Source organism: Myxocyprinus asiaticus, chromosome 17 (genome assembly GCF_019703515.2).
Source record: "Myxocyprinus asiaticus isolate MX2 ecotype Aquarium Trade chromosome 17, UBuf_Myxa_2, whole genome shotgun sequence".
Lineage (NCBI taxonomy): Eukaryota > Metazoa > Chordata > Actinopteri > Cypriniformes > Catostomidae > Myxocyprinus > Myxocyprinus asiaticus.
The window spans coordinates 47670891-47815069 of record NC_059360.1 but is presented as its reverse complement, the minus strand read 5'-3'; the positions used below and the strand labels follow the sequence as shown (position 1 = coordinate 47815069).

General features: G+C 35.9%; 4 protein-coding genes across 6 annotated transcripts in view; 1 reads left to right on the top strand and 3 right to left on the bottom strand.

Annotated features, from left to right (window-relative positions):
- LOC127455177 (serine/threonine-protein kinase PAK 4-like) overlaps positions 1-21922 on the top strand; it is a 43150-nt gene extending 21228 nt beyond the window's left edge. The window contains exons 2-9 of the mRNA XM_051722837.1: positions 5707-5932; positions 10843-11508; positions 11997-12530; positions 12681-12814; positions 15147-15273; positions 15480-15605; positions 15706-15840; positions 19079-21922. Of these exons, the coding sequence (XP_051578797.1) occupies positions 5729-5932; positions 10843-11508; positions 11997-12530; positions 12681-12814; positions 15147-15273; positions 15480-15605; positions 15706-15840; positions 19079-19246 (2094 nt within the window). The 5' untranslated portion in view covers positions 5707-5728 and the 3' untranslated portion in view covers positions 19247-21922. The remainder of the gene's footprint in view (positions 1-5706; positions 5933-10842; positions 11509-11996; positions 12531-12680; positions 12815-15146; positions 15274-15479; positions 15606-15705; positions 15841-19078) is intronic.
- Positions 21923-21931: 9 nt separating this feature from the next.
- LOC127455188 (uncharacterized) lies at positions 21932-24876 on the bottom strand. The gene has a single exon (XM_051722867.1). It carries the CDS (start codon positions 24775-24777, stop codon positions 23278-23280), a length of 1500 nt encoding a protein of 499 aa, XP_051578827.1. The 5' UTR covers positions 24778-24876; the 3' UTR covers positions 21932-23277.
- A 37220-nt stretch (positions 24877-62096) lies between these two features.
- Positions 62097-117257, bottom strand: LOC127455163 (1-phosphatidylinositol 4,5-bisphosphate phosphodiesterase beta-2-like). The gene is made up of 32 exons (XM_051722808.1): positions 116465-117257; positions 116002-116079; positions 112520-112588; positions 109501-109638; positions 106563-106642; positions 106408-106461; positions 106165-106240; positions 103202-103302; positions 102936-103099; positions 100586-100732; positions 98493-98650; positions 98022-98104; positions 97813-97897; positions 95239-95452; positions 94924-95000; positions 90872-90968; positions 88888-88972; positions 88630-88754; positions 86120-86271; positions 85803-85967; positions 85574-85673; positions 83189-83293; positions 83024-83079; positions 82745-82823; positions 82119-82508; positions 78264-78438; positions 77954-78080; positions 72746-72810; positions 72524-72547; positions 72313-72358; positions 67803-67901; positions 62097-65253 (listed from the first exon to the last, which is right to left on the bottom strand). The coding sequence occupies exons 1-32, from the start codon at positions 116546-116548 to the stop codon at positions 65083-65085; spliced, it is 3669 nt and encodes a 1222-aa protein (XP_051578768.1). The 5' UTR covers positions 116549-117257; the 3' UTR covers positions 62097-65082.
- A 12521-nt stretch (positions 117258-129778) lies between these two features.
- Positions 129779-144179, bottom strand: part of LOC127455179 (coiled-coil domain-containing protein 9B-like) — a 35198-nt gene continuing 20797 nt past the window's right edge. Inside the window, exons 7-14 of one of the 3 annotated variants that reach the window (XR_007899643.1) lie at positions 143177-143226; positions 142360-142431; positions 140088-140169; positions 139825-139858; positions 139080-139743; positions 133630-133712; positions 130908-132423; positions 129779-130766 (exon numbers count right to left, since the gene is read on the bottom strand). Coding sequence is in view for 2 of the 3 variants with exons in the window: in XM_051722842.1 (XP_051578802.1) it covers positions 132397-132423; positions 133630-133712; positions 139080-139743; positions 139825-139858; positions 140088-140169; positions 142360-142431; positions 143177-143226 (1012 nt within the window). In the remaining variant the exon portion in view is untranslated. Of the gene's footprint in view, positions 132424-133629; positions 133713-139079; positions 139744-139824; positions 139859-140087; positions 140170-142359; positions 142432-143176; positions 143227-144179 lie in introns of all 3 variants that reach the window. The other 2 variants (XM_051722842.1, XM_051722843.1) reach the window with 2 other exon arrangements.

Here is a 144179-nt window from a genome sequence, read left to right as displayed (position 1 = left end):
GAGTGGCGTCGGCTCCTGCCATATTCCAAAGGACCATGGAAGGGTTGCTACAGGGAACTGCACATGTGGCAGTTTATTTTTCAGTATAAATGAGAAAAAGCACTTACAAAACCTGAAAGCTGTGCTCACAAGGTTACAGCATTCTGGATTGTGTCTAAAAAGGAACAAATGTGAATTCCTACAAAAAGAAGTGTGCTACTTGGGTCACATGGTGGATGCCCAAGGGTTACACCCACTAAAAGACAAAGTGAAAGCCTTAGTGGAAGCTCCATGTCCCACAAATGTCACTGAACTAAAGGCCTACTTGGGTTTAAGTTTCTACCCAACTTGTCTAGCCTCCTAGCTCCCCTGCACAAGCTCTTGAGAAGAGACACCTGATGGATGTGGGGAAAATATCAAATGGATGCCTTTCAAAAATCAAAAGAACTTTTACAGTCTGCCGAAGTGTTAGTGCACTACTCCTCGGAGAGAGACCTCATTCTCTCTTGTGATGCCTCTCCTTATGGTGTGGGTGCTGTACTTTCACATCGTATGGAAGATGGAAGTGAGAAATCACTGGGGTTCGTATTTTGCACGCTGACACCCGAAGAACAGCTGTATTCTCAACTGGACAGAGTGTAAAGAAAATCACAAGTACTTGTATGGCCGTTAGTTTACTATTTGCACAGACCATAAACACTTAATATCCGTTTTTGGTGAAAAGAAACCCATACTACAAATGGGTTCACCTTGAGTTCAAAGATGGGCCCTACTGATTAGTGCCTATGAGTATAACATTGTGTACAAATCAAATAATGTGGTTCTCACTCTCAGTGGGGCGTGTGGTGAGTTGTGTGTGGATGCCATGGAGAATAGCGTGGGCCTCCACACGCGCTACGTCTCCGCGGTAACACGCTCAACAAGCCACGTGATCAGATGCGTGAATTGTGGAGGCATCTGAGATTCGGACTCACCCGGATGTCAGGCGAGTCACTACGCCACCACGACGACTTAGAGTGCATTGGGAATTGGGCATTCCAGATTGGGGAGAAAAGGGGTGAAATAATAATAAAAAAAGCTCTTATCGCATTGGTCAGTCAGTTTTCATCGCAGTCCGAAGAAAATAAAAATCGGACCACTCTCTGTAAAAAAAACCTTCAGATTGTTTCCAGACGATTTGTCGGGCCTGCTGTGAAAAGTGCCATAGGAATGCATTGTTACCGTTCAAAAGCTCATTCGGAATGAACAATCGCACTGAAAAAACGGGGTTGGTGTTAACAGGCCTTTATTGTGCAGCTTTAGTATGAATGCACAATTAATTAAATGAAAATCGCAAAATGTCCTAGTGTGATTATTAGACCACAAAAAGATGAGATTGAATAAAAAAAATATACAGTCTGCATGTGCTGCACACTTCTAAGTGAATACTATATGTGAAGCCGTTCACACGCTTAAACATCGCATCATGAGCATCCCATGATCATTTACATTTAAGTGTGCCGCATATACAGACTTTATTTTTATAGAATGAAATCACAGCCTTTTTGCTGTTTAATAATCACTGCTTATCCGGAGGTGAGAAAGTACTGTCAAACACACAGAAACTGAAGTCTTTATTCAGTTTTTCGCTTGATTGAACTAGATGCATGAAATAAAAAAAATAAAAAATACAAAAATACAAAAAAAGAGAAATACATTGCTATATGCATAGCTACATTTAATATTCAATTTAATTATAATAATAATTATATATTTATATTCAAGCAATATCTCACATGCACGAGTGCTGTTTTACTAAACATATTTTTTATAGTAACACTTTACTATAAGGTTGTATTCGTTAACATTAGTTAATTACATTAGTAATTGTATATGTTAACATTGGTCAATGCATTGTGAAATAACATGAATTAACACTCAACAATTGTATGCTTATAAATTAAAATGAACTAAGATTAATACATTTGTTAATCAAATTAATTACATTTGTTAATCATGATAACTAATACATTACAACTAATGTTAACAAATAGAACCTTATTATAAAGTGTTACCATTTTATTGTCCATTTTATTTATTTGACAAAAAAATAACAAAAAACAATGCTGTGTTTTAGATTGTTCTGTGAGGAACTGTATAAAAGCACTTCATTTGATAAAAATAATGCAATGTTATGCAATGTTTTTTTATAAATTCATTTGATTAAACGATAAAATTGACTTAAACTGAAAATGTGAAATTTGGAGGAAAACAATTAAAACAGACATATTTCATAGTGCCATACTATTGGGGATTGGGCCCCTAGAAAAGCTAAATATTATATAAATCTGACAAGAGTTGGGATCATTTCGTAATGGACAGTTGTTTCATTACCTGAACACATTTTACTAGAAACTAGAAAAAGGCTACATAAAACAAACAAGGTCACTTACCGTCCTTGCCTTATAGAAAACTCATTGGCAATAAGACAATGACATGAATGGATGTTTTCCCAAGACAAGAGAGAGAGATAGAGCTCATGGTTCAATGTGTGTTATTAGCAGTCCTTTAGTGTGATGGGAGGTCAGCTGCTTTGAGAGTCTTTTATCAAGTTAATGCACTTTTAAACCAAAGGCACGAGCCACAGGCCCTCTGTGTTCCCCGTCTGTCATTTAAAGGCCTGTCTGAGAAAGTAAGCCCTAATTGAGCCGAGATACTTCATTTCACATATGAACACACGCAAAGCCTGCTGATAGCGGTGCTCTTAAGCACACACAAAAAAAGCCTTGGATGTGCAAGACGACCAGACCAAAGAAGATTTAGATGTCAGGCAGAGACGATGATTTCTTTACGGATTAAAAATGCTAACATTGAATTGGGAGTTGTGTCTGTGTTGGATTTTCTATTCTAAGAACAAATGTGATGACTTATGTTCCTTTTGCCTTGATGCAACACATTTTAGTCAGCTTAAGTGTAACTGTGATATGCAAAAATGGACTGACAAAAATAGAAAAGACTTATTCAAAAACAACCAAAAAGTACCATGGTAATTTGATGTTTTTTGGACATATTTTTTAAACTAAATTATAGCACTATGAATATTATTTATATTTATATATTAAGTTTGGAATACATTTTCTTATGACATAAATAGATATCTGGGTAAATTCTGACAGTATCACTCAGTTTCTTTGTGCCTTGTAATAATCACTCATTATTAGAGATCAACCGATAGTGGATTTTGCCGATGCCGATAACTAAGGTGGTAGAAAAGGCCGATAACCGATGAATTTGGCTGATCATTTTTACAACTGATTTATTGAATGTTTTAAAAAAATTCTTAGTCTGTCCTTACTGTGATGGGCACAGACATAGAGGCTACAAGAGTCCAAAATGAATAAAATTCCAGATGCATTTTTTATTGCTCAACCAAAATCCCGAGTATAACCAGAACAAGATTTGGTGCATAACACAAGACTTTTTATCTATAAACAGACCTCAGAACCACGGGGAGTCTTATTTAAAAATGACTGAGACTTGGCTCAGTTACAGTAATTTACATTTAAATATTTTCCAAATATAGCTTTTTATAGACTGAATATTCACCAGATGAAGGGCTTTGTGTGTATATATACTGAATATAACCAGATGAGATTTACTGAGGAATAAGCTTTATTATTATTTATAAGATATGAAGTTGGAGACACAATGTGCTGATGGGGCACATTTACATATAGTCACATGTTTCTATATATGCACTCACTTCAATTGAAAACACTCGATTATCTAATCAAAAGAACAAATTATGCATAAATAAGAATAAAAATATGGATGAATATTTTCAGTGATTATGGATTTAGATACAGCAAATATCAATGTGATTGTATTTATTTCACTTTTAGAGGCCACTTTTATACAAATTCCTTCAGCTCCGGACACAGAAAAAAAAACGTAAGTAAAGGTAGGCCAATGTATTGGCCAATTTCACCGATTAATCGGTGCTGATAATTGCTTTTTGGAACTCAGTTATCGTCAAAATCTATGCTGATAGTTGCAGATAACCAATAGTTCCTAAAAGCAACTATCGGCACAGATTATTCTGTAAAACCGATTTATAGGTCTACCTCTACTCATTAGAACTGAAACAATATTAATAATTTGTTATTTCTATAGTTGCTTTTTGGAACTATAGGTTATCTGCAAAAATCTATGCCGATGGTTGCCGATAACCGATAATTCCAAAAAGCAACTATCGGCACAGATTATGCTGTAAAACCGATATATGGGTCTATCTCTACTCATTAGAACTGAAAGAATATTAATAATTTGTTATTTCTATAGTTGCTTTTTGGAACTATAGGTTATCTGCAAAAATCTATGCCGATGGTTGCCGATAACCGATAATTCCAAAAAGCAACTATCGGCACAGATTATTCTGTAAAATCGATATATGGGTCTACTTCTACTCATAATAACTGAAACAATATTAATAATCTATGATATGTCTATAGTTGCTTTTTGAAAAATGTTATTATCTGCAAAAATCTATGCCAATAGTCGGCAATAACGATAGATCCAAAAAGCAACTATCGGCACAGATTATTCTGTAAAACCGATTTATAGGTCTACCTCTACTCAATAGAACTGAAACAATATTAATAATTTGTTATTTCTATAGTTGCTTTTTGGAACTATAGGTTATCTGCAAAAATCTGTGCAATAAATTGCCGATAACCGATAGTTCCAAAAAGCGACTATCGGCACAGATTATTCTGTAAAACCGATTTATAGGTCTACCTCTACTCATTAGAACTGAAACAACTGTAATAATTTGTTTTTTCTATAGTTGCTTTTTGGAACTATAGGTTATCTGCAAAAATCTATGCCGATGGTTGCTGATAACCGATAGTTCCAAAAAGCAACTATCGGCACAGATTATGCTGTAAAACCGATATATGGATCTACCTCTACTCAATAAAACTGTAACAATATTAATAATTTGTTATTTCTATAGTTGCTTTTTGGAACTATAGGTTATCTGCAAAAATCTATGCCGATGGTTGCTGATAACCGATAGTTCCAAAAAGCAACTATCGGCACAGATTATTCTGTAAAATCGATATATGGGTCTACTTCTACTCATAATAACTGAAACAATATTAATAATCTATGATATGTCTATAGTTGCTTTTTGAAAAATGTTATTATCTGCAAAAATCTATGCCAATAGTCGGCAATAACGATAGATCCAAAAAGCAACTGTCGGCACAGATTAATTGGTAAAACCGATATTTCGGCCTACCTCTACTCATTATAACTGAAACAGTATTAATATTCAAGGATATTTCTCTCTTAAAACATATTTTGTGTTTACCCTGTTACATTCTAAATATTTTGCAGTTCAGAGGTCAACCAAAAATTACTTGTGACAAAAATGACAAAATGTCAACCAGTTTTTTGAACTTGTATATGGCTATGCCATGTTTTTAGCAATGTATCACAATAGTACCATGGTATTGTTTGAAGTACCTTGGAGTACAATGGTAACTGTTCAATACTGTGGTATATTAAAGTACCATGGTGTTTCTACCTGATACCACTTACTGTACATGCTTTTTGCAAGAGTCTGGTGTCTAACATTATGGCATATTATGGAATAATATTAGTGAAATGTATCGATTGCTTTCTATATTACTATTTAAAATAACAATTTGTAACCATTTTCTTCCCGTTTCTTTCTTTTGAAAGATCTCTGCTCTAGTATCTGACAATGTTTCGCAAAAAGAAAAAGAAGAGGCCAGAAATTTCAGCACCGAAGAACTTTGAGCATCGTGTTCACACATCTTTTGATGCAAAGCATGGAGTCTTCGTCGGCCTTCCTACACAATGGCAGAGTTTAATCGAGAACCTACGCAGACCCAAACCGATGGTGGACCCGTCCAGAATAACACCAGTGGAGCTCAAACCAAAGAAGGTGATAATTACATACATCAACAAATGTCTGGAAATATACCACATCACTGCTGGACCGAATATCAGTTTTAACTGACGTCCATTTGATTGGAAAACCTTTATTATTGGATTTTGCCAAGGCAATCATCACTATTACTGTTGCTCATAGTTAAGGTTATTGTTTTGAACCAACTCATAACCCCCAAGTTCGGTGTGTAACTCATCCTGGACTGTTACGTGCATAAATTATACCTCAAAGAATGCAGTTTGTTGAGACATGTCAGTTCCAAAATTTCAGACAATTTATTTTTTCAAATATTTTCGTGTAATTGAGTAGATATTATAATAAATGTTCAATTTCAGCTATTTTTGGAACGATTATGTATCGGCCACCCTGCTCACCAAATATTACCACCACAAGTTCTGTTATTTAAACCAATACAGTACAGGAAAACATGAGTCATCTGCACTTACAATAATGTATGAATGCAATATCTAAATTTTTATTGCACCTCTACTTTCAACACCTAACCCAATGAATGCGCTTTGCAATGCTTGCAACTCTGGTTCTAGTTTTGGCTCTTGTCTCACTTGCTGTGTCTTTCCCCTGAGAAGAGCGGTTTGGATTAGGTAACTGCACTTAGAAACGTGTTTTTACTTCTCCGTCACGCTGGTCTCTTTTCTATCATGGGTCTCAACTAATCGCCCTGCTGTGTACACGATTCTAAGATGTGAATCCTCAGAGGACGAAAAGATGTATTACCTCACAGTGGCAATTAATAATGATGCATGTAGGTGCCACCAGAGTTACACTAAGCCATTAAAACTGCAACTCCAAGCAAAAATCCTAAAATCTATGCATGCAATGTATGAATGTGTAGCTGTTAAATGTGAAGTATATGTAAACATCTTAGAGTATACAAGAGTAAAATCGGCCAGATATTTACATTTTAGCACAAATGATGTATGATGAGTTACACACTGAAGTTTAACACTTAGGTTTAGTGATTTGAAGCACTAACACCAACTAATTAAATATGAGCATGTGAGCCAAATGCTTGAAAGCTTAAGTGCTCATTTTGGAAGTCCAATGGAATCTTAAGGAGAGTTTGGTTTATACTTGGCAGAGATATAAAAATGATGACTCAAAAACCTGGCAACATGTTCACTGGAAATGATGCACAGAAATGGCAGGATGCTGCACAGCGATTCTGGGCTATTTTACATGAATTCTGCACCTTTGTTCACTGGCAGAGGTGTTTATATTTTGTCTCTGAATGTGCCCTGAGCTCATGTAAAAATGTCTTCATGTTGAATGATGGATTTTAAGGGTATATTTGTACCTCATGTCACTTGCGTCAAAGCTATTGTGAATAAAGCACATGACAGCTGTCAGTATATGCTGCAAATATAAAATACAGACACATGAATATCATGTCTTTTCTTAAAATATTTGAAGTGTATACTGTATATATAGTGATAAGGAATTGTGTGTGGCTTTCTCAGTCTGAACTTACATTTAATTTAATTTGGGTCTGTCTTGGGAAATGTTGCCAGTAGTGCCTGATTGATAAAAAAATAATATTTTTATTTATAGCTCTTGAAAAGGTTCCTGAACTTTAACGACATCATATTTTTTTCAGGTCAACAAACATGGATTTTTATTTTTATTTTTTTAAATTTTTTTTTAATGGACAATTCTTAAACTATTTCCTCCAATCCAAAATATGTGGTTACAGTGGTTTCAACCTTGTCACAATAAGTTTGGAATGTATGTACTTTTTTTAAACAGATAACTAAATAGTAAATAGTACGATAGTGGTAAATTCCTGTGGTAATTCTGGTAAACCAAAACATGTTTTGTGTCAGCTATGTAACATTCAAAATATTTTAGGGTTGAATGTTACAGGATTTAAGATTAATGGCCTTTACTAACAAATATCATCACAATGGGCGGTGCTAGGGTTGGACTATTGGGGCTTAAGCCCCAGATGTTTTTTGCAGGGATGTAAAAAATACCAGTGCTGCAATATCAAGATGATACTAAAATATACAAATATTTTAATAATAAGTGCTATATATACAGTATGTAATGATACCATTCTTTCAATATCGGTTAAACCAAAAAAACCGACTGTCAATCACAGTCCATCTAGATACCATAAGTACCAAATATTTAGATATACAGGGTAGCCCAATTGTTTTTTTGGATTGCTCATATCTTAAAAATGCATAAAGTCATTTCAATTCAAGTCATTTTTATTTGTATAGCGCTTTTCACTGCACACATCGTTTCAAAGCAGCTTTAACAGAAAATGAAACCATAATACTTATAAAGTCTTAGAGTCATCATTGTGTAGTTTGATTAAATATGATCGTAAATTGTGCATAAAAATAAATAATTAAATAATTAAATAATAATTGTATTTAGAACCCCAGTGAGCAAGCTGAAGGCGACTGTGCCAAGGAACACCAAACTCCATTAGATGTTGATTAATGGAGAAAAATAACCTTGGGAGAAACCAGGGTCATTGTGGGGGCCAGTTCCCCTCTGACTAAACAACATGAATATAATGACAATATTAGTTATTTATGTGCAGTGCAAGTCATGGTTTAAGATTCGTAAACTAAGTATTAAGGTTGAGTGTTTAAACAAAGATTTTTTATGAACTGTAAGATTTATGACTAATGTTTTTGAAGTCCATCCTGGATTAACTGCAGAAGTTCACATAGATGCATTGCCCATTGTTAGTTGGCTGATGAAGGCTTTTGTTGGCAATTAATTGAAAGTCTATGTATTCCATTTCAAGAGTGTAGTCCATCAATAGACAAAGGTAATGCAGGCAGAGATCAATGAGGTGCATCACAGTTCAACCGGCAGGTCATTTCGGTGAGGTTCGGTGGGGTCCATCCTAAGTCCAAGGTTCAGGCTGTGGTATATGAAGTATCCGATGTCTTACAGTTGGAGTTGGCATCAGTTCATCCTCTGAAGTCCATAGTAAAAGACTGAAGTGATGTCTGGCCAGTACCGGCTGTAGTTTGTCATCATTACTCAGCGATACATAGCAGTGGAGTCCAATACCAAGCAGTAACAGAGCTGGATCTGGCCGGCTCTGGTAACCTTGGGATATGAATCAGGTTGAGACAGGGAAACAAATAGAATTTTTTGCAGAGCTATAGATTATGAGAAATGTTTCTGGTTCTGGCAGGCCTAACTAAAGCAGCCAAATTGTGAGTTGATGGATAATTAGGTGTATGCCTGGCTAAATAGATGAGTCCTTAGTCTAGACTTAAACTGAGTGAGTGTGTCTGCGTCCCAAACAGTGTTAGAGAGACTATTCCATAGTTTAGGAGATCTACCTCCTTTTGTGGATTTTCTAGGAACTATTAACAAGCCAGAATTTTGTGATCATAATGAACGTGATGGAATATAGTGAGTCAGAAGGTCACTTAAGTATTGTGGAGCTAGACCATTCAAAACTTTGTAGTTAATAGATATTTAACAGGTAGCCAATGCAACGAAGATAAAATGGGGCTAATATGATTATATTTCTTGGTTCTAGTCAGCACTCTGTCAGCTGCATTTTGAACCAATTGAGGTTTATTTATTGATCTTGCAGTACATTCTCCCAGTAATGCATTACAATAATCTAGTCTTGAGGTCATGAATGCATTAAGTTTTTCAGCATCAGCAACAGAGAGCATGTGTTATAATTTAGCAATATTTCTCAGGTGGAAGAATGCTGTTATATAAACATTGGAAATTTGATTTAAGGACAGATTGGTATCAAATATAACGCCTAAGTTCTTTGCAGAAGAAGACGACATAACAGTACATCCATTGAGAGTCAAATTATATTTTTGTGGCTTATTTTTAAGAGGTTTTTGATCCAATAATTAGTACCTCTGTTTTATCGGAATTGAGTAGAAGGAAATTTCTGGCCATCCTATCTTTGATTTCATTGATACACTGCTAATTTGGAGGATTATGAAATTTCGTCGGATTTAGAAGAAATATAAAGTTGGGTATCGTCGGCATAACAGTGGAAACTTATTCCACGATTCCTGATAATATATCCCAGGGGAAGCATACTGTATATAAGGAGAAAAGCAGAGGCCCTAAAACTGATCCCTGTGGCATTCCATACTTATCTTTTGATTTGACAATTCCAAATTTACACATACAAAGTGGTAGCGGTCTGCTAAATAGGACCTAAACCATGCTAATGCAAGTCCACTAATGCCAACATAATTCTCCAGCCTATTCAAGAGAATGTTATGATCTATCGTGTCAAAGGCAGCACTAAGATCTAAAAGCACTAGAAGAGAAATGCAGCCGCAATCAGATGATAAGAGCAAGTCATTTGTAATTTTGATAAGTGCAGTCTCTGTACTGTGATGGGGCCTAAATCCTGACTGAAATTGTTAATATATACAATTTCTTTGTAGAAATGAACATAGTTGGGATGACACTACCTTTTCTAGTATTTTTGACATAAATGGGAGATTTGAATTTATATTTATATTCCAATATTCGAAGGGTATGTATCCACAGAGGTCTGGACTATAAGCTCAGAATATCCGCTTGTCCTATAACCGTGCCTGATCATCACACTACACCAAAGTAATTCATGGGGACTCAAATGGAACACAAATGGCACAGTTTCCTCAGAATGACCCCATTATTGCAAAGAGCATCACCAATAATTAACAATTTGTTTAGATGTTTTACTTTGCTTTAGTTTTGATTTGCAAGCTTTGATAGATTTGAGCAGTCATTCAACATTTCCTAAACACAAATGAGCCAAAAATAGCCTCCTTAGAGGAAAGTGTGATTTTGAGTTCATCCATACCCTGGTGAAATCACACGCTCTTTAAATAGTAGCGGATTTCAGTTCACATTAATCAAAATCTCACTCTTGTCCTCCGTAGACCATCGTGCGAGGGAGTATGATTGGCCACGGAGACTACATCTCAGCCATGCTGTCAGACATGAACCGTCTGTCGGTCACCAGCTCCAACTCTCTGCGCAAGAGCAGCCCGTCGGCGCGCAAGAGAGCGCAGTCGCTCGGCCGCCTCGGGGAGGTGAGCGAGGGCGACACCTACCAGTATGAAGGACTGGAGCCATCTCAGGATGAACTGGATGCTCACTGGGGCGACAAATCACGGAACATCCACAGCGAAACCGGTACGCCATACATGGGTCTAAAGAAAAGCATCACGCTGCAGCCCAATGGCGTGCTGCCTAGAGCAAAGTCAACCTATGAAGTCAGCATGAGCTCTTTGGGGGGGCCTCCACCTCCTCCGGTCCTATCCGCACCTCCTCCACCCCCCATCCCAGTCCCAGAGCCCCCCAGAACTATATATATGGGTGGAGATGTTGGGAGTCCAACAGAGAGATTCATGATGAGGAGAGAGTTTCCCATTGTGTTCGCACACAACCAGAAACCCATTACCTGTTTCTACAGTCCCATGATGCCCATGCAACCACCTCATGGGGATAGCGGGGGTCTCACTACTGATATGAGGACTGCAAACCGACTACTGGTACACCCGCAAAACAGTCCTGGGAGACCGTACTCCTCATATGACCTTAAGGTAAACAAACATGTGTTATTTGTTACTGTCTCACTTGATAATCTACCATAAATTGATGAAACCAAAATTGACCACATTAGAAATTGTCAGTAAATGAATCGGTGAATCTTATAAATTTAGCAGCACAAGTGAGGCGCTGGAATTTACCTTGGTCCCATTTGACATCTGCTCAACATGCAATGATAGACAGTTGCAAACTCGTTACAGGGATCAATTTAACTACTAGCACGAGTAATTGAAGAAGAGTGTTTGCTATGTTCTTATAATCTATATACAGTATTTACTGTTGTGTAGGTCTGTTTTACTCATTAAATGAGTTGGCTTAAATTAAATTAAATTATGTGTTGCGTATTGCAAAGCCAAAATACAACATCCACGCATGTGGACGTGGGGTCGCACAAGGATACTTTAGAAGAACACAGACTGCAGATCACTGACCGTGGAAAAACAGTAACATGTTGTTATTTTCTTGTTTTTCAATGATATAGGCAGACACTTTAAGGCACCAGCCAGGCTATGTGCACAGCGGTACCAGCAGTCCGCTCGTGAGCGGCACCAGGCCACACAAAACTGTCCATGCTTCTTCTAGCTACACTACTGGACTTTCACCCAACATCAGTTATCGACCCACCGGCCCTGACCCCTTTATGAGACACTCTGGCTGCCCAAACCCAGGACTGTACCCCAGACAGGACAGCCCATCTCAACCCAGACCCTCACCCACCGGTTCACTGGCCAACAGCCCCCCGGGAACCTGTTCCCCTGCGTTCAGACCCCCCCAGCACCCCTCGCCACGACCCCCGCCCGACCCACCCAAAGTGACCCATGAGCAGTTCAAGGCAGCTCTGCTGATGGTGGTGGATAAAGGAGACCCGCGGTCGTACCTGGAGAACTTTGTGAAGATCGGAGAAGGTTCCACAGGTGTGGTGTGCATCGCCCGCGAGAAACACAGCGGACGGGTGGTGGCGGTCAAGATGATGGATTTGAGGAGACAGCAGCGGCGAGAACTTCTCTTCAATGAGGTGAAACATTAGAGAATTTCAAAATAAATTGTCTACATACATGCATGTTAACATAGTCAATAAATGTTGCTTACTCTTTTACAGCGCAAAAGATTTAACAGAGCCCTCAGTTCAATATTGTGAATAAAAAACATTCTGGTTTGTTCACAGGTAGTAATCATGAGAGACTATCAGCATAGGAATGTGGTGGAGATGTTCAAGAGTGCTCTTGTGGAGGAGGAACTCTGGGTAATCATGGAATATCTTCAGGGAGGAGCTTTAACCAACATTGTGTCCGAAACCAGGTATAAAATAATACCATTTACACTAGTGGGGACAAGCGCATCATTTATCTAGGAATGCAATTTTGTGTATTCCTAGAGGGTTCTCAGTAGCGTTCAAAAGGGTTTGGCCCTAACCCTAACCCTAACAAATTATACAGCTCAAATAACACATTTTTGAACAGAGGAATTAATTGAGTGTTTTTACAAAAATACAAACTTAGGGGTTAGGGTTAGAGTGCTTTTAAACACTCAGGTACACTTGCCCCATGGACTTCCATTGTAAATGCATGACTGTAAACACATTTTTTGTCATTCTTAACAACTAAAGGATGAGTTGAGATTATTTTCAGTGGTAATCAGCAACGTCGCAGAGCCCGTTTTGATCCCAAAACATTACTTCAAGGTGACGTGCATGTACTGAATATTTGAGGTGACTCGTGTACTGGGATTTTCCTGTGATCACAGTATTGTCAACATTATAAATGCACACCCTCAGGTTGCTCCCAAGGGTCTCGGCTTGTAAATAGTGTTCTGTAAAGTGCTTTGGGTGGCATTAAAGTGTCTTTTAACATGTTGTGTTGTTGTAGTATTTTATTCACACCACAAGAGGGCAGTTAACTCATTGAACTGTGGTGTGCTTTGGTTGTGTGTGCCAGTATAAGTCAGCTGCACACTCTTTATCCTATGGTGAAAGCTTTCATTTGATTATACAATCAGATTAGAAAATATTGTGGTGACATGAAGGGAGAATCTGATTAGTGATTAACTTAGTTTGGTTAATGCAGCTCTCTTTGTGTTTGATATAGTTGTAACACGATCCACACAAACACACAAAAACACTCTCTCTGTATGTCACGTCCCTCAGGCCTCAAAGTGCAAACTGGAACCGGCATCAGAGAGAAGCACAAGATCTGACCTAAGCTGCATTGAGTACAGCATGTTTGCCAACAGGATTGATTGAACACAGATTGCCAGAGGGCAAAAGACAAGTCAGAATAGGGCAAGATTAGTTCAGTTCAGCAGAATGTTTGGAGTTTGGCTGAATTTATCCGGTTGCCTTCAGGAATAATTTTTCCAACTGATTTGGGATTTACAGGGAATGATATGACATGAATATATTAAAAGGTACTTGTGCCTGGGTCTGCGTCTGTTTCTTCCACATTCTCAGATGTCTTTAAGTCTTTAAGAAGTTTTTGCACTTTGTATATTCTTGTGTAAGAGAGATTATAGGCACTTACAAACAAAAGGAAGATTTTTTACATTTAAAAAAATTTAATTGGTTCTTCCCTGTGCCAAGATGTAAGGGTGTTCTAGATGGTTGCCAGGCTGTTGTTAGTGGTTGCTAGGGTGTTGTCAGTGGTTGCTTGATGGCCCAAGTGTCAATGACGTGACACATTTTATTTTAGATTTTATTTGTCCGGAAGTTTTAGTGTTCAGAGTTATTTTGATATTTGTTTCTGGGGCTTTAATTAAAAAACATCATGTGGTGTAACCGCCCGGAAACAGAAAAGTCTCATTAAAAACTTGAAAAAATGGTTACTAGAACAAGTCGAGAGCTGAATGTGTACGGCGGTAGGGATGGGCGATACCACTTATTTTATTTTCGATCCAGTACCAATAAAGTCCAATATCATCGAAACTGATACCAATACCGATACTTCTATTAAACTGATTTTTTTGCGATTTCTTGTGAAAATATGGGTATTTAAAATATTATTTTTAGTCATAATTCAAGTCATTATTTTTTTGAGCCTAATCAGAAAATTATTAGATTTCTGTTTTGTTTATACTTACAGAAATAACCATGGTTTCACTACAGTAACTATGGTTTAACCATGGGATTTATTTAAACCATAGTTACCACACAACCATGGTTACTACTACAATATTACTGTAGTAAAACCATGGTTTCATTTTTTAATATTTGTTTAAAAATAAGCAGGAAATTTTGTTTTAAAATATTAATATAAAAAAAAAAAAAATCTGATATTTTAATACATTTTACATATTTTGTTCTGGTCATATGGAGTAACCCTAAAAAAACATCTTTATTATTGACTCAAAAATTCATGATATTTGTAAAAAAAACGTAAAAAATACTTTACATTTTTTTATATGAATTAAATACAATTTTATTTACATTTTAATTAAATAAATAAATATATATATATATATATATATATATATATATATATTTTATTTATTTATTTATTTATTTTTTTTTTTTTAAAGATTTCTTATTTTTATCACCTCGGACAACCTTATATGTCAATGACCCCTCCGAATCACAAGAGCTCAACTTTCATAAAGTGTTTCTCGGCATGTCTTTAATTTTTTGTCATCATATATTCAGGTTGAGCGAGGAGCAGATTGCTACAGTGTGTGAAGCCGTGCTGCAGGCGCTTGCATATCTCCACTCACAAGGTGTCATACACCGAGACATCAAGAGTGACTCTATCCTGCTCTCACTGGACGGCAGAGTGAGTCCAGCTGTCTCACTGTTTCTCAAATCGATTTTTTCAGCTACTTTTTTCCTTATGTTTTTCCCTATCAATTTTCAAGACTAATGCAAATACATTTACTCCTTTTAATGCTGTGCAATCTTAGCTGTGAAAAGCATTTTACAGTACGCAACACAAATCATAATAGTGCAATGTCTTACTCTGTTCTCGTGTTTCTGATGTAGATCAAGCTGTCAGACTTTGGATTTTGTGCCCAGATCAGTAAAGATATTCCAAAGAGGAAGTCTTTAGTGGGCACTCCATACTGGATGGCTCCAGAGGTCATCTCAAAGTCACCTTACGGCACTGAGGTAATAACAGACAACATCGATTAGATGTTAATGTTATTGTCAGGCATATAGAGTTACCCCAGAGACTAAAGTTTACAGTTGTGTTGTCTGAACTCTCCAGGTGGATATTTGGTCTTTGGGAATCATGGTGGTGGAGATGGTAGACGGAGAACCTCCATATTTCAGTGAAACTCCCGTAGCTGCGATGAAGAGACTGAGAGATGAGCCAGCGCCAACTGTACGCAATGTTCATCAGGTAAGACACGAGCCAAAAATCTCCATGAAATACAGTGAAATAAAGACAGATGCCGATAACAAACAGAAAGAAAAGCAGCGGTGCCATTTAGGCCTTTCGCCTCTTAAAAAATGCCCAATTCCCACTAATTAGTAGGTCCTTTGGTGGCCTCACCTCAATCCGGGTGGTGGAGGACAAGTCTCAGTTGCCTCCACATCTGAGACCGTCAATCCGTGCATCTTATCACGTGACTTGTTGTGCATGACGCCACGGAGACTCACAGCATGTGGAGGCTCATGCTACTCTCCGCGATCCACGCACAACTTACCACACGCCCCATTGAGAGCGAGAACCACTAATCGCGACCACGAGGAGGTTACCCCATGTGACTCTACCCTCCCTAGCAACCGGGCCAATTTGGTTGCTTAGGAGACCTGGCTGGAGTCACTCAGCACGCCCTGAATTCAAACTCACGACTCCAGGTGTGATATTTAGTGTCAAAAAATAATGTAATTTTTTTTCCAAATTTGTAATAACAAAGCCAGTTTTTCCAACGGCGCCCACAAGCCCAATTCCATACAGTTTTTTTTTTTTCTCAAAAATTAGACCAAATTTGACTGAAAACCAGGAGTTATTCATTTTTCATTTTGTGATAAAACGATGTAATAACAGGGTTGAACGTAAAGTAAGACTTGGTCTCTATTCACTCAATTTACTGAGTTTGTGTTCTCTGACTTTCTCTGACTCTCCATCTTCTTGGGCCCAAACTAGAAATCTTTATCAAGTTTTTTTATTTATTTTTTTATACTCTTGACTGAGTAACAGGGTTGAGTTTTTAGCATATAATTAGCAAACACACAAAATATGGCTAGCTAGTGTCTATGCTAATGCCATGTATACATTGAGGACATTTGACAGATTCACATAAAATGTATTTATTTGTGATTAATAAATTACTTTCATCTATAATTTAGGTAAACAGTGTTGAGCCAGTGCCTCATCCGTAAAGATAAAAATATCGCAGAAAATACAGAAAAAAGAATAAAATCTTTTGTAATCTCATGGCATTCATGAAATTAAGACAATGTCACTTCCTGTTGAGCATGTGATTTTTATGGAATATTTCAAATATTTAATAGGGGTGAAGGTGTTCAGGTAACAGGGTTGAGTCAATATTATGCGACACAACTAAAATGTAATTTTTTTTCTCACTAATAATAAATTACTCATGACTAAATATGTTTTAAGCATAATATAAACAGTGGATGTACAAATAATACACAAATATATATACTTTTTGAAATACTATAATGTTTATTTTCATTTAAACTGTGATCCAAGAGTGGAGAGGGTCATGAGAATTTTTTTTTTTTTTTTTCAGCTGTATATTGTAGATATTTATATTAATTTTAATTTTTTATTTATGTTTTAACTTATTTTTAATTTTAACATGCAAACTTACTGGTATGTTGTCATGAAGGTCATTCACCTTAATTCTGAAATGGAGTTTCATACCACAATTTATCCACTGGTTATTGTCATTCTTTTTAACACAAACACTCCTCCTTTATGTGTAACTAAGGCTAATCATAGAAAGCACCAGATTCACAAATGTCAGCGCTATTCGCCTGGCGCAATTATCATGGCACTATTAACAGCAGCGCATGCATGCACACACACATGTACACTGGTACACACTTTCACATGAACATTTCCAGACACACTAACCCAGATTTTAACCATATGGAATTGACATTAGTAACCATACACTGTAAAAACTGTCTGTAATTTTAATGTTGAAAGAATGCAAAAATTCTACAGTAAAGAAACTTGAATTGGTTAACATATATGGTAAAAAAAAAAAAAAAAAAAAAAAGAATAATCAGTATTTCCCAGAAGTCCCTGCGTGCATCACATTTCATTATATTTTATGGGAATAGTTATGTTTCTTCTTATTTTTAATATAATTTATGTAAACTGGTGTGTTCTGCATTATATTTAATGTAGTTCAGTGAATGTTTATTGCATTATTTTAGTGTCACATGTGTTATCCTGATGGTGTTTTGTGTTTGTGTGTGTGACACTGTGCACTCTTGATGAACTTTTGTAGTTACTACAGTGATTAACAATACATTTTAAAGTAAAAAGCAGACTTTTATAGTTCCAGAAGGTTAGGAAATCAAGTTTATATAATTTAATAATATAAACGGTAGTGAACCGTAAAATATACAGGCATCAAAATTACATCCTGTAATGCCTGAAACATGGTCGGCGTATTTTTTTTAAGGTACATTTCTGCCAACCACGGCTGCCGGTATTTTACCGTAAATTTAACGGATTTTTTTATTTTATTTTTTTACATTTAAATAGTAGTATAGTAAATGTGATATTATATAAGACATGTTGTTTGCTGAATTAAATAATTGGCTTTTATATTTGGATTGTATTAAAGCATAATTCATTATAAAAATTTTATATGGAAAATATTTATATTATTAATTTTCATTTAATTAAAATGTATTTATTTTTACAATAAATGTTTTCAAAGCAACTTTACAGAGAATTTTTTTTTCTTTTTACTGTTTAAAATTATAGCTTTAAATAGAACAAAACAATCATGATTAATCTTGTGATTTCAGAATGAAACTGACATTTTTGTAACTTTTTTTTCCACTGAAATTATTCACGTGAATTTACGTTTTTTAAATTTTTTTATTTGTATTATTCTTTTTCTTTTTTTTTTTTTTTTTTTTACACCAAAATACCATTATGTTATGCTGCAATATTAATTATTAATAATTTTAACACAAAACATTTACAAGGTTGGAACCTATAAAATAAAATAGAATTCCACATCAAATATTTAAGTGTTATTATGTTCAAAATACTATGACAAAAAAAAATACATTGGGTTTATGGAGCAAGTTTCATAGATGCTGCAGAAGTGTATTTGTTAAATTCTTTGATATTTACTAAAGTTTGCTAAAGTAAAATATTTCAAAATGTATGATTAAATATTTTAAATATTAATTACTTTTTTTGTGTGTTTTTTTGTTTTTGTTTTGTTTATATGAATCATTTTTACTATTTATTTGCATGTAGTTATATGACCTTGTTAAATACAATGTAAATGTCACCAGTGGTGCAAAAACTGGCAGTCAAAGCCAGTAAAAACGTTCAAGGTGTTTACTGTAGTACCAATAACCGAAACAAAAATAAATAATGTCTTGAAGCCCTATAACATCCCGTTTCTCTTCAGGTGTCACCAGTACTGAAGGATTTCCTGGACCGGATGTTGACGCGAGATCCACTGGAGCGAGCCAGCGCCACCGACCTCCTGGAGCATCCGTTCCTCCTGCAAGCCAGCTCGCCACAGTGCCTGGTGCCCCTAGTGGAGCAATACCGCAAGCGCATGTCTCGCTGCTGAAGTTCCCTTCATTCGCGCCCGCTCGCCAGCGCCCGCTCGTTCACACGGAGGCCCCTGAGGGCCCCACACAGTGTTAGATGCCCTGCCGAAAAGACTGTGGCTTTGTCGAGCAGCACCTTTTTTTCTCCAGAGGAAGCAGGATTTAGGTGTTTGTTTGGTGAGAAATGAACTGTATAAACTCGGACAACCGTTTTCTTCTCAAAGAGGTCTTCTTGGTTGAAATGGGAATGTTTTCAAACGTTTATGTTTTCCAAAGTATGCAAGAGCGCTTTCGGTGGAGGAAAGTGTGGATGAGGTGTAAACATTGCAAAAAACAATGCGTGTTGAAATGAAAACTGAGTAATGTGGATGTGGCCTCAGACTCATATGGAACCTAATGTAAGACTAACGCAAAATGAGAATAATAGTAATTTACAAGTTCTATACATTGCCCAGCCCTTCGTGTTTTCATTTATTAACTATTTTGTCATATTTGATGCCGCTTTGAGTAATAATAAGTTTAACAAATTTTTACTATACTTAACGACCCATAAATGACCCCCATTGTGGCTTTAAGTTCATATTTGTCAGTTTTGAGGTCATCCATATGCTAGTGCACTCCTAAACATTTGCTAAATTAACTTTAAGCAGATTTACACATTTAAAGGAATAGTTCACCCAAAAATGAAAATTCAGTCAGTGTTTACTTTTCTTTATGTCATTCCCAACCCCTAAGCTGTTATTTTCCTGTGCAACACAAAAGGAGATGTTTTTAATAATCTTCACATAGGTCTTTCTTTTCCATTGTGAGCACGGGCTGTTGAGCACCAAAAACGATAAAAGTAGTCCATAAAAGTAGTCCATACCAGGGGTTTTCAAACTTTTTGATGCTAAGGACCCCCAGTTTGAGAAAAATACTAAATGTGACATAATCAAGACATTAAAAATTAAATAACTGTCTTTTATATTGTGGTTGTATTAAAGCAAATTAATTATTAATCTTTTATATGGACAATATGTATAATAAGTTTTTCTTTGTCTTCTAAATTTATTTGTATAATACTTTTCACAATAAATACTGTAGTTTCGAAGCAACTTTATAGATAATAGTGAATTACGAGCCCCTATTTCTTAATGAAAAAAAAAAAGTCATAATATTTTAAATTATGTTTAAATTACAGATTTTTTTTTTTTTTAACTTTTTAAAATGATGGCTGTCATTGGAACAAAATAATCATAATTAATCTCATGATTTCAGAATGAAACGGCAATAATTTTTAATAATTTTTTTTTACACTTTATTTTGTTTTCACTGAAATTCTTCACAGACCCCATGTGGCCCCATGGGGGGTCTCTGGCCCCTGTTTGAAAACCCCTGGTCCACATGACTCAACTTTTGAATCAAATATGGTGCCTATGGGGCACAGGTTGACATCTGATATTATTGATGTTCAACTTGCATTTTACTGGAAAAATACGCCAACATACGGAGGAAACGTGCCCTTGCCAAGCCATTTTTAAAATCTATTTAGCTGATTTCCCTGCTGTACCAGCACTGAAAATGTAAAAAGTCTGCAGATCCTGCGTGGGCTTGAAAGAGATTTTACGGCACAGTAACCATATATTTAGACTGTTTTAACCACAGGAAATCAATGCTTAAGACTGGCTTGCATGGCTGAACCGTGGCACACTTCGCTTGAATCTTAATTTAAGGAAAGGAAAAGTTTTCAGAAACAATGGCAAAACTGATGTCATTTGTTTTCTGCTCTATCAGGTGTGAAAGGTTTGTATGAGCCATTGTAACCAATTGTACATATTTTAATGACTTTTTTAATGGAATGAGCACCTGCTTTTCAAAAGGGTGCTGTGAATGGTTTGTAAACTGTGTAAATATTGCACCTGAGCTTGAAAGGTTATTCTTTCTAAAAACTGCTCCGATTTTAAATCAGCTACTGTAAAAGTGTCAGGCGAACAAATAATGTACATAATCATATCAGGGGAAAACCCCGTATTTGCATTAAATTGCATTGTTATTTAATTATGAGAGATGAAATCAAAATATTGTTTTATTTATTTTTTGTTTATTGGTGTGTTTACACTTTGGATTCAGTGTTCATTGTGATATTTCTGCATCCTGTTGTACTGTGACATTTCCAGAATTCTTATATTGTAATACAACTTTAGAAGAGAGAGAGAGAGAGAGAGACCGTTTTTAAGGGCCGTTCACACAGTATGCATCCCTAACTATGGCTGTTTGTGATTTTGTGATTTGAGAGCAGTGAATACTAACTTCGGCTACCGTGTGGCTTTAAAACTGACTTGAAATATAGTGCACAAATACTACTTTTATACAATTTTTTTTTGTCCTATTTGAGCTTTACAGCCACAACATTTCAAGTTAAAAGTAGTTTCAAAAATGTTTCTCGAGACCGCTCCCTTCTATTAACGTCTGTTGCGCTGTGCAGCCGTTTTGCAAGGATGCGTTCTGTGTGAACGGCCCCTTATAGTTTGCACAGCTCTGTGTATGACACTGAAATGATCAGAGCAGCTGAGAACACACGACTCATCTCACCTTCTTGCCACAACATGTTTTGTGTGCTTGTGTTTGTATGTTTGTTGTTCATGAAAAGAGAAATATACATTAATTTTTTTAATGAATAAATCCTGCATATAAAAAAAACTCACTTGAAATCAAGATTGGTCCTTTCACAAACAGATGCTTTAAGCTTTATTAATTTTATTTTTAAGTTTATTAATAAATTTGTCTATCAAACAAAGCAAAGATACTGAATATAAACATATTTACATTATACAGTAGATATGCATAGATATATACAAAACAGTATTGTTACTCCATACAAATCACAATTTTCTGTGTATATAATTCACTTTTTATTCAATGTTCTAATTTTTCTTTCAAGAAAACATATAAAAAATATAACATGCATACACTGTAATGAAGCTATGTATGATGCATGTATGCATCCAACAGAACACAGACACTCTTTTACGGTGCAAAATGTCTACAGAGGCAATAATTGACCTTGAGAGATGCAGAGAGCCAAAGTTATTACAGTCATTAAGTACATGGCTATTTATAAATGTTAAACACCTGGGCGTTATTTCTGTACATATAACTTGCATCAGTGCTGTCAAAAACATTGGAGTCTATGGAGTGAAGCGTCAGCGTTGCCCTCGACACCGCATCACGTTTCCTTTAAGCATCGTAATGCGATGCTCAAAGTTCAAACAGTAAGTTCCAACTTTGAAATTAAACTTGGATGAAGCATCAGCCAATGATTACCGGACTATTTACTAATAAGCAGTAGCCAAAGTCTGGTCCAACTTTACACCAAAGTGTCTTTCCACACATGTTTTTGTCTCACTAATGATGTCTTTTAGATTACAAAGCAACAAGAACTATTTAAAAACTGTCAAAATGTTTGAAGAGACGTTGAATAATGTTAATAATTTCGAAGCAATGCTTGTTTCTTGGAGGGGACAGCGGTGTTTGATGCTAACGTGGAGTCATAAACATCTTTAAATTCGTATTTAAATGCCTATATGAGGCTAGCACAGAGTTATAGTTATCTTAATATAATCTATTCATAATTGCACATTTATGAGTTAAATAACTCAGAATTACTCTCAAATATGTAATGCTAGTCACATGGAGGACACAACGGCGTTTGAGTGGAGCGTTGGAGCTTCGACGCAAGCTATGTGGAAGCCACTTAAAAGTCACAAAATTAGTATTTAAATGCCTATATACGAGGCTTCCACAGAGTCCAAGTTATCTTAATAGAAATATATATATTATCACATATTTCAAAGTGAAATAAAGCAGAATTACTCTCAAATTCTCTATCTGTGATGCTAGTCACATGGAGGGCAAAGTGGCATTTAACAATGGCGTTGAGTGGAGCTTTGGCGCCCAATACAAGCCATGTAGAAGCCGCTTAAAAGTCACTAAATTCGTATTTAAATGCTTATATATGAGGCTTCCACAGAGTTCAAGTTATCTTAATAGAAATATGTTCATTATCACACATTTAAGGGTGAAATAAAGCAGAATTACTCTCAAATTCGCATCTCACCCCGCTGATGCTGTCCACACTCGGCTGGCTGTTCACTCTCTGATGAGTGTGTGAGAATGGAAAGGTTTCTGACCGGGACATCTTGGCTTTCAAAGTCTGGCCCGCCTCGGTCGGACAGTCTCTGATGTGCCTCATAAATTCTGGAGCTGTGAATCTGCGCAGCAGCCTGGTTCCAAATCCAGCAAGTCCGGTGGGATGAGGTTTGATTCTCTCAGGTTCAAGTTCTTCTCGATTGAAGAGAAGTTTGTTCTGTCTGCCAGTTTTGGGAATACTATCACGCTCTTTTCTACCCTTAATCTCACCAATCTGTGATTTCTCAAATCCTCCAAGGTATTCTGATTTCACAGCGTCATTTATCTTCATGTTGTCACGGCAGTAGAACTTTGCCACAAGAGGTTTCTCATCCTGAAGCGACGCTCTTTTGAATTTACTGGCAGATCTGTTGATTTCATGAACGTCACCTTGATAGGACTGTTTCCGGCCAGTTCTGAGGTCCAAATTAAGGGATTTGGCTTTTCCCCAGATAGGAGCATCTTCATTCTCGTGTTTGAGCCGTTCTGGATTGAAATCCAAACTTCTGGTGGTGCCAGCTTCTTTCAGAACAGAGTTTTGAATCTGTTTTGAAGCAAACAAGATATCCTGTCCATCTTCAGTTGGACGTCTCTCCTCCAATCTGTTCAAAGTTTGGCAGTGGTTCATATCCGCTCCATCAGGGGATGGCGGTTGACGTCTGAAACGAATTTGCAGGCTGTTGCCATCTCCCACGCGTAGCTGTCTCTGAAACAAGGCTGGGAAAAGTTCTTCATTTCTGCTCTGGATTTGTTTGGAGAAGCGCTCTAGAACTTGCTTGGGAAGTCGATTGGGCCACCTGAGATCTTCTGCGGGTTCTTCAGAGCTGTCGGTCAGACTTACCGCCTTCTTTCCACAACCATTAAGGGCTTGAACACACTGGTTGTGTCCAAAGAAGTCCGCTACTTGCATGGCGGAATGGCCTGCGTGGTTGGTGCGCTCTAACCGCAGCCCGAGCTTCTTGAACGCCCTAACCAGGAACTCAAGGACTTGACTGTGTCCTCCACAGGCGGCGTACATGAGCGCACTGTTTCCCCAAGTGTCTGTAATTTCAGGATCGGCGTTGAACTGCACGAGGAGCTTTACAGCATCCAAGTGGCCTTGTTCACAAGTGAGACTCAAGGCTGTGCGGCCATGGTCATCCCGAATGTTTACATCTGCACCTTTTTCCAACAACAAATGGGTGAACTTTGATCTGTTTGCGTTATCTTGAAGGCACACTGCAAACATCAGAAGCGTACGACCGTTTTCGGCTTTCGAGTTGATGATGCGTCCATCCAAAGCGTCCAGGACGAAGCGAGCGAGGTGAACTTTGCCACTCTGCATGGCCTCCAGGAAAGTTTTTGTGCCAGAGCCCTGACACAAATCCTTCGGTCTCAGCATCATGACCGAAATCTTCTTAAAAAGTCAAAGACTGGATAATTTGGACTTAAATGAGTGAATTAGTCCGTAGTCGTTGTTGTTGTTATTGGCAGGCAGCTCAAGAGTTTGAGTGTCGACTAAGAAACTAAGAGTCTCGTCTGTGTTTTTATACCTCTCTCTCTCTGTCTCCACGCCTTCTCTGTGTTGCTACGGAAACAGCCATCTGAGAGCAGCGATGCTGCTGTGCCGTCAATTCACAATTGCCTGTTTTCTCAGTCAGGAGGAGAAAAAGAGAGAGACACTAATTCGATGAAAAGAATTACTCAGTGGTAAAAACACAGGTCTCCTTTATTCTCTTTGAAAGATATAAAAGGATTGTCACTTTCCGTTGCCCGAGCAACACCGTTTTCATACTCAGCATTAATGGCCTTCTATCTATCTGAAGAAAAAAAACTGAAACTACATTTTCTGAATAGGTTCAAACACAGAGCTCTCTGTAAATGCTTAGAAAGGTTTTACAGGTCAAGGAGACATATGGCCGTTTAAACACCCGAGTCGTGCTTTATGAAATCGTAGTGAAAGTTTGTTAGTGTAGATTTTATTTACTGCTTTAATTGTTTTAATTAAGACTGACATCAGACAGTCATTTTGCTTTAATGAAACAAATGCTCTCATTAACAACATCTGGTCCAAATCTAGTTTACAAAGAGATGCAAGATTTACTTGCACAACACAATTTAATAATTTCCTTTAAAGGTATATTTCACCCAGAAATTTAAATTGTCATAATTTACTCGACCTCATGATTTTATCTAAACCCGTATGACTTTCCAACCCGGTCTCATGACAAGTTGTAATAATAGTATGAGATGGCTCGTACAAAAATGTACGATTTTTACACCCAATTAGAAAAATTTGAAAAACAAACCGACGAACAATGTTATTACGATTTTTATAAGTTAAACCCCTAACTCAAACCTAAATCTAATCACCTAACCATGATTTTAATAGGAAAATATATTTTGTACCGCAAAAGAAAGACAAAAATCAAGGTTTTTAACAAGCATTCTTACTTTTAACCCAAAACCTAAACCTAAACTATAAGGTCTAACCCCTTACCCAAGCCCTAAACGTAACAGCAAAATGTTGTGTACCACAGAAAGGTAGAAAACGTCGGGTTTGGAACAAGATGAGGAAAGTATATTACAGGTTATTGGGTAACACTTTATTTTAAGGGTCCACAATATTGCACTAGTTAAGCATGAATAAGACAGTAATTAATAATTAACTGAATGTAGAGTAAAGGCTATCTTAGCCCACTGATTCTTGAGATAAGGGACAACAATTTTTTTAAATCAGAGTTTTTATTTTTTAATACTAAATTAATTTGAAACTGATATATTTGTAGACAAAGGTCGCAGCTAACGAATGATGTAAGGGAACAGGTTTTTATAAATACTTTTTTTTAATTTTTTTTTTTTATTGACATTTATTCACTTCATAACTTGCATGTTACTGTCATTTGTGTCAACTCCGTCAGACACACCAAAAAGCATGCTATTTTAATTTGATTCCTCCAACAAGTGTAAAGTCTTTAATTATCTAGTAATATTGTTCAGTAAAGGAGTTAAGTGATAAAATACATTCAATATGTTTTTTTCTGTTTTCATACTATCCTGAAAGTTCTGACTGAGTTGACAAAATGTTATATTTTTCCATATTAACCATGTGTTGTACACTAGAGCCATTTTTCCCCCTCAGTTGAAGCTGTCTCTATAAACCAAACTAAAATGCCAAAATTTATCCCACAATTTTAACAGAAATTATATTAATTATAATGACGGAGTTGACAAGTTGAAGCTATGACTACAGAGACTTATACATTGTTTGTTTAAAATATGAAAAATATCAAACGTACCAGACCACGTGTCCTACTGTTGCATCCACCATGAGCAGGAAGTGGGAAAGGGGTACTCGGAGTTAAAGCTGATCAGGACATTTTCTGATTTATTCAGGATTTTAAAAAAGAGTTGACGCAAAGTGAGGACACAACTTTAGTAGGCATTTTTTCTTATGGAAAATATCATTTGACATTTTCTTAATGTATTGTTTGATATATTACAGATCCCTACCTTTCATTTGATATTTATATTTATGAATTTGTTGCATTTTTAAACACTTTGTTTAACAGTTTAACATTGTGACCTCTTGCTGAGGACAGGTTAAGTTACATGTGCTTCCAAGTATAAAGCATGCATTTTAAAATATTCTAATGAAATTATTTTAAAAATAAGTAAAAAATGCCCTGAGTATACACATTTCCTTTCCAACTTTTCCAGTATTTTTATTGTTATGAATTTATTGATTTTTAAAATAAAGATGACTTTTGTATGTAAGACATGTTTTGTCCCTTATCTCAAGAATCAGTGAGCCATAATTTACAACTTATAAAACGTCTTATTTTTGTTTAGAAAGTAATGCAATAAACGCTCAATTTCAGAGACCGTATGTCAAGTTAATGAAACAATATAAAGCCAATAATATAGGCTAATTAGTATTGGCTTTACAAAGCTGTTACTAGTAAATTATTAACAACGTGACCCCCTGTTCTAAAGTGAAAGTTAATTCTACTCAAGTAATTAGTTTGTTTTGCACATTTCAATTGTGATAAATTAAGCTTACTACAAATTAGGGTTCTCAATTTAATGCATTAATTCTGTGTAATTAATTAAATAAAAAATAACACGTAAAAAAATTTAAGCAATTAATCATGTCTCCAGACCTTAATAAAGAATAATTCTTATATCTGAGCAATTCAAGCTTGTAGTACCACCTGTTTTCTCCAGGGGGCAGTAAGCGAAACTCGCTGTACAGGCAATGTGCAGCTTATACAGAGAACAAACCACACTTACAGTGAGCAGACAACAAAAGAAGAGAACACGTTATTGCATTCAAACACAGCTTGATGGAACGCAGGGATCTCAGTTTCAACTTGACACAGCGACCTAAATACGGTACGTTTATATTACGCAATGCAACCGAGATGTTCCAAAAGTATCCGTCGGATGCAGGTGTACATTGACGCGTCCTTAAACAAGCCCTCATAATAAATCTCAGAATGATTGACAAATTCAATTGCAAAATTAATTGCTGTGAACTGTAGACCAATGATTGGCTTATGTTCAATAATATGCAAATAATAAATATATTGCATTCTAAAGACACTTTTTGTATTGTCTTTTTTAATGCTTCACTCGTGTGCCTAAATGTAATGCATTTTATTTATCTGTATTATTATTTTTTTAATAATAAATATATTTTAATTATAATTATTTAAATATAATGATTTATAATTGTTTAATCATTATATATTTAATTATTGTTATTTGAGGGGCTTTCTCAGCAAATATTTCAGTGTGCGATTAATTGTGATTAATTAATCGGCATACCATGCAATTAATTTGATTAAAAATGTTAATCAATTGACAGCCCTACTGCAAATACTGTAATTACCTAATAAATATCAAACAAATTAACACCTTGTGTTAGTAAATGTTTCACTTCAGAACAAGGAGTCAAATTGTCTTTAAGATTTAATCAGTTCTTTAGTAACAATTTAGTAAAACCAATACTAATTATTTGTAATAGTTCAATAAACTTAAAATACCACCTAATAAGTGCAAAACATAAAATGTTAAACTACATGAAACTTTCACTTTAGAACAGGGGGTCAGGCGGTTTTTATTAATTTATTATTATAAGCTTTTAAAAGTAAATACTAATTAGCCTTAATTACTGGCTTAATATTGTTTAGTAAACTTGATATATGATATTTATATTGATATCTGAAAAGAGCATTAATTGCATTACTTTCTTCACCAAAAGAAGACATTTAATATGTTATAAATGATGGCTAAGATAGCCTTTACATTCAGTTAATTATTAATTACTGTGTTATTCATGCTTAACTAGTGCATTATTGTGGACCCTTAAAATAAAGTGTTACCAGTTGTGGACATGCATCAGTCATATTGAACTGCATAAATAAATAAGCAATCAAATTTGCTCACAGATTTTTCCGTTCTTAAAATAAAAAGTTGGATGGGAGGCTGTAGCTCACATTTCACGCCTGTATTGTATCGATTTAAAATTCTGTTTGTAAATTGCATGGTCTCTATGGGAATAAAAGTTGTACCTTTTTAAATTCTGAATATTAAACTTCAGCGTGTAATAGAGGTCGACCGACAGTGGATTTTGCCGATACCGATAACTAAGGTGGTGGGAAAGGCCGATAACCGATTAATCTGCTGATAGTTTTTCAAACTGATCCACAGAATGTAAAAAAAAAAAAAAATCTGATTCTTTATTTATTATCGCGGGCAAAGACAAAGAGTCAAAAATGAATAAAATCCCAGACGCAGTTTTTTGTTCAACCAAAATCCCAATAATAACCAGAAAAAAATCAGATTTGGTACATAACATGGGACTTTTAAGTTTAAACAAGCCTGAAACACACTGGGGACTCTTATTTTGAAATTACTAAATGATGAAAAAACTACCGGCAACTATCGACAGATTTTTGCTGATAACCTATAGTTCCAAAAAGCAACTATTGGCACCGATTAATCGGTAAAACCGATATATCGGTAAACCTTTTAGCGTGTAACTCGTCATGACATAAATGATACCTCAAAACCTCAGATCACTATTCTAAATGGATGATAAAACTGATGACCCCCCCCCCCCGAACCTGAAAATGACCCCCCCCCCCCTCAACCTGAAAATCCAGGCAAACCTTGTTCACTCCTGTATTACCTGCATCTCAGGTGACTTTGATAAATCTAAACCAGATGTACGTTTCTTTCTGCAGGTTATTGCATTTCCCATAAGCAGGACAACCTGTTGCTTGTTTGTATGTTGATTATATCTTTATAATGACACATGTGGTGAGTATGGAGCTCTGTTTCTCAGAAGCACTGTTGGGTAATTTAATTTACGATCAAAATAATCTGCACTTTAAAATCCCTTGAAAAAGAACCTGTTGCTCTTGAGATGAAACCTCTGACATACAAAGAGGATTTAGATCAGTGTGTTTCTGAGAATGGATTACTGATTTCCCAAATAGGGAGAAGAATCAGATGAAACACATTGAAAAAAGACAATCCAACCTAAGAAGACTTCACTACATTTGTTTAAAGAAATAGTTTGCCCCAAAATAAAACTTGTCGTCATTTACTCACCCTCATGTTGTTCCAAACTCATTTGACTTTCCTCTGTAGAACACAAAAGGAGATGTTTGGCAGAATGTTCACACTGGAAAACCTGGTACAATAAATCTTCACAAGAATGGCTTAATTTGCAATCTGAACCTTTAGTCATCAAGTCTGAACAAATTATTTATTATTATTTAAATAATTTATTTAACAAGCAATGGTTTGATTCCTAAGTATGAAAAGCATATTTACAAGGTCATCAAGTACAGCGGCTACTACTGCCAAATGAACACGCACTACTGTGGATTTTTAATTACATTTTAATTGTTTAATATAAAACACTGTGAGAACGAGACAAGTGCAAGCTGTGTAGTAACAGTAAGTGAGAAAACACAGCAGGTCAACACATGTCCGTATGGACAAAACATGTTCTGAACATCATTAAAGGAGAAATGACTTTGTTAACACTTTAGGCTCAGAAAGCGTTTTAAAAGATTTCCTGTTTCAGTGGCATACCCAAAATTAAAGGCTTATAACTTGATAAAAAAAAGGGGGGTCAAGTGTTTGGTATCATTGTAAAGAAAACTTTTTTTTAAATGTAATGATATAGATTATGATACATTCTGAGACTCTCAGCCTAAAAAACTGCTGAAAAAAATTATATATCTCTGGGTGTAAATAAGGTGTCTCAGAAAAACTGCTTTTGTTTTGTTCCTAATCATGTCAACTGTATCTGAGACATCTCCAAGTGTCCAAAAGCCTCTTCAAACAAATAAAACATAATATTTGTACATAAAAACTAATTACACATGCAAACACAACAATGACTAAAGGTTTGCATAGCATGCAGACATGATGTTAGTAATGAGATTTCACAGAATGAGTTTCATTCTGTGTCATTTGAGTCATCATTGAGTCTGTGTCATGTATTTAGCGCCATCTCCTGGTGGTCATCTGTAACATTGTGCTTCATGTGGATTATCTAATGATCTATGCATCTGATTACCTTGTGTGTGGGTTCGCTTGATAGATACTCACCTCCTCTAAATAATGTTATGTGATATTTTATGTTCCGTTTATTTGTTGAAGTTATAAGTGAAACTGGGGCATATAAGCAACACCAACATAACTGTCAAAGACAATGTGTGTGATTAAAACAAATAGGCTGATTGTATTCTACTCTTTGAGAGCTTTCCAACAACATTTGACAAATGGCTATTTTATCAGTTTGATGTTTTTACTGATTACAATAATATGTACAGTATAATTTTATATATATATATATATCTATATCTACACTATATTGCCAAAAGTATTCGCTCATCTGCCTTTAGACGCATATGAACTTAAGTGACATCCCATTCTTAATCCATAGGGTTTAATATGACGTCGGCCCACCCTTTGCAGCTATAACAGCTTCAACTCTTCTGGGAAGGCTTTCCACAAGGTTTAGGAGTGTGTTTATGGGAATTTTTGACCATTCTTCCAGAAGCGCATTTGTGAGGTCAGACACTGATGTTGGACGAGAAGGCCTGGCTCGCAGTCTTCGCTCTAATTCATCCCAAAGGTGCTCTATCGGGTTGAGGTCAGGACTCTGTGCAGGCCAGTCAAGTTCTTCCACACCAAACTCGCTCATCCATGTCTTTATGGACCTTGCTTTGTGCACTGGTGCGCAGTCATGTTGGAACAGGAAGGGGCCATCCCCAAACTGTTCCCACAAAGTTGGGAGCATGGAATTGTCCAAAATCTCTTGGTATGCTGAAGCATTCAGAATTCCTTTCACTGGAACTAAGGGGCCAAGCCCAGCTCCTGAAAAACAACCCCACACCATAATCCCCCCTCCACCAAACTTCACAGTTGGCACAATGCAGTCAGACAAGTACCGTTCTCCTGGCAACCGCCAAACCCAGACTCGTCCATCAGATTGTCAGATGGAGAAGCGTGACTCGTCACTCCAGAGAACGCGTCTCCACTGCTCTAGAGTCCAGTGGCAGCATGCTTTACACCACTGCATCCGACGCTTTGCATTGCACTTGGTGATGTATGGCTTGGACGCAGCTGCTCGGCCATGGAAACCCATTCCATGAAGCTCTCTACGCACTGTTCTTGAGCTAATCTGAAGGCCACATGAACTTTGGAGGTCTGTAGCGATTGACTCTGCAGAAAGTTGGCGACCTCTGCGCACTATGCGCCTCAGCATCCGCTGACCCCGCTCTGTCATTTTACGTGGCCTACCACTTCGTGGCTGAGTTGCTGTCATTCCCAATCGCTTCCACTTTGTTATAATACCACTGACAGTTGACTGTGGAATATTTAGTAGCGAGGAAATTTCATGACTGGACTTGTTGCACAGGTGGCATCCTATCACAGTACCACGCTGGAATTCACTGAGCTCCTGAGAGCGGCCCATTCTTTCACAAATGTTTGTAGAAGCAGTCTGCATGCCTAGGTGCTTCATTTTATACACCTGTGGCCATGGAAGTGATTGGAAAACCTGAATTCAATTATTTGGATGGGTGAGCGAATACTTTTGGCAATATAGTGTATATCTATATATATATATATATATATATATATATATATATATATATATATATATATATATATATATATATATATGATCAAAACGGAACACTTCTGATTTGTCTACACATTTCAAAGCTCTTGTTCAGTTTTGGTAATAATGCCTACATGCATTGGAAAGTCGAGCTTCAAAGCTTTTAAACAATAACTATTTTGTGCGGGCCCTTCCAAGCTTAAAGGCTTAAAGGGTTAAAACATTCAAAACACAGCTCTGTTATTATCCCTTTGAATAATCTTTTATAATCTGCAGTGGTAAAATACAATTATTTGTTTAATATATATATATATATATATAGAAAATTTTTAAGCATGTTAAACAACAGTTTTTTTCTGTTAAATGTAGCCATGAAATTAGGTACACAACAATCTACTACTTGGGTCGGTGTCAGCTCTGAAACAGACCTTTTTAAATGTCGTGAATAAAGTTTACACTTAAAACGTTAAAGTCTCCGTATACATAAGTCAGGCATATGAGGTATCATTTGAAAGCTTAGAATCTGATCTTTTCAGAGATAACATCACTTCTGAAGTGAAAAGTCCTTCACATAGCACCTAAATGGACAAGTCATATATCAAATGAAAGCTTTCATTCTCAGTAACCTGACTGTACATTTATTTTGATGTACTTATACCACAGTTCGAAAGATTTTCAAAGGAATCACAAAGTAAAATATGATTTCTGCTTTTAATCGGCTTTTACTTGTCTGTGAGCTTGTCTGGCTGAATAATCCAATGTTATATCTTAGATGTCCAGAACAAAATATGCCATCCAGAAGGAAAAGCATGCAAAACAAATCATCAGAAAAATATGATGATTAAATATATAATCACAAAGTTTATAATCTCAGCTTTCTAAGTAAATTACTTAAAGTAATATTGTTGACTGGATTCCACATTTAAAAATAAATGTAATTTAATAGTTTTCACATTTTTTAAATAATTAAAAAGTTTTTCATCGTAGGCTACACATTTTTTTATGTAATTGTTTTCTCTAGTTTATAATGAAATGTGAAGTAAACATTATTTTGAGTACTCCCAATCAGTTCCACACAGTGAGGTATAGATATTATAAACTGATCAGGAAAAAGAGCACCATTATCAGAATGAAAGTATTTAATAACATGAACCAGTGGTATGAATCTCTCTGGAGATTTGACTTCCTGATATTGTGTTTAAAAATAATATCAGTCACCAGAGGGATTGCTTTGACTTTAATTAATCTTTTGCCCCAGGACAGATTTTTCTCCAATATTCAGCTCTAATTAATGTGGGGAACTCCATGTCAGTGATCTAACTTCTACACAAATGCTATTACTTTTCTAAGTGATCAGGTGAAAAAATCCAATAGACTTAGACTAATTTATCTACTGTAACCAGCATACAGGTAGAAATTTTGTTGTCATGTGATACAAATCATAAAACAGAAAAGATCTCGTTAGACCCGCAAGACTGCGTGTATTTTGTCACATCATTAAATATAAATATTTTGACATTTGAATGAAATGGTACATTTGGCTCAGGTCATTTGGTGTAAACATGAGAAAACTTCTTGATATTCTTGACTCATGATATTTGTAAAAATTATATATATATTTTAACTTGAAACAGTAAACTTTTTTGAAGTTAATGATGAAGTTATGAACACTCTCATGTATTCAATGTGCAAGGAAACTATTTTAATACCTTTTATATATACACACATATACATATATATATATATATACATATATATACATATACATATATATATATATACACATATATATATATATATATATATATATATATATATATATATACACATACACATACACATATATATCCATATACATATATATATATATATATATATATATATATATATATATATATATATATATATATATATATACACATCCATATACATATACATATATATACATATACATATATATATATATATCCATATACATACATATATATACATATACATATATACATACACATCCATATACATATATATATACACATATACATATATATATATATATATATATATATACATATACATATACATATACATATATATACATATACATATATATACATACACATATACATATATATACATATATATATATATATATATATATATATATATATATATATATATATTCTTGTTGCTGTCTTGGATACTACTATTCTAATGCAACTGAAACTTTTTAATGCAGCACTTTTCGTACCGCTGCCTCCTTAAGATGAACTGCTTCCAATGTGTTATTCCTCTTTTGTAAGTCACTTTGGATAAAAGCGTCTGCCAAATGAATGAAGGTGAATGTAAATGTTGTTTTGTGATCGTGCAAGGATCCATTTGAAAACATTACAGAAAATACACATAAAAACGTAGCTTCAAGCTTATGGAAACTTGCAAGTAGAACTTTTGAACTGTAGAGTTGTATTCGAGCGACATGCTTACAGTGATCGCTGACTATTTTGTCTTGTACTTGTCCCAAATAAGACCTTCCAAATGATTTTTGCTGCTTGTTCAGTTTACTTAATTAAAGCAACAAAATTCTAGATCATTTTGTCACAACTTCATCTTATTGCGTTTTATCCATTTAAATTTGGAAGTTTACTTAGTCTATATGAGTTGGTTCTACATGAATACTTTTTGTGGTGTTAATGTAGCATTGATGAAACTGTGCATGGGATTTCCATTTCATTTATTTCATAAACTACACTCTGTAGTGCTTCAAACCAGCATGTATTTAGCAAATACAGAAATGAAAGAGATTTGAGTTCCATTGACACGTCTAATTTTGTTGGGTTTACCCAATTCAACTGAGTTCTTTCTACACAAAGTGTTTGTGTTGAGATTACATAGTCATTTTAAATAAAGAAAACTCATCTGAAACATGTGGAATCACTGGCCACAATTAAATCAAGATCAGTAAAAGAGCTATTGATAGAGTGATACGGGCCTGAAAGGAGTTATTGTGTTGGTTCAGACACTTTGGCTGACAGGAAATAATCCGCGCTGGACTCAAGGATGATGCCGTTACTGTTTTGGCAGCGATAGTTTGACAAGGTTTTTTTTTGCCTGTGATGTTCACATCCAATTTGGGCTCTGTTAGTAGCAGTAAAAGTTGCCATGTATTGAACCAAACTGAATCATTTCAGTGATGGTGATGTGCTTCAACAAAGGATCTGTGAAAGGTTATTTCACAGGAGTTGCTCAGCCTTCAGAAAATTTTGTTTGCCCACTTCAGGAGATCAAACTAAATATTATGTAAGCTGTTATTTTCCTTTTATATTATTTGTGAGGTTTTACACCCCTGTTACCAAACTTCGGGAAAACAATAACAGGGTTGCAGATATGGCCTAAATTAAAATATCACTCACTATGGGCTGGCTAGTTTGGGGACCAAATGTTCTTTTTGTAGTTATTGATAAACGTATATTTTACGTCAAAAGAAAAAAAATATATATATATATATATATAATATATATATATAAATAAATATTTATTGCTTGATCATTTCTTTGATAATAGCTTATGTAACATGGTCGAATGGTTAAAATATAATTAAAAAAATCCTCCTTTTTTACATTTCTTAATTTGTGTAACACATTTAAATTAGATTTTTTTTTACCTGTATTCCCAGAATGCTGTAAAAGGGTCCAAATGATGTCACTTGCTTGGGTGTCACAACTGTATTTTATTTATCTATTTATTTATTTATTTATTGAAATGGGAAAATCATGCAGTAACTGGGTTGCACACAAAATGTGGTATACTGATAAATAATGTTTTGGTCATTAAAATAGGTTCATTAAAAATAACTTTCTACAATAAATATCAATTCATTATATTTAAAAATGATGAAGTTGTTGTATATTTTTATTATTAGACCGCATGGAACTGACCAATATTACCATGTACTTTAAAAAAAAAAAAATATATATATATATATATATATATATATATTCTTTAATTTATTGTATTTTTTTTACAAAATGGCAACATTGAAAGATAAAGCAGTTACGCCATCTTTTTCCATATTTATAGTGTCGTAGAGCTATTAGACCTCCATTTAAGAATTCCCAAGCCTGTTCTTTAATTCTTGAAGGGAGACCATGTAAATCATGATTTAAAAATAAACAGCATATTATGCAAACATCTATAATGAATGGGGTGTCAGTGATTTGGTGTAATTGTGCAGATGAATGCAGAAGAGAGGACATGTCGATAAAAATACTCAGTTTCTCATTCCCCTCTTGGACTGGACCTACAGTGTGCCTTTCTGAATTACTAATTATAAATTAATGTTCATTTAGAGTTAATTCATGATCGTCAGTCAGGATTGGCTGTGATCGCCACAAATGGAGGTTTCTGCACAGCGAGCGTGTTGGTTGATTCTGAGAGGAGACTTTCATAGAAACACAAACGTTAATGTGAACTGAACAGACACGGTGGGAATTATTTCAAAACATGTCACTGGAATAATCCACCATTTATATAATTAGAGAGAAATTACACTTTCACATTAATCTATGTCAACATGGTATAACGAAAAAATTTAAATAAATAGCATTTCATGTTGAACATGTTTGAACACTCAAAAGTATTGTTTTTCCTTGAGAACAGCATCTGCTTCATATGTAACCCACTAACCAAACAAAAAACAAAAGTTCTCTGCCCATAACTGCACAGAAGAGACATTTGTGATGGGTTTCTATTGACTTTCAATTGCAGAGTTCTAGTGACCCATGGAGAAATCTGATATATAGCAATAAATGGAAATGTTCATACAGAATATTTATGCAGACCGATTTAAACAAGTTTGCACCATGATTCTTTAGCTGACACTCTCAAATCTGGGCTCAAATAACCCCTCAGAGTTTCCACCTGGTGTTTACGACACTAGCAAAGTCCTTGTAAATCTTGTAAATATGATCATTCTGACTTAAAGGCAACACAATCACATAAAAATAAGGCAGATATTAAATACTTACATACAGTATAGTGGCATCACTGCAGTGTGTTTATTGTGTCTATTAAGAGTCCCACAGACACGCTACACCAACCCCTAACCCTAAACCTAATCTTACCTTACAAAAATTAACCATGGTTTTACTACAGTAACCATAGTATCACCATGGTCCTGTTTTGTAAAATCATAGTAACCACAAATTAACACGGTTACTATATTAACACCACATTACTGTAGTAACACCATGGTAAATAGCATTTAACCCTTTAAGCTCTGAAGGTGTTTTTAAAGATTTCCTGTTTCAGTGGCATACCCAAAATTAAATCTTAAAAGGTATCATTGTAAAGAAAACTTTGTAATTTTTTTTTAATGATATAGATTATGATAGATTCTGAGACTCTCAGCCTAAGAAACTGCTTTTTTCTTATTTTTCTTATTTAACATTATATATCTCTGGGAACAAAACAAAAGCAGTTTTTCAGAGTCACCTTATTTACATCCAATCTTGTCAACCGTATCTGAGAATAATTTTGTGTTGATACGATACAGCAATCAAAAGTTATAGCATTACAAAAATAATTTATCATAGCGTACAAAAACGTCTCCAAACAAATAAAACATAATAATTGTACATAAGAACTAATTACACATGCAAACACAACAATGACTAAAGGTTTGCATAGCATGCACACATGATTTTAGTAATGAGATTTCACAGAATGAGTTTCATTCTGTGTCATTTGAGTCATCATTGAGTCTGTGTCATGTATTTGGCGCCATCTCCTGGTGGTCATATGTAACATTGTGCTTCATGTGGATTATCTAATGATCTATACATCTGATTATCTTGTGTGTGGGCTTGTTTGAAAGATCATCGCCTCCTCTAAGTAATGGTATGTGATAATTTATGTTCCATTTATTTTTCGTGAAGTTATAAGTGAAAATGCAGCATATAAGCAACACCAACATAATTGTCAAAGACATATACTTAGCTATTACTCGCTATATTTTTGATAAATAGGCTGGTTGTATTCTACTCTTTGAGAGCTTTCCAACAACATATGACACATGGCTATTTGATGAGTTTGATGTTTTTACTGATTGCAATAATATGCACAGCGCAATTAAAAAAAAAAGAAAATTATCAAAACGGAACACTTCTGATTTATCTGCAAATTTCAAACCACTTGTTCAGTTTTGGACATAATGCATATATGCATGAGAAAGTAGGGCTTCTAATCTTTCAAACGATACCTATTTTGTGTTGGTCAAGACTGTAGTTATTAATATTTTGATGATTATATTTTTTTCTCGGGCCCGCCAGCGGGCACATCCGAGCTTAAAGGCTTCCGCCAAAAACCATGGTTACTACAATATTACTAAAGAAAACCATGGTTTATCTCACTCTTACCCAGATAAAACCTTTCTCAGAACTCCCTGACCTTCACTGTGACTAAATCACTGCGAGGAAATGTTATTATAATAAGTAGAATTAAAGGAAATGTTAACAGTGAAAAGAGGAAACAGGATGGGAAAAAGTGGGACAAAAGGCGGAATCGAACCCGGGTCGTTCGCACAAAAAAAGAACAGTCACATCATCATCGTAACACCCCAAACCAATCTAGCAACACTAGGGGACACTGTTTGTCTTTAATTTCTGTTTCCATCAGACTATTGGAGTGTAAATAGCTGGGTTGTGTGGCAGGTGCTATATAAATTTAGTGCAAATAGTCACTCCGTAAAAATAAATGGAGCTTTGTGAAAAGTCACTGCCTCTAAGTGAAAAGTTTATTAGCGATATTCACAAACTTGAGGAAGTTACACTTGTGTCGCTATATTATAGTAATGTCCTCATATTGCAATTGTGCATGTGGCTCTCGGAAGGAAAATACAGTGAAACTAATGTGTTTGTGCACCTTTAGAGCATTTGTAAATAGTGCTAATAATCAGATGAGAGAGGCTTATTGAGAGAGACTCCATTACCTCCTTTATCAGTCGTTCTTATTTCCAAAACATTATTCACTGTAAATCTGGGAGGTGTTTGTAACAGCATATGTACTTCAGAAACAGTTTATTCTATTATAAAGCACATATTTAATGCAGTGCCTAGGGTACGATTTAAAAGGGTACGACTGAGGAGTGTTTTTGTGTAAGCAGCTGACAGACTCGATCACATTCACACTCTCTGTGTCTGTAATGTCCTTCGATTTGATACAAGGACACACAACAGCTTGGCTTCAGTGGACATTTCACACTTTGTCATTTCGATTGTGAGAGGGCAGCTGGGCTATTGTCACAGTTACTTGCCTGTGTGTGTACGCACAGGAAGTGTCAAAGTCGTGAGAGGGCAGGTCAACGAGACGAGGACTGGCATTTCCTAAGCTCAACCTATTTTGAAAATCCCAACACACAGTAACTTCAGTTCAACTGGAGGTTAGAAGTTCTAAGTTTAATATACAGTCAATTATTTGCATTTAATAGAGCTTGCATGTCAGGATTGGTTTAGTCTCAACCTCGGAAGGCACACCCACAGTCTGATAACTGACCGTCTTTACGCAAAAATGGCAAGAACTGGCTGAAATTGGTCAGCACTATGTAGCTGAAGGCCACACAGAAGTTTTAGAAGTCCACAGAGTTGTGTTTACTGGTTTGATGCAATAAGTGTTTATTTCTGAAATGAGAAGAGTGCACGGTTGTTCAGTCTATCCTGAGACATTTCTGCTCTTTCAGGTAGATTTAAAAAGTCTTAACTTTCTAAATGATTGTGACGAGTAGGAGGGCGTGGCTGGGCCATGATGGTGCACAGCCGGCGCTGAATCAGCTGATCAGCGGGAGAGCGAGATAAAGGGGAGCCGGAGGCGCCAGTTTGAGAGGGAGAGATACACATGGCCGCGCTGCATGTGTGTCTGTGTTTGTCTCATGTTTTATGTTGTTTTACGTTCATTTATATCATTAAACCATTATGTTGACTGTTCAGCCAGTTCCCGCCTCCTCCTTGCCCATCCTTTACCTGTTACACTGGTGCTGAAACCCAGGAGGGAGGAGGAATGCACTGTCGCGGAGTCCTCGCCTCTTTCATTCACCAGGTGAGCAGCCGTGGCCATCTGCCTGGGGTTGGAGGGGTCGCTGCCGGCCGCCAAGAGCCGAAGGAACCACTGCCATCCGCCGAGAAGGGGAGGAGCGGTTCCGTCTGCCAAGGGTCGAAGAGCTCGCTGCTGTCTGCCACGGGAGGAGTGAGCTGTTGTCCGCCAGAGGGCGGAGGAGCGGTTGAGGATCGGGCGACAGCATGTCCGGGAACTGGCGAGCAAGTTTTTCTCTCTCTCTCTCTCTCTCTCTCTCTGTCACTCCGCCTCGCTCTTTCCCTCCCCTCGTCTCTCCCAGGGCTCCAGAAAGGTGGGGAAAACCTGCCGGCAGGCACGGCCAGAAGGACAACGCCCCCTCTCTAGGAAGGGAGGGGAGTGCATCATAGGGCAATGGAGGAGTGTGATGAGGAGGGGGGTGGGACGGGGCTGTGAGGACACACGGACGGCCCTGAATCGGGCTAATCAGCCGGGAGGGGGATAAAGAAGAGCCGGAGGTGCCAGTTCGAGAGAGAGACGCACACGGCCGCATTGTGTGTGTCTGTGTGTCTTTATGTTTTATGTTGTATTAAGTTAATTTATATTATTAAACTTTATGTTGACTGTTCAGCCGGTTTATACAGTAGATGTGTGAGTAGCGGCAGATGTTGACAGTTCTTTTTAATTATGCATTTCACTTTATTAAGCAAGCATCTGATTGTTGTTCACTGTTTAATGAAAAACATGATGCAGTTGCTAATAATGTTACCTACCACCTGGTGAATATTTCAGTTTTATTTTCTCGGCAAAAGCATTTTTGTTTTCTTGCATTTGGTGCATGCCAAGCGTTAATATTGGACCATGTTTACATGGATATCAAACAATTATTCACCTAAGAAGCTACGTTGACAGGTATGGCTGACTTGTCTGCTACCTCCCGCTCCTTCTTCGCTCCTTTTTCTTTTGAATGTCCAATTTTGGATTCATTTCTGTAGATACATTAACGGACTAAGCAAATTACACCATGAAGTGGACTCAATTTGGACCATGCGCTCATCACTGATCCTTCACCAAATTTCACAATGGGTGTGAGACACTGTGGCTTGAAAGCCTCTCCAGGTCTCCGTCTAACCATCTGGGGGTGCTTCAGCAAGGTTGGAATCGAGCAGATTCGTCTTTGAGAAGGACACATGAATCAAGACAGGTACAAGTTTATCCTGGAAGAAAACTTGCTTCCTTCTGCTCTGACAATGTTCCCCAACTCTGAGGATTGGGTTTTCCAGCAGGACAATGCTCCATGCCACACAGCCGGGTCAATCAAGGTGTGGATGGAGGAGCACCGGATCAAGACCCTGTCATGGTCAGCCCAATCTCCAGACCTGAACCCCATTGAAAACCTCTGGAATGTGATCAAGAGGAAGATGGATGGCCACAAGCCATCAAACAAAGCCAAGATGCTTGAATTTTTGCACCAGGAGTGGCATAAAGTCACCCAACAGCAATGTGAAAGACTGGTCGAGAGCATGCCAAGACGCATGAAACCTGTGATTGAAAATCAGGGTTGTTCCACCAAATATTGATTTCTGATATAGAATACTAGTAAAACATTAGTATTGTGTTGTTTAATAATGAATATGAACTTGTTTTCTTTGCATTATTCCAGGTCTGAAAACACGGCATCTTTTTTGTTATTTTGACCAGTTGTCATTTTCTGCAAATAAATGCTCTAAATGACAATATTTTTATTTAGAATTTGGGAGAAATGTTGTCAGTACTTTATAGAATAAAACAAAAATGTTCATTTTACTCAAACACATACCTATAAATAGTAAATCCAGAGAAACTGATCATTTTGCAGTGGTCTCTTAATTTTTTCCAGAGCTGTATATAACAAATAATAATATAATGGAACACCAATGAAGCCTTTCTGTGGGCCCCCCTCCAGTGAGGGCCCCTGTTACTCAGGTCTATCATTATCCACGGTCTGACACCCCTGGCTATAGAGAGCTGTACACATATGTAAAACATAGGCTGTATTACATGTGACAAGAGCAGATAGAAGGGGGAAAAACAAGGATGATATGATTACAAATAAATATATAAATGAGGGAAACGTCACAATGAAAGATGCCAGCTACTCAATCCACCAGCATTCACGCAGCATTTCCTCTGTGAAACTGAGTGTTTATTGACTTTATAAATGTCTCCAAATTGATGCAGCTGCCAGTGATTGACATTGGTCGATGAGGCAGGTGTGCACACGGCTACAGCAGAGTGATTGGTTCCTTCATTACCTACATGACATGCCCACAAGACACATTCTTAGATAAAGCTGCAACTAATGATTTTTTGAAAATCAAATAATCTAACGATTATTAGAACGATTATTCGACTATTCGGGCGATTATTGCAACGATTAATCATTAGCTCTTAACTGACTATTCAGCTTGTGCCTCGAAGAACTATACTTTTTATCAAGTCTAATTCAGTAAAAAATTAACGGCAAAAAAATCCTATTGTTATCAAGTGTTTTTGTCTTGTTTTCCATTTAAAATGATCTAAACACCATTAAAACAAAATACATTTACTTGAGAAGCAACATATATGATATTAAGACTTTAGAGAATGCATCATGAATATAAGTGTATTTTTTAACTTGTTCATGCTTCTGCCAGTGCAGTAAAGAAAAAATATACACATATACAAGATTATATTCTCTGAAAGCAAGTCTAAATATCTTATATTTTGCCTCTCAGATAAATGCATCTTGTTTTAAGGATTTTTAGAAATGTTTATATATTTTAATATTAAATATTGTATTTCACATTCTCAGATAACACATTTTTCTTCAGCAGTATAGCTCCTAAAATAAATGTATGTTGTTTAAAAGGAGTTTTAGATGTTATTTTGGAAAACTAGCACCCCTAGTGTTCATTTCACCAGGAAACTGCTGTGATACATGCAACAAGCCATGTTAAAATAATTTTGTATGTACTGTACGTATAATACAAGTTATTTCCCAGTATGATTATTTACTCTATGCTAAAACTGGTAATCACTAAATTTGCCAAAATGTGTTGTTTACTACCAGATCAATGCCCTCAACTTGACCTTAAATTTGCAGTGTGACGAATTAACCAAAAGTGATATCAACTTTTTTATCCTAAATATCTCCTTCGCCAAAAGTTAATTCTGTTGAAAGTCTTTCAACTATCTGAACTTACAATATAAACTTGAGTTGATTCAATGATGTAACTATTATCGCTGTAGGAGGACTATCACGCTGAATTAGGGGGAGAAGCTGCCAAGTTCAAGAACAATCAGTTGTGCAGACAGCAGAAGATGTTACTGGTCCTGAAAGAGCCTCTTTCCCCTCTGAACCCTTCAATTACTAACTCCCACAGCTAGAACGACTGACAGGGTGTGTCATCACTAATATCTGCTTTCCTCTTCAGCTCGGAGACTCGTGAGACGTATTCATTGTACTGTGGAACGTCTCAGCTGTTTATTATGTAATAGGTCAATGGCAGATGTGTGCATGAGACTAGAGACCATCTTAGGAACGTCTCCAGGCAGCTACTGTGCTGAAAAGACCAGTTTAACCAGTATGCAACCCAGACAATAGCACACATACATCTCTGAGTTGTCTAAGTGCTCTCTAATTAATATTTGCTAAACATCATTTAAAATTTTAAATCATAAACATCTTAAAGACAATGTCTTATTGACATCCAAGAGGAAACGACATATAGACATATTGCAGATGAGCGAGCAAGTCTTCCAGATGTACACACACACATCAAATATATGTCTGGGGGATTTACGTGTGCTATCAGGTTTGTTAAATAATGTTAATGAAGCATCTTTATGATATTATTAGTATATGACTATATGACAAGGCTCAAGGTGAAAATGAACAATGTGCTGCTAGCATTGCCAGTTTTCTATTTACTGTTTTTTCTCTGTTAACAGACATCTTCCAAAATGTAAAAAAAAATAGCCACCTGTATCTCCACCATCATGTCATCGTAATTCTCGTGCCATGTGCGGTTGGTTTTGCTCTGAATCAGAGGCAGGAGTTTGGCCGAAGTCCCCTCAGTCTCAGACCGCCAGTCACAGACCGCTTCTCAGTGACAGCTCAATAAATTGCACAATTGGATAACAGATGCATGTCTCTCATCTCCAGATCAGTCTGAAATGCTAATGCTGCTAATGGCCCTGATAGATCTACGTATGTGGTTTATTGGTGCAATACAAGAGATGCCTCAGAATTGAAGAAAAAGCCTTGAAAACACAGGCTGTGACCCAAGTGACACGCTATACACTGTGTACTTACACTATGAACACGGCCATCTAATGTATGCATTTTAAAAGTGTAGTATTGTCTCAAAAGGAGCACTAACAGATTTTTACTACACAATAGCATTTGCTGTTTTTCAGCTGATGGAAGTGACGTTTCAAACGCACACAATGTGTTGCTGCTAGCTTTAGCACGTTAGCCAACCTCGATCTATCACTTATGTCTCAAATAACGTACTGTACATATTCATTCACACAGCGTGGGGTAATGATAAAACATTCCACTGACATTTGTAAGGCGCTGTCTTCACAACTTCAAAACATAAAGAGGTCATGTGACAATAGTTATTAAACTGTTTGCAACATATATTCTCAACTATTCCAATCCAAAGATAGCCATAGTTCTTTGTTTCAGTATCATAATTGAAACTGTAAATTATGGCTCGGTTCTGAAACCAAGTTGTTTTGTGTCTGTTAGCATTGTGGTCATCTATAGGCTAGTATGCGCTTAAAAGTTGACAAAAATAACTTTTAGCAGATTAACACATTCATTAACACTCTTCATCAAAATATTGATGACTCATCCTGCACTCACTTATTTTGTCCAATCAAATTCTTTCTAGAATAAGAATGTCCCTCCCAATACCACCCATGACCACATCCACACGAATACATTTTCATTTGAAAATGCACTAATTTTGCTACGTTTACGTCTCCTGTCTACACTAGAGCGCCGTTTTCCGTCACCAAAAGTAGAGCATTTTGAAAACCCTCCATTACCATTTACTTTGGAAAACAATTACATTGGGAAACTGAAAACAGGTTTGTTTCCCTCCACCGAAAATGTAACATTTCGAAAACACTATAAATTACCGTACACTTCAAAAAAAACAATGACGTTAGGAAACTAAAAACTAATTTATTTTCTTGCACTGAATATATAGCATTTCATAAACACTCTCCACTACCGTATACTTCAGAAAACGACGATGTTAGGAATCTAAAAATAGAGTATAGTGGATGTGTCCTACTTCTGACTAGCAATAGCAAGTAGCAAATCATGTTCTTGTTTACCTGCCTATGTAGAGCACTCCAAATCAGTCACTTTTGAGGTTGCATATTAGTTAGGATGCTGCCTAATTAGGTAGCTGCCTAGACAGCAAGGCAGCTCAATTGGCTGTTTAACAAAACCATGTTTTAATGATTGTAAGGAACTTAAGTTTAATAAAAGCGAAAATAGAATTCAAGTATGGATAAAAGAACACTGATCAAATTATCTAATAAAGTGCAAGCTGTATAAGGTTTAATATTGGATTGTTTAATCCTGTTTACCTAAAAGAAACGTCCTTTTCTTTCCAATCCATTCCATTTGTCTTGCCTTATCTCGGGCAATTCAACTTCATTGACAAATGGGCCAGATGAAAAAAATCTTCAGGGCGTGCGGGCCAAGCCAGGATATTGTGTTATCGAAAAGCTTCTACAGATATTGTTATAGCAGGCCTATAATATTTATTTACTATATAAATAAAACATCTGTGTTTTATAGCTTTAATTATTATTATTATTATTATTTTTTATCATTAGAAATATTTCCACGTAGCAGGAAATTCTGCGGAAAAAAATACAGGTATCTTGAGACAAAAAAATTAAAAAGTGCTTCCATAATTGGTCCATTACAGAAAGAGTAAATCAGACTGATACTAAAAAGTTGTAAAAACTTTTGACTTTTCACATTTCTTGACCAAATTAATGAATAGAACTTTTCGAACTCACTTTTGTCAGTCAACCATGATTTTATGCCTTTAATCATCCCCTTCCATTAAAATGATGGATAATGATTATTTGTAGTGCAACCTCTTAAAGCGTCTAAAAACGTGGCTCATATGCATGAGACACTGTGAAAACATCAAGACAGGGCGCAACGTCTGTTTAGCGCAAGTCTGCATAGAAAACCAACTGAAAAACAGCGTGAACAGACACAAAACGTGTTTGATGTAAACAGCCCCCTAGACAACTAACATCACGCGGGCCACTGAAAATTTCAAATGGGCCGAATTTGACCCAAGGTCCGCCAGTTGAATAGGCCTGCCCTTATCTAAACTATCCACATCACAGAAACTCCAGCACTGATTCAAAACCTCAGTGGTCACCAGTGACCCACTGAACGAGTCACATTGCCATAGAACATTTTTGAGCTTCAGATTTGTCTCTCGGCTCTTCCTGTGTTTGAACTCATGTAACACTCAGCTGTTTATAGATGCAAAAATGAACTATAATTGGACGTAAAGCCACAGAGCGCACTTATGGCTCGCTGCCTTGTTTTGCTTTAGAAGCCCAGAGGGCATGTCAGATTGTTTTTAAGGAAAATGCAGGTGGGGTGATGCAACTAAAATTAACTCTTAAGGGACGAGGGCTCCCGCACGCTGCCAAGCATCAACAGGTGCATTCAAAAGAACAATGTAATAACAGGATCTTATTGAACTATTAACAAGAGGAGGAATTCTGAGTAATCCGGAGAATGAATCAACATACAACAAACAATGACAGAGACACAGAGTGCTTTCTCAGTAATTGTCTGGATATTAAAGTTGTTTGATATCTGGTCTCATTCATTTTTGGAATTGTTGGGCATCTAAATGTCATCCAGTCAATTAGATACATGCTACATCTCATACATCTTAGCTAGATTTGCCCATACAAAAAAGATGCTATCGTTCATTTTATACACTTAAATTGAAGGAGGGACTCGAGCCAAATCAAGAGACCATAATATAATTTTTGTCCTCAGAAAATGACCAAAATCTAGTTTGTTCTATAATAGTGTCCTATTAAATTCACCACGACACAGTGATTTTTCATGGAATTCTTAAAGGAATATTCTGGTTAAGCTTGATCGACAGCATTTGTGGTATAATGTTAATTACCACAAAAAATAATTTCGAACTTTTTCTGTACGAAAAAGCAAAAATCGAGGTTACAGTGCGGCACTTACAATGGAAGTCAATGGGGCCAATTTTTGGAGGGTTTGAAGGCAGAAATATGAAGCTTATAATTTTATAAAAGCACTTACATAAATTATTCTCATAATTTTAGGTTTCTAAGGGTTTATGTTGTTACATTGTTACACAGTGAATTTTTACAATTGGATCTGACTTTACACAGAAAAGGTTGATAAGCGATTTTATCACTAAAATCATACACATTTGTTTACGTCTTGTGGCTAGACTTTTGAAACAGTATTTTAACGTTTACTGATTGGCCCCATTCAATTCAATAATAAGTGCCTCACTGTAACCCAGATTTTGACTAGGTTTTTTTTTTTAACCCTTATGCACTGTTCGGTCATTTTTGACCGAAATCAATTTTGTTTTTTAATAAAAATTGTATACTACATCTGAATGGCTCAAAACTTGGTGACTTTTTCTATATTCACCATCTGAACACACACACACACAAAATTGGACTGGATTTGATGAGTTTAAGCCGCATGACAAAAAAAACATCACTTGTGCTGTTCGCGGTCAAATTTGACCAACGATATGAAATGAATGGGCGAGACTATAACACAGAGCTATTTTTTCTTTTTGGAATTTCTCAATAAAATCAATAGTTCCACACTTCAGAACACACACACAAATGTATATATATATATATATATATATATTTTACAACCAGGAATTAATTAGTGGATCTCTACAGCCATCTACTGGTTATTTTTGTCATGACATGATTTTCAAGTCATGTAATTGTTGCAATCTTGCAATCTTCCCCCAGTAAATGACACAATCTCATATTGTCTTCATATTTCAACTTATAGAAGTGTAGGTTATTACTGTAATGAAACCAGCATTATTTTGCTTATTTGCAAATTGTGTAATGGTATAATTAAATTTTTTTAAAGGTAGATCAGATCTAAATAGCATAAAATGTATTGAAGTTAGTGTTGTTACAATTCTTTCATAAAAATAAACACGTTTATTGTTTTTAGTCAAATTTGACTGCAAACGATACAAGTGTGAGTCTGAAACGAACAGTGCACGAGGGTTAACGAAAAGAAGGAAAGAGTCTAAATACATTTTTGAGGTAATCAACATTATGCCACAAGTGCTGTCGATAAAGCTTAACTTGTAATGGACCCAGAAAATTGAGGTGAATAACACTCAATCCTCCAAAAAAGTAACTCTTTAAAAGAATTGTTCAATTGTTGTCATCCTCCAAAGAATTTGAAGTTGAAGGTGTGTGAAATTACAGGGTCGAAAAAAAATTATAAAAGCTATTTTACTTGGAAACGCTTTGAGTTCTCTGTTCACGGTTCTGGCAGACTGTGAAAGTGACTGCTTGAGCTATAAAAAGCCACTTGCTTTTGCATCCAAAGTGCTTGAGTGGCTCTCGTGAAATAACCACAGCATCTGGACTCAGCGAGGGTCCTGCGGCTCCAAAAATACATCCAACATGAAGAAAATTCACCATGACAACATTGCTGGTATTGTTATGGACTGAGCTGAAAATGGGAATTTGTATCTGTCATTTGAGGTTCCAACTGTGTTTTTAAAGGAAGAAAGTTATCCTGCATGTCCACTGGAGAAGAAAGCTGCTCAATGCCACTCGAAATGCAATAAAAGATCTGCAGTTTGGGAGGTGTCTGTAAAATGTACGGCGAGTGTGGTTGTCCGCAGTGTGTTCTCTTATCTGCTATCAATACACTGTCAATAAAGTCATTGTATACTGTATGTATTTGCATGATTACAATCACAAAAATGTAAACTTTATTTCCAAATGCCCCAAAAAAATTTTATTTACAGTGACAATTTAATACACTTTTGATGATGCAGCCACAGTCTAGCCACAATGAAAGCATGCAAACTTCATTTAAAATCTGAATTGAATATAATAATAAGTTACAATATGATTTAAGCATTGAATCCACCAGCAGAGTCTGATTGGGAAACAAAATTTTACTGGGAATTTCAGGATAATATATTTCTGTGCTCATGATTTTTATTATTATTATTATTATTATTATTATTAACCCTCACGCGCTGTTCATTTGTGAGTCACACTTGACGTGTACGTGGGTCAAAAGTGAACATAAATGTTTATATTTTAAGTGATATATATATATATATATATCACTAATTTCACTAAAGGCACTAATATTGTGAATTTGTGTGAGGGGGATGGGGAAATTTAATGGTATAAATCATATAAATCATTTTGTGTACAAACAGAAGACTTAGGATAAATATTTTGCAATGGAAAAATTGGCATTTCTTTTGCAAGCATCAAAATTAATCAGTTAAATTAAGTAATATTATAAGAGTGTGTGTGTGTGTGTGTGTGTGTGTGTGTGTGTGTATGAGTGTGTGCATTGAGGTCAGATTGCTGCCATCTGCCACATGACATGACCAGTAAATGGCTGCACAGATCCACTAATTCATGCCTGTTTGTAATATATGAATGTGTGTATATGTGCGAGTGCAAATGTTCTGCATTGTGGATGTGTTATAGTCTCACCCCTTCATTTCAATGTGTGTGTGTTCTGCACTGTGGCTTATTTGTGTATTTTTTGACACATTAAAAAAAAAAAAAAAAAAAAAAAGCTAGACTAAAACTAAAAAAGTTTTAGTCTTTCCCATTCATTTACTATGCTGGGTCAAAAATGACCCGGAACACACGAGTGTTACTTTTTTTGTCACGCGGCCTAAACTCATGAAATCCAGTCCATGTTTTTTTGTTCAAAATGGATAAAAAATGATTGGAACATCACATAAGGGTTCATATATGGGTTGCATAGGATAAGCTGTGCATAAATAGAACTGAACGGTCCATGAATCGACACAATTGTTTTGGGCACACTATAAAAAAATGTCACTGGTTGTAGTGCAATTGTTGATATCAGGAATGGATATTTGTAGGCTACTAGTACAAATTTAATTATTGATATAAAAAAATGATCATTTTTACTAGTAAGAAGTACAGCTGATAAGTGAATTATTTAGCCTAAAGATATCTGTTATGGCATTTTTTTAACAGGAGTGAATGACAGATTAATGTGAAATTCTACTAGTGAAAATGCAGTTATTATAGTTTTTACTAATTGAAATTCCATTTCTGATATCAAGAATTAACAATTTACTAGTGCAAAAATAATTACTGATATCAAAAATGTGCATCATCACTTGTAGTAATTTCATTGCTAATATCAATAATTTGCATTTTAACCCTTTAAGCTCTGAAGGTGTTTTTTTTAAAGATTTCCTGTTTCAGTGGCATACCCAAAATTAAAGGCTTATAACTCAAAAAAACAAAAAACAAGGAGGGTCAAGTGTATCATTGTAAAGAAAACTTTTAAAGTTGTATAATTATAATGATTATGATACATTCTGAGATTCTCAGCCTAAGAAACTGCTGATAAATCACAACAAAACATTTAGCCAAAAATTATTTTTTTCTTATTTTTCTTTTTTGACATTAAATATCTCAGGAAGTAAATACAGTGGCTCTGAAAAACTGATTTTGTTTTGTTCCCAAACATGTCAATTGTTACTGAGAATTATTATTATTTTTATTTATTTATTTTATATGACACAGAAATAAAAAGTTATAGCATTAAAACGATAATTTATCATAGTGTCCAAAAACATCTCCATGTGTCCAAAAGCCTCTCCAAACAATTAGAACATAATAATTGTACATAAGAACTAATTACACATGCAAACACAACAATGACTAAAGGTTTGCATAGCATGCAGACATGATTTTAGTAATGAGATTTCACAGAATGAGTATCATTCTGTGTCATTTGAGTCATCATTGAGTCTGTGTCATGTATTTGGCGCCATCTCCTGGTGGCCATATGTAACATTGTGCTTTGTGTGGATTATCTAATGATCTATGCATCTGATTATCTTGTGTGTGGGCTTGTCTGAAAGATAATCACATCCTCCTATAATGGTTTATGTTCCATGTATTTTTTCATGAAGTTATAAGCGAAAATGCGGCATATAAGCAACACCAGCATAATTGTCAAAGACATATACTAAGCTATTATTTGCTATATTTTTGTCTGTGTGTAACACAAATAGGCTGGTTGTAGTCTACTCTTTGAGAGCTTTCCAGCAACATATGACACATGGATATTTGATCAGTTTGATGTTTTTGTTGATTGCAATAATATCTACAGTGCACATTTTTTTTAATAAATGATCAAAATGGAACACTTCCGATTTGTCTGCAAATTTCAAAGCTCTTGTTCAGTTTTGGTCATAATGCCTGCATACATTGGAAAGTAGAGCTTCTAAGCTTTTAAACAATACTGATTTTGTGTTGGTCAAGAAGTGTTTTGATGATTGTGGCAGGCCCATCTGAGCTTAGTGAAAACTGAGTTGTAGTCCATATTTATAATTCATATCCTGCACGATTAAATGTCAAAAGGGCTTTCGATAACTTCAGTCAGCTTTCTGCAATTTGACCCTTCGACAGAACCACAACCAACAAGCTTATAAAAATCATGTTTGGCTGCATCTCTCTGGAAATTGCATAGAAGCAATTTTAGTATTTAATGTTATTTGTGCATCAGAAATGGAGTGAAATTTCAAATAATATAGGAGCATCAGCAGGCACCACGTGGAGCAGATGGCACAGAGGTGGCAGAGAGGGCAGCTCTAATGGATGAGGCAAACCCGGCTGGCAGAAACCCTGCATTAGTCGCAGGAGATGCCGTAATGATGCCGTAGAGGCCTGCAGTGCAGGAAGAGAGGTCACTTGCAAGAGAATCTGCGCAGGTGGTTTGACTTCTGGAGCAACAGATCGCATGTGTTTACCAGGGAAACTGCGCCTGGTGACTCAACACTACCTCGCATCACAAATTAGAATCCCATTAACGGTGAAGTGGAGGAGAACACATTGCTCTTGTTTTCCATTTTTGCTCAACTCTAATGGTGGATTACACTAAAGTAGCCTACATGAAGTATTTGTACATATTCTGTGGTCTGTAGCTGTGGAATCTAAACAACAACAAAAAAAAAATTGTTACTTTTTAAGAAATAACACTTCTATTAGATCAGTGTAATTTTGGTCTGGCGGATGATAAAACTCTCAAACAGACTTACATTGAAGAAGGGACACGAACAATATCTAGACCACAAAATGTCAGAGAAACCTGAGTGTTGGCTGCTTTCGACTTGAGCCAGTTAGTAACATCCTGACAACCACCCAGAAATCCTTAGCAACCGCATAGCAATTCCCTGAAAACCAACAACAACACGTTAGCACCCTAACAACCTGATTGTTCACAGCCAAGTATCCATCACATTTTCTTCTTAAAAATAAAAAAAATCTAGTTTATTTTAATTTCACAATTGTTTACATCTCTTGAGAACTCAAATCTAGTACATCTATGATTTGTACAATTCTATTCAGATTTTCAATGACACTTGAATTAATGCTGCAATCAGCAAATGTGTTAATTAAATACAGTGAGGCACTTACAATGGAAGCGATTACAATAATAAAATATTATTTTTGCTGCTAAAGCAACACAATTCAAAACATTTTGTCACAACTTGATTTCAATGCATTCTATCAATTTAAATGAGTCAAGTGGAAGTTTACTTAATCCATTTGAGTTGGGACAACATGAATACTTTTTGTATCGTTAATGTAGCATTGATGAAACTGGGCAGGGGATTAACTCAATAGGGAGAGTACAGTGCTGTGAAAAAGTATTTGCTTGATTTCTATTTCATACTAAATGGTTTTAGATCTTCAAAGGAGATATAAAACAAAGGCAACCAGAGTAAACACAAAATACAGCTTTCATATACAGTTGTGCTCAAAAGTTTGCATACCCTGGCAGAAATTGTGAAATTTTGGCATTGATTTTGAAAATATGACTGATCATGCAAAAAACAAAACAAACAAAAAAAAAACCTGTCTTTTATTTAAGGGTAGTGATCATATGAAGCCATTTATTATCACATAGTTCTTTGGCTCCTTTTTAAATCATAATGATAATAGAAATCACCCAAATGGCCCTGATCAAAAGTTTACATACCCTTGAATGTTTGGCCTTGTTACAGACACACAAGGTGACACACACAGGTTTAAATGGCAATTAAAGGTTAATTTCCCACACCTGTGGCTTTTTAAATTGCAATTAGTGTCTGTGTATAAATAGTCAATGAGTTTGTTAGCTCTCACGTGGATGCACTGAGCAGGCTAGATACTGAGCCATGGGGAGCAGAAAAGAACTGTCAAAAGACCTGCGTAACAAGGTAATGGAACTTTATAAAGATGGAAAAGGATATAAAAAGATGTCCAAAGCCTTGAAAATGCCAGTCAGTACTGTTCAATCACTTATTAAGAAGTGGAAAATTCGGGGATCTCTTGATACCAAGCCAAGGTCAGGTAGACCAAGAAAGATTTCAGCCACAACTGCCAGAAGAATTGTTCGGGATATAAAGAAAAACCCACAGGTAACCTCAGGAGAAATACAGGCTGCTCTGGAAAAAGACGGTGTGGTTGTTTCAAGGAGCACGTTCGGAAACGTAAGATTACATCCATAACATGCCAACACGAATACGTCACACAAGACCACGTGAACTCCGCCCTCTTGTGAATGCGCATATGGCTGTTGACTGGAAGCAATGGTTTATACAGTAGTTAAAAAGTACTAAAATATTGATCTTTTTCGCAGCAAAAGTGATCGTTTTGCTTTAGAAGACATTAATTTAACCGCTGGAGTCGTATGGATGCCGTTTATTCTGACTGTCTGTGATTTTTGGAGATTCAAATGTCGGATCACCATCCACTTGCATTTTAAGGACCTACTGAGCTAAGATATTTTACTATTTTTTTTTTTTTTTTCAAATGTGTTCTGATGAAGAATGTCAGTCATGCACACTTGAGATGGCAGGTGGGTGAGTAAATGATGAGAGAATTTTCATTTTTGGGTGAACTATCCCTTTAAATAAGAAAACTAATTTCAAACACGTGGAACCATTGTCCACGACTGAATTAAGTTCTGACAAAGAACAATTATAAACTTCCCATTTCTGCCTTTAAACCCTCCAAAAATTGGCCCCATTCAGTTCCATTGTAAGTGTCTCACTGTAACCTCCATTTTTCCTCTTTTTTTGATTTTCCCCAGTTTGGAATGCCCAATTCCCAATCCGCTCTAAGTCCTCGTGGTGGCGTAGTGACTCGCCTCAATCCGGGTGGCGGAGGACGAATCTCAGTTGCCTCCGCGTCTGAGACCGTCAATCCGCGCATCTTATCACGTGGCTTGTTGAGCACGTTACCGTGGAAACGTAGCACGTGCGGAGGCTTCACGCTATTCTCCGCGACATCCACGCACAACTCACCACGCGCGCGCCCCACCAAGAGCAAGAACCACATTATAGTGACCACGAGGGGGTTACCCCATGTGACTCTACCCTCCCTAGCAACCGGGCCAATTTGGTTGCTAGGAGACCTGGCTGGAGTCACTCAGCACGCCCTGAATTCAAACTCGTGACTCCAGTTGTGATGATCAGCGTCAATACTCGCTGAGATACCCAAGCCCCCCCGATTGTTCCTCTTTTTAAGAAAATGAGGGACTTGTCGAAATTCATTTTTGTGGTAATTCACATTATGCTACAAACGCTGTCGATTGAACTTACCTTGAACATTTATGAAGTTTGTCTTTTCATCTAGCTAAATTTGCAAAATTACAGCTTGAAATGACAGCCAATAAAATAAAATAACAATAACATTTTCTGCTCACAAGTGATATTTCCCTTTATTTTATTTTGTCTCATATTTCATCTCTTCACTGACACTTTTGTCCACTTGGTTAACAAGTACACTAACTTTTGAAAAACACGTTATTAGGGGCAAAATTGTTTGGTGTGCTGGAAATGACGTCACAACTGTGGGAAAGTGATCATTTTTGAAAATCTAATCTTATTTATTTTAAATAATTTTCACACAGTAAATATTAAAATGGTTTGTTTATTTCACTCTTTGTTTAGATTATCATATTTTAAAGCATGTAATACTTGTGTTTTTATAATGGATTTTCATTGTTTAATGAAATGTATCTGTATGATTCTGTATGTAAAGAATCAGGTGTCTCTTTGCTTATAACCCAAATAATATGAACACACACCTTTTTCTAGTTCAGTCATTAAGGCATCAATATATTCTTTAGTAAATCCTGGAAATGTACATTCATAATGAAGAATTATAACACAATGATGATTGCTCATTGAGAACTGTCTGTGTTCCATGTGAGAAGAGACATGAGTCACGGGCAGATGGGAGATGTGCGACCCATCAGATCGCTGTGTTTATCAGCGTGTGTGTGTGTGTTTGAGGTGTTGTGGGTGGGCAGACTGTTCAGATTGACATGTTAATTAGTTCATGACACACTTCACCCCTCTTTTTATGTGAATATTAACGTGTTGAGCCCAATCTCAACAGACCATCTGATATCACACACATTTCTGCACATCACGGTCATACCTTTTCAAACATACACATACATGATTACATGTGAATACACAACAAACACACACACTATCACAAGCCTTTCGACATTTAATCATATGTAGGAAATGAATTATAGATATCTTTATTTACATTTTCACTAGTTAAAATGCTAATTCTTGATATCAGTAATTATCAACGTTAATTTTAGATATCTGTAATGTGATTGTAACTAATAAGTAAGCCTTTTAATATAACTTTAATTACCGTTCAACTTATCTGAAATTCTAAAATAAAATAAAATATTAAATTAACATTGCCTAAATTACAGATATAAAAAATGTTCATATTTTACTAGTTGTAATTCGATTGTTGATATTAGGAATGGTCATTTAAACTAGAAACAATGTAATTATTGATGTAAAAAAAATGGTTTATAATAATGAAATTATTATAGATACACTATATTGCCAAAAGTATTCGCTCATCTGCCTTTAGACGCATATGAACTTAAGTGACATCCCATTCTTAATCCATAGGGTTTAATATGACGTCGGCCCACCCTTTGCAGCTATAACAGCTTCAACTCTTCTGGGAAGGCTTTCCACAAGGTTTAGGAGTGTGTTTATGGGAATTTTTGACCATTCTTCCAGAAGCGCATTTGTGAGGTCAGACACTGATGTTGGACGAGAAGGCCTGGCTCGCAGTCTTCGCTCTAATTCATCCCAAAGGTGCTCTATCGGGTTGAGGTCAGGACTCTGTGCAGGCCAGTCAAGTTCTTCCACACCAAACTTGCTCATCCATGTCTTTATGGACCGTGCACTGGTGCGCAGTCATGTTGGAACAGGAAGGGGCCATCCCCAAACTGTTCCCACAAAGTTGGGAGCATGGAATTGTCCAAAATCTCTTGGTATGCTGAAGCATTCAGAGTTCCTTTCACTGGAACTAAGGGGCCAAGCCCAGCTCCTGAAAAACAACCCCACACCATAATCCCCCCTCCACCAAACTTCACAGTTGGCACAATGCAGTCAGACAAGTACCGTTCTCCTGGCAACTGCCAAACCCAGACTCGTCCATCAGATTGCCAGATGGAGAAGCGTGATTCGTCACTCCAGAGAACGCGTCTCCACTGCTCTAGAGTCCAGTGGCGGCGTGCTTTACACCACTGCATCCGATGCTTTGCATTGCACTTGGTGATGTATGGCTTGGATGCAGCTGCTCGGCCATGGAAACCCATTCCATGAAGCTCTCTACGCACTGTTCTTGAGCTAATCTGAAGGCCACATGAACTTTGGAGGTCTGTAGCAATTGACTCTGCAGAAAGTTGGCGACCTCTGCGCACTATGCGCCTCAGCATCTGCTGACCCCGCTCTGTCATTTTATGTGGCCTACCACTTCGTGGCTGAGTTGCTGTCATTCCCAGTTGCTTCCACTTTGTTATAATACCACTGACAGTTGACTGTGGAATATTTAGTAGCGAGGAAATTTCACAACTGGACTTGTTGCACAGGTGGCATCCTATCACAGTACCACGCTGGAATTCACTGAGCTCCTGAGAGCGGCCCATTCTTTCACAAATGTTTGTAGAAGCAGTCTGCATGCCTAGGTGCTTCATTTTATACACCTGTGGCCATGGAAGTGATTGGAACACCTGAATTCAATTATTTGGATGGGTGAGCGAATACTTTTGGCAATATAGTGTATGTGTAATTGAGTTTTGAATGAATGGCAGATATTTGTGAAATTTTACTAGTGAAAATGCAGTTAAAGATATCAATAATTATGTTTTTTACTAGTCTAAATGTAATTTTTGACCAAGAATATTTAAGAGTAATTTATATAAAAAATTAACTTTTTTAATAGTGCAAACCTACAGTATGTGCTGATATCACAATTTAATATTTTTTATATTTATAATGTTAAAATGAATAAGATATTTTTCTGGGGCTTAATGTAAAAAATGTAATGTGGCTTAATCATCTGAAACAGTTTGGTGTCAGTTGTGCTAAATAATATGTTATTATTATTTCTTAAGAAAATAAGCAGTGAAACAATTGTATTTTAAAATATGATTAATATCTGAAAAAAACTTTTGTCCACCAAATCAGTCATGTGGTGAAAACAACATGTAGTTAGCAATATTGTTGTCATGTGATAAAAATAATGAAACAGAGATCGCTTTAGACCCGCAAGACTATGTGAAGTTTTACAAACAAATCATTATTTTGTCATATATATCAATATTTTGACATTTTTATGACAAGGCACATTTTGTTCAGGTCATTTGGTGCAACCATGAGAAAACTTCTTGATATTCTTGACTTAAAAATTCATGATATATAAAAAAATTATATTAATAATTGCATATATATATATATATATATTTCACCTTGAAACATATGTTTGACTTAAAAAAAAAAATAATAATTATTAAGTTGCCCACACTTTCATGTATTCAAGTGCAATGAAACTCTTTTAATACCTTTTACTTGATGGATACAACACATTACATTTTTAGTAGAAAATGCTATAAATATTTTACAAACATCTGTAAAAACAACAGGAACTTGCACGAACTTGACGTGTTTTAAACTAGATTTTTTTTAATATTTCTAATTTTTATCAGCTTGGACAACCTATTTGTCAATGACACACGCACACACACGCACACACACGCACACACACACACGCACACACACACACACACACACACACACACACACATATATAGAGAGAGATAGAGAGAGAGAGTGAGAGAGAAAGGATGTATATAATAAGTACATTTTTCTCAGCCCATTGGCATATAGTTTTAAGCAAGTCTAGCTAAGTTTATCTAGTGAGGTTTAAGCTTAAAACAAAAAACTCTGCCAGTGGGGTTAATTGTTTTTTTCTTTGCAATCTTTATTCTGAAATATACAAACACATGCACTAGACTGATAAAAGTTTCTTCATGAGCATCTTCTAAAAGTCAGTCACCATGCGGCGGGCAGGAGAATCCTTCATCAGATGTCCATCAGATTTGAGTCACAACTGAATCAAGATCTCACTGTCAGTGTGAGTGTGTGAGGACATTTCAATCACACATTTCAGTGTGTGTGTCAGATATTATGTTCACTAAAGCACCATAAAACGCTATGAGAAACAAAATCAACTTTCAATTCGCTGATGTGATTTGGACAAGAACTGAATTAATCAGGTCAAACACCTATATAGTATATAGTACATACTGTAAACAGTTTATCCACATTTGGAGTAGAGTTAAATATCTAATTAAATAATCAGATTACACAGTAAGAAAACAGAAAGAAAATTCACAGTGACTGTATTTAATATGGGTGGTAATATAAATTGGGGGCTCGTCCGGGATATTCCTTCACAGGTTCACAGCAAAAAATAAATAAATAAAATAATAATTATCTTACTGAAAGCAAAATCACATATTTTGACTTTTTTCAGGGTATTCTAACAGAATTTAGTAACATTTATGCTTATAACAAGAAATAAGTATTTTTTGCCAATGTGGTATAAAAATGTATTCAAAGGGAAAACAAGATTATTTTGTTATCCCACTGGCAAATAGTCCGATTCTCTAAAAACAAGACTTAATTTCTTACATTAGTCTGCTTCTCAAATGATTTGTTCTTGTTTCAAGGATGTTTAGATATTTTTTTTAACAGAAAATAATACAAAAATACGAAAATGCCATTTTTGCAGTGTTGCTTTTTCATAACTCAGGAGATTTCATTCTTGAAAGCTCTTAGTTGTATTTCATGTAAGTGTATTTGTCTTAGGTGTTTCTCAGATGTTAAAATGCTTTAGGATGAATATATAGTCACAACTGAGTCAACTGTTGACATACAGCAAGACTATAAAGCTGTACAATGAACGTGAAGAACACATACTGTAGCTCAGATCATTTGGTCTTGGCAGAATTTGATGAGAAATGTTTGAGTTCATATTGAAATCTGGAGGTATCTTAGCAAACCTGTGCACAGTTCGAAACATTGTTTCGAATTCTTCTGAAACTCTAGAGGAGACACATGTGAAATTACTGGGGTCTTTTTCTCGAGAAAAACATCTGAAACATCTCCATTTGGCCTCAGTTTAATTTAATTCTTTCTGTTTCTTTTTTAGCTTTCACAGAATGTTGTCTACGTTCATATTTTTAGGTCAGTATCTACCTTTCTTCTGTCCATTATCATCAGAACAATCTGCTCCTGTCAGCTATTTAAAGACAGAAGACCATTTTGATGACTGAAGTCTTAAAAGTAGTAGTTAAAGAAAATTAGAGCCGAAAAAGCCTTTGTGTGTCAAAATTGAAGCCCAGTGGATGACTTATAAAAGCTTTTTGAGCCATTTCTCTTGTTTCTCTCAATCTATCCAAGAATAAAATCAAATCGGCACTATTACTTTTCATGTGACAGAGGAGCATCCACGTGCATTTATTACTGAAGCTTCAAAACAAATGATATTAGTCTTGTGAAAAACAGCCAGCTCTCTCTAATGTAAGGACAGCTACTGTATGTACAATTTCACATCTGAAATGCACTTACAGACATAAACATTAGAGGAAGACCGATATATCGGTTTTACCGATTAATCGGCACTGATAGTTGCTTTTTGGATCTTTAGGTTATCAGTAAAATCTATGCCAATCCTTTATTTTTATTTTTTATTCCTCATCAATAAACCTCATCTGGTGAAATATATGGGCTTATAAAAGGCTTCATTTGGTAAAAACATATAGAGCATTGTAAGGTAGCCAAATCTCTGTCTTTTCAAAATAAGAGTGCCCGGTGTGTTTCGAACTTGCTTAAAGTTAAAAATCTAAATTTTTCTGGTTATTAGGATTTTTGTTGAACAATACTTGTAGTCTCAATGTCTGTGCCCTTCATAATAGGCAAAGTCTAAGAAATGTATTTATCATTCTATAAATTGATTTAAAATTTATTGGTTGATAAATTGGTTGTCGACCTTAGTTATCGGTATCGGCAAAATCCACTGTCGGTTGACCTCTAATAAACATGGAAATAAACTGACAGAGGCAGTTAATAAAGATGCATTTTACTGGTTGTTCAAGCTGACGAGACAAACAACCTATGGTATGTAAGTTGTTTATGGCACCATCTAGTGGTTATTTGAGGAAAAAAGTGGGTTCAATGTTTATATCAATCTATTTAAAATGGTGGAGGATTTTACTCTTATGTTGGGATAAATGACAGCTTATTTTAATAAAGTTAAAGTGACAGTACTGATTATATTGTTACTGATATTTTAAAATGAGTATTTGCTGAATAAGCAACTTGTGCTTGGTTAAAATTTTGTATATTATTTTATTGAAAAACCCTCTTTGAAATCCATGTATCAAATATGATACAACAGGCTTTTGAGGTATATCTCTCAATCATCATTAAATTACATTCATGCCCACCACAAAACAAAATCTGACATATACATTTTATAAGATATATTTAAAGTGTGAACTAATATTTCTGTATATTTTCATATATGCGGCCTGCTCTGTCATTATAAAGATCTCATTATTTTACATTACAAGCTATTATGATGTCATCTTACCATAATGTCCTGAGACCCAGCGAAAAAAGTTTTACAATTCCCCTTTTTAAATGTCAATATAGTGTCTTGTGCATAAAATACATATGACAAAAATTATTTATTGAAAAAAGAAAATTATATTCATATTGTATTTGTTCTGTGATACATTTCAATCCATATTTATAGACCAAGTAGAGGAAGTTGTCATGGTCAAACTCTCAAACATTTGGTATCTCTGAAAAGCCCAGGGACTCCTCTGATAATACCCCAAGATTTACCACTGTAGCATGTATGGGTTACGAAAAACTTCAATAACAAATGTCCTACACATCAATGCATTGCTGGGCCACAGAGGCCGGTTGCACCAGCTGTGCATAAGTTAAAACTTAGTCTAGTTGTGGTGTAAATGGGCACTAAGTCACAATTTACACACTACTAAATATTTGAGCGTTGCACCATTGAACTTATGTAGAACATAACCCTACGCACGTATCAACTAAATATTTACGGAAGCCTCTGACCAGGAGTAACGGTTGGAATCAAAAAGCAGACTGAATGTTTTGCCTGACAGACTTCAATCCTTTAGATATATATATGATGATGTTGACATGTACACTCATTTACATTTATGAAGGAAACTATTATGTAAAAAAACAACTTCTTAGCGGCTCATCAGCATGAAACCGATCTAACGGTGCACTTTGCGGGGTGTGCCACCCGGTGTCAAATTTCAACATACAAAATATAAATAGGATATTAAAATGAATAATTTTTTTATTTATTGTCCCTTGTTGCTTTTAGATGCAGTTCCTGAATAATGTTATTTACATAGGATAAATATACTATTTATTAGGCTAAATCTGCTGTACTTTTTTTACCTATTGTATTTCAGTGGGAATATAATTCATTACAGCTGACAGTTATGTGAGCAAACAAGGTTTGAACATCAACCATAACCAGATAAAACTGAAATTTACATCATTTTAACACTTTGGTTCAATACAGGTAAACGTCATATTTTGCAACTACGCATTACTTTACGGAGAGTTTGCAACCTACTAGTTAAGTCTTGCCTTAAGAACAGATGGTGCAACCAAATTAAGCACTGACTTAGTTACAAACTAACTAGTAGTTACTAAGCCCGTAGTTTACGTCCAAACTTAAGTACCTTACGCACAGCTGGTGCAACCCTACCCAGGAGGATAATGACCTTTTAAAGCCTATTGTATCAAATATGATACATAAAAAAAACGTGCAAATTATTAATCTTTTTATAGTTTGTCTAATGGTACTGAAAACAGTTTAATGTCAAAAAATTTGAATTTTTCTGACAATTCTTTCATATGTCAGGCTTTACAGGGTTACGCTTAAAAAAACATTTGCAAGCTGAATCTGAAGTGAATACATATTTTGGAATAACTAAGAAATCAAAATAGTAAAATGTATAAAATTTATGAAAATGAATTTCCACCACCTAAACTTGAATTTCAGTCATTTGATTTTTTTTATAGTTCGACATATGAAAAGTTTGGTCACCAATGAGTCTGATGTACAATATCTCATGATTTGCATGTGGATGAACCTCTTACAGAAATGTACCATGATAACCAGAGTATCCTCCAAAATATCATAAATTGACATTGTTCATTTAGCATACACTTTTATTCAAAGCAACTTACAGATGAGGAAAAATACAAGCAGTTTATCACAAATGAGTCAAGAGGCAGAGGCAGTGTAGTGTTATTACTGTAAAAATAATGATAAATTAATATGTAATCTCCTTCAAACTGTTTAAGAAGCTTTGAAGCTTTCAGAATCTTAGTTTTTACTTGTTGACAGTGGCGGCTAAAATTAAAAACACATTTTTACACAAGTTTGGTAGTAATTGTGACCTTTTTTGGCAGAAACTATTGTTACCCAAAATTGTTATATATATATATATATATGATTCATCTTATCTAAGACACAGGCTTAACAAAACATCTGAATGATTGAGAGGATGATGATGTGTGGGTTGATCAGTAATGGATGGATTGACTCACTGTCTGTATCTCTGAGAGGGTTTGAGTATCAGAATGAAGCGGTAGAGAGCTGGTGGTTCAAACACAAGTACTGAACTCATTTCACAGCTCAAACTCAAACTCCCACCTTCTCTAGTCTTGAAAATCGTTGTTCTTGAAGTTTAACCCTCATGTGAAGATCTTACCTCACCTGTTTTAATTTAGTATGATATTTCAGTCCCTGTGGTCGTTTTAGAACTCTTGTTTATGACAGTAAAAAACAATGGCATCTTTTTGTTTACATTTTGATTACAATCACCTACCCCTTAAACTTATATTCTTAAAGTCTTTTTACAAAGTGCATTTTTTTTTGGTGTGCGTCATTAGAATATGTTATTCCTTAAAGGAATATTCCGGGTTCAATACAAGTGAAGCTTGATCAACAACATTTGTGGCATTATGCTGATTAGCACAAAAAATTATTTAGACTCGTACCTCGTTTATATATATATATACAGAAAAAGCAGTTAAAGGTGCTGTAAGCGATTTTAGCCATTCTACTTCCATGAGACTCAGCCGTTGGATTAGCCACGCCCCCTCTTTCCAAAACCCCGCACTCCAAAGGTAACAAATTAGCTTTGAGACCGGCATCGTGCAGAAACGTCTGTCAAAAAGAACAGCAGCATAATAGCGCCCTCAACTGACAACTGTTATGCACAACATGGCATTAAAATGGCATTAAGCCACAATTTACGTTTACAGATTGGCCCCATTCAATACCATTGTACGTGTCTCACTGTAAACGTAATTTTTGCTTTATTTTTTTTAAATAAGAGGGACGAGTCAAAATGATTTCTTAATAAAGTAACATTCCTTTAAATAATAACATAATTTCATGTTTAGGTGTTATGTAAATTACATACAGCCTTAAATAAGATAAGACTGGTCTTGTAGACTTCTGTGTAACGATCAATACATATATTTTTTTGGTCAGTTTACACACTTACTGTCACTTGTTTTTATGAAAGTTTGAGTACTAAACTGTTTTACGACAAGAATGCCCTTCATGTTGTCATATCTAATAAAAAGAACACAGAGTAAAGTAAAAAATAAACATGTTAACATGTTAGCTATCAATCTATATTAATGTTGATCTCCTCAAGTATATAAAGGGAGTTTATCCTACAAAAACTTGGCTGTACTGTCCCGCGGGTTCAGAGCTTTTTTCTCCGGCCTTGTCTGCGTGTTCGGGGAAATGAGGTCTGACGCAGGAGTTCACAGACTCCGACAGCTCGCTGGGCAGAGACCACATCTTCTTAGCATGCTCTGACACAGCGAGTTTGTTGAGCTGACAACCAAAGTGAAAGTGAGGGGGTGAGATGTTAGTGAGAAACCAGTGAGCTTGATAACTGCAACATGATCAAACTGGACATTGTTGCTTCTGAATGTTCATGTACCCTGAAATCGACCCCATACTGTCGAATTACTGACAAGCACCATCCCATATCAGATATTTGCACATCAAATGAAATATGCTTATATTTTTCAGTGGCGCGACTGATTGCACGAGCAGCCTTAGAGACGTGGGTTCTGGTCCAAGGAAACCAGGGAGTTATGTTCACATAAACAATGATGAGCGCGATTCTGATGTTAAATTTTCGCTCTAAAATCTAATTTTTCTCCACCTAGGGTTAGGGTGTATGGTTAATAAAATATGCATTTCTGTTAACTCGCATTTGGCACCACCCTGAGGACGTTTCACCTGAAAACTGAATCTCAGACGTGCTTTATATTTAAAAACACTTCCAATTTCAGCCACTGGGGGCAGTAAATTTCAGTAAGCAAAGACTGATTTCAGCAGCAAAACTTTCAACCTACTGTTGTCGAATTAATAGTTCGCAAGAATCAATGCAAATTCGACCACTCCACATTATTTCTGTTACTTGCAATTTTGTTTAATTTATTAGGTAATCCAATTGGTTATCCACATGTTTGACAGCGGAAAAACAACGCTCGAAAAACTTTATACAGTCGAGCCGCTATTCTGTTCAGTTAGCAAGCAAATATTAATACATATACACAAAAATACCATACATTTACCCACATCTCCACATAGGGTTGCCAACTGTCCTGTATTAGCCAGGACATACTGTATTTTGGCCAAAATGACGTCGTCCTGTACGGAACGCCTATTGTCCTATATTTTTAGAGATAAGACGCCTATTGCGTTCACTATCAAAATCATTGTCTAACCTTTTGCGGTACTTAAAGTACTCAATAGCTGCTTTTCCACTATCGGGCCAGTGTGAGCCAGGACGAGCCAGGGATATCAACTGGCCAGCCAGGGCCAATAGCCTCGGACTTCAAGCCGCAAGACCAAAATCGATGTGCGTTACCACCACTGGGCCAATAGCCCTGCAGCGCTGCCCTAAAATCCGCCCTTAATACGCCATCCTGATGCCAACATCACACACCTCGCCCATTTCACAAGCAAAAGGGAAGCTCAAGCATGTAAACATTAGCTAGCTAGCACGATAAATTAGTGATAACAACTCACCGACTGTAACTGCCGTGGTGTCCCGAGTGGTCTCTCCACTGACACCGTCTATGAAAGTTCACCGAACCATGGAAAGTAATTTCTTTGGGCACCACTTTGTCCATTGGGCATTTTAACGGATTTGTACTGTGCCTGTGTTTTTTTCCCCCGAACCTGTACCATTGTGCACTGGATACATATCCTGACAAGTTCAGCGAGACTCCGCCTTTGACAGTGAACCCGCCTCAGTCCCCAGTTGGACTTGTTTGGCCCAAGGTTAATCGGCGGGCCAAAGACCATTGGTCCCAAGAAAGCCCCAAGGAGGCAAGATGAAGCCTCGGAAGTGACAGTGTGAACGCAACTGTCCCTGGCACACACTAGTACGCCCTCATTTGGCCCGATAGTGGAAACGTGGCTAATAATCACAGTTACCTAAAATAGTTACGATTAGATCAAATGGCCACAATGTAATAATCATGACAGGCCTGAGTATTGAATCCTTATTTGTTGTTTTAGTGTACATTTTAATGCAGATCAACTATTTTGACATTACCCAAGTTGCACTGTCTGAGGCAGAAAATGTTAATATGAAAACAATTAAGGTTCCATTAAACTCATATTAGACAAATCACTGGTTTCACCTCTTAAATGTATAGTATTTTTGTGTATATGTATTATTTTTTTTGTATGCTAAATGCATATTCAGTTATTATGCACTAAAATATTTACAGGTAATAGCATTTATACTGCCACTGACACAAATGACACAAGTAGAATATGATTATTAGAAACTACAAAACAACACAAAAAGCGACACAAATGGCATCATAATTTTTGAGAAAAGCGGCAGCAAATTCTGTCATTTTTGGCTGCAGTAATCAAGAAGAAGTCGCAAAATCCCAATGGGACTGGTAAACATGCACAATTGTTTTTTTTAGTGTCTCACGCATGCGAGGTGTGTTTTTAAGACGCCATGTCCAGTTAAAAACAGTTCAACATTTAAATACTCGTCTCAAAAGACCTGCGTTTTGTTTACACTCCGTTGCACATTGTATAGCTTTTTTAAACGCATTCTGTGTGAACGGCCCTTTAGGGGGAGGGACATTCTCATTCTAGAGAGCGTTTGATTGGACAACAATTAAAATACGCCATGAGTGCAAGATGAGTCAGCAATACTTTAGGTCCATTTTCCCAGAGGAGATACAGTTTATTTATCTGCTAAAATGTTATTTTGCCTATGCTAGAATATAAATGACCTCAAAGCTAACAGACGTGGACTTAACGCAACAAAAAATGAAGTCTGTTAATATTAAAAATGCTTCCTTGGCATGGTTGATAATACAGTGGAAGTCTGTATTTACCTGACTGATCAGGTCTCTGATGTTAGCGAGCGTAGCGGCCTGTCTCTTCTTCAAATTCTGTTCCTGAGGTGTACCGTCAGGGTTGTTGTAATCTGCAAGCTAAGAGAGCATGATATTACATTTGTTATCAACATATATACATACACACGTATTCAGATGCACATATCTACCTGTGAACGTCATGTACTGTACATGCTTACACACTTGAACACAAACACACCATTAGCCTTGACGTCACGTGTACATACATGCACTCAGGTGTATCAAATGTGCACTAATATACATACAACAGCCAGCTACAAACAATTTAAAGATGTGTGTAAATCCATTCCACTTCAGTTCAAGTGCATGAGTGTGTGTGTGTGCGTGTGTGTGTGAGCGTCAAATAGAGCATGCTTCCAATCCACATGCAGCTATTGTTTGCATATCACGTTGAGCAGATGGACTCAACACTCTGTACAGTCCCAAATATCTGAAGAGACTCAATCTTTCATTTCTGAATCTGTCATGTGTCACAAATAAACTCATTCACTCCAGTAGAAAATAAAACTTAACAACCTTTTGAAATGTTCCCCTCCATAACTCTCATTTCTCATTCGCGTTTGTGCACGTTCAAATATGGCACGTCGAGACATGTCATGCCAAGTTTGATCAGTTAAACCTAATGGCACCGGTTCTTGCATGTCTCGTAACGGATCACGATACGTATGAATGAGATTTGAGAGCTATGGCAGAAGGGTGAATTTTAAATGAATAATGACTTAATTTCCCCACACAAAGCTTGGCTCAGAAGACTTGGAATATAATGCACAAGTCATATGAACTACTTTTATGGTGCATTTTTTGGATCTGTGTGCCCATGTTCATGGTCTGTTTTCATTGTCACCAAACATTTTCATCAGTAATTTAGTTGACGAGATTACTACAAAGAGTTTTTTTATTTTGTCAATGATAACCAAGATGAGACAAAACAGACAAACCATGATGATAATTAAACTGTTTTAATTAAAACAATGTTGACGAAAATGAGAAAAAATTATATTATTTATATGTTATATATCTACAGTATATATATATATAAACTCAGCAAAAAAGAAACGTCCTCTCACTTTCAACTGCTTTTATTTTCAGCAAATTTAACATGTGTAAATATTTGTATGAACATAAAAAGATTCAATAACTAAGACATAAACTGAACAAGTTTCACAGGCATGTGACTAACAGAAATGGAATAATGTGTCCCTGAACAAAAGGGGGGGTCAAAATCAAAAGTAACAGTCAGTATCTGGTGTGGCCACCAGCTGCATTAAGTACTGCAGTGCATCTTCTCCTCATGGACTGCACCAGATTTGCCAGTTCTTGCTGTGAGATGTTACCCCACTCTTCCACCAAGGCACTTGCAAGTTCCCGGACATTTCTGAGGGGAATGGCCCAAGCCCTCACCCTCCGATCCAACAGGTCCCAGACATGCTCAATGGGATTGAGATCTGGGCTCTTCGCTGGCCATGGCAGAACACTGACATTCCTGTCTTGCAGGAAATCATGCACAGAACAAGCAGTATGGCTGGTGGCATTGTCATGCTGGAGGGTCATGTCAGGATGAGCCTGCAGGAAGGGTACCACATGAATTGAGGAGGATGTCTTTCCTGTAACGCACAGCGTTGAGATTGCCTGCAATGACAACAAGCTCAGTCCGATGATGCTGTGACACACCGCCCCAGACCATGACGGACCCTCCACCTCCAAATCGATCCCGCTCCAGAGTACAGGCCTCGGTGTAATGCTCATTCCTTCGACGATAAACTCGAGTCCGATCATCACCCCTGGTGAGACAAAACCGCGACTCATCAGTGAAGAGCACTTTGTGCCAGTCCTGTCTGGTCCAGCGAAGGTGGGTTTTTGCCCATAGGCGACATTGTTGCTGGTGATGTCTGGTAAGGACCTGCCTTACAACAGGCCTACAAGCCCTCAGTCCAGCCTCTCTCAGCCTATTGCGGACAGTCTGAGCACTGATGGAGGGATTGTGCATTCCTGGTGTAACTCGGGCAGTTGTTGTTGCCATCTGTCCCACAGGTGTGATATTCGGATGTACCAATCCTGTGCAGGTGTTGTTACATGTGGTCTGCCACTGCGAGGATGATCAGCTGTCCTTCCTGTCTCCTTGTAGCGCTGTTTTAGGCATCTCACAGTATGGACACTGCAGTTTATTGCCCTGGCCACATCTGCAGTCCTCATGCCTCCATGCAGCATGCCTAAGGCACGTTCACGCAGATGAGCAGGGACCCTGGGCATCTTTCTTTTGGTGTTTTTCAGAGTCAGTAGAAAGGTCTCTTTAGTGTCCTAAGTTTTTATAACTGTGACCTTAATCGCCTACCGTCTGTAAGCTGTTAGTGTCTTAACGACCGTTCCACAGGTGCATGTTCATTAATTGTTTATGGTTCATTGAACAAGCATGGAAAACATTGTTTAAACCCTTTATAATAAAGATCTGTAAAGTTATTTGGATTTTTACAAAAGTATCTTTAAAATACAATGTCCTGAAAAAGGGACGTTTCTTTTTTGCTGAGTTTTATATATATATATATTAGGGCTGTCGATTTAACATGTTAATTCAGTGCATTTATTTATATATAAAAAAAATACTCGTTAAAAAAATCATGACCCCGGACCGTAATAAGGAATATTCCTGAGCAATTCAAGCTTGAAGTACCACCTGTTTTCTCCAGGGGGCAGTAAGTGAAACTCCAGCAGTATAGGCAACGCACAGCTTATACAGAGAACAAACTAACCCTTCAGCAGACAGCACAACACAAGGACGCATTCTTGCGTTCAAAACACAGCTTGATGGAGCGCAAATCTGAATTTAGGGATCTCAAGACGTGTTTTTCTAAGTATTAAACTACATTTAACTTGACACAGTGATTCGCCAAGGCCCCTTTTTTCAAAACCTGCACTCCGACGATACCAAATTAGCTTTTTTGACACCGACAAGAGCAGAAACAGTTGTCAAACACAACTGCAGCAAAATAGCGCCCTCAATTGACAACTGTTATGAACAATGTGGCATACAAATGGCATTATGCCTCAATATTTTGCTGCAAATACAAAATTATGGGAACGTGCAAAACGATTGACAGGCAGAAAGCGTCACACATTTTTGCTTGCTGTTTACAGAGTCTAGAGCTGTCACAGAGACCGGTGAGATATCTCACGACACTTATTTCAATAATGTAATGCATTTTAATTATCTGAATATAATTTTTTAATAATAATAATAATAATAATAATAATAATAATAATAATAATATATATATTGTAATTATTTAAATATAACTATTTGTAATTATTTCATCATTATATATTGAATTATTGTTATTTGAGAGTCTTTTTCAGCAAATATTTAAATATGCGATTAATTGTGATTCATTCGATTAATCGGCACACCAAGTAATTAATTCAATTAAAAAAAAATATCGATTGACAGCCCTAATATATATATATGTATATACAGTATATAATATATACTGTATTATACATGTATAAATCTAGAAAGAATTGATTTAAATTTCTAAAACTTATAAAAAGCAACTAATACTTGAGTATAGTCATTATATGCCATTATTTTTGGAGATACGGTTTTCAGGACAGTTTTTTTTATGTTGTTTAACCTTACACCTTAAACATTCTATATTCGTTTTAAATACGTTTGATACATGTTTAAATAATTATAATAAGTATTTGATGCATTTTTCAAAATATTTGAATATTTAATTCAAGTTTTATCTGTTACAGTTTGATTTGTTTTTGTTATTTTGCACATTATCATCTACTTAAATACTTTTGTCGACTACAATGATATGCCATTTTAGTCAGATTCAGATCGACTTAAATTAATGAATATGACATGATGAAATACTAAATTTAAAAGGAAAAATTTTATGACTAAAAATATAAAACTGAAAATGAACACTTTCATTGTATAGAAGCAGCGAGAACGTACTTCAAAATATCAGCTTTTGTAAGAAAACAGATTTTTGGAACAACATGAGGATGGGTAAATTAATATATAATTGTTGTATTTGGGTGAACTAAACACATTTCCTTTGAATTTTATGTCTTAACCCTGAATGATATCGTGTTCTAGCAGTTGAGTTCTTGAATTAATGTACCCGTGAATGAAATAAACAGAAATGTGAATTAATTCTGATTAGTCATCACTCAACAAATGTGACTGAGTCAGAACGCACATGTTTCAATCTTTCACCTGTTGTAAACATTATAAATGAGAGAGAGCGCACATGTCAGTCAGGGTGCCCTGATCTTTGTGTGTACGTCTGTTGAAACCAAACCAAAATTACAGCTTTGTTTCCAACCATCGATATGGTTACAGGCTCTCGTCTCAATTGCACTCAAATCTCGTTGAGTTGCCATCCGTCTATTTTTCCTCATGTGCTCAGCATGTTCACTCACTGTGGTAAAGGAGGTATTGTGTTCGTTTGGTGTGTTTTACCTGAGCGTCATTGTCAAGCTGATCAGAACTTTTGCTCTTCTTCATTCTGAAAAACAGAAACATCAGCATTTGTTCTTCAAAATGATCATGCAAAAATAACAAATGCTTATTCAAACATCTAAAGTTGAATAAAACTGCAGACCATATTGATCAGGGTTTGAGATCTGTATTCAAAGAGATGCATGTGTTTGCATGTGTGTACATGTCTCACTTTTCTCTCTTCTTTTTCAATTCACTGAAAATAAAAAAAAGAGAAGAAACAGATTTAACAGATTGTCAAATTAACTCAAATCAACTTTTCATTAATAGGCAATATTCGCCCCCTGGAATTGATTTTCATGGTTATGTTTGACCTTTATCAGGGGCAATTTCTGATCCACTGAATTAAAAAATTAATTAAGCAAACCGTATAAATGCACACACACACACACACCTGCTGAGTGTCTTCAGTTCGCTGCTGTGTTTCTCTGTGGCCATCTCCAGGAGTTTGGTCAAGCGCTGTCGCACAGGAAATACAGAACAGGAAACAGGAAGTGTCACTTACACATATAAGAACAGAACACCAGCTGGTCTTTAAAGCCGGTCTGTGCTCTGCCGAGCTGCCGTACAAAACCAAATCAACACATGCACTTCCTGTCAGTTCCAAGAAGAAATAGCTAGCTGTGTTTTATGATTTTATGACATCTTTATGAAAAACAAATATCACAAATATTTTCCTTCTCTGTCCATTTCCTGTCAACATCTTTTTGATGTTTTGTACTTATTAAAATTTCAGAATGTCAGATGTCCTTGAGCTTTGGAAATGCACTGTATACAGTAAATTAAATGTATTATTGTGTTGGCTTCGTTAAGCTGTTAATACTGTTATTCTTCAAACTTGCTTTAGGGTTTTTTGAAAATCCCTAAACCGAGACCAACATTTCTAACACAACCTCCTCCAAGAGCTTTGAAGCTACATCCACCAAACTTGGCACAGACCTTCAGAATCTTCTGGAATAGTTTGATGTATCTTTCCTTATGGATCGGACATACGGTTTTCGTACAGCAGATGATCAAATATCTGAAAAATCTCATAGACTTACATTGACGGAATGTGCAAACGGGCCAACGGAATTCTCGTTTAATTTAAACTCTGACTGTCAAAAAGTAAAATGTAAACAAACCTACAGAAGGCCTTTGATCTGCTTTTCATACCTCTCAATCTGACAGTTTATCTGACTATCTAGCTAGTCAGCATGCGGTTTGTCTTACTAGCTGCATTTCCATCAATATGTTTCGCAATTTTAATGCACATTACTGAAAAGTCGACTAAAGAAAATGCGAAATATCAAAAATGTGCATTATCTTGACGGAGCCTGCCTTTTTCTCATGGAGCAGCTGAACGACCTCTTTGCTTCGGTGAGTGTTGTATTTGCTGTAATAAAGCAGTTGTACATTATGTTATTAAATGCTGCCAGGAGACGTCTCAGAATAAGTGCAATAGCTCACATAATGAGGGCTCAGATGGCTATTCCCAATCGCCGACAGTCTCCACATACCTGGGAGCGCCCGCGCTCAAAACAGTTCTGGTGGACTGTTAGGACCCACTTTAATGACGATCTGTGGGTGAAGCACTTTCGTCTACTCAGGGCTACGTTTGAAGAATTGTGTGCCATGTTCGGGCCTTTCGTTGAGCCATGTCAAGCTCTCGCACACCTATACCATCCAACGAGCGCATTGCCATCGCATTTTACAAATGGTCATGACATCATCGTTCATGTGAATAAGCCATTTCTATCACTTTAATGCGCATTTTAACTAATGCAAATCTCTAGAAAATCCACTTCTTCCTAGTGCATTAAATTGTATACTAATTTTGAGAGTTTGTTCACATAAAGCGCTTCTATTCAGGATTTCTTATGCGCATTTTGAAAATATAGTTGGATGGAAACGCAGCTACTGTAATGTCTGTATAACTATTAATCTTCAAACTTTTAAAACTAGTTTGGCGGCCTGGGTAGCTCAGCGAGTATTGACACTGACTACCACCGCTGGAGTCACGAGATCGAATCCAGGGCGTGCTGAGTGACTCCAGCCAGGTCTCCGAAGCAACCATATTGGCCCGGTTGCTAGGGAGGGTAGAGTCACATGGGGTAACCTCCTCTTGGTCGCTATAATGTGTAGTTCTCACTCTCGGCGGGGCGCGTGGTGAGTTGTGCTTGGATGCCGCGGAGAATAGCGTGAAGCCTCCACACGTGCTATGTCTCCATGGTAACGTGCTCAATAAGCCACGTGATAAGATGCACGGATTGACGGTCTCAGATGCGGAGGCAACTGAGATTCATCCTCCGCCACCCGGATTGGGCGAGTCACTACACCACCATGAGGACATTGGGAATTGGGCATTCCAAATTGGGGAGAAAAAGGGAGAAAAAAATCTATTTTAAACTTTCTTTCAAGGTCAAACATCCAACATCAAAGTTTGTTTTGACAAACTTTACCTACAGTATCTAGTTATTATTATCATTAATGTAATAAAATCTAATTATATTTGATTGGCTAATATAATAACTCTATAAAGGGTTGGCTAATATAGTTGAATTTATGTATAATGAACTATATCCTGCAATTTGCACATACCTTTTGACTTGTCGGTTCTGATGTATAATATCGTGATATTTTCAGAACAAAATAATTCTCGATTCTATTACATAACACAGAATAAACATTACATTTACATTTATGCATTTGGCAGATGCTTTTATCCAAAGCAACTTACAGTGACCTTATTACAGGGACAATCCCCCTGGAGCAACCTGGAGTTAAGTGCCTTGCTCAAGGACACAATGGTGATGGCTGTGGGGGTTGGACCAGCAACCTTCTGATTACCAGGTATGTGCTTTAGCCGACTACGCCACCACCACACCATGTTAAAATGTTGATTTCTGTTTTAGGCTGCGTAAAATTTACATTCTTCTAGGGCTGTCAAAATTACTCGATCTAATTCGATTGCTCGATAAAAAAAAATTCCTCGATTACAAAATTGCCGTATCGACAAATCGAAAATAAGGCAGAAGTGATGCAGTTCACGGATGAGGGTCCAAACACATAACGACAAGAGGCATCATCTGTGTGAGAGTGCTTCACTTTAGATTCGAAAAACAGTGCAGGACCTGAAAAACCATAACATCACTTCGGAAATGCAGACTTTCACAGACTAGACACATGCGATTTGCGGTGCTACCCATCCAGATGCGTGAGAAAAGGTGAACCATTTCCACGTGGGACATGCTGCACTCAGCAAAAAACACATTGGAATGAACTCTAAACCTTTTTATCTACTCAATCGTTTGCAATATAGGCTTTTATGATGCAACATAAAATAATGTAATGTAGGGGCGTGGATTCCAGGGGGATGGGGGGAGGTAAACCCCCCAATAATCAAAACAAGTACAACCCCCCCCCCCCAATATTTATACCATGATTAATGGAAACATGTAAATGCTTCACGCTGCAACCCCCCCAATGTTCAAGCCAAATCTGCGCCACTGGTGCTAATGACAAAATCGTCCGTCAGACTTGAATAAAGTTACACTCGCAGTGACGGATGCACAAACACTTTCTGCTCAGTAAATCTGACTGAATCCATTCGATCTAAGGTTATTTTCTGCAGGTTGTAATTTATGTTCCGCTCTGTGTAAATTAATTACCATTTAAATATAAATGTGATCTTCTTCCTTATGTACTGTAAATTAGATTTCATGATGATTAATTTTGTAGTAGTTCGCAATACCCCACTTCCAATTAACATTTTATAGTTTATGGCCATTATCAACGGTGAAACTCAGTGTGGGAACCCAGAGAACTTTATTTACTGAATAAAGTCGCAGCTCTTTATGCTGTCAGTCAAAACTCAACGTGAGTCGTTAAAGCCACACAGCTACAATATAAAACTTTGGCTTACCTGAAGGAGAAATGAGTGGAAACATGTATCTCTCAATGATGCGATTAGTGTTAATATTGCATTCCATGTTGCATGTAAGTGAAAGTAAAACAACAACAAACAATTTAAATGCCTTTTTATCTCCATAAAATAATCATTAATATAACTCATCCTCAGTATATACTACATCCTTTAGATATTGTTTGCACAATTGTTTTGTTGTTGTTATTCTATCATAATAATTTTTCAGATTATTTGATTAATCGTCAGAATAATCGTTAGATTATTCGATTACCAAAATAATCGGTAGTAACAGCCCTTCATGCTTCTGCTACGTACTTTGCTGGTGATGGGAAAACACAGTTTTGAGTATGTAGTACGATAGTATTGTACTACCACGTCTTAACATTAAAAAGCCCTTTGTCTCATACTGTTTGTGTTAGCATGTAATGTTAGCATTTAGTTAAATACATTTATTTAAAATGCATTATAATATAACTTAAACAGTCTATTGTTTTAGAACTAATGTGGTAGCTTTAGCCTTAATCAGCATTTTTCTACAACTGAGAAATTCATACTTCAAAAATCCATCAGAAAATGTATATTATGCAGGCATGTTTGGCATACTATTTTTAGCATACTACGATTTTGGATGCAAAAATTCTTATTTTGCCTACTATTTAATATGGATAGTATGCAAACTGGGATGCAGGATAAGTCAATGTAAATTAGATGTTAGAGCATAAACTTTATGTGAAGAGTGACATGCTAAAACAACATGATCACATAGGAAATCAGTATGTTGTTTCCGAAAGTTCATGTGCCCTGAAATCGACCCCACTCTGCTGAGTTACTCAGAAGCATCATCTCACATCAGACATTTTTGCATCAATTCAAATGCGTTTACCTTTTCCTGTGGCACGACTGATAGTGTGTTGCGCGAACAACCTCAGAGACACGGGTTTTACGCCACTGATGGTTAGGATTAGGGTTGGAGTTAGGGTTATAAAATATACATTCTTGTTGACAGTATTGTCTCTTTTTTTGGCGCCACCCTGTGGACATTTCAGCCAGTAACTGGAGTGCACATGTGCCCATTCGTTCAAAAACACATCCAGCATCGGCCACTGGGAGCAGTGATACAAATTTCGGTAAGCACAGACCGATTTCAGTGGAAGAACCTTCAACCTACTATCATCAAATTCACAGTGTGATCAATCTGGGTAAAATGTGTGCAAAGAGGTTTGCTTTAGTCTCTTTTGCTGCCCAAACAGTGATCGGTTTTGAAGTGACTGTGGAGTGTAAGAGAGTGTTGTGGGTCTGGTCAGGTTTACCCCCTTATTACAGGACTTGATTGACCTTTGATCCATGCAGAAATGTATTAGCATTGCATGCTAATATAACTTTATGAAAGTTTAGTGTTTGGTCATGCAGTTGAAGTGTGTTTATTAGCCTGAACACACTTAAATATGTGTTGAGCTTCTTCAGATCAGTGGTTTGTTTTCTGGGTCAGTACATAGATTATTTTCTTAAAAACTAGCGATTAAAAAGTTAAACATAAAAAGGTTTTCTTTTCTGTTCCAATTAGAAAATTTATTTTCAACAGTGTACAGTCTAAATTGAATAAAAGAGTTCGGGAATATATTTTGTTGATAAAGTCCTTGCAGCTATTCTAATGTACTGTTGGTCTTACCGATAAAGTGATTGTGGTGTTTTTACCTCAGTATTTAATTGCTCTTTTTTCTTCTTCAGTTGATCATACTGGTCAACCAGCAGAGCTCGGAGCTCAGACTTGAGCTTCTGTTTGATTTCAGTGATCTGTTCAGCTGGATCTGAACCATCTGTCCTATACAATCACACAACACAACATCATCACTTCCTCAAGATTAACTTAAAAACAAAAAAACTCTTAAGATGGCACAGAAGCTTGTTGGAAGTTCGTGTTAACCCAAGGGGGTGAGCAGAGAATAAAACATTAATCTATAACACAGAATATGTTCTAGTAAAGCTGTGTTAATGTTGTATTTACTTCTTGGCTGAATTCTTCTTCAAGGCTTTGAGCTGCTCGCTGTACTTCTGTGTCAGGTCTTCTCGTTTCTTCTGAAACTTCTTCTCCATGTCTTTGAGGTCTTTCTCTTGTTTCTTGCTGACCTTCAGGAAGTTCTTGTGCTGCTGCAGTTCTTCAGATGTCACAGTAGGTGGATCTGAAATTAGACATTACAGTGAGCACTTGTCAAAAACAAATGACAAACAAACAAACTAACTAACTAATTAGCTAACAAACAAATAAACAACACTATCTAACTAATAAGATAATTTTGTCCATCCTAACTAACTACTCGATCAAAGTAGCAAGACAACTTTATTCATTATAACTAACCTAACAACCTAACTGACTGATAAACAACCGTTTTATTAATCATAACTAACTAACTAACTAACTAACTAACTAACTAACTTAATCTAATAAAATCATTTTATTCAACATAAGTAACAGCTCAGTCTAACTAATAGGATAATTTGATTCACCATAACTAACTAACTAACTAACTAACTTAACCTAATAAAATAATTTTATTCACCATAACTAACAGCTCAGTCTAACTAATAGGATAATTTTATTCACCATAACTAACTAACTAACTTAATCTAATAAAATCATTTTATTCAACATAACTAACAGCTCAGTCTAACTAATAGGTTAATTTTATTCACCATAACTAACTAACTAACTTAATCTAATAAAATCATTTTATTCAACATAACTAACAGCTCAGTCTAACTAATAGGATCATTTTATTCACCATAACTAACTAACTAACTAACTTAATCTAATAAAATCATTTTATTCAACATAACTAACAGCTCAGTCTAACTAATAGGATCATTTTATTCACCATAACTAACTAACTAACTTAATCTAATAAAATCATTTTATTCACCATAACTAACAGCTCAGTCTAACTAATAGGATAATTTTATTCACCATAACTAACTAACTAACTAACTAACTAACTAACTAACCAACTTAATCTAATAAAATCATTTTATTCAACATAACTAACAGCTCAGTCTAACTAATAGGTTAATTTTATTCACCATAACTAACCAACTTAATCTAATAAAATCATTTTATTCAACATAACTAACAGCTCAGTCTAACTAATAGGATCATTTTATTCACCATAACTAACTAACTAACTAACTAACTAACTTAATCTAATAAAATAATTTTATTCACCATAACTAACAGCTCAGTCTAACTAATAGGATAATTTTATTCACCATAACTAACTAACTAACTAACTAACTAACTAACTAACCAACTTAATCTAATAAAATCATTTTATTCAACATAACTAACAGCTCAGTCTAACTAATAGGTTAATTTTATTCACCATAACTAACTAACTAACTTAATCTAATAAAATCTTTTTATTCAACATAACTAACAGCTCAGTCTAACTAATAGGATAATTTTATTCACCATAACTAACTAACTAACTAACTAACTTAATCTAATAAAATAATTTTATTCACCATAACTAACAGCTCAGTCTAACTAATAGGATAATTTTATTCACCATAACTAACTAACTAACTAACCAACTTAATCTAATAAAATCATTTTATTCAACATAACTAACAGCTCAGTCTAACTAATAGGTTAATTTTATTCACCATAACTAACTAACTAACTTAATCTAATAAAATCATTTTATTCAACATAACTAACAGCTCAGTCTAACTAATAGGATAATTTGATTCACCATAACTAACTAACTAACTAACTTAATCTAATAAAATCATTTTATTCAACATAACTAACAGCTCAGTCTAACTAATAGGATAATTTTATTCACCATAACTAACTAACTAACTAACTAACTAACTAACCAACTTAATCTAATAAAATCATTTTATTCAACATAACTAACAGCTCAGTCTAACTAATAGGTTAATTTTATTCACCATAACTAACTAACTAACTTAATCTAATAAAATCTTTTTATTCAACATAACTAACAGCTCAGTCTAACTAATAGGATCATTTTATTCACCATAACTAACTAACTAACTAACTTAATCTAATAAAATCATTTTATTCAACATAACTAACAGCTCAGTCTAACTAATAGGATCATTTTATTCACCATAACTAACTAACTAACTAACTAACTGACTTAATCTAATAAAATCATTTTATTCACCATAACTAACAGCTCAGTCTAACTAATAGGATAATTTGATTCACCATAACTAACTAACTAACTAACTAACTAACTAACTTAATCTAATAAAATCATTTTATTCACCATAACTAACAGCTCAGTCTAACTAATAGGATAATTTGATTCACCATAACTAACTAACTAACTAACTAACTAACTAACTCACTAACTAACTTAATCTAATAAAATCATTTTATTCAACATAACTAACAGCTCAGTCTAACTAATAGGATCATTTTATTCACCATAATTAACTAACTAACTAACTAACTTAATCTAATAAAATCATTTTATTCAACATAACTAACAGCTCAGTCTAACTAATAGGATCATTTTATTCACCATAACTAACTAACTAACTAACTAACTAACCAACTTAATCTAATAAAATCATTTTATTCAACATAACTAACAGCTCAGTCTAACTAATAGGATAATTTGATTCACCATAACTAACTAACTAACTAACTAACTTAATCTAATAAAATCATTTTATTCAACATAACTAACAGCTCAGTCTAACTAATAGGATCATTTTATTCACCATAACTAACTAACTAACTAACTAACTTAATCTAATAAAATCATTTTATTCACCATAACTAACAGCTCAGTCTAACTAATAGGATAATTTGATTCACCATAACTAACTAACTAACTAACTAACTCTAATCTAATAAAATCATTTTATTCACCATAACTAACAGCTCAGTCTAACTAATAGGATAATTTTATTCACCATAACTAACTTAACTCACTAACTAACTTAATCTAATAAAATCATTTTATTCAACATAACTAACAGCTCAGTCTAACTAATAGGATCATTTTATTCACCATAACTAACTAACTAACTAACTAACTTAATCTAATAAAATCATTTTATTCAACATAACTAACAGCTCAGTCTAACTAATAGGATCATTTTATTCACCATAACTAACTAACTAACTAACTAACTGACTTAATCTAATAAAATCATTTTATTCAACATAACTAACAGCTCAGTCTAACTAATAGGATAATTTGATTCACCATAACTAATTAACTAACTAACTAACTAACTTAATCTAATAAAATCATTTTATTCAACATAACTAACAGCTCAGTCTAACTAATAGGATAATTTGATTCACCATAACTAACTAACTAACTAACTAACTTAATCTAATAAAATCATTTTATTCACCATAACTTACAGCTCAGTCTAACTAATAGGCTAATTTTAGTCACCATAACTAACTAACTAACTAACCAAATGAACTAACTAACCAACTAACTACCACAAAAACAAACAAACAATCAACTTAATCTAATAAAATCATTTTATTCAACATAACTAACAGCTCAGTCAAACTAATAAGATCATTTTATTGACCATAACTAACTAACTAGCATCTCAATCTAATAAGATCAATTTGTTTAATTATAACAAAGCTCTAAGTAATACAATAATTGAATTCAATATGAAATAACTCAGTCTAACTAGTAAGATCATTTTATTCATAATTAACTAACTAACAAACTAACTGTACCTATTTGGTGGTATTTGGGTGTTATGTATCTCACTTCTATCTAAATAATTGAATGTACAGTACTACTGAAACCTCATTTAAAGTTTCATTTAGCATGACAATGTGAACAGGCCTCACCTGAAGGATCGGATGGGGTTTCCTCAATTGATTTGTCTCCAGGACTGGACTCTGTGGTCTTGACCTCTGTCACATTGTTATCTTCAGCAGGAGCAGGCTCTTCTGGTTTCTCTTCTGGTTGTGGTTCAGGTTGAGGTGGTTCTGCCACTGGTTCTGGTTGTGGTTCAGGTTGAGGTGGTTCTGCCACTGGTTCTGGTTGTGGTTCAGGTTGAGGTGGTTCTGCCGCTGGTTCTGGTTGTGGTTCAGGTTTAGGGGGTTCTGCCACTGGTTCTGGTTCAGGGGGTTCTGGAGCTGGTTCAGGTTTAGGGGGTTCTGGAGCTGGGGCAGGGGCTGGTTCTGGTTTTTCCTCTGGTGCAACATCGCCCTCTGCTGTACTCTCAGCCTTTGATTCTGAAAATACAAGAGTAAGAAAGACAATCATTATTAATATCACATAAATAATACATAATATTATACATACAGTAAAGATATGGTATCAGATATCATCTAACATCATATTTTGATATTTTGGCACCATATTCATATAGTATATCATGGTATCTGATACCACCAGGTATTGTAGTGTCCAAAAAAAACCATGGCCTGGCATTTTAAGTAAGGCATGTAAGCACCTCAGGGTTATTTACCTGCAGCAGGTGTGGGTGTGGTAGCTGGTGGGGCTCCATCTGCAGCAGGTAACTCATATTCACACACATATGTTGAACTCTAGAACCAAGATTACAGGTAGAGCTTTATGAGACAAGCTTTGGCATATTTTAATATTTATAAAAAAGCCTCCATTTTGTAGACTGTACATCATTCAGACTGCTTGCACTTCACAGTACACTAATATCTTTCTAGTTTGATTGAATATATATGTTGTATCATGTGTATGTATGACTGGATATACTGTCTTTAAACTGTACCTCTGTCTTTGGTGGCTTTGAAGTCTTCACTGGATTGAAAAGTGCATCTGTGAAATCTAAAGAAAACATTGAAAAAATAACACTCACACAAGTGTTTCTCAGTCTTCAATGGATGGACGTTTGCTGTATGAGTGTAAATGTATGCTTATAGGACAGTGAGAGTACCAGCGAACGCAGCAGGGATGTAGTCCTTTACTTCAAAGTGCACAAACAGAGACGGAAGCATGAGCGGCATGTTACTCTCACTGCGCAAACAAATGTGCTGGAAACCTGCAAATCAAACACACACTTGCACATTTACACACGGTATAACATAATGTATATAAAAGCACATGTAACGCGTACCACAAATCATCATTTAAAGTATACATCTCATGTAACATTATCAGAAGTGTGAGTGTTTAAAGGAATAGTTCACCCAAAAATTTTATTCTGTCATAATTTACGCACACTTAAGTCATTCAAACCATATTATTTTATTTCTTCACAAAAGTGGAACACAAAAGTAGATGTTTAGCAGAATGTTCACTACGCTATTATAGCTCTGTGTGTGCGGAACAGACTGAAATTTAAGTTGTTCAATGTATATCTTCCCATTTTTTGTCCTTTTTAGAGCCTGGCAGAATACTGTAAACTTTCTTTGGATTGAAAACAAATGCTTAGACATTCTGATTAAGATCTCATTTGTGTTTCACAGAACAAAGAAAATGGGGTCAGAATGAGAGAGTAAATGATGACACAGTTTTTGTTTTTGTGTGAACTATTTATTTAAAATGAAGGTATTAATTAAAACCAAAAGGGTTTACATCCTGAACCTAACTGCTCTAACAAACAAATAAGATCATTTTATTAATTATAACAGCTAACTAACTAACCGACTAACTGACTACTTTGTCTAACTAATTAAATCATTTTATTTATCATAAATAACTACTCGATCTAACTAATTAGATCATTTGATTTATTATAACTAACTACTTGATCTAATTAATAAGTAAATTTTACTTGTCATAACTAACTACTTTAATAAGATCATTTTTATCATAACTAACTAACTAACTACTCAGTCTAACTAAAGATAATTGTATTCATCATAACTAACTAACTAACTAACTAACTACTTTAACTAATAAGATCTTTTTTATCATAACTAACTATCTAACTAACAACTTGAATTAACAAGATCATTTTATTTATCATTACTGCCTAACTGACTAACTACTTGATCTAACTAATAAGGTAATATTAATTCATCATAACTAACTACTAACTAACTAGCTAACAACTTGATATAACTAATAAGATAATTTAATTCATCAGAACTAATGAACGAACAAACTGACTAACTAACTAACTACTTTAATAAGATCATTTAATTTATCATAACTAACTAACTACTCAGTCTAACTAAAGATAATTTTATTCATCATAACTAACTAACTAACTAACTACTTGATCTAATTAATAAGATATTTTTTATCATAACTAACTATCTAACTAACAACTTGAATTAACAAGATCATTTTATTTATCATTAATAACTAACTGATTAACTACTTGATTAACTAATAAGGTAATATCAATTAATCATAACTAACTACTAACTATCTAGCTAACAACTTGATCTAACTAATAAGATCATTTCATTCATCAGAACTAACTACTTTAATAAGATAATTTAACTTATCATAACTAACTAACTAACAATTCGATCTAACTAACAAGATCACTTCATTCTTCAAAACGAAATACTTATCAACTAACTCGCTAACAACTTGATCTAACTAATAAGATCATTTTATTCATCATATCTAACTACTAACTAACTAGCTAACAACTTGATCTAACTAATAATATCATTTAATTTATCAGAACTAACTTACAAACTAGCTAACAATTCGATCTAACTAACAAGATAATTTTATTCATCAAAACTAACTACTTACCAACTAACTAGCTAACAACTTGATCTAACTAATAAGATCAATTTATTAATCATAACTAACTACTAACTAACTAGCTAACAACTTGATCTAATTAATAAGATAATTTAATTAATCAGAACTAACTAACACTTTGATCTAACTAACAAGATCATTTTATTAATCAAAACTAACTACTTACCAACTAACTAGCTAACAACTTGATCTAACTAATAATATCATTTAATTTATCAGAACTAACTACTTTAATAAGATCATTTAATTTATCATAACTAACTTACTAACTAGCTAACAATTCGATCCAACTAACAAGATCATTTTATTAATCAAAACTAACTACTTACCAACTAACTAGCTAACAACTTGATCTAACTAAGATACTTTTATTCATCATAACTCACTCACTCACTCACTAACAGCTCAAAGAATAAAATGGAGTCAGAATGAGAGTAAATGATGACAGAATTTTCATTTTTGTATGAAGTTTTGCTTTAAAAATGAAGTTGCAATTAAATCCAAAAGGGTTTCACATCCTGATGTTCCTCAAAAAACTTTGGTGCTGCTAAGAACAATTGAAGAACCTTGTACTGTATATGGCCAGTCTCACCTGTTTGAAGAGCGTCGAGTGGAATGATTCGGTGACCTAAGAACTTGCCACCATCCTCAAGAACCACAAGTCTGAGATAAGCCATTTCCGGCAACAAGATCTGATTAACATCACAGAAGCATTTAACTTCAGAGCAGCTCATCAGCTTCATGAAGCCTCATTAATGTACAGTATGTTATGGGCCATTAAACTGCTAATCTTTAACTGTCTGTTTTTGCACATCACTGACCTTCTCAAAGACGAATGGCTCCTCGTTCCACTCAGGGTTGATAGCGTTTGGTGTGGTAGTCCATTTGGTGCGGTACTTTTTTTTGGGGTCTTTTGGCAAACCAATGAGCTCCACCTCGACTCCGGTCTTTACATTCTTATCAGACAGGAACTGACCCGAGTAGATCTGAACAGAATGAGAGGTTACAGTTCACTGTAGAACTCTATTTTCATGTTTTAGGCCTTTTTGGTCCATAACTCCCCAATGTATAAACCCACTAATGTAACGGTATTTCTGAGTTTTGTGACTTTTAGAACATAATATACTCATAAGTTTACCTTAATTGTGAGCGTGCTGGCAATAACAGTGTCAATCCTGTCAGAGAACGGATCAAACTTCTTGTCACTTCTCCGCAGGACGTCGTGTTTGAGCAGGTAACCCGTCCGACCGTTATACTCAAATAGAGCCATGTTCAGCTGCATAGGGAAATCTGTAGAATCAAATACATGACAGGTTCAACCTCAACTCTCTGTCACTAAAATTCGTAAAAGAAAAGAAATATTGAAAAAAAAAATTTTTATATATATATATATATATATATATATATATATATATATATATATATATATATATATATATATATATACACACTTATATCATTAAAGTCATTAAAACACATTTTTTTAACCACTCCACAGATTTAAAATAAGCAAAATATAGTTTTGGCAAGTCGTTTAGGACATCTACTTTGTGCATGACACGAGTAATTTTTCCAACAGTTGTTTACAGACAGATTGTTTCATTTTTAATTGACTATATCACAATTCCAGTGGGTCAGAAGTTTACATACACTAAATTAACTGTGCCTTTAAGCAGCTTGGAAAACTCCAGAAAATGATGTCAAGCCTTTAGACAATTAGCCAATTAGCTTCTGATAGGCTAATTGTCGTCAATTGGAGGTGTACCTGTGGATGTAATTTAAGGCCTACCTTCAAACTCTGTACCTCTTTGCTTGACATCATGGGAAAATCAAAAGAAATCAGCCAAGATTTGTGGACCTCCACAAGTCTGGTTCATCCTTGGAAGCAATTTCCAAACACCTGAAGGTACCACGTTCATCTGTACAAGCAATAGTACGCAAGTATAAACACCATGGGACCACGCAGCCATCATAACGCTCAGGAAGGAGATGCATTCTATCTCCTAGAGATGAACGTAGTTTGGTGTGAAAAGTTCAAATCAATCCCAGAACAACAGCAAAGGACCCTGTGAAGATGCTGGAGGAAACAGGTAGACAAGTATCTATATCCACAGTAAAACAAGTCCTATATTGACATAACCTGAAAGGCTGCTCAGCAAGGAAGAAGCCACTGCTCCAAAACCACCATAAAAAAAGTCAGACTACAGTTTGCATGTACACATGGGGACAAAGATCTTACTTTTTGGAGAAATGTCCTCTGGTCTGATGAAACAAAAATTGAACTTTTTGGCCATAATGACCGTCGTTATTTTTGGAGGAAAAAGGATGAGGCTTGCAAGCCGAAGAACACCATCCCAACCGTGAAGCATGGGGGTGGCAGCATCATGTTGTGGGGGTGCTTTGCTGCAGGAGGGACTGATGCACTTCACAAAATAGATGGCATCATGAGGAAGGAAAATGATGTGGATATATTGAAGTAACATCTCAAGACATCAGCCAGGAATTTAAAGCTCAGTCGCAAATGGGTCTTCCAAATGGACAGTGACCCCAAGCATACCTCCAAAGTTGTGGCAAAATGGCTTAAGGACAACAAAGTCAAGGTATTGGAGTGGCCATCACAAAGCCCTGACATCAATCTCATAGAAAATATGTGGGCAGAACTGAAAAAGTGTGTGCGAGCAAGGAGGCCTACAAACCTGACTCAGTAACACCAGTTCTGTCTGGAGGAATGGGACAAAATTCCAGCAACTTATTGTGAGAAGCTTGTGGAAGGCTCCCCAAAACGTTTGACCCAAGTTAAACAATTTAAAGGCAATGCTACCAAATACTAACAAAGTGTATGTAAACTTCTGACCCACTGGGAATGTGATGAAAGAAATAAAAGCTGAAATAAATCATTCTCTCTACTATTATTCTGACATTTCACATTCTTAAAATAAAGTAGTGATCCTAACTGACCTAAGACAGGGAATGTTTTCTATGATTAAATGTCAGAAATTGTGAAAAACTGAGTTTAAATGTATTTGGCTAAGGTGTATGTAAACTGTATATATATAGACAGGACATAAAACAACACTGCACCATATTCACAGAAAGAATAAATACTATTATTACTATTAGATGCTACATTTGGATATTTTGATTGTTTTTTGAATTGTTATTTTATTTTATTAAATTAATAATATTTATTAATAAAATAAAATAATTATATTTTATGTATTTATAATGTATAAAATAAAATGGGCCCTGTTCACACATGACACACGAAAAAAAATGCTGTTAAAATTATGCAAAAGATTTTACGCGTGAATTGTTTATATAATCAAACAACACTGCACTGTGCTACAAAAAAGTGCTTGGATTAAATTAAATTAAATTACATTTTAAAATTGATAATTCAATAATTGATGTAAAATGTATGGCACAAAAACACTGGCATGCACAGAATACACACAAGAAGAAAAAATGACACTTGTAAACACTATTACATATAAACACTTCATGAAGTTTCTAAATGAAGAATTTAATTAAATAATTTATATTCACAGACACATATCAATAAATATGATATGCAGCCGTAAGTGAATATTTTTGTGTTTTGTGCACGAGTGCATCAGTTGGCTTTTGAAACAAACATAAGTGTCTCACCCATAGTTTGGTAGTTAAGGGCCACAAACTGACACCCTGCGGTCCAGAACGGCTGAGGATTATAGTTTGAAGAATCAACACGGGTTCCTTTTGGGTAAATACGACTCATCTGCCTCTTATTATATCTACAATCAGCAGTATAGGAAACATTTGACATCCATACTGTAAATACATCTGTTTTTAGCTTGTGAATGTGCTTGTTAAGAATGTTCCAGTTAAGAAGTCATTTGTAGAAATATAATTGCTATGAAAGGATACTCTGCCCATTCCACAGCGCTCTTAGCGATTAAACTTTCTCCTTTGGTTTCCACAAATGAAGAGATCACGTAACTCTTGTTCTTTTCTATATTTAGACAAAAATAGATGATAAGAAATCAGATTAGTACTGTATGAATCATTTAGAAATAAGCAAAAATAAGCAAACAACAGGGTCATTCCTACTATGCAATAATCCATTATATCCTCCTCATAAATGTCCATTATTAAACTCACAATTTTTAAAGATGGAAATTAAGTGTCATATTTACATTGTAAAAACTTGCATACAGTAAAAAGAATTCAGATGCATTTTATCATAAATATCGCACATACAGTGCATCCGGAAAGTATTCACAGCGCTTCACTTTTTCCACATTTTGTTATGTTACAGCCTTATTCCAAAATGGATTAAATTCATTATTTTCCTCAAAATTCTACAAACAATACCCCATAATGACAACGTGAAAGAAGTTTGTTTGAAATCTTTGCAAATGTATTTAAAAAAATAAATAAATAAATCACATGTACATAAGTATTCACAGCCTTTGCTCAATACTTTGTTGAAGCACCTTTTGGCACCAATTACAGCCTCAAGTCTTTTTGAGTATGATGCTACAAGCTTGGCACACCTATTTTTGGGCAGTTTATCCCATTCTTCTATGCAGGACCTCTCAAGCTCCATCAGGTTGGATGGGGAGCGTCGGTGCACAGCCATTTTCAGATCTCTCCAGAGATGTTCAATCGGGTTCAAGTCTGGGCTCTGGCTGGGCCACTCAAGGACATTCACAGAGTTGTCCCGGAGCCACTCCTTTGTTATCTTGGCTGTGTGCTTAGGGTCGTTGTCCTGTTGGAAGATGAACCTTCGCCCCAGTCTGAGGTCCAGAGTGCTCTGGAGCAGATTTTCATCAAGGATGTCTCTGTACATTGCTGCATTCATCTTTCCCTCGATCCTGACTAGTCTCCCAGTTCCTGCCGCTGAAAAACATCCCCACAGCATGATGCTGCCACCACCATGCTTCACTGTAGGGATGGTATTGGCCAGGTGATGAGCGGTGCCTGGTTTCCTCCAGACACGACGCTTGCCATTCAGGCCAAAGAGTTCAATCTTTGTTTCTCATGGTCTGAGAGTCCTTCAGGTGTCTTTTGGCAAACTCCAGGCGGGCTGTCATATGCCTTTTACTGAGGAGTGGCTTCCGTCTGGCCACTCTACCATACAGGCCTGATTGGTGGAGTGCTGCAGAGATGGTTGTTCTTCTGAAAAGTTCTCCTCTCTCCACAGAGAAATGCTGGAGCTCTGTCAGAGTGACCATTGGGTTCTTGGTCACCTCCCTGACTAAGGCCCTTCTCCCCCGATCGCTCAGTTTGGCCAGGTGGCCAGCTCTAGGAAGAGTCCTGGTGGTTCCAAACTTCTTCCATTTACGGATGATGGAGGCCACTGTGCTCATTGGGACCTTCAATGCTGCAGAAATTTTTCTGTACCTTCCCCAGATCTGTGCCTCGATACAATCCTGTCTCGGAGGTCTACAGACAATTCCTTGGACTTCATGGCTTGGTTTGTGCTCTGACATGCACTGTTAACTGTGGGACCTTATATAGACAGGTGTGTGCCTTTCCAAATCATGTCCAATCAACTGAATTTATCACAGGTGGACTCCAATCAAGTTGTAGAAACATCTCAAGGATGATCAGTGGAAACAGGATGCACCTGAACTCAATTTTGAGTGTCATGGCAAAGGCTGTGAATACTTATGTACATGTGATTTTTTCCGTTTTTTATTTTTAATAAATTTGCAAAGATTTCAAACAAACTTCTTTCATGTTGTCATTATGGGGTATTGTTTGTAGAATTTTGAGGAAAATAATGAATTTAATCCATTTTGGAATAAGGCTGTAACATAACAAAATGTGGAAAAAGTGAAGCGCTGTGAATACTTTCCGGATGCACTGTAAGCGTGTCTATAAAAACAAGTACGTTTAAACTCACTTGCTGCGTTCTCAAAAGAGATGAATTTGTTCGGCTGAACGTAGTTGACTATAGCTGACATCTCTTCATATGCTGTCACTTCCTGTCCAGCTGTACCCTGAGAGGAAATCAAAATGATAAGAGCTAAACAGAAGGTGAATAAACTCTTCTTTTAGCAGATGATCACTTACCAAAAACAACTTAAAGGATATCTTTACTACACAGAATAGTTAAACCAAAGATATTTCTCTAATAATCTTCCCCTCTGCTGTAGCTCTTAAATCAAGCATGGCGCTTTGATAAATGATGTTTGGTCATGTGACACTCAAGGGCCAATGGCAAGAGAAAGCTACAGCGGATAATTTTGTTTTCAGCGAATAATGACTTAATTTCAGTCTGTTCGTCACACAAAGCAATAAGATGACTTCAGAAGACATAAAACAAAAGCTGCAAGCAGCAATTAACGGGGTTTCAAGCAGCATAGGAACTTTGAGTGCATGTGTTACAAGATATGAAGCATAATTCAGACCTAAATGTAGAGAAAGCAATGAAATGTACAGCAACATCAGGAAAATATACCATGCTTTTAATATTTTTGACTGTTATAGCATCACCTATAGCCTGATGTTCATGAAACTTTGCATGCTTTTTCAAAAGCATATTCCCCATATGCGTACTAAATGTAATGAAAACAGGTTTCTTTGAAGAGGCCACACCCATATGTTTAAATAATGAGAAATATGTAACAAACAACTTTTTTTGACCAATGATTCTTGAGGGTAAGCTGTTCGGAATGAAGAGGTTTGGCATATGATATGGAAAAGTTGTGTTTGTGAAACACTATAGAATATACAGCCTTTAACATGCATGTGAAACATGATAGCGTCTTCTGGTGGCCATTTTTTGATTTAATTACCCAGACCTCTCTTATGGATTTTCTCCCCTTTTCTCCCCAATCTAGCATGCCAAATTCCCAATGCGCTCTAAGTCCTTGTGGTGGCATAGTGACTCGCCTCAATCCGGGTGGCAGAGGACGAATCTCAGTTGCATCCGCGTCTGAGACCGTCAATCCGCGCATTTTATCATGTGGCTTGTTGAGTGCGTTACCGCGAAGACTCACGCTATTCTCCGTGGCATCCACGCACAACTCACCACGCGCCCCACCGAGAGCGAGAACCACATTATAGCGACCACGAGGAGGTTACCCCATGTGACTCTACCCTCCCTAGCAACCAGACCAATTTGGTTGCTTAGGATACCTGGCTGGAGTCACTCAGCACGCCCTGGATTCAAACTCGCGATTCCAGGTGTGGTAGTCGGCGTCTTGCTGAGCTACCCAGGCCCCCGACTATCCTGCATTTTCAAATAAAGAGATATTATCAGCGCACAATTGTTTGGTGCTGTTCTTTGTAAAAAGTAATGTCATCAATTTCAGTGTTGTGTGGAGGCATGCACATGTTCTAACAGAAGATGGAGAGATGCTAATTGATAGCACAAGGTATTTACAACAGTTGTATGGTAAACAATTATTAGGTTGTTTCATGTGATGCATGGAGGTTGAGAAAACGTTTGTGGAAAACTTAAGCATATTTGACATCAGCATAAAGCTCTGCTTGCATGAGTTAAAGAGACAGGTTAAAAGGTATCATGCCACAAGGCAGTATGGATTTAGGATATGGTTATTGCAACACCCTGAGGTTACAGAGAAAAGCGTAGTGTATATTGACTAGTTGAACAAGCCAGAAATGGAGTGTGCTAGGAGTACTAAGGATATGTTTGAAAGTGTAAATGGGAATGCAGGAAGAGTATGTGTTGTGAAAGATATTGACTCTTCAGGAAGGTTTAGTATTTTTAGTTCGGTTTAAGGTTATGTGACCTTAACAGCCGACAAGACTATACATTGAATCTCAGAAATCATATGAAAACAGTGTGGAAGATTTCTCAGGAATAGAAATAATTAAGTGGCTAATAGTGTGTCTAATATGCTTATGTAGACAAGAGTATCTGGAGTGCAGTTCTCAGTCTATGTAGTTCAGGGCATGAGCAGTATGTGTGGCATAAAGGATTGTTGAGTTTGAATTTGTGTGTGGAATATCATTGGTAAAGGGTTACAGTTTTATCAGGGCATATGAATGGAATGGGTATATAAAGAGAGAAAAAAAAAGATAAAACCTGCAGGTAGCATGCATCAACCGTCAATGCATGGTTTTTGAGGCAAAGTTGTTCAGAATGATGAGACCTATTATATGATATGAATAATGTGTGTCTGTCTGAAACATTGCAGAATATACAACCATTCGCATGCATGTAAAACAAGATAGCACAAACATTCATAACTGTTATAACGCCAGTTATTGTCCGATCTCCACAAAATTTGGCATGCGTATTCCAAATGATATCTTGCATATGCGTACTGAATATGATGAAAATAGGACTTATCGTTTAGGAGTTATTGGCTTTTGTGTAATCTGGGCCACACCAATATGTTTACATTACCCTGTTAGAGCAATGCCATATAAAAAGTTGAACTTTTTTTGATAATTATTGATCTAGGCTGTCCAAAGATTCTTCATGTACAAGTTTTGTTGCTGTCACGTAAAAAACCTAGGACTAGTTTGCAAAAGTAAGTTTTTTAAACAATCTTAAAAATGTAACGAAGGATTTGTTTGACACCAATTGTTCTTGAGGCAAAGTTGTTCAGCAAGTGGAGATCTATCATGTGATATGTCCTAATATTCAGTGATTTCCATGCATGTAAAAAGCAATAGCGCCTCCCAGTGGACATTTTTTGTATTTTTGCACAGACTTCTAGGGCCAAGAGTCAAATATGCCCACCGCGTTTGGTTTCGATCGGCCTTTGCTGACCTTGTCTAAAAGCTACTGAATGTTGATTGGTCGATGGCGGCCATGTTTTTCAAGATACATAGAACTTGATGGCACCTTGGACAAAGACACTGCATGCAAAATTACAGGTCGATCAGACCAATGGCTCCTTAATTAGAGCAATTTTTGGTTTTTCATTTTTATAGCGGCACCAAATGGCCGAGGTTGGTAATTTTTTTAATGTGTCCTCAGAATGACCCCATACATAAGTTTCAAGAGTTTTGTGAAAATATCTCATACCGTTCAAGAGTTATAGGCATTTGCGTAAAAGTGGCCACTCACGCTTCGTGTGTTTCTGCATACCGTTGCAACGATGAATCAAAACTTTTTTTGAATCTTTCTGCACTGGTTTGGTACTGATCGGTCGAATGGCCAAGGACTAAATCGTAAAAGTAGGTTTTGCGGAAAATGCAAATGGTGATATTCATTTTGTTCGTCTTGAGCCAATGATTCGCCTTTGCTACATCGCCATCTATAGGCCAATCCCATTCCCCCAAAGTTTCATGTCTCTAGGCCTTACAGTTTGGTCTGCACGGTCAGTTTCAGGGCAGAATAATAATAATACAAATCTTAGCAATTACAATAGGTTTTCTGCTATTTGTGCTTGAACCCCTAATACCTTTTTTTATTAAAGTATTGATAGTTAAGTAATTGAAAATAGCACACAAGTCACATGAACTAATTTCATGATACTTTTATGGTCCTTTTTTGTCATTTTAGGATTAGATATATAATTTCAAAAAATAAAATAAAATAAATACATACAAAAATGCGCATTAAATTAAGTTAAATTACAGAATATGGTACACAATATAAGAATATAGAACACAAGTCATATGGACTACTTTTATAGTGCATTTTTGTCATTTTGGAGTTAAAAAAATTAAATAAATATATACTAAAATGTGCATGAATTAAATTAAATTAAATTACTGAATATGGCACACAATATAAGAATATTGAGCGCAAGTCATGTGGAATATTTTTATGCTGCTTTTTCCTCCCATTCTGGTGCCCTTTTACTTTTACTATATGAAAAACAACTCAGGATATTTTAAAAACTATATCTTTAGAATTTCTCATTTTGTGTTCCACAGAAAAAAGAAAGTCATATGGGTTTGAAGCGACATGAGGATGAGTAAATGATCACTTTTTCATGTGTTTTACAAGTAAATCACAGAGTACTTTACCTCATCAGAGTTCTTCATCTTCTCCTCATCTTGTTCATCATGATCGTCCTGTTCTTCAGTCGGCTCATCACGGGTATCTGTATCAGACCGACACAAAACCCCTTTTAGTTTCAGTTGTTGCATTTGAAAAAAAAAAAAAAAACAGCCTCCCAAATCAAACTTTGCAACAGGTTTGTGTTAAATAAAATAACATAAGTCTACAACACATGAACTAACTTTATGATACTTTAATAATGCTCTTTTGTCATTTTGGAGTTATAAATAAATAAATAATAAATAAATTCAATTTCGGGACTTGTTTTTAGCTCTGTTTACCTTGTGTGGCAGGTGCATCCTGGCCTTCTGCTGGAGCAGGTTGGCTTGGATCATCACTCTGATTGGACTCAGAACTCTCTGCAGCTACTTGTGGCTGGTCGGTAACAGCTTTCTTTGCGTTTTCTTTGTTTGGAGATGAGCTGCTTTTCTTATTCTTGATCAGTATTTTACCCATCAGCTCAGATGGACTCGGGACTGGATGACCTGGCTTGAGCTGAGAACCAAAACCATTGAATATTAGATTAGATATTGAGTAGAATTGTTTTTAGATGTTTGTAATTTAAATTAGCTTAGTGTAGAAATACATCAGAACTATCATGCGCCATTCAGGTAGTAAACAGAGTGCAAAATTGTAGGTAGGAAGCGGTATTAAAACGAAATTACATTTTTAATAATACATTTTTTGAATAGATTACCATATACACAACATACTGTATGGGCTATTTCCAGAAACATTGCATAAAAACACATAGAAAAGTCTATTTAAATAATAGATGCTGTCGATTTAACATGTTAATTCAGTATGATTAATTGTATAAAATAATGCATTAAAAAAAATGATGCAATTAATCACACCACCACCATAAGGAATTTTCCTACCAACGTATTTCAAAACAATATATTGACTTATAAAGCCACTTTTTGCACTCATCTGCTACTATAATGCAATGTCTTTAAATAATCAGAATTATTATATTATATATTTATAATTATTTGGATTATTATATATTGAATTACCTTTTTGCAGGGGCACTTTCCAGCAAATATTAATATATGCGAATAATGAAACAGCATATCATGTAACTAATTTGATTAAAAAAATTATCGATTGACAGCCCTAATTTAAATTAATGCATATTATATTATATTATATTAATACGCAAATTACCTAACTTAACACACCATGGTGTAAAAAAGAAACTTATGAATTTGCAATAATGCTCTATTTTTCTCAATATACTATTTCATCAATAGTCAATATTTATTTTTATTAAATTATGTGTAAACAATGCGGTGGACATTTTATGATGCTATATGGAAAAATTCAAATGAATTGCAATTCAGTAAATTCTTTTTTCTGTCTTTTCAAATCATATTGCAATTCATGAAATGCATGAAATCCTGATTTTTGCGCAGTCATGATGTAAGAATTGTCTCACGATTAACCCTCCTATGGTCCTGAGAAAGGGCATCTCCCTTTGGTATTTGTGGTCATTTTTGACCAGAAAGGTCAGATATATAACCCTTTTTTACTGATGATGATGATAATGATACAATTTCTTCCTCCCTGAAGAACAATAAAATTACGCAATTACTGTATGTATCCTTTTTTATGCTATTTTTATCTTATTTACAAGTACATTTGTAAATTTTACCATTAATTTGCATATACAAATAAGCACATTGTTTTATTTATTTATTTATTTATTTTTTATTCAGAACCTTCACTTCTATTAGTTGAAACATGAAGAAAATATGAGAATGTGACATAAATTGGAGACAGATTGCTGCCATCTGGTGAACAAAATATAAATAACATGACTTGAACACCATGTCATGCCAGTAACGGCCAGTAGATGACTGTAGACACATACTGTGTAGTCTGATGGCTTGTTGTAACCTAGCTGTATATTTTATCACAAGATATGCATTTGGATATGTATTTAGACATTGTCATCCTATTATTTCTCAAAGTTTAGCATTTAAATTTTATTTGAAGTGTCAGTTTTTGCATGTCATTTTGCTTGCAATCAAACCTGACCATGGTGTTACAAAGAGAAGACACAGAATAAGCATTTTTCAATCAATAATTTATTTCAAACTTAAAAATTGTATAACTCAAATTAAATGCATAATAATGTCAAGAACATTAACATCAAGAAACAGAAATGTACTGCAAAATTCTGAAAATTCAATTAGAGTCTAAAACAGAAGAATCAGTGCAATAAATGTGCAATTGTGTGTGTGTGTGTGTTTGTTATGCCAACAATGACCAAAAGATGGCTGTAGAGCTCCACTTATTGATGCTCTGGTTCTGTTGTCTGTGTTCTGCATTGTGAGTGTGTTATTGTTTTTAGTTTTTTAGACAAATGTTAAAAAAGGCTCTGTGTTATAGTCTCACCAGTTCATTTTTGTGTGTAAGTGTGTGTGGGTGTGTATGTTTTGCTGAGGATGTTTGAGAGTCTCACCCTGTAATTTCTATCTGTTTTTTCTGCATTGTGGCTGATTTATTGATTGTATTTGACAGATTTATAAATGGCTCTGTTTTTTGGTCTTTCCCATTCATGTTCAATGGTCGGTCAATTCTGACCGCGAATACCAAAGGTGTCGCCTTTTTTTTTTTTTTTTTTAACGACCACTTAGACTTATCGAATCAAGCCCAATTTAAAAAAAAAATAATAATTTTATGTTCAGATGGCAAATAGAGGAAAAGTCACCTTGTAGTCTTGAACTGCTCAGATAAAGGAAACCATTTTTATTAAATAAGGAAAATTTATTTTGGTCAAAAATGACCGAATACCATAGGAGGGTTAAGACTTCAGATAGAAAGACTAGTTCCACAGCTCAACTAACCGGGTATTTGTCCAGCACATCAACAAGTAGAGCGTCTCCAAATATCGTCCTGCAGTATTCTGCCATCTTCTCCTGCTGCTTCACTCTGACCAAAATATGAACAAATTATCGACTGATATAATATCAGAAACAACACATCATGAAACCTGCAGTATAAAGATGAATTCTCATATGAGGATTGATTCTGTGAATGATAATAAAGCGCTTACGAATCCACGTGGTTTTCAAATGATAGTACAACTGGATACTTGGACGTTTTGAATGCACTCTCAGCGATGGCTTCAATCACATCCTGTCATGGAAAATAAACATCCAAGAGGACTGATTGCTCAGATGTAACTCTTTCATACCTCAGAAGTCTTGCTATGTTTCATTAAAATATCAACTTTATCTCAGATGTTTTAAAATTAGGTCTGGGGGGCGTCAGATGTTTCATGGGGGCCTCATGGAAAATCAAGGGGGGCAATGTAGCCCCCCAGCCCCCCTTAGACCTGGCCATGTTTTAAAGTTTTGTTTTTGTAAATCACAGTGACTAATTGGTTGAAGTTTGTTGACTAATTTTACATCTATGACTGCTTCATAACATTTTCCTGACTCTCACAAACTGACAAATTTAGCATCTACTTATTATAATCGGCCCGCCCGCCTCCACCGCACATCCCATAATCATAGGAACAGACCTTGAACAGGATCTCAGTTGTCATGGTGAACCCGTGGGTGATGATCGGCTCTTCATCCGGAGGTTTGCCCTTCCAGCAGTCGAGCTCTAGACAGCGACACCCGGCGAGCAGACACTGACGGTACATTTCAGGAGACGAGACGCCCGTTAACTGACCCGCTGCAAAGAGACACAACAACTGAACGGTTGACTCTGAAAGATGCATGTTATGCATTTCATCCTGTGTTAGACTGTTTCCCTTCTCCAATCAAAATGTTTCAAACCAAACATGTTTTTTTTTGGCAACATTATTTTAATTGGTAATCAAATGTATAGCTTTTCGCCTTTGCATTCAATGTCACTTACTTTCCAATATTGCAATAACGCTTTACTTCCAATTAACAAAAGCCAGTTCCTTAAAGGTGCACACAGTCATTTTTTCATTATTAAAAAAGTTTTACACATAAAGAAATGAATTGTAATTTTGAAACATATGTATAATCATGACAACTCACACGAGATGAAGACTGCAGTCATATCAGTAACCTAATAAAAGCTGTTTTATTCTACATGGAGAGGCTCCACACATGGGGGCTGCCATGTTAGAATCACATGACCAGCCGAATACTACTGCTAAACACCCTGCTATTGGGCACTTTCACTCTTGGATTACATGTAATCATGGCTGACTGTTAATAGTGAATTTCTATAATCACATCTTTGACTGAAAACTATTAATTTTGAATGATGCTGCATCCAAGCCACCAGGTGTCGCTGTAAGTCCAAGATGACACTAACAAAAAAGGTACAGTGCACCTTCAATGACATCATTCTCCAGGAAGTGACATTATTTTTGGTGGGAAAACAACAGCACAAACGTAAATTGGGATTAGCAATAACTTGATACATTTTGTGATGTTTTGCGGTGTTAGTCAGTTTGTGTCACTCTAAAACATTCCATCCTTTTTGATAAAATTGCAGAATTCGGTATTATATAAAAATGGAAATGAACTTTACAGTGATACCCTCATGTAAGCTATTTTATGTAATACTTATTTGATAAAATTCCATAAAGTGTAAATAAAACATAGACTCATATGACTTGTTATTGAAATCCCTCCATATACATTTATCCATTTGTATCGAAAGGTGTTACACAACAGAAACAAAGTAACAAAGTGTTTTACAAAGTAATAAAGTACTGTAATAAAATTACTTTTAGCTCAAAAAAGTAGTGTAATGCATTACATTTTAGATTCTTGTAATCATATTAGTTTCTAGCTTTCAATTAAGTTAATTACCTTTAAGTATACCAACATTCCTTGGGTTTACACATACTTAAAAAATTATAATATTTATGTAGAATACTTTTAAAACATACATCTGTTTGCGTTTCTGTGACAGCTGAAGGGTGTGGTGCTCAGGATTGGACTTGGGTATGACAACAAAAAAGTAGGAAATATAGACATTACTTTGAATTCATTAAGCGGAAAAACTTTTATTTAAGAAAGTAACTTAAAAGTAATTTAGTAATAAATAGTAATGTAATTAAGACATACCAACTTAATATCTTGTGCTTGCAACTTTATTTCTCGTAATTGCGACATTATATCACGCAATTGTAACTATATGTCTCGCTATTGCAACTCTCGTAATTACGAGATATAAACTTTAATTGTGACAGCCGAAGGGCGTGGTGCTCAATGTAGGACTTGCATGTGACAGTGAACAAGGAGGAATTATAGACATTATTTTGAATTCATTGAGTGGAAAAACAAAAGCTTTTCTGTGGTGTTTTTAGAAAGTAACTTAAAAGTAATTAGTAATGTTATTCCCTTTAAATAAAGTAATAGGTAGCAGTAATCTGATTATAATTTTTAGAGAAGTACTTAGAAATTTGTTGTGGATTACTTTAAGGGAAATGGGCTTAATATTGTACGTTTGTATTATTGTTTTGTTGTAACCTTTCTTCCACTGTTTGGCATTTTAACTCATCACATTGTGCTCCCAAAAAAGTATTGTTGATACTTGCTCAAAAAGTGTCCAAATGTCTGTTATAAGGGGAAAAAAAACTTCTGAAGGTCAGCATTTCAATGTTCTTCATGAAATGTTTACCTGTGAGATAGGTGTTGTGAGAGGACTTGACGAAGTAATGTGTTAAGGGTTGAGTCATGTCGTGACTCTGAGCCAGTTTGTCCAAATTCACGACAGATGTTTCTGATCCCATCAGATAGAACAGCAAACCATCTGGAGATATCTGACCTGCGGTTGCAGAACACAAAACAATTTCTATTTATTCTACATAACAGTGTCATTAAAGCCCTCATGTTCATTAATAATTATGTTGACTTCAGTCATCTGTCTCTCCATTCTCTCTCTCTCTAGCTAGTAACATCACCAACATGGGGAGCATATCTATGTTCCCAGGTTCCAATGTTCCCAGGGTCCTAAGTTCCCCATTTCAATATTCTGTTAACACACATCAACCCTCCTATAGTGTTCGGGTCAAATTTGACCCGTTTCAAGTTAAAATATTTCATAAATATTATCCATATAATATATATAGTTCATAAATCTTTTGGGGGAGGGGGGTTTCCCCAATATGGAATGCCCAATTCCCAATGTGCTCAAGTCCTCGTGGTGGCGTAGTGACTCAATCCGGGTGGCGGAGGATGAATCTCAGTTGCCTCTGCATCTGTTATCACGTGGCTTGTTGAGCACGTTACCGCGGAGACATAGCGTGTGTGGAGGCTTCATGCTATTCTCCGCAGCATCCACGCACAACTCACCACACGCCCCACCAAGAGCAAGAACCACATTATAGCGACCACGAGGAGGTTACCCCATGTGACACTACCCTCCTTAGCAACCGGGCCAATTTGGTTGCTTAGGAGACCTGGCTGGAGTCACTCAGCACGCCCTGGATTTGAACTAGCGACTCCAGGGGTGGTAGTCAGCATCTTTACTTGCTGAGCTACCCAGGCCCTCTTATATTTCAAAAATATTAATCTGGGGAACATAGGACCCTGGGAACATAGGAATGCCCACCGAACATGCTAGCAATGCCTAGTAGCCTAAAATGCTAGCAATGTCTCACAACATGATAGCAACACTTAGCAACATACTAAAACATGCTAGTAACACCTACCAACATGCTAAAACATGCTAGCAATGCTTAGCTATATGCTAAAACATGCCAGCAATGTCTAGCAACATGCTAGCAAAGCCTAGTAATATGCTAGCAACACTAGCAACATACTAAAACAACTATCTATCTATCTATCTGTCTGTCTGTCAATCTATCTATCTATCTATCTATCTATCTATCTATCTGTCTGTCTGTCTGTCTGTCAATCTATCTATCTATCTATCTATCTATCTATCTATCTATCTATCTATTGTATCTCTGTCTGTCTGTCTGTCTGTCAATCTATCTATCTATCTATCTATCTACTGTATCTCTCTGTCTGTCTGTCTGTCTGTCTGACTGTCTGTCAATCTAGCTATCTAGCTATTGTTGTCAATCGTTCTATCTATCTATCTATCTATCTGTCTGTCTGTCTGTCTATTTTTTGTCTATCGTTTTGTCAATCATTCTATCTATCTATTGTTGTCAATCGTTCTATCTATCTTTCTATCTATCTATCTATCTATCTTTCTGTCTGTCTCTCTATTGTTTTGTCTATCGTTTTGTCTATCGTTCTATCTAGCTATCTATCTATCTACTGTATCTCTCTGTCTGTCTGCCTGTCTGTCAATCTATCTATCTATCTATTGTTGTCAATCGTTCTATCTATCTATCTATCTATCTTTCTGTCTGTCTGTCTCTCTATTGTTTTGTCTATCGTTTTGTCTATCGTTCTATCATCTATCTATCTATCTGTCTGTCTGTCTGTCTGTCTATCTATCTATCTATCTTTCTGTCTGTCTGTCTGTCTATCTATCTATCAATTGTTGTCAATCGTTCTATCTATCTGTCTGTCTATTGTTTTGTCTATCGTTTTGTCAATCGTTCTATCATCTATCTATCTATCTATCTATCTATCTATCTATCTATCTATCTATCTTTCTGTCTGTCTGTCTGTCTATTGTTTTGTCTATCGTTTTGTCAATCGTTCTATCATCTATCTATCTATCTAGCTTGCTATCTAGGCATATCTGTCTATCACTAACACTCTTTAACGCTGTGAAATCTTGCAATCTTTCAAACTTTCTCAGTCTGTCTGTCTGTCTAAAGGTACCCTAACACCTTCAAACTTTTAAAAGTATTTTAAAATTACAGGCCAGGCTTTGTCAAGCCAATATCAAAGTTTGTCTCGACAAACTTTACCTGTCTAGTTCAAAATTATTTGTCATTTATTTAGTTCATGCTTTTATCCACAGTGACTTGCAGTACACTTATTACAGGTTCAGTCCATTTGAAAGTTAAGTTTATTGCTAATTTTTATTCATTAATATTTCTCACCACGGCTGGCATTGGAGGAGCTTGGCTCATATTTCTCGATGAGATTCTTCATCTGCTCGGGTCTCACGAGAGGAAACAGCTCCTCATTCAGCCGAGAGTCACGCTGTTTCTCATTCAAGAACTTCGCTAGCGTTTCCTTTGTCATGAAACCTTTCCCCTTGGTGCTATGGATGTCATCATGAAATATTAATTAATTCAAATTAATAAGGTGTGGTTATATTCTTTCTAACAGGTGTTACACAAACAGATGGACTGGTGCAACTCACAATGAGGTGAAGATTTCACTTATCTCTGGTCGAGGACACAGATGCAGCAGAAATGTTTTGAACGCAGCTTCAGTGAACACATCTGGCTTAATGGTGTCAAACTGAGAAAACAAGACATTTGATACGTTATTTCTATTTTTATGAGGATTTTGCATTAATTTCTGTTGTTTTTATACTGATCATGATACAGATGGTACGCATCCCTAATGGCGCTATGGTTGCCACCAAAATTATTCATTGGCAGCTCTAAACTGCTGAGTAGCGCTAAAACCATTGAACGGCTCAAAGCTCTTTCTTATGATGCCTTAATCCCGTCTCAGAATAAAAATATAAGAAAAGGTAATTCTGACTTTATGTCGCACAATCGTGACTTTAAAACTCGTAACTGCATTTTTATATCTCACAATTGCAACTTTTCTTTCATAATCACATGAAATAAACCCACAATTGCAACTTTATTTCTCGTAAATACAAAATATAAACTTTATATCTTGCAGCTGCGAAAAAAGTCGCAATACTTGTAATTGCAAATCTTCCAATTGCGACTTTAATTCTCACAGTTACGAGATAAACTTTATATTATGTGCTTGTGACTTTATATATTGCGACTTTATTTTTCGTAATTGCGACTTTTATCTCTCATCATTACAAGATATAAATTAACAATTGCGAATTTATTTTTCCTAATTACGAGATATAAACTTTATATCTCGCAATTGTGACTTTATATCTCGCAAGTTTAAGTTTGTCTCAAAATTGCGATTTAATTTCTTGTAATTGCGAGTTCAGTTTATATCTCGCAATTGGCACATTATACCTTGCAATTTCAACCTTATATCTTGCATTTGAGTCTTTATCTCTCATAATTACATGATATAAATTTGCAATTACAATTTTATTTGTCCTATTTATGATATATAAACTTTATATCTCGCAATCGTGGCTTTATATCTCGCAATTTTGAGTTTGTCTCACAAACATGATTTAATTTCTTGTAATTGGGATTTCAGTTTACATCTCGCAATTGACAAATATCTTGTGATTTCAAGGTTATGTCTCGCAATTGCGGCAATATCTCGCAACTGTGACTTAATATCTTGCAATTGCATCTTTTATCTCTCATAAATACAAAATTTTAATTTGCAATTACGAATTTATTTTTCCTAATTACGAGATATTAACTTCATATCTTTCAATTGCAACTTTATATCTCGCAATTGTAATTTGATATGTCACAGTTGTGACTACATTTCTCGTAACTGGGAGTTTGTCTCACAATTGTGATTTAATTTCTCGTAACTGCGAGTTCAGTTTGCATCTCGCAATTGACAGTATATCTTGTGATTACAAGTTTATGTCTCGCAATTGCAAATTTATATCTTAAAATTGTGAATTATCTCTCATAATTACAAGATATACATTTGCAATTACATTTGTATTTTTCCTAATTACGAGATATTAACTTTATATCTTGCAATTGCAACTTCCTATATCACAATTGTGACTATATGTCACAGTCAACTTAATTTTTTGTAATTTGGAGTTTTATCTCACAATTGTGACTTTATATGTCGCATTTTCGAGTTTGTCTGACAACTGTGATTTATTTCTTGTAATTGCGATTTCAGTTTACATCTCGCAATAGACACATTATATCTTGTGATTTCGAGTTTATGTCTCGCAATTGCGACTTTTATCTCTCATAATTAGAAAATTTAAATGTGCAATTACGATAAATGTGCAATTTTTCCTACTTATGAGATATTAACTTTATATCTTTCAATTGCAACTTTATACCTCACATTTTCAAGTTTGTCTCACAATTGTGATTTATTTCTTGTAATTGCGATTTCAGTTTACATCTTGCAATAGACACATTATATCTTGTGATTTCAACTTTATATCTCACAATTGCGACATTATATCTCGCATTTTGAGTTTGTCTCACAAACGTGATTTCATTTCTTGTAATTGCGAGTTCGGTTTACATCTCGCAATTCCGACTTACCTCTCATAATTACAAGATATAAATTTGCAACTACATTTGTATTTTTCCTAATTACGAGCTATAAACTTTTTATCTTGGAATTTTAATTTGATATATTTTGCAATTGTGACTTTATATCTTGCGATTGCAACTTTTCTCTCTCATAATAACAAGACATAAACTAGAAATTGCAAGACAATGTCGCAATTGCGAGATATAAAGTTGCAATTGCGTGACATATATTAACTTTATATGTTGCAATTGCAACTTTATATTTCACATTTGTGACTTTTATTTCTCATAATTTCAAGATTACAAGATATAAATTCACAATTGCGACTTAATTTTTTCTAATTATGAGATATGAACTTTTTATCTCGCAACTGCGAATTTATATCTTGCAATTTCAAGTTTATGTCTCATTATTGTGATTTAATTCTTGTAATTGCAAGTTCAGTTTATATCTCGCAGTTGACACAGTGTATCTTGCCATTTTGAGCTAATGTCTCGCAGTTGCTACTTATTATCTTGCAAATGTGACTGTCAGAATTTTGATGTAATTTCTTGTATTTCTTGCAATTTCCAGTTTACTGTTTGTCTCACCATTGTGATTTAATTTCCTCTAATTGCAATTTCAGTTTACATCTCGCAATTGACACATTATATCTTGCAATTTCGACTTTGTTTCGCAATTGTGACTTTATATCTCATAATTACAAGATATAAATTTGCAATAAAAATTTAATTTTTTCCTAATTAAGAGATATAAACTTTACATCTTGCAATTGCAACTTTTTATATTTTGCAACTTTATTGCTCTCAGTTGTGAGATAAAAAAAAGTCAGAAGTACTTTTTTTTATTTATTTTTTATTTCAAGGTGGGATCAAGGCACCATACTATGTCGTAAGTAGCAGTTTGAATTAAGAGGTTCAACATATTCAATTATATATATTTTCTATCCACACACATACACACCTTTCCCTTTGGGAGGTTTGCAGCTGTCAGGGCGGATTCCACTCTTTTTTTGTCAGCAGGAAACATCTTTAAGATACTGAGACAGATCAGTAGATCATTTTCATGGCCAGATATCACATGAACACAAATGAATCAGCCTGATGTGACAAGTAACACTTTGCTGTGAGATGGCAAGCCTTTATAACATCTGAAGCAGGTACGCTGACATTCCAAATGCTATTTTCAAATATTTTTGTTTCTTACTTTTTAACAGGTATCTTTCCATCCTTGTTGGTCTGTAGTGACAGGCGAACATACCTACAGACAAAACACAAGCAAGAGGAATGTAAATGTAATGCATATTGGAAGACTATTAAACATATAAATCAGTATTTTTGCAACGTTAAACATTTACTCACACTTTCTCCAGGAAGACCTGTCGGCACGCATTTGCCCTCAGTGTGTTGTATACAATAGCAAGGATGTCATCAGCCCAAGTCTGTGCCAAAAAAAGAAAGATCGACTCATATTTCTGGGTTCTTCTATTGTACGTGCTGTTATAAATTTAGGGTGTTGTGTGAGATTGATAGGCCAAAAGTCATAAGAGCCCACTAATATTTCTAATAACAAAAAATAACTGCCTGAGGGTGTTTCTGTGGGTTTTTATTTATTTATTTATTTTCTGATCATTTAAAAAGCATTTATTTTTATTGTTGTCTACAGTATAGTACATTTATTCATGCACTTTATTTTTGTATTATTTAATTATTTATTCACTTAAAGTTATACTGGGTTGACTCTGTTTCTATGTTAAAAATAAAAGCTTTTATCCACAAAAAAAACCAAACAAATTTCTAATAACAAATCCAGTTGGCCTCCAGTACTTCAGACACAGATGTATTCATAAATCTGTTCACCAGAGGGTGTAAAACAACCCTGAGTGCTTTGAGACATTTTTGTAGAAACACAATTGATCTGCACTGCAGCTTATTAGTGGCAGGATATGAAAATCATTAACTCATAAACTCCATTTGTGAACCACAAAGACCAGCGGCTGCTTTGTATGAAACATTACAACTCGTAAATGTGTGGATGCTGTCAGACTTATTTTACACTCATGAGGTTTGAGAGTAAGAAATGGATATGAATCTATCTATCTATCTATCTATCTATCTGTCTGTCTGTCTGTCTGTCTATCTATCTATCTATCTATCTGTCTGTCTATCTATCTATCATCTATCTGTCTGTCTGTCTGTATGTCTATCTATCTATCTATTTGTCTGTCGGTCTGTCTATATGTCTGTCTGTCTGTCTGACTATCTATCTGTCTATCTATCTATCTATCTGTCTGTCTATCTATCTGTCTGTCTGTCTGTCTATCTATCTATCATCTATCTGTCTGTCTGTCCTGTCTATCTGTATGTCTATCTATCTATCTATTTGTCTGTCGGTCTGTCTATATGTCTGTCTGTCTGTCTGACTATCTATCTATCTATCTAGCTATCTGTCTGTCTGTCTATCTATTTGTCTGTCTGTCTGTCTATCTATCTATCTGTCTGTCTGTCTGACTATATGTCTGTCTGTCTGTCTGTCTCTATTTTTTGTCTATTGTTTTGTCAATCGTTCTATCATCTATCTATCTATCTATCTATCTATCTGTCTGTCTATCTATCATCTATCTATCTGTCTGTCTGTCTATCTATCTATCTATCTATCTATCTGTCTGTCTGTCTATCTGTATGTCTGTCTGTCTCTGTCTATCTATCTATTCTGTCTGTCTGTCTGTCTGTCTGTCTGTCTGTCTGACTATCTATCTATCTAGCTATCTGTCTGTCGGTCTGTCTATCTATCTATTTGTCTGTCTGTCTATATGTCTGTCTATCTATCTATCTGTCTGTCTGTCTGACTATCTATCTATCTATATATATATCTGTTTGTCTGTCTGTCTGTCTCTCTATTTTTTTGTCTATCGTTCTATCATCTATCTATCTTTCTGTCTGTCTGTCTGTCTGTCTATCTATCTGTCTATATGGCTGTCTGTCTGTCTATATGCCTATCTATCTATCTATCTATCTATCTATCTATCTGTCTGTCCGTCTGTCTATATGTCTATCTATCTATCTGTCTGTCTATCTATCTATCTATCTGTCTGTCTGTCTATCCATCTATCTATCTATCTATCTGTCTATCCATCTATCTATCTGTCCGTCTGTTTATCTATATGTCTATCTATCTATCTGTCTGTCTGTTTATCTATCTATCTGTCTGTCTGTCTGTCTATCCATCTATCTATCTATCTGTCTGTCTGTCTATCCATCTATCTATCTATCTGTCTATCATCTATCTATCTGTCCGTCTGTTTATCTACATGTCTATCTATCTGTCTGTCTGTCTGTCTATCTATCTATCTATCTGTCTGTCTGTCTATCCATCTATCTGTCTATCTATCTGTCTATCCATCTATCTATCTGTCCGTCTGTTTATCTATATGTCTATCTATCTGTCTGTCTGTCTGTCTATCTATCTATCTGTCTGTCTGTCTATCCATCTATCTATCTATCTATCTGTCTATCCATCTATCTATCTGTCCGTCTATCTATCTATCTATCTATCTGTCTGTCTGTCTATCCATCTATCTATCTGTCTATCCATCTATCTATCTGTCTGTCTGTTTATCTATATGTCTATCTATCTATCTGTCTGTCTGTTTATCTATCTATCAGTCTGTCTGTCTGCCTGTCTATCTATCTATCTATCTATCTATCTATCTATCTATCTATCTATCTGTCTGTCTGTCTGTCTGTCTGTCTGCCTGTCTGTCTATTTATCTATATGCCTGTCTGACTATCTATCTATCTGTCTGTCTATCTATCTGTCTGTCTGTCTGTCTATCTGTCTGTCTATCTATCTGTCTGTCTATCTATCAATCTATATGCCTGTCTGACTATCTATCTATCTGTCTGTCTATCTATCTGTCTGTCTGTCTGTCTGTCTGTCTGCCTGTCTGTCTGCCTGTCTGTCTATTTATCTATATGCCTGTCTGACTATCTATCTATCTGTCTGTCTATCTATCTGTCTGTCTGTCTGTCTATCTGTCTGTCTATCTATCTGTCTGTCTATCTATCAATCTATATGCCTGTCTGACTATCTATCTATATGTCTGTCTGTCTATCTATCTGTCTGTCTATCTATCAATCTATCTGCCTGTCTGACTATCTATCTATCTGCCTGTCTGACTATCTATCTATCTGTCTGTCTGTCTATCTATCTGTCTGTCTAATACTGAACCTAATAAAATGCACTGAAGTATGTGATCATTGTTTTGTTTTAAATGCATTATTATAATACATATCATACCTGAGCCACTTCTTTTGCAGCAAAGAAGTTATGATATGTGAGATTGACAGTGTCTGGGCCTGTGACTATGGTCAGCGCTTTGGCCAGATGATGACTGTCAGGAAAATCCATGTTGAAGACGTTACGAACTTTTGGGTGCTGTAGAAAGAGTAAACACATCATACAGGACAATCGTTGAGAACAAATAAAAAAATGATTCCTATAAGGATCTTTAGCCTCTTATACTCTGGTGCATTTTTGGGCTGCCGCCAGCAATTTTTCACACTCAAATTTAAAAGCTCACCATTTACACATACTGTGGAGTAACTGCCAAAAATTATTCATAATTAATGTTGTATATGTTTCCAGTCTTATGATGAATAGAAGACAATTCTTTCTTTATTTTTTTATTTTTTTCCTAATTTTGTAAGCATTTAATTCTGGTTCTGTTCACTCCATCTCCCTCCAAATAGTCTTATTTTATTCCACTAGATGGCAGAAAAGTACTACAAAAAAATATTTTTCCTCTATCACAAAATACCAATCTAAAATGTAGGAGTCGCTCAAACGCATTTTAGCCCTCACAGATGTGCTCGTCCATAGACATTCAGTCTAATTTTCAGTTCTTGCACCACCTCCATTGTTTTATCGAATATCTTGGCCTCTGAGTGGACTAGAAGCTCAATCTAGGTGTCTTTAGAAAGCTGAGATCCTCCCTGCAACAAGATTCAAATGGGAAAGGAGGCGGCAGGAACCTGCTAAACAGTCAAAATAATATTTAATTTAAACAAAAAGACACACAAACACACACATGGCAGCTGCATGTGGCTCTCTCTCTCCCGAACTGCCACGTTCAGCTGCGCTTAGCCCTCTCCTCGGCTGGGGGTCGGGCGTGCATAGTCATGGCCTGGCCCCGTCCTCCTCTTTGTCACACTCCTCCTTCCTTTGCCTCAGGCCGGGAAACCCCCGGCATGACGTACATCCCCCCACCCCCTTTCCACTGCCCTTCTGGCCCCACCTGCCAGCAGGCTTTTCCCCACCTCTCTGTGGCCAGGGAGGGGGATGGGGGAGGGGAAAAACAAACAAAAAAAAATGAGGAGAGGGAAAGGGCAAGGCGGAGCGACAGTGAGAGAGAGAGAGAGGAGAAAGAGAAAGAAAACTTGCTCGCAGGTTCCCAGACACGCCGTTGCCTGGTCCTCGATCACTCCTCCACCCTCTGGCGGACGACAACCACTCCTCACCGGGCAGACCGGAGCCAGTCCTCCGACCCCTGGCAGATGGAACGGCCCTCCGCATTTTGGCGGCCTGTAGGGAACTCCTCCGCCCCTGGCAGCGGCTCCACCGCTCCAGGCAGCCGGCAGCGAGCCCCTCCTCCCCTCGCAGACGGCAGTCATTCCTCCGCATCCAGGCGGCCGGCAGCAACTCCTCCATCCCCCGGCGGATGGCCGCGGCTGCTCCTTTGGGTGGATGGCAGTGGCGAGAACTCCACGAGAGCGCATCCCTCCTCCTTCCCGGGTTTTGGCACCAATGTAACAAGATTCAAATGGGAAAGGAGGTGGCAGGAACCGGACGAACAGTCAAAATAATATTTAATTTAAACAAAAAGACACATAACACAAACACACACACAGCAGCTGTGTGTGACTCTCTCTCCCGAACTGCCACGTTCCACTGCACTTATCCCTCTCCTCAGCTGATTAGCCCAACTGGGGGTCAGGCGTGCATAGTCACGGCCTTGCCCCGCCCTCCTCCTCGTCACACTCCCCTTTGCAATGATATATAACATTCTATCATTAATAGTCGATAGCATTTATTTCTGATGATTTGTTTAGCATGCTTTTCCTGCGGGACTGTATATTTTGCTTTGGACATCTACGATATAACGTTGGATGATTCTATACTATATTTAAGAAAAGTTCAGATTCTAAGCTTTCAAACGATTCCACATATGCCTGACTCATATATACCGAAACTAGAGCATTTTAAGTGTAAACTTTTTTTTTGTGATATAGCACCCCCTTTTGGACCCACCGGTGGGTCCACAGAGTTGAAGAGGTTAAAAAACTGCAAAACAGTGACTGCAAAAGTGTCACAATACTTTATCTTCATTTCAAAAGGCACATCTATTGTTTTTATGAATTAGAAAAGTCATTTGAAACCTTGAAAAACTTAATTTTGTGAAATGTTTTGCTTGAAAAGTGCTTGTGTTATCTATCTTCAAATAAATTACACTTGCTTTGATATTTTGTTATCTAATGCAATGACATTCAGACATTTTTAAGTGTCCAGATTGTGGCCACTGAACATGTGATTACTTGATGTATAAGTGCATTAAAAAGAACGATTCCATGTCAAATTCACACTGACAGAGTGAAAGTTCTAGAAAAGATCTCATCTGTCACTTCTGCTTTCCATACACGAGCCATCAGCAAGCACAATGAAGACTGCAAAAACAAATCCGGCTTTATGCAAACGTGTAAAGGGAGAAAACCGAGGACAACAGATGTGTTTGTGCACACTACCAGTAAAAAGTTTAAATGCACATACTTATTCTTAATTAATAAATTTTTTTAATTTTTTTAAATAACACATGTATGCTGGACACTTGATCACTGTTTTCCTTCACTATCCACTACAAAACTAGAATTTTAGTTTTGTAAAGAAATGAATACGAAGGCACAATTTATATTGGTCGTCAAAGCTACTTTCAAACATTTCAGCATAAGCCTTTAAATACAATTTTAAAAAAATTACGATTATGACAAATACATTTTATCAGCCGTCCAAACGTGTGATTGTAAGTGTGTTTGTATGTGATTGTGAGAGACAGAAACAGGGAGACAAAGGGAGTTCATTCTGGTCAATGTGATCACTGTGTAAGTGGATGATCCGGGCATGTTGAACGCTGCTGTTTGCAAGGCAAATTCACTCAAATGCAACAATGCATTCAAACACTGACACTCGCTTTAAAGGCCAGCAGGTCTATTCAATCAGCATAGTTATGCAACAAAAACATTACAAACACAAATAAAGCACTTACTTTAGGGAGTTTGGCATATTTTCCTGCTCTTGTGTCCCTGATGGTCGCAACATCTAAAAATTCTGTGTCCTACAGAACATGAGAAAGACAGAACACGATTATTGCAATCACAAGTAGTAAACAAACACACACGCACACGCACGCACACACACACACACACACACACTTATTTGAAAAAATTGAAAATAATGTTAAGGAGAGTATGCTGAATTAATTATGATTTCATAATAATTATAATTATAATAATGAAAATTTAGGAATATATAATAATGGAAAAATACATATAAAAGAAGTTATTTAAAATCAAATAAGAAAAATAAAACATAACACTACTTAAAATTTTAGGAGAAGTAAACAATTTAGGTCATATAAGGATGCAGTGTACAAAAAGTTTGGAAATCCCTATATATATCAAATAAAATATTTTATTAACATTAATACAATTCATACTTATAAACAAATAATTAATAATATTAATAATGGATTACGGAGCCCAGAACCGCACTGTGACAGACGTTTTTTAGGTGTTTTATTGCCTTCCTGAGCTTATGTTTCTCTCAAAAAGTTTGGATTTTCTTTTTTGTTTTTGTTTCAGGAACAAACAACAATTGAGAGAAGAAAATATTTGTAGGACATAGGCTCAGAAAGGCACTAAGACAACTAAACAATGTTTTCAACTAGTAAATTATTTTTGACAGTGCAGTTCAGGACTTCTATAATGGATAAATAAAAGGTAAATAAAGCAATATTCTCAGCTTAATCTCAAATCACACAATCTTATTTTATACTGTTGAACAATTAATGCAAAATAAATGCAAACCAAAGATCTTCCAAGTCACATCGTTGTGTAGATTGTTATAATAGATCAAATATGTTGGCTACATCAAATAAAATGCCAGTGATTTTGTGAATTTGAGTCTCGATGCAGCTAAATTAAATAAATGTGGTTCTTGTTTTACTGGAATAGACCAACATACAGAAAGCAACATTGCTAATGTTGTATATGTATGTCTGAGTGAATATTGAGTGTTAAATGAACACATAACAGTGAGACATTATACTGTAACACAATAATGCCCTCAGCTCAGAGGATGTTTACTGTATATACAACAGTTCAGATTGTTTCTTTGGCCACAGAATAGCTTGAAAACCTCTGAAACACTGCAAACCCACATTAACACAAATCAATATTCACTTAGAGAGAGAGAGAGAGAGAGAGAGAGAGAGAGAGAGAGAGAGAGAGAGAGAGAGAGAGAGAGAGAGGGAGAGGGAGAGGGAGAGGGAGAGGGAGAGAGTAAGCGCTTGGAGGACATTGCAGTTCAGCAATTTTGAATATTATATTTATTAATGTTACTCTGATGAGCCGGGGCTACTGAAATTAATAATTATGATATCATGATATAAGTGCAGGGTTTCCCAACCCAATCACGCAAACATTTGCCAATGGCAAATTAAATTAAAATGATTTAAAATAAAATAAAAATTGATAAAGGTGTCAAATTAAATCAAAGAATAATACTTTATACTGATCTTATTTGGGTCACTGACAAATAACGTAAGGTTGTCCGAGAGGAAAAAAAATGATAAATCTTTAAAAAAATCTAGTTTGAAACACGTTTCAAGTTTGTAGAAATTAAATGTTTGTGTCCATGTTGGTTTCATACATTTTTGGAAAACATTAATAGCATTTTCTACCAAATAAAATAAATAAATAAATACTGACTTTTAAAACATTGTGCGGTCAAACCTGACCATGGCGTTACAAAGAGAATAAGCATTTTTCTACCAATAATTTATTTCAAACATTAACATTTAATAACTCAAAGTAAATGCATAATAATGTCATGAAAATGAACATCAAGAAACAGAAAGAAACTGCAAAAAAAAATTATGCAAAAAAGTATAAAACAGTGTGTGTGTGTGTGTGTGTGTGTGTGTGTGTGAGAGAGAGAGAGAGAGAGTGTGTTATCATCTGACCCCTTTATTTCTGAGTGTGTGTTTAGCATTGTGACTTTTGACAAATGTAAAAAAAATGTGCTATAGTCTCACTAGTTCATTATTGTGTATAAGTGTGTGTGTGTGTGTGTGTGTGTGTGTGAGAGAGAGAGAGAGAGTGGGTGTGTATGTTTTGCACTGAGGATGTTTTAGAGTCTCATCCTGTAATTTCCTTGTGTTTTTTTCTTCCTGCATTGTGGCTGATTTATTAATTGTATTTAACAGAAAAGAAAAGAAAAAAATTACTCTGTTTTCAGGTCTTTCCCATTCATTTTTAATGGTCGGTCAGTTTTGACCGCGAATACAAAAGGTGTCACTTTTGTTTTTTACGACCACTTAGACTTATCGAATCAAGCCCAATTTTGTTTTGTATGTTCAGATGGCAAATGGAAGGAAAGTCACCAAGTCTTGTACTGCTCAGATAAAGGAATACATTTGTATTAAATGAGGAACATTTATTTCTGTCAAAAACGACCACAGGAGGGTTAAAATTATTTTCAAAAAGTTTTCAAACATAGTTCTCAAGGTAATTAATATTATTATTATTTTTTTTGTTATTATTTTTTATTTTTTTTTACAAATATCATAAATATTAAATTCTAAATTTCTTCTCAGGGTTACTCTATTTGACCGTAAAAAATGTGCCTTTTCATAAAAATGTCATGATACTTTTTAAAACTTCACATGTGAGGGTCTAGGGATCGTGCCAGATTTATGGTGTTTTTCACATGACAACAGATTGTCAACCTGCCATTTAGTTTCACCACCTGACTTTATTTTGTATATTATATATTTTTGTATATTATATATATTATTATATTTAAAAAAGATAATTTCAACCTAATTTTGCCAACATTCTTTATTATTATTATTTCAGCTTTAAATGATTTTATTTCTTCTTTTTTTTTTTATTGTATCTGGATGGTTACACCAATTTATTTTAACCCCTGGAAAAAAATATCTAAATGAATTTGAACTCAGTAATTGTGAACATGTTCATCATAGAAGCGGTGTATTCAAGTAATTGTTTTCTGTTTATTTTTAATGTGTTTTTAAATAACTTAATAGACATATTAGTCATTTATTAGTCATATTTATTGAAAGGTTATATTTTATTGAAATGTTTAAACATTACTTGAAATCTTACACTATGTAAAGTACTTAGAAGTGATACTAACATGACATTTGGACATGTACCATGGTAGTACTATTGTATTATTTGAAGTTCCTCGAGTACCATGTAAATACTGTGGACCTGTGGTACATGAATATGGTAACTGGTACATTACCATCCGAGATCATCACTGTATCATTGCACTGCCATAGTTTTAGTGGGTTATATAAGTAATAATTTAGTCTTAGCAAATAGAACATTAAAATAAGCCTAATCCAGTTGTCAAACAAAACACTCCTGGACACAAAAAGATTCTTTGCATCACTGTTTACTGGTTTTAGTGCAGCATAAAGATGAAATCGTCAAGTCTTACCTTACTCTGGTTGGTCCAATAAAGGAAAAATCCCTTTGGATCCATTTTCATGGTGACTGGTGTCGTTTTTTTGGAGTCCTGTCAAGATGATTAGATTTTAACAATTAAAGCACAATTCAAAGACGATTTATGAATACAAACATCATTAAATGGATCCCAAATATGAACCTGACAGCTCAAACAAGCCCTGTTTTCATTAACAAAGTGACAAAATAGTCACAAACTCATTCAATTAATGATTCCTTAATTTATATGATGTCTCAGGTAATTGTATTATTAAAGAACACAGTATAAAATATCAGATTTTTGCGAATGTAAATAATATTGTATCAGGACCAAAACTGTTCTTTGTCTCAGTAGAATGTCATATCATTACTCTCTTTTTTTTTTTTTTTGTATTCAGAATTCTGTGAAATCTCTATCAGATACTCATTCAGTCCAAAATTTGATTATATCCACTTACTTCTTTCCATTTTGTGAATCTGTCTCCTTTTACAAGATATTCTTTAACGTCAGGTTCCTGTAGTGTGTGGCGATTTCGACTCATTTTGATCAGGTCACCACACAACTCTGTGGTTTAACAATTCACCCCTAAAGTCATCGTCCCCGGTGAGAATGAAAGAACTTTGTGGAACTGGACTAAAATGATTTTGAAGAACTTCCAGCCTTCAATATGCATTGCAAATGAGTTTTATGGGCGAGCAGGACCCAACCCTGCGCAGGTTTACACTATTTACAGTCATAAATAAAATAGGATGTAAAAGAGCAAATATTAGGACTAAGTGGCATCAGTTTTGTCACGCCATATGAGAATCCAGAAGAGATATGATGCTGTCTAACTGTCTGTGTCATTAATAAATCTTATTCCATTGATTGGTGATAAATAATGAGTATCATAATAAAGATGATCATGATAAGGATACTTTTAGGAACACCAAATTTCACATCCATGAACAGGGGAATGAAATTAGACCTACTTATTAGGCACGTTTATAAATAATGCAGACCAACATCTCTTGAGAAAATCCCTTTCATTGACGAGTCTCTATTGAAGGGTGTGGCACTCACTGGTGTGTGTGATAGAAAAAGCTTGATAGATATTTTACTGATTAATAAAGATTGATAAAGCAAAACTAAATATGTGCAGTTTATTATTATTAGTATAGTCTCATTTGGATGATTGTATAAATTGTTTGCTTTAAAACAAGCACTTTAAAGACATGAGAGCAGAATTAACTACATTGTGGTGAAAAGCCCGTCCATGTAGTTTGGCTAACAGTCAAATATGAGCATCCCCAGTGCTGGCACATGTAAATCATAGTGGATGACATTGAAGCAGGGCTTTTCTCTAGAATATAGACAAACTACAACATCTAAACCATTCATATGCAGTGGAAAGAAAAAGTATGTGAACCCTTTGGAATTAGCTGGTTTTCTGCATTAATTGCTCATAAAATGTGATCTCATCAAGTATAGACAAACACAATGTGCTTAAGCTAACACCACACAAACAATTATAATCTTTCATGTGTTCTTTGAACACATCCCATTATAACATTCACAGAGCTGTGGAAAAAGTAAGTGAATCCTTGGATTTAATAACTGGTTGATCCTCTTTTGGCAGCAATAACCTCAAGCAAGCGTTTCCGGTAGCTGCAGATTAAACCTGCACAACGTTAAGAATTATTTTTGGATCATTCTTCCTTACAGAACTGCTTCAGCTCAGACATATTCTTAGGATGTCTGATGTGAACATCTCTCTTGATGTCATTCCACAGCATCTCTATTGGGTTAAGGTCTGGGCTCTGACTGGGACACTCCAAAAGGTGGATTTTCTTTTTTTCAAGTCATTCTGTAGTGGATTTACTTCGATGTTTAGGGTCATTGTCCTGCTGCATCACCCAACTTCTACTGAGCTTCAGCTGTCGCACAGCCACCCTGACATTATCCTGTAAGATATCTTGATAAACTTGGGAATTCATTTTTCCCTCGATGATGGCAAGCGGTCCAGGTACTGAAGCAGCCCCAAATCATGATGCTCCCTCCACCGTACTTCACCACCAGGATGTTTTCATGTTGGTATGCGGTGCATTTTTATGCCATACGTAGTGCTGCGTGTTCTTCCCAAACAATTCAACCTTAGTTTCATTAGTCCACAAAACATTTTCCCAGTAGCGTTGTGGAGTGTCAAGAAGGTCTCTGGCAAACTTCTGGTGCGCAGCAATGATTTTGTTGGAAAGCAGCGGCTTCCTTCATGGTGTCCTGCCATGGACATCATGCCTGTTTAATGTTTTCTGTATAGTAGACTCATGATCAGAGATATTAACCAGTTTCAATAATTCCTTCAATTCTTTATCTGTCACTCTAGGGTTCTTTTTTACCTCATTGAGCATTCTGCAGTGTGCCCTTTGACTCATCTTGGCTGGGTGGCCACTTCTAGAGAGAGTACCCACAGTACTAAATCATCTCCATTTATATACAATTTGTCTAACTGTGGACAGATGAATATCTAAGCTCTTTGAGATATCTTTGTAACCCTTTCCAGCTTTATGCAAAGCAACCATTCACGATCGTAGGTCTTCTGAAATGTCTTTTTTGTGAGGCATGGTCCACATATGCAGATGCTTCTTGTGAATAGCAAACTCAAAATGTTTCAGTGCTTTTAAAAGTCAAAGTAGCTCTAACCCAGACCTCCAATCTCATTTCACTAATTGGATTCAAAACCTTGGACAGGTTTGCCAACTCCTGACTCTAATTAGCTGTTGTTGACATGATTAGTTTAGAGGTTCACTTACTTTTTCCACAGCACTGTGAATGTTTAATGGGATGTGTTCAATGAATACATGAAAGATTATAATTGTTTGTGTGTTGTTAGCTTAAGCACATTGTTGTTTGTCTATACTTGTGACTTTAATGAAGATGAGATCGCATTTGTATGAGCAATTAATGCAGAAAACCAGCTAATTCCAAAGGGTTCACATACTTTTTCTTGCCACTGTAATGCGATTTCAACTTCGGGCCCTGTAAATTCAGTAGAATCCTTTTCACATAGTTTAATATTGAAATATATATATATATATATACACATACAGTATCTATCAATCTATCTACAGTATCTATCTATCATGTATGTAATATATGTATGTATGTATATATATATATATATATATATATATATATATATATACACACATACATACATACATACATACACACATACATACATGATAGATAGATAGATACTGTATGCATGTATGTGTGTATGTATGTATGTATGTGTATATATATATATATATATATATATATATATACATACATACATACATACAGTATCTATCAATCTATCTATCTTTCTATCTATCTATCATATATGTAATATATGTATGTATGTATGTATGTATGTATATATATATACATACATACATACATACATACATACAGTATCTATCTATCTATCTATCATATATGTAATATATGTATGTATATATAGGCTATTTTAAACAACATATTTTAGCCTATTGTTTTAGGTTTTACACATTTCAGTTTCACAACAAATTTCCATAACATTGAATAATGTAAATTTTTACAAAATTAAATTAATAAAACGTTAAAAACTTAAAATATTTCGTTTTGTTTATTTATTTATTTTTTATTCTATTTTTTTTTAAAGATTACTCAATTAAATATGATGGTACTTTGCTATGAAATTGAAATGTGTAAATCTTAAAATTATTTTTTGAGTTTATTGTAGAAATAGTATATATTTCCCTCTTTATCCATTTAGCACATGCTTTTATCCAAACTGACTTACTGTATTGTGTAATAATAATATATGAAAATATATTGTAGACCTATATTATATATTTCCTTTAAGCAGACAGAGCAACTGAGAGTAATATATTTAATATATTCATATATATATATATATATATTAAATATTTGTTGTTCAATTGCACATGCACATTTGAATGTACATTGTACTAATCTGTTATGCATATATATACATTTTAAATGAATTTAAATAAACATAAAATAAATAATGCATGTATGCATTATATTTATATGTTCTTATTAAGTAATATATTACCTATATATATATATATATATATATATATATATATATATATACAGTTATTTTTTATTGTAATTATAAACTATATTAAATACACATATAGTATAATATACATATTTCTTAAATCCGTTTTTTCAAAATATAAGAAAATATTACACTACTGTATGTATTCGAATGTACATCAAATCTATTATGCATAATGTAAATGAATAATTAATGAAGTTATTATAAAGGGTTACCAGACTGTACAGCATCACAGTCATGTGTTTTCTCTATATAATATGTACTGGCCCTTTAAGAGCCTCCTCCTCTTCTGTATTTTTAGCTGAACAAGCCTCTTCTTCACTTGATACACACACACACACACACACACACACACCTGTGTACAGTATGATCTGTCTCATCATTCTCAACCCTCTCTGATCCATCCCATGACATTTGAATCAGAAACAAAGCAATCTTTGGGGACAAAAGCTGCACTGGATGCTGAAAAACACCAGAATCATCCGCAGCATTCATGTTGAGGTGCAACATCACCTTGATGGATTTTTAGGAGATTTCAAACGCCATGGACGAAAGCAAATCCATTTAACCACAAAAGCAGAAGCCATTCAAAGCAAACCCATCCAGATCCGCGCGTCTATTCGGGTTTTTAAGGGTCTGACCATCAAAAAACATCCAAGACGGACGGGGTCGTGGAGCATCGAGGAAAAAACCGTGCCAACAGGAACAGGGACTACATGCCCAACATGGAGAGGGGCAAACCAGCCACCTACACGGGCGATAAAAAGGCAAAGATGGCTGCGAAGACCAATAAGAAGTGGGTCAGACTGGCCACCGTGTTTGCATATGTTTTATCCGTGTCTCTCGCCGCGATCATACTGGCCATCTATTACAGCCTCATATGGAAACCCACCGGCGCGCAATCTGGAAAACCAGTGTGTCCAGCCACCAACAGCACCACAAACAGCTCCGCAAACATCAACGGGACAGAAACCAACGGCACACAGGCAGAACTGATCAATAACAACGCGACCGAGTCCAATGCGTCAAGGAGAGCCAGATCCCTCTCCAAAAGTGCGCACTCTGAATCCACGGATCCGCTCAAACACTCCGATATAAAAGCACACTCTGCACAGAGAGATCCGACCTTTTCCATCACAGATATCAATGATGGAGAGCAGGAGGATGAGAGCGCAGCATCTACTGACGAGGATTCTTCTCGATTGCAACAACAGACTCAATTTGTGTCTAATGGAAATAACCCGAAAAGAAAGAACTAATCAAGACCTTCGGACAGTGAATGCGTATCGAATATGTTGGACAGTGCGGGTCCAATAATAAGCGGCCGATGTCCGGAGCGCGAAGGATGGAGAGGCTCAAATAGTGTTTAACCCTTCAAAATGTTCATATCAGTTCACATATAATCTCTCCTTTTTGTTTAGCCTTTATCTGGCATGCTTGGAGGACATGTGCGGGGCTTTAACTTGATATTTTTGGAGCATTTATCTCCATCACCCGACCGCAGGCCTGTTCTTGAATAAGAAACGTGCATCTAAAGACTGATCATTCTGCACAATGCCTTTATTATTATACTTTTGAAAACAGACAAGCTTTTCAGATTAAACCACTAAAAGCTTGCATGAGTTTCAACTAAACCTGTAAACCAGTTAATCAGGATTCTTAGTTAGAGGAACCTGTGTCGATGCTCAGGTATGTGCAAATATCCATGTAAATGTAATGTTCAGTAATGTACATACATGCTCTGCATATGATAGAATCTTACTAGGTCATTTTTACAACAATAATGTACCATAGGTGTAGAATACACCACCGTAATGGTAAATAATAAACTCTCTTGTAAAAGTATTCTGGAAAGCTTGCATGTTTTGTGAGAATATAAACATTAGGATTAAATATTCATATGCAATGCATTAAGGTCCAAAAAAGTTAAGGATGAATCTAAATATCTGTAGTCTAAGGATACCTAGAAAACACATGCACTCATGTTATATAAGCAACAACAGGCAGCACATTAATCACTCTGACCAGATTAAAAACATGCTGCCAGAATAATTAAATTACAATGTAGTAGATCTTAGTGAAGGCAAATGTACTGGTTAATTCTAACATCAAACCATGCTTTATGTTGACCTCTGTTCAAATAACACAAGGACATATGCAATGCTTTAGGATAATACACATTGAAAGAGAATGTCCTATGGCTAAAGGCTTTTGAAACACATTTTGGTCACTAAAAATGTTTTGCCATGAATCCTAAAGATGGTGCTTTATATGAAAAAAAAAACGAAGCTCAAACTATTATTTAATATGACTGAAGTAAAAAAACAAATTTCAACTCGTCCCTCTTTTTCTTTAAAAAAGCAAAAATCTGGGTTACAGTGAGGCACTTACAATGGAAGTCAATGGAGCCAATTTTTGGAGGGTTTAAAGGGACAGTTCACCCAAAAATGAAATTTCCTCATCATTTATTCACCCTCATGCCATCCCACATGTGTATGACTTTCTTTCTTCTGATGAACACAAATGAAGATTTTTAGAAGAATACTTAAGCTCTGTAGGTCCATACAATACAAGTGAATGGTGACCAGAACTTTGAAGCTCCAAAAATCACATAAAGGCAGCATAAAAGTAACCTATGCAACTTTAGTAGTTTAACATATGTCTTCTGAAGGTCTCACTTTGGTTGAAAAACAGATCAATATTTTAATCCTTTTTTACTATAAATCTCCACTTTCACAATATGAATATGAAAGTGAAAGTGGAGATTTATAGTAAAAAAAAACTTAAATATTGATCTGTTTCTCACCCACACCTATCATATCACTTCTGAAGACATGGATTAAACCACTGGAGTCTTATGGATTACTTTTATGCTGCCTTTATGTGCTTTTTGGTGCTTCAAAGTTCTGGTCACCATCTACTTGCATTGTGTGGACCTACAGAGCTGAAATATTCTTCTAAAAATCTTCATTTGTGTTCAGCAGAAGAAAGAAAGTCATACACATCTGGGATGGCATGAGGGTGAGTAAATGATGAGAGAATTTTCATTTTTGAGTGAACTGTCCCTTTAAAGGCAGAAATGTGACGCTTATAATTTTATAAATGCACTTACATGAATTCTTCTGTTAAAACTTGTGTTATTTGAGTTTCAAAGTTGTTTAAATCATTGGTTTAGCGGGATTACATTGTCTCCGTTACGTCTTCAAATTGGCTATAACTTTACACAGTAAAGGTCAGTAAGTGATTTTATCACAGTAAAATCATGTTAACACACGTTGTTTACATCATTTGGCTATACTTTTGAAACAGAGAGTTTTTAACATTTAACATTGGCCCCAGGTGACTCACTGTAACCCAGATTTTTGCTTCTTTTTTGCTCAATAAAGAAGGGGCGAGTCAAAATTACTTTTTGTGCTAATCAACATTATGCGACAAATGCTATTGATTGAGTTTAACTTGCATTGAATATTCCTTTAAGTGTGTTAAAATTTTCTTTCTTGATTTTGGGGTGAAATGTAACCTGGACATGTTCTTGACAGATTTCATAAGAGTCTCCCATTTGTTGGTGGTTGATTCAGAGTCATATCTAGTTATCTCTCCATGCTTTTATATCTTTCTTATGAAGGTTTATTGATTTACAATTCTGTAGTCAAAAGCAGAATTACACAATCCTGCTCTATTTTCAGTGGAGGCTCTTAGACCATGATCCCTGTTACAGTAGATGCAGGAAAATACTGGAGAGGAATTTATGAAACTGATGCACAAATACACACAATAAGTGTTTGCATTACTATGACATAAATTGCTGCTTCAGAGGAAACTATAGCAAAACTACACTAAATAAAAATTGTTTTTTACATATTAAATTTAAGTTGTGGAACCACTGCCACAACTGAATCAAGATAAAGCCAAAAAGCAATTTTGCAGAAATTTTGTAGTGTAGAATCTTATCATGAATTTTATGGTTGCATACTGGTCTCTAGATATGGCTCGAGACCTTCCTTTAACATAATTATGGGATAGATGTTTAACCGTTTAAGTAACAGCACACCTCTCCATAAGCCACGTTATTTGAGGTATCATTCGTGTCTGTAGCACAAACAGTGCGAGAGGAGGATGAGGAGTTTAAATCACTAACCCAAAGTATGAGCAATAGTAATAGTGATTTATGCCTCAGGAACTCCCACTAAATAAACTCTAAAATCCTGTTGATGTCCACTGTATACCTTTGACCTCCATGTCGTGTAGCTACTAGCGGTAAACAAGTTGTCCCGGTGATGGTCTTTGATTGTACATGTTCTGTGACAGAAGAGAGAATTGATTTAGCAGCAGTGTAGGTACAAATCAATGTTGACTTTGAAGGGCTTTCAATAGTAGACTTTTAGATTGAATACACTTTAAATACATCTGTCTGTACCAGCTTTAATGTTTAGAACTACTGCTAAATATTTTTGGAATTAATTTCAATTAAGGGGCAATATTTTCTTCGACCAGTCTTTCACATTGCTGTTGGGTGACTTTATGCCACTCCTGGCACAAAAATTCAAGCAGCTCGGCTTTGTTTGATGGCTTGTGGCCATCCATCTTCCTCTTGATCACATTCCAGAGGTTTTCAACGGGGTTCAGGTCTGGAGATTGGGCTGGCCATGACAGGGTCTTGATCCGGTGATCCTCCATCCACACCTTGATTGACCCGGCTGTGTGGCATGGAGCATTGTCCTGCTGGAAAAACCAATCCTCAGAGTTGGGGAACATTGTCAGAGCAGAAGGAAGCAAGCTTTCTTCCAGGGTAACCTTGTACGTGGCTTGATTCATGCGTCCTTCACAAAGATGAATCTGCTCGATTCCAGCCTTGCTGAAGCACCCCCAGATCATCACCGATCCTCCACCCGGTCATCTAATGGTTAGACGGAGACCTGGAGAGGCCTTCAAGCCACTGTGTCTCGCACCCACTGTGAAATTTGGTGGAGGATCAGTGATGTAAATTCTAGAGACTGTTGTGTGTGAAAATCCCAGAAATACTCAAACCAGCCCAACTGGCACTAACAATCATCCATGCGATTATCTAATCAGCCAATCGAGTGGCACCAGTGCATTGCAGATACGGGTCAGGAGCTTCAGTTAATGTTCACATCAACCATCAGAATTGGGTCTCAGTGATTTGGAGCATGGCATGATTGTTGGTGCCAGATGGGCAGGTTTGAGTATTTCTGTAACTGCTGATCTCCTGGGATTTTCACACACAGCAGTCTCTAGAATTTACTCTATGTAATGGTGCCAAAAACAAAAAACATCCAGTGAGCGGCAGTTCTGTGGACGGAAATGCCTTGTTGATGAGAGAGGTCAACAGACTGGTTCGAACTGACAAAGTCTACGGTAACTCAGATAACCGCTCTGTACAATTGTGGTGAGAAGAATGCTATTCTGAGATGCGGGTTGGCGCTGTTTGGTGGCACAAGGGGGACCTACACAATATTAGGCAGGTGGTTTTAATGTTGTGGCTGATCAGTGTATGTCCCCTTTTGAATTTTGGGGGCATTTCTGCCCTTAGCTCCATGGTAAACAAATATGTAACAAATAACATATGTAAACAAATAATCACATTATAGTATTTAACTGTGCATGAACTACAGTAAAAGCTTTGTATTTTGAAAGTGGCTTTTTCAATTAACATCAGCCAGGCCGGGTGTAGATGCATTATTAATCAAAAAAATGGGGGTTGAGAGAAAGAGAGAGAGCCACTGCAGTTCAAGAGTGCTGTAACTCAACCCATACAGTATATCCCATCACTCGCCCAATAACTGGCCCTTATTTCCCATCAGCTGCAGGGCGTCTCTCTCTCTCTCTCTTTCTCTTTCTCTGCAGTGGCGTTGCATTAATGGCTGTAGGTGCACATGATATAATCAAACATGTGCCGAGAGACCTGCGAGCCATTTTACACCGCAGTGCAGCACGCTCGGCCGGACGAGCCCAAATCTGCACTTATTTCTGGCACTAAAACTAAGTGGATTTCAGGAGGCTTTTTGGCCTATTTCTAGAATAACTGGAGCTATAAGCATCAGGGCCTCTTTACGAAGTTGCCTTTAAGTGTTAATGTTATTATAAAGAAATAAGGATGTCACTTCCTGATGATTGACATTTCTACTATTGTCTACCTATAAAAGGTTATTTTAAAATGCATCCAAGCTGAAACAATGCAGACACATTTGGAAGAGAGAAAATATTTGATATCAAATAATTAAACAAGCATATTTGTCTTACACTTTATTTTATTCATTTTATGTCCAAAACATGTGTGTGTGTGTGTGTGTGTATGTATATATATATTGGGTGTAAGATTCAACACTTAAAATTAAGTATATAATGCCTAAAATAATTTTTTATGTGCCATTAAGACTTTTGAATTGACACTTAAAGGATTAGTTCACCCACAAATTAAAAGTCAGACATTGTTTACTCACCCCTTGTGTTGTTATAACCCTATATAACTATTTTTCTTAACAAAAAGGGAGAAATTGTGAAAAAACGTTCAAGAGAAAACTTGTTTTGTTTATCTAAAAACAGTGATAGTGACAACTGAACACAACACAGCTGCACACAAAACAGAGAACAGAACTTACTAAACATGTCTGAAGAGTTTGTAGTTGAAGAACTGATGCATTTCTATGCCCAGCCTTATTTTTTTGGAACAGTATTCGGAAATCAAACAGAAACATAGAGGCGGCTACAGGCAGCCACAGTCACACCGTGTCCTAACCTGACGACAAACGACACGTGATAAAATGTTTTTGTCCTAAACAGCAGTGACGAGCGACGGTACATTCTATCGGTCGCTTGTTTTCTATGTGCGCTAACTCCATCTGCTATGAACTGGCACCAGTCCAAAAACGTTCAAAAAAATAAGGCTGGGCATAGAAATGCATCAATTCTTCAACTACTAATAAACTCTTCAGACATGTTTAGTAAGTTCTGTTCTCTGTTTTGTGTTCTGTTGTCACTACCGCTGTGGAGGACCTGATTTTTGAAAACAAAACGAGTTTTCGCTTGAACGCCCTGTGTGAACTGTTGCTCTCGTGTCCTATCATGAACACACACAGGAGATCAACGGTCAGTGAAAATTTTCACTAAATAATACATTAGATTTCAGTTTGTTTCTCATCAAATCTTTTCGTATGCTTTCATAACAATCATGAGTCTCATGAAATAATTTATTAGACTTCTGAATTATACTTTTGTGTTCTTTTGGAGCTTGAAGAGGTGGTCACCATAAACTGCCATTGTATGACATCACTGAGCACAACATTTCTTCACAATTTCTCCCTTTGTGTTCAGAAAAAGAAAGAAAGTCATATCGGGTTATAACAACACAGAGGTGAGTAAACAATGACTGAATTTACATTTTTGGGTGAACTATCCCTTTAAGCACTTTGTCTCCCCAAAGTCACTACTATAAAGCCAGAAAGTTTCTTTATTACTGTAATACAGTAAAGTAAAATGAGCATACATTAAATACAGTGCAACAAATATTTCCAAGATATACACTTATACTAACACTTATGTCTACTTCACAATTGTAATAATACACCATCAATATTATTATTATTGCTTTTCAGTGCGTAATTCTTATAATAAACACTGTCACTTTGCCAAAAAAATCTTAATGTACTAGTAAATAAATACTCATTCATATACAGTATGTGAATACTGCATGTGTATGTACTGTATATATATAAAATTGTATTAAAAATATTTAAGTTTCCTCTTTTATTCTAGATGCAATGATTGTGAAGTTGTTTAGCATCACTTTGATTTCCACTGATTTTGTATACAAACTATTCTGAAATCTATTGGCATCTTTTGCTAAACACGAGTTTGATATTTTTTGTCCAAACACAATGATTTTTAAGATCCAAATAATCACCATCATCATCATCATCCATCATGCAAGTCATGTGACCGGAGCCTCATCGAACATCATTGGGTCCCTGAGGATGATGCCGTCCCTGAGCATGCCTGATAGAAAGGGGTAATTAAAAGAGTAACAGAAGAGAACACACTGTTGGAAGAGAACAGGGAGAGATTTCCACAGCAACCGGCCAATGGGACGCCTTTAAAATAATAAGACACTAATCCCAAAAGATCTTCCATGACACACAGAGATCAGCAAGCAGGTTACCACATTCAAAACAACACAAGATATTGTTTTAATATCACTCGCACAATGTTTTGTTCCGGACGACTTATATATATATATATATGTGTGTATGTATATATATTTTGTTACTTAAGCCAATTGGAATAAAATGTCTTGACTTTGTTCACATATGGTATCTGAAAACATTTTTGACCATTTTCTTTAAGTTTTACTGGTTTGATTTCACTTTGTTACACTTGTGTTCCCGGTCAAAAATGACCAACCACTGGAAATGAATGGGCGGGGCTTAAAAAAAAAAAAAAGTGTTCAGGAGCCTTTCAAACCATTACATGAGCACATATGTATGTGCATGTGTGCTTCTGATGTTCTTTCTTGTATGTCATCATGTTTGACTGGTAACACTACAGGTATGTGCCATTTTTGAGTAAATAAAACTGTCAAAGCAAATTTCTTTAAATATCAAAATAACATTAAAATAACAATTGTGTGATAAATAGCAGAAAATATATCATAATCTTACATACATATATATATATATATATAGATAGACAGATAGATAGATAGATAGAGTCAAAATAATCAATGCTATTTTAACTCAGTATGGGGGGAGGTCAGGTCAATAAAGCCTACTATAAATACGTTCCCAAAAAGAAGTTAAAAAAAAAAACCTGTTCAAATTACTAGAAAGTGAGTTAACAAAAAGACATTTATATACATTTTAACCCTGTAAAGCCTGACATATGAAAAAACTGTCAGAAAATTCACATTTTTGACAAACAGTTTTTAGTACCATTAGACAAATGATAAAAAGAAATTTATGTATCATATTTGATACATGGATTTCCAAGAGGGTTTTTCAATAAAATAATATTCAAATTTTTAACCAAGCACACATTGCTTATATTCAGCAAATGCTCATTTTAAAATATCAGTAACATTATAATCATTACTGTCACTTTAACTTTATTAAAATAAGCTGTCATTTATCCCAACATAAGAGTCACTTTTCTTAAATAGATCGATATAAATGTTGAAACCACTTTTTTTCCCTCAAATAACCACTAGATGGTGCCATAAACATGCGAAACTTACATACCATAGGTTGTTTGTCTCGTCAGCTTGAACAGAGTGAAACAGGAGCCATCAAACGTTGTGTATCATATTTGATACACACGATGTTATAGGGTTAATAGGCCAGTCATTTTTGACCGGGAACACCACAAGTGTGACTTTCTGCCATTTTTTACAAATTACAAGGGTAAAAAAATTTTTTTGGGTTAAACATTAAAACAAAGTAGTGGACAGAAAGTTGTATATATGGTATTTAATACAGTAAAAAATGCTTTTTTTTAAAATTATTATTATTTTATTTTTTTTAACAAAATATGTTGCATTAGCTCAGGTAATTTAGGCCTATTGAGAGGTACAAAACCTGTTCTAGTTACTAGAAATCAAGATCAAATGCAATATCTAGTGATAATATGAATTATGTGAGATTTATTAACCATTTAAATGGGTCTGTCATTTTGAGCCAGGAACACTACAACAATTCAAAAAGATCAATCAAGTAAATGGAATTACATCAAAATAATTAACTGGTAAATGCTTGATAAGCTCCACCCTCTTCAAGGGATCAGGTGAGGTCAAAACAAAAACAGAAAAAATTAAACAGAAATCTATGTTTGTTTATCTATCTATCTATGGACTTTATTTTGACGTCTTTAAGTGACAGGATGTGGTAGAATTCAGTACAGCACAAAATGTTCATACAGTGGATGAGTAACAGGCCCCTTAAAACCTCAAATGGTAAAACTGGGAATGATTCAACATCATGTGACTAAATCAAAACATGGACAAAAATAACTTATCAACAGGGAATTTACAAAAATGCAGTTTCAACAAACTAAAAGATATTCCTATATATAGGCTGATACATTCAGCTACATCACTTTTAGGAGAATATACAGTCTTCAATTAAAATCTGACATTGAGAAACTGTCAATTGAAATAGTAGCATGTATGTTACCTCTTATATAATTGATACAATACTAATATCATGACTGCTTTCTAAAGGCAGCGATCTTAGTTGTAGTGTGAGAGTGCATAAACTTAATAAATAAATAAACATTTATGCATTTAAATTTCATAGCAAACTTCCATCAAATGAAGTAATCTATAATAAAACAAAATAACCCTAAATATTTTGATGGCATTTTGTTATGAAATTGAAATGCATAAATCTTAAAAATAGGCAAAGATATATTTTTTAGTGTACAGTAAAAGGTGTTTTATATGTACTTTTAGTTTATTAAAAACTACATTTCTCAAAAGAAGATGAAGTTAAAGGATTAGTTCACCTATAAATGTAAAATCAGTCATTGTTTACTCACCCCTGTGTTGTTATAACTCTATATGACTGACTTTCTTTTTCTGAACACAAAGGGAGAAATTGTGAAGAAATGTTGAGCTCAGTGATGTCATACAATGGCAGTTTATGGTGACCACCTCTTCAAGCTTCAAAAGAACACAAAAGTATAATTCAGAAGTCTAATAAATTATTCCATGAGACTCATGATTGTTATTAAAGCATACGATAAGATTTGATGAGAAACAAACTGAAATCTAATGTATTATTTAGTGTAAATGTTCACTGACCTCCTCGTTCATTGATCTCCTGTGTGTGTCCATGATAGGACAAGAGAGCAGCAGTTCACGCAGAACCCTCGTGACATTGGGGCGTTCAAGCGAAAACTCGTTTTATCTAAAAACAGTGATAGTGACAACAGAACACAACACAGCTGCACACAAAACAGAGAACAGAACTTACTAAACATGTCTGAAGAGTTTGTAGTCCAAGAGTTGATGCATTTCTATGCCCAGCCTTTCTGAACACAATTTTCTTTTTACAATTTCTCCCTTTGTGTTCAGAAAAAGAAAGTCATGTAGGGTTATAACAACACAGGGGTGAATGAACAATGACTGAATTTACATTTTTGGATGAACTAATCCTTTAAACTTACAAAAGGTTAGAAATGAATTTGTTCCATGGAAAAAGCTGAAGCATCACATCATATGGCTGGTAACATTTTTTATTAATGTTGATTTTTCTTTTTTATATGAACATTTCATTTTCATTTAAAAGCTGAATGAACACAAAATGCTTAATGAAAGTGACCATAAAATACAAAAATCAAACTCTAGCCACTTTAAACATTAATCCTTTAAGTGTCGTCTCATCTTTCTACATCAAACTGTAACACGACCAAAAGTCCAAATCATTTAGACTCTTAAATACTGAGTACGATGACATTATAGTCACAACAAACGATAACAATTAGTAATGAAATCTACTTCGTAAACTACCTGGGGCAAGAAAACTTGCTTCAAACTTGCCCATTTGTTAGCAAAAAAATAAAATAAAATAAAAAGTGCAGATTCAAGTTGTAAACATTTTGTAGTAATTTTTAAAATAAAAATATTAAAAGGATTCTGCATTGCAAAAGATCAGATTAAAAGATGTAATCTGATAATACAATCAAAGAAATGGTTCTGCTTTTCAGGTAACATTTCAGATCAAATGTAACATTCATTTAAAATAAAGTGCTAATTAACATACATTAACAATCCATGTGAACTTTCCAAATTCCACACAACTTCCAAAACCCCTTGACACGTGCGCTCGTAAAGTAGATATATTTAATATAAGCCACTGTGTCTACTCGTTTGCTGCATTAAACTTCATAAAATTACACATTCAAGTTGCTTTGCAGTGCTTTTATTTAAAATGATCAGTCCTCTTTTAAAGTGCCGCCAAACCACCAAAGATACAAAAGTGTCTGAAATTTGGGTTGGGCAGCTCAGTGCGTTATCTAACCTAACAAAACTTAATGAACTAATCTGAAAACAATCGTAAAAAATAAAAAATAAATAAAATCTCACATACAGTGTTTACCATCAGTCAACATTCAGCCTTCAATAAATTACACAACGTTCAAACTTTTCCAATATTAAAAATATTCTTCAAATACAGTAGTTTAAAAAGTCAGAATAGTGACTTTGCTCCACCAGAAACGAAACACCTCTGAAATGGAGTCCAATTTTTGGTTTTAGTGCATGAAGTTTCGCTCCAGACATCAGTTTCCATCTAAACAACTTTCCCATTCTCTCTTGCCTAGATGGGGAAAAAGAGAGAGAGAGATTTTAAATACATTTAAACAGTGGCGGTACTCGGGTGCAATTTTGGTGGGGCACTTGTCTGTTAAGGGGGGGGCAATGTTGATTGTTTCAGCATCAGTACGGGGGGCGGAGTGGCGGAGGCTTCTTTCAGGCCCATCCTTAAAAAATGTACCATAGATTACACCAAAATTCCAAAAGTTACTAAAGTTATTTTGTTTAGTTTTTTTGTGGATTTATCCCCTTTTTCTACCAATTTGGAATGCCTAATTCCCTATGCACTTTTAAGTCCTCGTGGTGGCGTAGTGATTCGCCTCAATCTGGGTGGAGGATAAATCCCAGCTGCCTCCGCGTCTGAGACCGTCAACCCGCGCATCTTATCACGTGGCTTGTTGAGCGCGTTGCCACGGAGACATAGCGCGTGTGGAGGCTTCACGCCATCTACCGCGGCATCCGCGCTCAACTCACCACGCGCCCCACCAAGAACGAACCACATTATAGCGATCTCGAGGAGGTTACCCCATGTGACTCTACCCTCCCTAGCAACCGGGCCAATTTGGTTGCTTAGGAGACCTGGCTGGAGTCACTCAGCACACCCTGGGATTCAAACTAGCGAACTCCAGGGGTGGTAGCCAGCATCTTTACTCGCTGAGCTACCCAGGCCCCACTATTTTACTATTTTAAAGTACCAAAGAGGACCATTATATTTGTGACCTCAACACCCATGACCCCCCACCCCCAAAATGGTTTGGTCCCCCCCCAGTGTTCAAGACATGGTTTCAGCCTTGATTTTAATTCTATTTTTTTATAAGCGTGCCTTAAAGAGAACTACGCACTATAATATAGCTAATTCACGTATAGCAGCTCTCTTGTTCATTTCCATTTTAATGCATTCTGGGACCGATTAAACAACTGAAGTGGAATTTTTCACCACATAAAAGACAAAAAATTATGTAGGATTGTGCTCCTACACTCTAAAACAGATGTAACCGAACTCTACATTAAAAAGATGAACATGCAGCCTGATATTTAGTATAGTGGCACTTTAAGGTGTTTGTGAAGCTCTTGAGCTCTCTAATGGAGTTTGTGGGCGATGAGCTCTGTGAGGTGGGACACTTCATTCTGCTAGTGAAATGAGGAGAGAGGAGAGAGATCTTTAATGCAGCTGACTCACTCTCACTTCAAACCACCGTTACACACTCACCATATCAGTGCTGGTGTTGTGGTCTGGAAGAGGGTCTCTAGACTCCAGACTCAAGACAGACAGACCGGAGTCAATTAGATCTTCTGTGAGGAAAAACACACACATTACCTCAGTGAAAAAACACAGATCAAAAAGCCACAGATACCTGCTGTGTATCCCGACTCAGACCGCAAGAGACTTGCATCAAATTCTAAAACGTTACATTATGTTATTACACGGCTCTCTAGAATACGCAATTCTGATTGGTCAATCGAGCTCTCTTCTTTTTTTATTTACAAATTTTCACATTGCAAACTGTAAAAAGACACAAAAATACATTTAAAACTCAAAAATAATTAAACGAGACTATAGCTGGGTTTCCTTTTTTTTTTTAAGCGCATTTCTAAAAATTTGACTAAAGAAAATACGAATCGTTGCACGTTTCCATCTACCATATCATGCGCATTATCTTGAGGGAGCCTCCTTGTCTTGATGGAGCAGCTGTACCACATTTAAATAAAATGCTGCCACAGATTAAGTGTAATATCTGATATAATTAGGGCTGAAATGGCTTTGATGCCCATACCACCAGCCTCCACATACCTGGGAACGCCTACTCTTAAAACTGTTCTGGTGGGGCCTGGGTAGTTCAGTGAGTAAAGATGCTGACTACCACACCTGGAGTCATAGGGCGTGCTGAGTGACTCCAGTCAGGCCTCCTAAGCAACCAAATTGGCCCGGTTGCTAGGGTGGGAAGAGTCACATGGGGTAACCTCCTCGTGGTCGTTATAATGTGGTTCTCGCTCTCAGTGGGGCGCATGGTGAGTTGTGCGTGGATGCCGCGGAGAATAGCGTGAAGCCTCCACATGTGCTACGTCTCCGCGGTAACGCGCTCAACAAGCCACATGATAAGATGCGCGGATTCACGGTCTCCGATGCGGAGGCAACTGAGATTCGTCCTCCGCCACCCGGACTGAGGCGAGTCTCTACGCCACCACGAGGACTTGGAGTGCATTGGGAATTGGGCATTCCAAATTGGGGAGAAAAATCAGAAGAAAAAAAAAATTGTTCTGGTGGATTTTGAGGATCCACTTAACAAACAAGCTGTGAGTTAAACACTTCCGAATGTCAAGGGCTACGTATGTTCGAAAGATTGTGTGCAAGGTTGGACCTTTCATCGGGCCAGTCACATCAAACTATTGCACACTTATTACACGCACATGAATGGTAAAAACAGGTCATCGTTTGGCGAATAAACGGTTTCCATCACCTTAATGCACATTTTAACTAATGCAAAACTCTGCCTAGTGCATTAAATTAAGCGAATTTTGAGAGTTGAAAAATGATATTAACGTGGATCATATTTCCAGAAATTTTTTGCGCAACGTTTTGATGTAGCAGCTACAGTGCATTCATAAAGTATTCAGACCCCTTCATTTTTTTTCACATTTTGTTATGTTGCAGCCTTATGCTTAAATGCTTTATTTTATTTTCACATCAATCTACACTCCATACCCCATAATGACAAAGCAAAAACCAGACTTTTGATAACTTTGCAAATTTATTAAAAAGAAAAAACTGAAATATCACACTGACATAAGTATTCAGACCCAAACCAGCCCGTCTGGCACCAACAATCATGCCATGGTCCCAATCAAATTTTTTCCCCATTCTGATGGTTCATGTTAACTGAAGCTCCTGAACCGTATCTGCATGATTGTATGCACTGCTGCCACAAGACTGGCTGGTTTGAGTATTTCTGGGATTTTCACACACAACAGTCTCTAGAATTTACTCAGAATGGTGCCAAAAACAAGACAACAGAGAATGGCCAGACTGGCTCAAACTGACAAAGTCTATGGTAACTCAGATAACCACTCTGTACAATTGTGGTGAGAAGAATATCAATATGCTGGTTGGCGCTGTTTTGGCGGCATGGGGACCTACACAATATTAGGCAGGTGGTTTAATTGTTGTGGCTGTGGCTGATTGGTTTATGTCGATGTGATATTTCAGTTTTTTTTCTTTTTAATAAATTTGTAAAGTTATCAGAAATCAGTTTATTGCTTTGTCATTATGGAGTATGGAGTGTAGATTGATGTGAATAAAAAAATAAAATAAAGCATTTAAGCACAAGGCTGCAACATAAAATGTGAAGAAAAAAAATGAATACTGAATACTTTCTGAATGCACTATTGTTTCCATTGATATTTGTGCTATTAGTGAATTTAACCAGTTACTGATACATAATTACTGCTCAGTTTTCCTGTTTTGTAAAACAGTTTTCTTTGTAATTGCTAGAGCAATATAAATAGGCCTAATATAAGCAGATGGGAGTTCAATCGCTGATCTCCAAGTACACAGAGAATGGGAAAGAATCCTGTAATCCATGACGGAGGACAGTTTTGAGTTACCTGCAGTCCTCTACCCAAAAATGCCATAAAGAGTGGAAGAATGTGTCTGGGATATTGAGAGTTCTGACTTAAAAAGACACATTTTGTGCTTCTTTTATTGTGTAATTTGTGTTCCATGAAAAGTCTTATATTGAATCAATTGTAAGTTGGTATTTTGGTCATTGCAAATGTGTTTTTACAAATCTGTATCCAGATCAATTGCACTTAATAACAATCCTGGGATTCAGTAATATCAGACCGGTCATCTTCTATCACTCTATGATCTCTACGAGTCAGCTAATAAAATAATTTCAGCTTCATGTCGATTGATTTATTTAGTAAGTAGTCATGTAATAAGCCGGATAATGAGCAGTCAGACGGTCATTTTCGCAAATTAAACACCAGCAGAACTCCGACGCAAACTGGAGGTGGAATTCAGCTGTTTCTGGAGACTCCGTGGTCTCTCTCTTCTCACATAATAACAATTTCAATGGAAATCATGTCCATTTATTTGGTAAGTAGCAGAGTAATAAGCGGGATAATGTACAGTCAGCTGGTCATTATTGCAAAATAAACCACTTCAGGGTGCTACAAGATCCTGATCACCCTATCAAAGTTTTTATCTTGGACTGTGACAAGCTATTGTCCATTCAACAGTAGAACTACTACGAGATGAAGCTGATCAAGAATTCCAAAATGTACTGTTTTTAGAAATATAAATCAGGAAGCATAGCTTCCCTTAAAATGTAGTTAAAATTGCTCAATGACATGTTTACCAAATTGTATATAACCTCTCTATAATTCAGTTAATTATTGTCCCAGCTCATTATTTAAGGTAACAAAAATGTGTAACAGCATACGAGACTTTGGCGATGTTCATTCTGTTGATGTTATCTGCGTAATTATGTCCGTCGGAGTTTGCGGACGCACAGCTCATAGAACCCCATTGAAGCCGGGCTTCAACGAGAGTCTATAGCAGAGACATGTCCTATTGAGTTCAGTGGAGGAAAAGATCAATGTTCATTGGACAAGAGGCTCTAAACGCATCATTTTGTGATCCAGCAGCCATATCACCCTGCAGTTCTTGCCCGGTTGCCCACTATAGCTAAGCAGGGTAGAGCATGGTCAGTACCTGTATGGGAGACCTCCTGGGGAAAACAAGGTTGCTGCTGGAAGAGGTGTTAGTGAGGCCAGCAGGGGGTGCTCACCCTGTGGTCTGTGTGGGTCCTAATGCCCCAGTATAGTGATGGGGACACTATACTGTAAAAAGGCACCGTCTTTCGGATGAGATGTTAAACTGAGGTCCTGACTGTCTGTGGTCATTAAAACCCCCAGGACACTTCTCGAAAAGAGTAGGGGTGTAACCCTGGTGTCCTGGCCCCCTTAGGCCCTTCTCAATCATGGCCTCCTAATAATCCCCATCCATTAATTGGCTGTATCACTCTACTCTCTCCTCTCCACCAATAGCTGGTGTGTGGCGAGTGTACTGGCGCACTATGGCTGCTTTCGCATCATCCAGGTGGATGCTGCACACTGGTGGTGGTTAAGGAGAGCCCCCCTATACTATGTAAAGCGTGTTGAGTGCATAGAAAAGAGCTATATAAATGTAAGGAATTATTATTATTATTTTGGGTCCCGCCCGGATGCCATGCATCTCTGGGGGTCTATGGGAGCTTCATGAGCGCTATTTGCATAAAGTAAATGATATGACTGTTGATTGGACAGTGGGCTTTCAATCAATGCATTTCCATCCTGCCTAGAACCCCAGCTTCTCAAATGGGCTGAACCATATAAAAAAAAAAACGGCGTTAGGGTTACCCTCCATAGCGTGTGTTGAGGCTTCACGCCATCCACCATGGCATCCACGCTCAACTCACCACGTGCCCCACTGAGAACGAACCACTTTATAGCGACCACCCCATGTGACTCTACCCTCCCTAGCAACCGGGCCAATTTGGTTGCTTAGGAGACCTGGCTGGAGTCACTCAGCACACCCTGAGATTCAAACTAGCGAACTCCAGGGGTGGTAGACAGCGTCTTTTACCACTGAGCTACCCAGGCCCCCAGTAAGTTCACTAGTTGAAATGGCAGACACTGCTAATGTTGTTAACTTAATTTTGGAGAAATCAATCAAATCAAAATGGACCATTTCATGCAAAAAAAAAAATGGACCATTTCATCTGTGCTTCCCCTCTTTTGAAAACCAACAGCCGCCACTGAAATGTGGCATAATGTGAAATTTAGCATTTTGTAAAACCGAGTTTTTATGTTTGTCTAGTTCCAAACAAAGAGAAAATGATTTAAACGTATTTAATCCACTGACTGGATTATCCAAAATAGGCATTACAATACGGTTAATTAATAAAAAACATTTTTTATTGATTTTCCAGAAATAATGTACTATATCATATATTGCTAATGTGATACAAAACGATTCATATCATGATATAAGATTTTGGTCATATCACCCACCCCTAGTTTTGGCTCTAAGTTATGATTGGATGAGCCATGTTAATTATGACATTATTTATACAGTTCAGTATTTATACGGTTCAGATTCATTTGCATATTTGGCGACTTACAGTGCACTTATAACAGGGACAATCTGGAGTTAAGTGCCTTGCTCAAGGACACAATGGTGGTGGCTGTGGGGATTGAACCAGCAACCTTCTGCTTACCAGATATGTGCTTTAGCCCACTACGCCACCACCACTTAAATACTTGGAATTGAATGCAATTTTGATTGCATTTACTGCCCTCTGGAGTCTGTTGCCAATGTATGAGATCATTTCAGATTTTAACAGAGCAGATAATCAGAGAATAATTTAATGCAATTTTTGCAAAAGCCGTTTTTACACAGAGGCAATCCATGCAAATGCAATCCAATAATTGGTTCTCCTGTACCTATACAGTATATTAAAAATTAAAAACAAACAAACTGTGCTAACATGTTTCACTCCATTTATTTGTATCTTTTAATGAAATTCCTTTGATTACAATGAAACGTGTAATGCATAGGACTATCTTCAACATTGTCATATGAACAACGAGTCAGTTTAGATTATCATATGTTCTTACCGTTTCCTCTTGAAGAGCAGTTCTTGGTGTTTTCTACAGGCTGGTTCTGACCCGATTTTACTGAAATACAACCATGTCCATCTTCTGAACCGGATCTGGGACAAGACGCTTCACTGGCTTCATTTCCAGGCGCTTTAGTTACATTATGTATTTCTGGAAGTTTCTTCTCACAGACTTCCTGTTCTGGATTGATTCGCTTCACCTCGGTACCTTCAACATTCATCTCCGCTGTCTGGACACATTCACTATCATCCTCATTTTGTGTTGACATTTGTTTGTCATTTCCCCCCGTGGAGCCGCTCGTACCCCAAGCGTGTGTTTTTCGCACACTGGTCTTGGTTTCTATAGTAACACAGTTGGAGATGTTCTCTTTAGCTCCGTCAATGAGTTCTTCTGAAAATCGTACCCTTTTCCCTAAGGCCCTAAGACAGGACGTCTCTGAATGAGACGTTTCAGTGGAAATATGTCCATTCTTGTCTTCTGACCAGTCAGAGGTCACAACACTAATGGTTTCCTGCGTTTTGAAGGACTCTTCAGATGCACGGAGCTTTGTGTTCTGAACATCGTCTTGGTTTTCAGTGTCTGAGTTGATGTTTTCCACCTCAGGACCACAAAGAGTATCTAGTTCCTCCAGGAACTCTTGAAGACTGCTCTCTAGATAAACCTAGCAGTAATGACAAACAAATGATTAAGAAAAGATCATAAGTGAGCACCTCAAAACTGAAAGATCTTGTACAAGTCCAACCTGTAATTGCTCTTCCTGTTCTTTAGCATCACATCTATGAAGCAAAAAGGATAAAATATGTACTGTATATAGTAAATGCTTATATACATATATACAAATCCATATTAATGCAGACATTATTGTGGAAATGCACATAACCGAAAGCATTTCCCATCAGTAATGAAGACATAATGGATCTGAGGTGGAATTGTGTCAGAATGTGAAATGATTCCGGAAACAATGCATGTCAATTTGCCATTAATGAATATGATGAATCATCTCACCTTGTGGCTCGACCCGTCAGGCGGTCTTTACCCTTCGCTTTACTGCCCATCCCTGGAACACTCTTACCCTTCCTGTCCCGCGCTTGATGATAAAAACCATAAACAAATAAAGGATAATACAGAATGCGATATTGTTATTATGTTTATGATGTAATCCTGAATAATATCCATCAGATCTTAGTACAAACCCTAAATCACACATTTCCTGTGTAACACCTCAAGACTCAAAATTAAAGAAGTGATTTTCACAGTATCAATTTTTGATGTATGAGCTAATCTTAGATATAACATTTATAATCTTAATTGCCTAAAGTCGGGTATTTCTCACGAAACTGAGCTTGAACCACGGCAGTGAGGACTTCTATATAAAATGCAACATGAATTTCTATTTTTAAAATTGAACACAATAGATATACACATGCTCCATCTTGCACATAAAGAATACAAAGTATTTCATGTTTTGTTTTAATATTTTACAGAATTGTTAACGCTTCCAGCTCCAAATAAGCAATACTAATGTAGTATAAATTAATAAACTATTTAAAAAAAATACATGAATGTACAGTATGTTGCACCCAAGACCTAATAGTAAACACAAATAATTTATTTGACGTTCCCAACATCACTAAAATAAAATTAGGGCTGGGTTTGACTCCGATTCGATACAATATTGATTCATATGGGAATATTTCAGTTACAATGTCCATTTTGCTGACATATAAAATAAATTATTTATCAGCTAATGCTGTAAATTATACAGGGGACCTTCTAACTTTTTTTTTACAAATTGCACTTCATCATTAGCCTTTCATAATTTGTCACACTTCAGCTTTTTAAAAACGTAAAAATTCCATGTATTCCACCAATAAATATGATGTCTTAATATATGATAAATTGCATATATTATATTGCATATATTTTTATTTTTAACACCTGCCACATTTGTTTTAAAAATGTATAATAAATTATTTAAAACTATAAAATTGGTCAAAATACAATAGTTATTGTTACTGTAAAATCATGATAAATGTAAGCAAAGGTGATGATGTGTATTTAAAGAGCACCTATTATGGTTTTTCAAATATTACCTTTCATGTAGTGTGTTATATAGCTGTTTGTGAATGTAAAAAAGTCTGCAAAGTTTCAAAAATCAAAGTGCACGACAAATGTAGTTATTGACTCCCAAAAGAAAGAACCGATTCTGAACACCTGAAACGAGTCGTTAGTAATTCCAGACTTACTTCCTGTACTAACCTACGTAATTTGGTAACAAAAACCCGCCTCTGGTTTTCATTGGCTGCTCGTGAACAGCTTTGACCCGCCCTCAAACACTACACTAAGCGGCAGACCAATCACAACAGACTGGGACATCTGACCAATCAGAGCAGAGTATGCTCTCTGAAAGGAGGAGTTTAGAATGAATCCTTTAGAATGGATCATTGAGTCGCTTTTGACACTGGGAAAAAAAGGTAATTCTGCAATTTAAATTATGAGCAAATTAAAGTGTTTTTTGACCTTGGATGCATGTAAATCTATTGTATGACACCTTTAAAACAAAATTAGGCATGTTTAAAAACTATAATAGGTGCTCTTTAAAAAAAAAAACTATTTTTGAAGAGTGTTCCTCATCAGTGCTGAATATAATGTCGGGGCTGTCCAGCTGTTTGACCTCCTCGATAGCGCTTTAAACTAGACATTTTCAGAATTCAAATGGGTCTTAGCTTAGAAGTCTGCACCATGATATCAAGGTAAGCCTTGTGATCATCAAGGGAAGCCGCCAAGATATCAAGAGATCAGCTCTGCACTATCCTGTCTCTGGAGCGCTGATTGCGAGGAAAGCCTGGTTGAAGCGCGCACTCCAGAATTACACAACTGGAGCGAGCTTCTGTGATGTCTCGCGGCACACTTTCGCGAAAACCAGACAATGAATACTAGAGTGAAAATCACCGCATTTAGTGTGGTGTTAAAAGGGCAATCTAACAAAATGTGAAGCAAGTAGTAAATGTCAGTGGCTCTCAAACCCTCACGTGAAAAAAAACATGCATAGAAACTCGAAATGTTATATAATATATATATATTCATTCTATTTTTTAACAGCTTTGTGCATCTAACTATTATACTTTAATGTATAGTCCATATTCTTTTGTAGGTAGTGTGAATATGCTACTCGCGTACTAAGTGGCACTTAAAGCTGAAGTATGTAATTTTTAGCGCTAAATACAATTGCAAAAACAATTGACTGTTTTTAAACAGGTTTGCCGAACACTCCTACCGCCCCGCCCCCTGTCTGCCATTGGTCTGGATTCTTCGGAGCTCATATTTCCTCTTCTGGCATTTTTAATTCCTGATAAACAAACATAATTAACTCTCATAAGCCGCTGTGAAATTTCTACATATGCAGCTGAAAATCTGTGTTTAATATTAAAAAAAAAGAAAGCGACGTAACCCCTGAACTGCACTGTAAAAATATATTTTTTTAGGCATCTTAGTGCCTTCCTGAGCAATGTCCTACAAAGATTTTTTTCTATCTAAAATAGTTTAAATAATAATAATAATAATAATAATAATAATAATAATAATAATTCTCTCTCTCTACATTTTTTTTTTCTCAAACTTTTTTTTTTCCCTCTCAAAAATGTTGGTGGCCAAAGTTGGTGCTGCATGCAATTGTTAGCTAGCAAGCAAAAAAAAAAAAAAAATTATCATATGTTGCCTCTTGAGAAAAAAAATTAAGAAAAAAAAAAACTAGGGGAAAAAAAAAAAAATTACAGAGCAAAAAAAAATTTGTAAAATAAAAATATTTGAGAGAAAAAAAAATGTTAGAGAGAAAAACTTTTTTTTTTTTTTTAGGCATCTAAAACAAAAAACAAAATTCTCTCTTTAAAAAAAAAAAAAAAAAAAAAAATTTTTTTTTTTTAGATGCCTAAAAAAAAAAAAATAAAATTCACCGTGTGAATTATTTTTTCACAGTGTGTTTCAGGGCTTCCGTAGAAAGCAGCACATTAAAATAATAATAATAACAATAACTTAACATCCATACTCTGTTGGCTTTTAAGTCTAATAATATATTTTTTAAATCATTTGCTCACCTCTGTTGTGTGTTTCTCTGTCTGTTCCTCCATGTGCTTTTTCAGAAAACCTACAGATACAGTGTGTTGAAAAACACACACCAGCCACACATGAACACAGAATCATAATCACAGACCAGATGCACAACACATGAATCCAGTGATCAAGACACGCAAAACCAGCTCTCTGTGTTAGCAGATAATTAGTAGATAAAAAATTAAAAAACAGGCTGGTTGATGCTGGTCTATTGGTTGGTAGCTGTACATCATAGGTTTCTTTTCTGATACTTTTAAGGTGCTTTGGTGTCCCTTTATAAGCTTAGTGACTAAATACATTTTGAAACTCAGGATTATGTTGTGACACTCCGATCATGCATTTATCTGTCCAGATTAAATACTGTAGGAATATTTTACAGTAGAAGTCAAACAGCACATCAATAATGAACAAATCATTCTTATATGGAGTGTTTTCTCCTCTTGAACGTTTTAGTTCTGAATCGTCCTGCTGCCTGGGACAAACTCGAGTGTTCACAAACCCTCCCAAATAAGGCAAGGCATTCAAACGACCCTAAAAATAACCTCCTGTCCCATCCAGTCAATACTGCTCACAGGGGAGGCTTATTTATTCCAGAAGAAACTCTTTTAAGCATCTCGAACGTTGAAGACTCACAGACACTTGTTATCGTTTGGACTTTGAGCTTATGTTATATTGAACCCAGAATATTCCTTTAAGAATATTATTCTTGATTCAAGTAATTAAGCATAAGCATTCAACCTCATATTGAAATGATTTTCATTATTTATCAGAAAACACACATGATCTTTTCCAGTCATTTGAACACATGATACAATTTTTACTAAGCACAAACTGAAACAAAATAAATCTGCTTTTAGTAATACTGAATTTCAGCCACATGACAACAGTTACTCATGTTTTTAAAATGACCTTTAATTCTAATTCTGTTCAATGATGTATATCCGAGTAATTCATGTATCACGAGCACAGTTAATGAAGTAATGAATG

What these genes read in the sequence shown, in the direction of transcription:
- LOC127455188 (XM_051722867.1), bottom strand. Translation starts at nt 24,777, where the DNA reads ATGATGCTGAGACCGAAGGATTTGTGTCAGGGCTCTGGCACAAAAACT.
- LOC127455163 (XM_051722808.1), bottom strand. Translation starts at nt 116,548, where the DNA reads ATGAGTCGAAATCGCCACACACTACAGGAACCTGACGTTAAAGAATAT. An exon ending in AATATGCCAAACTCCCTAAA is followed by an intron (nt 109,639 to 112,519) that starts GTAAGTGCTTTA and finishes CTCTTTCTACAG; the next exon opens with CACCCAAAAGTTCGTAACGT. An exon ending in TCAGAGACCTGATCAGTCAG is followed by an intron (nt 65,254 to 67,802) that starts GTAAATACAGAC and finishes TTTGGTTGTCAG; the next exon opens with CTCAACAAACTCGCTGTGTC.